Below are 144,179 nucleotides of genomic sequence, written 5' to 3'. Positions count from 1 at the left end.
CCGAGGGTATCACCAGCCCAGTAGTCAGCACTTCGGTGTTGACATGAATATCAATTATATGGTCATTTTTATAAATTTTCTGTTTACAAAACTTTGAATTTTTCGAAATACTAAGGATTTTCTTACCCCAGGAGTAGATTACCTTAGCCGTATTTGGCACAACTTTTTGGAATTTTGGATCCTCAATGCTCTTCAACTTTGTATTTATTTGGCTTTTTAACTATTTTGATCTGAGCGTCACTGATGAGTCTTATGTAGACGAAACGCGCGTCTGGCGTATAAAATTATAATCCTGGTACTTTTGATAACTATTTAATACTTTTGTAATGTTCACCTGCATTGCTGAAAACTGTTCTGGACTTGGAATCATTCATTATTTTTTTTTTCCTTTCCTTTGATTGATTCATCTAAAACATTGTATTCTTCTGTCCATGTTGTATTTTAGGTAGCGTAGTCTTTTAAAACATCACAATACTAGTATTAAAGCATCATACTAAACGGTCGCATTCCAGCGAAAGGACTATCGCACATCGGCGTGAACCATCTCACTTCAGCGTCACCATCGCACCTCCGAGTACTACAAATATAACGTACAATTTTATAGCTAGGAGTACGTGTCAAAGCCCTTATACCAGCGATAATACTAGATAGGCATGTCAGATGTCTTATACTGTTAGAAAAAAGTATGTTGCAAAAAGCTAAGGCGACAGTGTACTGGGGGTGTTGTGAAAAATCTTTAAGCTATTTTTTTTTACAAAACGCAAAGAAAATTGTTAAAAAACAAATACAAAAAAATGAAATAGGAAAGTAAAAATGATAATTAAAAATAAAAAACATTGTAACTATATCCCTTTCAGATCCCAGAGTAGATTACCTTAGCCGTATTTGGCACAATTTGTTTGGAATTTTGAGTCCTCAATGCTCTTCAACTTGTGTACTTGTTTGGCTTTTTAACTGTTTTGATATGAGCGTCACTGATGAGTCTCATTTAGACGAAACGCGCGTCTGGCGTATTGAACTATAATCCTGTTACTTTGATAACTATTTCAGATACATGTAAAAAAAAAACATCACTTGTCAACCATGGCGGGATATGGTAGAGTTGGCATATTTCTGGCAACAGAAGATAAAACTATTTATGGTGTCACAAGTCAACACGTCACATCACAATCAAGAGATATGTTAGTTTATTTGAGAAACAGTAATGGTGACTTGGTGAAATTTGGGAAAGTTAAAGAAACTGGTTCAATGAATATAAACCACGATGTAAGCATTTTTGAAATTGACGTTGACCTTTGCCATAACATATGCTCAACCACTGTGCTCGTGGAAGAAAACACAAATAGCTATTCTGAAAAGTTGTATTGTTCAATTGTCCGAACAAGAGGTCTGAATGAGACAGGAAATGTTCGTGTTGGAGTTGCGCGGGTTGCAACGGAACAAGAGCACACAGATAACGATATACATACAAACATTCATTTTTTAGTGAAACCAGTCAAAAATTGTCCATTCATTCAGCCAGGAGACAGCGGGAATGTTATCTCCAGTCAGAACGCAGATTTGTCTTTTAGCTATATTGGATTTATAATAGGAAAATTCGAAACAAAAATAACACCTAACAGTGAAGATGAAATATCAAAACAATATGTATTATGCCTAAATTTGAAGTATGCACTCGGAATTCTAAAAGATATTGCCCATTGTGAGTTCAATGTAGTTTTTCCAGCTTATCAAAATAATGGTGTATTCATAGAAAATGGAATGAAATTATGGGTGAAGACTAGCACAGTACAATGTATATCAAGGGGAGACTTTAATTTGCATGATCACTTGATCAATCTGATATTTTGTATTAGAGACACAGTTTCTCAGAGACCAGGAATGTTTTGGACAGAGAACACTTATATGTTAAGATTAAATCAGTTTGTCAACTCAAGAAATGATTTGGAGCCCAGTGAATGTAATACCGTAGACCACAAATGTTATTTGCATGCATTATTAGGATGTGATTTTTTGTTCTCCGAAAAGTTTGATCTAGCAGAGTACCAACTGAAGGTAGCAATAACAATGATAGCTGCCACATCCTCTCCATATCGACTTCTATGTAAAATTATAACATATGTTACTTGGCTTCTGCTAAAGCAAAAGAAGTTGATTCAAATGAAAAATATTTTACGACATGGATTAAGGTTTATGTTCAAATTCAGAGAACACGACGTTCGTATACATGATTCTATCGGATATCTATATTTTGACCTTTCCAGGTATCATATTGCATTTGGCAGACCTAGAAAAGCGTTGCGATTGGCTCACAAATCTCTGGAATATTTTGAAAGTTTTGAGAGAGGTGGTGAACAATCTCTTGAAGACAAAGCCTTGGCATGTTCTCTAATTGCACGCCTTAGTCTGAACTGTGGTGAATATTTTGAAAAGATACATCAGAAACCGATTGACTTACCAAAAGCCATCTTGTACATCGAAATTTTAGAAAATAATTTCACCAATTTACCAACCGTCCAAAAGCTTGTCTATTACATGGTTAAGACTGATTTCTTTTTTAGACATGGTGACATTACAGAAGCTATAAAGAGAGCTCATATAAGCGTGAACATTGCACGGGAATATATTCTACGTGAGGAGTTATTCAAATCTTTAATAAGATTGCACTATCTTGAACAACAGTATAAGATGAAGGATACATTGCAAAAAAACTGCAAATAGTACTCGGATGAGCGTCCAAACTTTACCGTAAAATAATCTACGTGAAAAAATATTACAATCTTCTGTTAGGTATCTCTATTTTAGAACAGTGTAAGACGGGAAAGATACAAACATGCAACGTGAGGAATTATTCAAATCTTCCATAAATTTCAACCATCTTAGAACAGTGAAAGACGTGGAAGATACACACATTTTATGGGAGGATTGTACAAATATTCCATAAGGTTACACTTTCTTAGAACAGTGTAAAACGGAAAAGATACAACCGTTCAGCATGAGGATTATACAAATCTTCCACCAGGTGCTGCATTTTTAGAACAGTGTAAACAGAGAAGATACAAATATTCTACGCAAGAAGGTATAAAAATGTATTGAAAACAACACGTTTAATAATTTCAATGCGTCCGAAGCCCTTTTCTGGATTTACCTTTATCAGGAACGCTCAAAGCCAAACATTTGAAATCCGAAGATGTATAAGTACCGAAACCGTTGAAGAGCTATATGACAAAACTACCTAAAATTGAGAGACAAATTCATCTAAAGTCAATTTTGCCTGAGGGAGTTGAAACCTTAGTTTCTTAATCATTTCAAAATTTATAAACGGACAATTTTCGAAAAGTTTTTTAAATCATGTCAGTGCCGAAGTAGTGACCACTGAGCTGATGATAGTTACCCTCGGGGACTAATAGTCCCCCAGTAGAGGTATCGACCAAATGATGTAAAAAATTGAAAACAACACGTTTAATCATTTCAATGCGTCCGACGCGTTTTTCTGGATTTACCTTCATCAGGAACGCTCAAAGCCAAACATTAAGACTGAGAGATACAAACGTTCTACGTGAGGAGTTATTCAAATCTTTTATACGTTTCCGTTATATTAGAACAGTGTAAGCCAGAGAAGATACGAATATACCACGTGAGTTATTGGAATAATCCTCAATACAAGGTTCGATATCTTAATACAGTGTAAGACGAAAAAGCTAAGACATTCTACGTGAGATCTTATTCAAATCTCCCATCAGCTTCCACTATCATAGAACAGCATAAGACGGAGAAGATATTTGTTTATGTTTACCATCTGCGTAAGAAGTGATCGGTGTCTTCACTGGCTTTTGAACATCGGACTTTTCGCTTTTACAAATTAAAGAGCTATTGTGTACACGAAAAACGCGTCTGGCTTACAAACTGTTAATCTGGCATCTTAGCGTTATCATATGGTTTTTGTTAGATTAATTTTTGGCTGCTGGATCATAATCATATTCACATTAAACTATTATGTCTGACTGATTTGTTTATTCAATTTTGTCAATAGTTGTTTGTCACATTCTCCGTTGAATTATAGCACTTGATTTTGTCAGTATTTATGGACTGCATGCGCCTTTTTTTTTTAATATTCATTCTAGCATAATTTTCTTTCTATGAAATAAAACTTAGCTCCTTTTTGCTGGTTCTTAAATAAAGTCTTAAAATCAAATTGTGAAAAAAACTTATGGTACTTACAAAAACTGTCTATGTTGCTCCTTTATAATTAACGTTTAAAGGACGGAACTTGAAAGGGTTTTGTTATTTGTATTGCCAAGTTTTTGACCTCATTTGATTGAGGTAACAATTAAATTACAAAAATACCGAACTCCAAGTAAAATTCAAAACGGAAAGTTTCTAGGCAATATCGAAAGCTCAAACTAATCAATCGAATGGATAATCTATTCATGACTTGGTAAAGGCATTTTCTTATGTAGAAAACGATGTAATAAACTTGGTTTTATAACTAGTTAAAAAACTGTATAACAATGTTAACAGGATACTGTTTGTTATGTGAGACGGAACAAAAAAAAGTGAAGATGGACCTTTTTTTTAATAATGTTTTTTTTTTTTATAAAATGACATCTTATCTTTCAAAGATATTAAGACAGTCATGCAGAAAATAAGGCTTCTTTCCACATTTCATCCAATATTTTAAAATTTCAGTGTCTTCAAATGTAGTTTTTGTTTCCTTTATTGTATTAAACAATTTTGGTGGCACCTTGTTTTGTCCCTCTAGATCTGCTACCTGCAAGCGAAGGATCACTATCCCCTTTTATTTTGCTCCCTGTTTTTGAGTCTTAGTATTAAGTTACATGCTGTACATACCTAATTAATGGAAATAAAGATCAAGCATACACATTATAGACAGATTTGTAGGTAAGCTTTAAAATATGCCACAGAGTATGATTCAAGATAAATGCAAATGAGAAATATAATTTAAATGACAGACAACGAAAATATTAGATTGCCTCCCTTACACTTGACATTTATTTAACACTGTTGAACCTTAAAAATGAGTTGTAAAAGGTAACATACGCTGCAAGACCATTACGAACGTTTTGGTTCGTTGTTTTATTTTCTGTTTGCTAAAAGCCAAGCGGTAAATATCGCATGCATAGTAAGAATAATAATATAACATTAATAAATCTCAAGAGTAGCTTCTATAACGTTGGTGGACCAGGAATAGGCTGGACGTTTTGTCCATTCAAAATAATGTGAGTGTTGGTCAGGGTAAGATTATATTTCAGGCAGTGAGCTTCACCTATAAAGCAGTTCGAAAAGTTTGTTTGCTTGTGAATACTGTTTTATCTTGAGGTCTACCATATAAGAGGCATGGATTTTTTCCTCCCTTATGCGCCTATGAATTTACACATCCTCTCGCATCCTTTGGCGGATCCTTGGGGGTCCGGGAGTTGGAACCCTCCCCCTTTTGAAATGGCTGGATCCGCCCCTGATGATCCAAACAGAAGCCACGCACAGCTATTTTTATACATCAGTCAACATTCGGTGCCTTTTAAATTAATACAAGACAAATTACTTACGAATCGAGAACGTTTACCGAGTTTATTATACATGATTAAAGATTTATAACATTAACAGGCATGCAAATATTTAACGTGAAAACTTGAACTAATTCATTTGTAACTATAATCTGTACGATAGAAATTTATGATACCACTGACACAACTTTGTGTGTAGAAACATGTAACACCTTTCAAAAAATCTATTGTTACATTAAACAAAAAACAAAAACAATTGATCATTTACTAGTTTATAAAACAATCCAAGTAAGAATATTTCATTATTTGTGAAAAAAGGGAATATGTAGATTAAAAAGAGTTGCAACAGACCCTCATCACTTCCCCTTAATTCGAAACAGTGTTGTGAATTCAACGATAGAAAAAAACCAAGAATACATGTACAAAATGTACATGTAACTCGCACTTTCACATTTTAAGATCAGCGAAGTTCAACCCTGAATTCTGACTCAAACCGTAATTTTTCATAAACTAATTAAAATTTGAACAATCATGCACAAACTTTTTAAGTTTCATTTTGATATTACTACGTTTTGTACATGTACTACTTCATAGTAAACTACCTTTGGACGGACGCACGAACCTCGTAACATAATGGTCATTGTTAGCGGTACATACAATTTGTTCATTGGTTTAAAGAGGGAATCGTAAGGGTAAATCTTCTTGCAACAAAATATAAGATTCAATTGGACAAGTGAATTTCCAATATTGTTTATTGTTGTGATAGTTTATATGATAAATACTAAGTTGACTAGTACGACGATCAAGTTCAAATTACAAAATTGCTTTAACTTGAAATAACAACGGAGGGCAAAACTAATGCTGTAGATTGGATACTTTTGTAGGGTGGCCGTCGAAGGCCATTTAACGTTTTCGCACTTCATATTCTACAGGGCGAAAATGCGAAGTCGGAAACGCAAAATCGCAAAGTTGAAAACGCGAAAACGCGAAATAGTTTTTTCTTTTCGATTTCGCATGTTAGGCTTTTTTCGCTTTCGACTTCGCGAAGTCTAAAACGCGGAGTCGGAAAGAAAAAAATATTTCGCGTTTTCGCGTTTTCGACCTCGCGTTTTCGCCCTATATAATATGAATGGCGAAAACGCGATAACGCGAAATCGTCTTAACCGGTCACCATACTTTTGTTTTATTCTCACGTACATGTGCACGTTACAACATAATATGTAACATTTTTGCGATTACAGATCGGTATTTATTTATTTATTTATCTATTTTGTGTTGTTTTCCTTTTTTTACGTGGTGTGTGGTAACTTATGTGTTAATGTCTAATTGATATATATCCCACATTTACATTTATTCATAGAAATGTTTTAATGTTATAATTAAGATTGTTTATATACAGCTCACAATACTTTCCCAGTAATTAAAACATGTGTTAATTGAACGCTAAAGTCTTCTTTTATCAGATTGATAAAATATAGTTCTTCAAAAACTATAAAACAAATCTTTTATGTTTGAATAATGTTTGTATACACTTTTTATGCCTTTAGTTGATGAAAAGAAATATGAAGGCAATTCTGGCATAAAATGGTTCATTAAAACATGAATTGGAACCTGAAATGGTTTATAAGTAACACATTTTAGAGTTTCTAGTAATGGTAACAAAAATGAGTATTTTTTTTATATGATATAAAGATTTGAATGAAGCGAGAATGTGATTTTTTTATTCGTTTTGTCGGTAAAACCATAAGAGTGCCCGTTTGTCTCTGCATGTCGGATGTATAAATACGCATCCACGTCCAGTCGATATCGGACGTTGAATCACTCCGATGTGTCGTGTACACCTTGATCCATGCTTTCTATTTGCTCGTGAACACTTGCAACAACAAATCATATTACTGAGAATTATTTCTGCCGAATTCCACGCATGAATCTTCATAAATGAAAGCCTAACTTCCCCGAGCTTCCAACTTCCCGGTCAACCATCTTTGTATAACTTTTTTTTTTAATTCACTACGGAACATGCATTTTAAAATATTATCACTTATTGTTGAGCAAACAACAATCGATCAATCGATTCTTCCAAGAAAACCTGAAGCAAAGGAGGGGAACAGAAAACCAATTACGGCTTTCCGCTTCAAATGGCTGACAAAATATTGTCTATGCTGTGCGATATAAAGTCAAATAAGTTACAAGTAAAACAAATAATATGAGAACCCCTCCTTAAACTACGTGAATGGTACTAGAAAATATGAAAAATTAATCCGGACAATTGATCAACCAGCTTCAGGGAAAACGGTAGTATTTATTCTGCCATAGGCGACAATACTAACATTTTCTAAATTTACCAGTTTTTATAATAAAAACTTGGATAAAACAGTTATGTGTGGTGTTTGTACTTTATTACTGTATTCTAAAAATTGAAGCCAAATAGTATCATGACCAATTTCCAACGGAGCTGGTTTATGTTATCCATGCCCACCGTCATTTTGCACCAAATTTATGAAATTTTGGAAGCCTTTTCAAATAATTCTCTAGAAAATATTTCAATAGGTTTTAAAATTTATCTTGTAAATATACAAACTGCAGTTATTCATAGATAAATAAAAAATATATTGTACCCTTACATCCAATCACAGCGCTCATTAGTTGACTTCCTTCACCTGTCTTGGGTACACAAAAGGCCAACCTAATGCTGGGAAAATGTAATACTACCGTTTTCCCTATACTGTGACACAAAGCTATAAAGAATTCTTATGACACCATCAATGCAATACTTGGTTATTGTGGACACCTTGACTATAACTAATACTTGTATATCCCCATTACTTAAAGAAACATGGATAATTTTATGTCCCCACCCCAACATGCTGATTTACCTCTTTCTCTATTTCTTTCAGAAAAGGCCAAAGGAACAACCTATTTCCAACTATATCTTATCTTATTTAAGAATAATAATAAACATTTCCATTTAAACAAATAAAAATGACAATTCTATTCAATTTGTATACATTTTATCCAAAATTTACAACATAAGCACAAATTCAAGATTTGTCATACTATTCTCCATTCCATGCTTTAGTATATGCCATATTGTGGTTCAAAATTTCAGAGCTGGTTATAAAATCCATTATTGTATCTTGAGATTATAAAAACAAGGATATTAGACACTTAAAACATTAAATCTGCAAAATACTCAGCTGTAAAGTTGCCTTTGTTGCCTGTATTAATCTATGAAAAAGCTGAATTATGTCCCTTTGGAGTATTAAATTCCAACAAAAGTCCTTTCAAACAGTACAAAATGACAAATTGTATATGTCTGATGTAATAAAAGATAGAAACTACAAAATGAAGCACTATTGAAATATTTGATGCATAAATTGCCAACAATGTGAGCAATTCTTTACACAGGAGAGTATAAATTCTATCTAAATTTAGCCTCCAGTGGGCCTCTTTTTTTCTTAGATGAACAATTCTAACAGTGAAAATGCTTCTAGTATGACCAAATACTGTCTTACTATATAAACAGTACAAACTTAACCAGACAATATCCAATTTTAATAGATTGTGTCAAGGGAAATACCCAATTTATACATTTAGGGAATTACACAGCAAAAAAGGCAAATATTTCAGTTAAAAATATATGTCACGACTTAAAATCTGGGTTTTCAAATTGAATTAATCATTGCGAATAGTGAAAACAAATACAAAAGAACAATTATTTGGTGCAGTTTATACAATATAGTTAATATTGACACCCTAGAATAAAGTTTTATAGCAGTACCCATCAATTTGACTTATTATGATGACTCAGCACTTTTCTCAACACTGTACTGTCCTCAGATAAAAATTTCTATTCTTAGTGATAAAAATCAAATGTTCTTATCAAATGCTTCAAAATAGTATAATATGACTGAAGTCTGATTGATTTTGCTTTCCCTTGCTATCTTGAGTATAGGGAAAACGGTAGTATTTATTCTGCCATAGGCGACAATACTAACATTTTCTAAATTTACCAGTTTTTATAATAAAAACTTGGATAAAACAGTTATGTGTGGTGTTTGTACTTTATTACTGTATTCTAAAAATTGAAGCCAAATAGTATCATGACCAATTTCCAACGGAGCTGGTTTATGTTATTCATGCCCACCGTCATTTTGCACCAAATTTATGAAATTTTGGAAGCCTTTTCAAATAATTCTCTAGAAAATATTTAAATAGGTTTTAAAATTTATCTTGTAAATATACAAACTGCAGTTATTCATAGATAAATAAAAAATATATTGTACCCTTACATCCAATCACAGCGCTCATTAGTTGACTTCCTTCACCTGTCTTGGGTACACAAAAGGCCAACCTAATGCTGGGAAAATGTAATACTACCGTTTTCCCTATACTGTGACACAAAGCTATAAAGAATTCTTATGACACCATCAATGCAATACTTGGTTATTGTGGACACCTTGACTATAACTAATACTTGTATATCCCCATTACTTAAAGAAACATGGATAATTTTATGTCCCCACCCCAACATGCTGATTTACCTCTTTCTCTATTTCTTTCAGAAAAGGCCAAAGGAACAACCTATTTCCAACTATATCTTATCTTATTTAAGAATAATAATAAACATTTCCATTTAAACAAATAAAAATGACAATTCTATTCAATTTGTATACATTTTATCCAAAATTTACAACATAAGCACAAATTCAAGATTTGTCATACTATTCTCCATTCCATGCTTTAGTATATGCCATATTGTGGTTCAAAATTTCAGAGCTGGTTATAAAATCCATTATTGTATCTTGAGATTATAAAAACAAGGATATTAGACACTTAAAACATTAAATCTGCAAAATACTCAGCTGTAAAGTTGCCTTTGTTGCCTGTATTAATCTATGAAAAAGCTGAATTATGTCCCTTTGGAGTATTAAATTCCAACAAAAGTCCTTTCAAACAGTACAAAATGACAAATTGTATATGTCTGATGTAATAAAAGATAGAAACTACAAAATGAAGCACTATTGAAATATTTGATGCATAAATTGCCAACAATGTGAGCAATTCTTTACACAGGAGAGTATAAATTCTATCTAAATTTAGCCTCCAGTGGGCCTCTTTTTTTCTTAGATGAACAATTCTAACAGTGAAAATGCTTCTAGTATGACCAAATACTGTCTTACTATATAAACAGTACAAACTTAACCAGACAATATCCAATTTTAATAGATTGTGTCAAGGGAAATACCCAATTTATACATTTAGGGAATTACACAGCAAAAAAGGCAAATATTTCAGTTAAAAATATATGTCACGACTTAAAATCTGGGTTTTCAAATTGAATTAATCATTGCGAATAGTGAAAACAAATACAAAAGAACAATTATTTGGTGCAGTTTATACAATATAGTTAATATTGACACCCTAGAATAAAGTTTTATAGCAGTACCCATCAATTTGACTTATTATGATGACTCAGCACTTTTCTCAACACTGTACTGTCCTCAGATAAAAATTTCTATTCTTAGTGATAAAAATCAAATGTTCTTATCAAATGCTTCAAAATAGTATAATATGACTGAAGTCTGATTGATTTTGCTTTCCCTTGCTATCTTGAGTATACTGTGACACAAAGCTATAAAGAATTCTTATGACACCATCAATGCAATACTTGGTTATTGTGGACACCTTGACTATAACTAATACTTGTATATCCCCATTACTTAAAGAAACATGGATAATTTTATGTCCCCACCCCAACATGCTGATTTACCTCTTTCTCTATTTCTTTCAGAAAAGGCCAAAGGAACAACCTATTTCCAACTATATCTTATCTTATTTAAGAATAATAATAAACATTTCCATTTAAACAAATAAAAATGACAATTCTATTCAATTTGTATACATTTTATCCAAAATTTACAACATAAGCACAAATTCAAGATTTGTCATACTATTCTCCATTCCATGCTTTAGTATATGCCATATTGTGGTTCAAAATTTCAGAGCTGGTTATAAAATCCATTATTGTATCTTGAGATTATAAAAACAAGGATATTAGACACTTAAAACATTAAATCTGCAAAATACTCAGCTGTAAAGTTGCCTTTGTTGCCTGTATTAATCTATGAAAAAGCTGAATTATGTCCCTTTGGAGTATTAAATTCCAACAAAAGTCCTTTCAAACAGTACAAAATGACAAATTGTATATGTCTGATGTAATAAAAGATAGAAACTACAAAATGAAGCACTATTGAAATATTTGATGCATAAATTGCCAACAATGTGAGCAATTCTTTACACAGGAGAGTATAAATTCTATCTAAATTTAGCCTCCAGTGGGCCTCTTTTTTTCTTAGATGAACAATTCTAACAGTGAAAATGCTTCTAGTATGACCAAATACTGTCTTACTATATAAACAGTACAAACTTAACCAGACAATATCCAATTTTAATAGATTGTGTCAAGGGAAATACCCAATTTATACATTTAGGGAATTACACAGCAAAAAAGGCAAATATTTCAGTTAAAAATATATGTCACGACTTAAAATCTGGGTTTTCAAATTGAATTAATCATTGCGAATAGTGAAAACAAATACAAAAGAACAATTATTTGGTGCAGTTTATACAATATAGTTAATATTGACACCCTAGAATAAAGTTTTATAGCAGTACCCATCAATTTGACTTATTATGATGACTCAGCACTTTTCTCAACACTGTACTGTCCTCAGATAAAAATTTCTATTCTTAGTGATAAAAATCAAATGTTCTTATCAAATGCTTCAAAATAGTATAATATGACTGAAGTCTGATTGATTTTGCTTTCCCTTGCTATCTTGAGTATACTGTGACACAAAGCTATAAAGAATTCTTATGACACCATCAATGCAATACTTGGTTATTGTGGACACCTTGACTATAACTAATACTTGTATATCCCCATTACTTAAAGAAACATGGATAATTTTATGTCCCCACCCCAACATGCTGATTTACCTCTTTCTCTATTTCTTTCAGAAAAGGCCAAAGGAACAACCTATTTCCAACTATATCTTATCTTATTTAAGAATAATAATAAACATTTCCATTTAAACAAATAAAAATGACAATTCTATTCAATTTGTATACATTTTATCCAAAATTTACAACATAAGCACAAATTCAAGATTTGTCATACTATTCTCCATTCCATGCTTTAGTATATGCCATATTGTGGTTCAAAATTTCAGAGCTGGTTATAAAATCCATTATTGTATCTTGAGATTATAAAAACAAGGATATTAGACACTTAAAACATTAAATCTGCAAAATACTCAGCTGTAAAGTTGCCTTTGTTGCCTGTATTAATCTATGAAAAAGCTGAATTATGTCCCTTTGGAGTATTAAATTCCAACAAAAGTCCTTTCAAACAGTACAAAATGACAAATTGTATATGTCTGATGTAATAAAAGATAGAAACTACAAAATGAAGCACTATTGAAATATTTGATGCATAAATTGCCAACAATGTGAGCAATTCTTTACACAGGAGAGTATAAATTCTATCTAAATTTAGCCTCCAGTGGGCCTCTTTTTTTCTTAGATGAACAATTCTAACAGTGAAAATGCTTCTAGTATGACCAAATACTGTCTTACTATATAAACAGTACAAACTTAACCAGACAATATCCAATTTTAATAGATTGTGTCAAGGGAAATACCCAATTTATACATTTAGGGAATTACACAGCAAAAAAGGCAAATATTTCAGTTAAAAATATATGTCACGACTTAAAATCTGGGTTTTCAAATTGAATTAATCATTGCGAATAGTGAAAACAAATACAAAAGAACAATTATTTGGTGCAGTTTATACAATATAGTTAATATTGACACCCTAGAATAAAGTTTTATAGCAGTACCCATCAATTTGACTTATTATGATGACTCAGCACTTTTCTCAACACTGTACTGTCCTCAGATAAAAATTTCTATTCTTAGTGATAAAAATCAAATGTTCTTATCAAATGCTTCAAAATAGTATAATATGACTGAAGTCTGATTGATTTTGCTTTCCCTTGCTATCTTGAGTATAGGGAAAACGGTAGTATTTATTCTGCCATAGGCGACAATACTAACATTTTCTAAATTTACCAGTTTTTATAATAAAAACTTGGATAAAACAGTTATGTGTGGTGTTTGTACTTTATTACTGTATTCTAAAAATTGAAGCCAAATAGTATCATGACCAATTTCCAACGGAGCTGGTTTATGTTATTCATGCCCACCGTCATTTTGCACCAAATTTATGAAATTTTGGAAGCCTTTTCAAATAATTCTCTAGAAAATATTTAAATAGGTTTTAAAATTTATCTTGTAAATATACAAACTGCAGTTATTCATAGATAAATAAAAAATATAGTGTACCCTTACATCCAATCACAGCGCTCATTAGTTGACTTCCTTCACCTGTCTTGGGTACACAAAAGGCCAACCTAATGCTGGGAAAATGTAATACTACCGTTTTCCCTTCAACGGTTTTCATCAATAAGGTCAGCACAAGGATAATAGATACGCTGAACGGTGCCCACTGGTCACACTATAAATAGTACTCTTCTATGTAGTGATATTGTAGTTCTAAAAATAGAAAACTAAAAATAGACAATTCTTCTTTCCATTTAGCAATATACCGTAGACCGGAAAATATAGATAAGAGTGGTATGTATGCATTTAATTTATTGTATCAAACATTTAATATGATGGCAACATACACTATGTTTATATAAAGCTGCAACTATTAATCTTTTTGAACTGAAAATTTGCAATTGTTTCTGGTTAAATGGCTACTTAGGCTTGATTGAACAAATCATTTTTTTTTCATGATTACCTTACACACACATTTAATTGTGGTAATCTTAACCAGAAATGGGATTTGATAACCTCTGTTGGCCTCAATATGCTAGAATGGGATAACTTCTGGTCACCTTATTCATATTGGATTAGGTGACCTCTGGTCACCTTATGTAAATATTGGATTTGGTGACCTCTGGTCACCATATGTTAATATTGGATTTGGTTACCTATGGTCACCTTATGCAGATTTCAGATTTGGTTATCTCTAATAAACAACATTTACATACAACTAGTTGATGTTTTTCATCTCATTTGAAGAAAGTTTGAGACAATCAAAGAAAGAGAGAAAAGAAGAAGAACAGGTTTGATATACAGTATGGGTTCAACAAATATAGAATATTATTACATTAAGTTTGATATATCTATATCTATATATTACTATCCTCATCAGATAGAAAATGTAGGTAAGAGTGGTATGTATGCATTTAATTTATTGTATTAAACTTTTAATATGATGGAAACATACACAATGTTTATATAATGCTGCAACTATTATTCTTTTTGAACTTAATAATTGCAATTACTTCTGGTAAAATTGCAACTTAGGCTTGATTGAACAATTCATTTTTTGTTTATTGCTTACCTTACAAAAATATTTAATTCAATTACATGTGGTCATCTTAACCAGAAATGGGATTTGATAACCTCTAGTGGCCTTAGCATGCTAGAATGGGGTAACTTCTGGTCACCTTAAGCATATATTGGATTTGGTTACCTCTGGTCACCTTTTGATAATATTGGAATTGGTGACCTCTGGTCACCTAATGTTAATATAGGATTTGGTAACCTCTGGTCACCTTATTCATATATAAGATTTGGTGACCTCTGGTTTCCTTATGTTAATATTTTGATTTGGTTATCTCTGGTCACTTAATGTTTATATTAGATTTGGTTATCTCTGGTCACTTTATGTTTATATTGGATTTGGTTATCTTTTGTCACCTTATGTTAATATTGGATTTGGTTACCTCTGGTCACCTTATGTTTATATTGGATTTGGTTACCTCTGGACACCTTATGTTAATATTAATTTTGGTTACCTCTGGTCACCTCATGTTAATATCGGATTTGTTTATCTCTAGTCACCTTATGTTACTATTAGATTAGGTGACCTCACCTCATGTTAATATTGGATTTGGTTACCACTGGTCACCTTATGTTAATATTAGATTTGGTTACTTCTGGTCACCTTATGTTAATATTAGATTAGGAGACCTCTGGTCACCTTATGTTGATATTGGATTTGGTAATCTATGGTCACCTTATGCAGATTTTAGATTTGGTTATCCCTGGTAATTAACATTTACATACAACTAGTTGATGTTTTTCATCTCATTTGAAGAAAGTTTGAGACAATCAGAGAAAGAGAGAAAAGAAGAAGAACAGGTTTGATATACAGTATGGGTTCAACAAATATAGAATATTATTACATCAAGTTTGATATATCTATATTTATATATTACTATCCTCATAAGATAGAAAATGTAGATAAGAGTGATATGTATGCATTTACTTTATTGTATTAAACCTTTAATATGATGGAAACATACACAATGTTTATATAATGCTGCATCTATTATTCTTTTTGAACTTAATAATTGTAAATATTTTTCTGGTAAAATGGCAACTTAGGCTTGATTGAACAATTCATTTTTTGTTTATTGCTTACCTTACAAAAATATTTAATTCAATTACATGTGGTCATCTTAACCAGAAATGGGATTTGATAACCTCTAGTGGCCTTAGCATGCTAGAATGGGGTAACTTCTGGTCACCCTAATCATATATTGGATTTTTTGTGACCTCTGGTTACCTTATGTCAATATTGGATTTGGTTACCTCTGGTCACTTAATTCAAATATAAGATTTGATGACCTCTGGTTACCTTATGTTTATTTTTGATTTGGTTACCTCTGGTCACCTTATTCATATGTTAGATTTGGTTATCTCTTGTCACCTTATGTTTATATTGGATTTGGTTATCTCTGGTCATTTTATGTTTATATTGAATTTGGTTATCTGTGGTCACCTACTTGTTTATATAGGATTTGGTTACCTCTGGTCACCTTATGGTAATATTAGATTTGGTTACCTCTGGTCACCTTATGTAAATATTAGATTTGGTGACCTATGGTCACCTTATGTTAATATTAGATTTGGTTACTTCTGGTCACCTTATGTTTATATTGGATTGGTAACCTCTGTTCTCCTTATGTTTATATTAGATTTAGTTATTTCTGGTCACCTTATGTTTATTTTGGATTTTGTTATCTTTTGTCACCTTATGTTGATATTGGATTTGGTTACCTCTGGTCACCTTATGTCTATATTAGATGTGGTTACCTCTGGGCACCTACTTGTTTATATTGGATTTGGTTACCTCTGGTCACCTTATGTCTATATAAGATTTGGTTACCTCTGGGCACCTTATGTTTATATTAGATTTGGTTACCTTTGGTCAACTTATGTTAATATTGGATTTGCTTATCTCTGGTCACCTTATGTTACTATTAGATAAGGTGACCTCTGGTCACCTCTGCTCACCTTATGTTAATAATGGATTTGATTACCTCTGATCACCTTATGTTTATATTGGATTTGGTTACCTCTGGTCACCTTTTGTTAATATTAGATTTGGTTACCTCTGGTCACCTTAGGTTAATATTAGATTTGGTGACGACTTATGGTCACCTTATGTTAATATTGGATTTGGTTATCTCTGGTCTCCTTATGTTTACATTGGATTTGGTTATCTCTGGTCACCTTATGTTTATATTGGAATTGGTTATCTCTGTTCACCTTATGTTTATATTGAATTGGTTACCTCAGGTTAACTTATGTTTATATTAGATTTGGTTATTTCTGGTCACCTAATATTTATATTGGATTGGTTACCTCTGGTCATCTTATGTTTATATTAAATTTGGTTATTTCTGGTCACCTTATGTTTATATTGGATTTGGTTATCTCTTGTCACCTTATGTTAATATTGAATTTGGTTACTTCTGGTCACCTTATGTTTATATTGGATTTGGTTACCTCTGGTTACCTTATGCTTATATTAGATTTGTTTACCTCTGGTCACCTAATGTTATTATTGGATTTTGTTACGTCTGGTCACCTTATGTTAATGTTAGATTTGTTAACCTCTGGTCACCTTATGTTAATATTGGATTAGGTAACCTCTGGTCACCTTATGTTAATATTGGATGAAGGTTACCTCTGGTCACCTTATGTTAATATTGGATTAGGGGTCACCTTATGCAGATTTCAGAGTTGGTTATCTGGTAATTAACATTTACATACAACTAGTTGATGTTTTTTTATATCATTTGTAGAAAGTTTGAGACAATCAAAGAAAGAAAAAAAAAAGAAGAAGAACAGGTTTAATATACATTTTGGGTTCAACAAGAATATATAATATTATTACATTAAGTTTGATATGCCTAAAAAACTTTACACAATGAACATTATCTTTCATGATCATCTTCAAACAAATCTTAGGAAAATCCTTGACCTTGCAAACATTGTCAAGATCATTGACAGTTGATAATTACGTAAAATAATACTGATCCTCATAAGATACTTCCGGATAAATAAAATTGAATTTACTAATACATTTATCATATATTTATCTTCTTTTTTCAGAAGTCCTCAGAAAATGTAGATGAGAGCGGTATGCATGCATTTAATTTATGGTGACAAACCTTTAATATGATGGAAAAATGCACTATGCTTATATAATGCTGCAAATATAATTCTTTTTGAACTTAAATCTTGCAATCGTTTCTGGTAAAATGGCCACTTAGGCTTGATATAACAAATCATTGTTTGTTTCTTGATTACCTTACATAAATATTTAATTTGATTACATCTAAATCAGAAATGGGATTTGTTAACCTGTGGTGGCCTTAACATGCCAGAATGGGGTAACTTCTGGTCACCAAATTCATATATTGGATTTGGTGACATCTGGTTACCTTATGTTATTAGATTTGGTGACCTCTGACCACATTATGTTAATATTGGATTTGGTTACCTCTGGTCACGTTATGCTGATTTAAGATTTGGTTACCTCTGGTCACGTTATGCTGATTTAAGATTTGGTTACCTCTGGTCATAAAAACATAAGTCAGGTAATGTTTTTTTTATCATTTGTAGGAAATGTAAGACAATCGAAGAGCAGAAAAAAAGAACAAGAACAGGTTTGATATACATTACTGGTTCAGCAAGACTAAACTTTATTGTATATTAGTGAATACACTTGATTCTCAAAGAAAACAGTGTAAGTTGTTTAAAATACATAAATTGGTGATCTCGTGTTTTTTTTTTAAATCATTTATAGAGTAGTAGGTAAGGAATGGTGAATGGGTCGAAAGGAACAATCAAACTGAAATTTGGAGAACAAACTGACAAAGCTGGGCAAAAAAAAAAAAAGATTGAAATTCAAATTGCAATCATTATAATTCAAAATAGAAAAATTAAACTGAGGAACATAAACCCCGTCAAAAACCAGGGTGGTCTCATGTTACCTAGAATGGTTAGCAAATCCAGCTCATTATGCGGTGCCCATAATATTTTTCATGCTAGATTTTAGGATCCCTTGGTATATTACTGTATCATTAGAAATCATATGTCTACTGTGAATCATATACATGTCGCTTTGCCAATCTGTAAAACATTTTTTTAAGTTGTAAGAATATTCATAATGATGCTTAATATGTCTTATTACATGTATTGTTTTAGCTTGACTGCAAGAAAAGATCACAACTGTATTTCACTTCATTTTCAGGTGAAGTTGACTATCAAGTTAAACATGTTAAATACTTTAACCGAGACTCTTGTCGATAAAGAATCAACCAAAAAGGCTGTATGCCGAAAAATGAAAGTGATATCTGCCCCAAAAAAGGGTGACATTGAAAAAACTAAGTAAGTGTTTGAGGGGAATTCAATTGTTCAGATTTTACGAACATTGGATCTATAATGGCTACAAAAGGCAATCGTCTTCTTGGCATCTTTATTACATACTAAGAGTTTAGAATAAAATACACAATAGAAAATGCAAACAACTAGATTAACATGAAATATATAAAACATACATTTTCCAAATACCATGATCATTATATTCCAATAAAGGTTGATTAATCATGCATTGTGACCAGAGGTTACCAAAGCAAATATTTTTAAACGGTGACCGGAGGTTACTAAAATTAATATCTGTGTATGTTGACCAAAGGTAACCCCATTCCAAATCTGTAAAGGGTGACCAGAGGTAACTTAAATTAATATATGTATACGATGCCCGGAGGTAATCTCATTCAATAATATGAAAGGGTTACCAAATTCGAAATATGTGTAAGGGGACCGGAGGGAAACATACAAACATAGCTAATATCTGTGTAGGGTGACCAGAGGTAACCACATTCAATATCTTTTAAGTTGACCAAAGATATTCATTATTTATGAATTGTAACCATAAGTAACATAAGCCAATTTATTGTAGGGTGAAAAAAGTAACCATTTTCAATATATGTGTAGGATGACCAGAGGTAACCAAAGCCAATTTATGTGTGGGTGACCAGAGGTTGCCATGTTTAAAATATATGTAGGGCGACTAGAGGTAACCATAGTCAATATCTGTTTAGGGTGACCAGAGGTAATCATATTCAATATCTTTGTAAGGTGACCAGAGGTAGCCTTATTCAATATCTGTGTAAGGTGACCATAGATAACCTTATTCAATATCTGTGTAGGGTGACCAGAGGTAACCATATTCACAATTTTGGTAGGGTGGCCAGAGGACATCATAGTCAATATATGTGTAGGGTGACCCGAGGTAACAATATTCAATATCTTTGTAGGGTGACAAGAGCTAACCACATTCAACATCTTGGTAATGGGACCAGAGATTACCAAATTAAGTAGGGTAAATAAAGGTACCTAAATTCAATATTTATGCATGGTGTCTAAAGCAATTATTTTTTATCTGTGTATGGTGATCCAAGGTAACCACATTCCAAAAAAGCCAATTGCTATATATATTTGTTGACAACGGCAACATAATTAAATATATGTGTACAGCGACCAGAAGTTACTAGATAAATATATTTATTATAAAAGTAGCGCAAAAAGTGTGAATCGAGATAACCGATGCTAAACAAATTGATTTTTTGTAAATTGTAATCAAGGGTAACATAAGCCAATTTATTGAAGGTTGACCAAAGGTAACCATTTTCAATATCTTTGAAGGATGACGAGAGGTAACCATAGCCATTATATGTGTGGGTAACAAGAGGTAACCATTTTCAAAATATGTGTAGGGTGACCAGCGGTAACCATTGTCAATATATGTGAAGGGTGACCAGAGTTAACCACATTCAATATCTTTTTAGGAGACCAAAGATAAACATATGCAATATCTTTGTAAGGTGACCAGAGGTAACCTCATTCAATATCTGTGTAGGGTGACCAGGGGTAACCATATTCAAAATGTTGGTTGGGTGACCAGAGGTCACCATATTCAATATCTTTGTAGGGTGACCATAGTCAATATATGAAAAGGATGACCAGAGGTAATCACATTCGATATCTGTAATGGTTTACCAGAGGTGACCTTTTCCAATGTGTGTGAAGGTTGATCAGAGGTTACAACGTTCAATATATGAGCTGGGTGACCGAAGTTTACAAAATTAAATATAAGTAGGTTAAATATACGTAACCATATTCAATATTGATGCACGGTGACTAGAGGTAACCAAATTTTATATTTGTGTATGAAAAGAGGTTATCACATTCAAAATATGTGAAGGGTGACCAGAGGTACTGTAACCCCATTCAATATATGTGTATGGTCACTTGAGGTATTTAAAATTCATATATGTATAAGGTGACCAAAGGTCACCAACTTCAATATTTTAGTAAAACATGTATAATTACTTATATAAAAACTCCACAGTCATCAGTACACTTTCGTTATTACGGGACTTACGAAAGAACTCACAAGATGGGGGCGTTCAAGGCATCTAACATCATTCACATGATTAAGACGATTCCTGCTGTTCCTTACTTTTTTAATGTTGTAAATGTCTTCTGGTATATCTGTTTACTCCTCGGTTTTTATTGTTTTTGTCTTAGTAGGGGGACCAGAGATTACCAAAATCAAGACCTATTTAGGGTGACACACGGTATTAAAAGCCACTGAACTAGTATATATTTGTTTAGGGGCCAGCTGAAGGACGCCTCCGGGTGCGGGAATTTCTCGCTACATTGAAGACCTGTTGGTGACCTTCTCCTTTTTATTTTTTATGTGGTCGGGTTGTTGTCTCTTTGACACATTCCCCATTTCCCATCTTAATTTTATCTTATAATTTGTCGATAAATTCAATATATGTGAAGGGTGACCAGAGGTTATCAATTCAGTATCTTATTATTTGTAGGTAAATTCAATATATGTAAAGGATGATCAGAGGTTACCAAATTCAAAATATGTGTGGGGTGACCAGAGGTCATCACAATTAATAATAAAAAAGGTGACAAGATGTAACGAAATTCAATATCTGTGAAAGGTTGCCGGGGTGACCAGAGGTAACCAAATTCAATATCTTATAATTTTTAAGCGAATTCAATACATGTGTTGGGTGACCACAGTTAACCAAATTCAATATATGTGTAGGGTGACCAGAAGTCACCACATATAATTATCTAAAACGTGACAGGATGTAACAAAATTCAATATATGTTTAGGGTGGCGAGGTTGACCAATGGTTACCAAATTCAGTATCTTATAATTTGTAGGTAAATTCAATATAAGTGAAGGGTGACCAGAGGTTACCAAATTCAATATATGTGTAGGGTGACCAGAGGTCACCACTATTAATTATGTAAAAGGTGACAAGATGTAACGAAATTCAATATCTGTGTAGGGGGGCATTCAAGATCTATATTTGTGTCAGGTAATTGGAAGAACCACTATAAATTTATCTGCAAAGGGAGTAAGGTTAATAAAGTAACTATGTATTTGTATCAAATGACCAGTGTAACTGTAAGCACAATTAGTTTCTGTGTAGGGAGACCAGAGGTAACCAATGGCAGTTTAAAGTAGCCTGAGTGCGAGGCATACCATCTTTTTAGTTATATGTCATGAGAGTGCAATATAGGCCATAAGGTTATTTTTTTTCTAAAAAATAAGCCATGTCACTCGCTTTAAGATATTTTTAAAATAGAGTAAAGGGTGACTCTTCTATTCATTTTCAATTGTTTCGTTTGAGTGAATCATTATGATAATTGATTATTTGTGTATTTTCTTTACTTTCTGTATGTCTCTCAACAGAATCCTTTGAAATATGGTAATTCCGTAACTTTGCATTAAGCTAATATCCGTATTACATAGCAGCAATTATAAACTTTGTATCCCCTTAGTAACGTACTTTCACTTTAAACCGGAAATCATGTACTATTTTTTGTCGCGTATAGACTCAATTTTACCGTTTCTCTTCAGGTGACCAGTGGGCACCGTTCAGCGTAACTATTATCCTTGTGCGATAAGGTCAACGATCATAAAGTTTTAATCTTTTGAAACAAAACCGGACAAAACTGTACACTTTCCGTAATCATGAAACAATATAGTTTGTAAAATGTATGTAATAACCATGAACTGTAAAACTAACAAGCTATGATCTTATATATGAATTCACTGAATAAATTCCCTGGTTATCCAGTGACTAATTCACAGGGATACTCGGCCAACTGCTGTAGGTCGAGTAATGTGTTACAACAGCAAAGAAAAGTGCAATAAAGACATTATTTTATTAAAAAAAAAAAAAAAAAAAGTCTCATACAATCAAGCTATAGAAGTGGCTACAGTGGTAATAATCCAGTATACTGTCGTCTGCAACTTTCCCAAAATCTTCTACGACACGATAAAGTTATTGAAGTAAAGGATGATTTTCCTTTTACCTACACTGTAATGAACAGAACCTCATATCTTTTTTTTTAAAGATCTGGATGGAAGATACGTTGGAATTTTAATTGACAAGAATTTCACGTTTTACTGTTAAAAGTAGGATATATTTTCCTGATAACTTCGGCTTCTTACATTAAAATAAAATAACTGTCATGATATAGACAAAAGTGCTGATATAGATACCTGTAGCTACGTTGAGAACAAAACTCGTTCAATCTTATATGTAGACAAGATGGTACTCCGCCTTTCTCCGTTAACCAAAAATAGACGAGATAGCTGATAGCTGCGTTGAACACCGGCACTCATTCCATCTTGTATGTAGACAAGAAAGTACTCCTCCTTTCTCCGTTTGACCAAAAAATAACCGCTGGTGATATAAAAAGTGCTATAAAAGAAGGGCGAAAGATACCAGAGGGACAAACTCATAGATTGAAAATAAACTGATAACGCCATGGCTTAAAATGAAAAAGACAAACATACAAATGACACAACATAGAAAACTGAAGACTTAGCAACACCAACCCCACCAAAAATAGGAAGTTATCTCAGGTGCTCCGGAAGGGTACGTGATCCTGGTAAGAGAAATCGTTATAAGTGCGTTTAACAACACTAACATTCGTTCAATTTCGCATGTAAGAAAAGGAACATATTGATTAAGATCTTTTCAAAATGTAATTGACGATTTTTTTGAATGTTTTTATATATTTATTAAATTGAATAGAGTAAAGATATTTTGAAAAGGTCATCTTAGAACGGTCGCGAATAACATACAAGAATTTCGTAATCAATGTCAAGGACAATACAATTAGGGTATTTAAGGGACTCCCCAATTTCTAAATAAAAATATAAATGATAGGAACACATCACGAATATAAGTCCCTATTCTACCAGTCTCATTAATATCCTATTCGGGGACGATTTCCATTGGGGAGCTACATGTATAAGGAGGATTCGTAGCGGATTTGAAATTTATTTTCATGCTTATTTTACCAGTGGCTTCGTCGCGATTTTTTTTACTTTTTATTTTTCACAATAATTTCTTGCATTTTATTTTGCAGAATAATCATTGCCAACCGTCTTGGGCAAGATTTGTTTCCAGGTCATGTCAACGTTCTAAAACCTCTTCCCTCACAAGAAAATTTCCCTATTTCTAATTGTTTGTTTCGTTTTGTTTTTATCTTTTTCCAAGGCGTGGTTTGTTTCGTAAATAATACCTTTATCTTAATTGACAGACTTGAAGTATTGTTTTGTTTACATTAATGTGGGGCAATTTCAAGTTAGAAGAATAGACACAGAAACAAATATATTGAGTAATATTTAAATTGATTATCAATACAGATATTAATCAAATATCAAAAATTCACCTCAACCGTCTTCCTCAGATAACAGAATTTATAATCTAAATTTGACCTTACAATTTTTCCTGCATATCTGATTTTGATGTATGTATACATAGATATTAAATAAGATAAACGCCATTTAAATCAGAACAAAGAATATATTAGATTCGGCATATAAACGTGCATAAAGAAAACTATTCAAGTACAATAATTTAATATCTTAAATATATTAACCATAATGTTTAATTCTTTTCTGATACGTGCCAATTCCTGCTTTTGTAATCAATGATCCCGAACAAAGGGGATTCCCTCAAGACAAAAAACTATTGCAATACACATAGCTCAATCATCCATGAAGCGGTAGTGCCATCTGGCGGGAGAATCATGTTTAGCGAATTCTTATATACATAAAACAAACAGTGAAGTAAAAGTTTGAAATGGATTGAGTTTTTTTATATTTTTTTTTCGTTTTAAGGACTATTTAGTGATAATAAACTAAACTGCCAAAATGGGGAACGGTTTGTGTGTTGAGACGGGCAGTAATATGACCATTTTTGACTGGCAAGTACTTTCTGAGTGTATATAGAAGTGTAACTAACTTATGTGTGTTGTATTTAATTTTCTTTTTAAAAATCTTACTAACAATGGTCTCTTTAACGCACATAGCTGTATAACAACACATATACAAATACACTGCAATATTTAACGTGTAGTCTAAATGTTGATTTTTATTACTAACTCGTATTAAAGTACAAATACTAGTATATAGCACTCATATTCATTTTTTTAAGTTTACCAAAATGCAGGTAGTATAGAAAGTAATTTTGATAAACTGGCCTTGAAAACGATATTGAATATCTATTGTCAAAACAAACTTAAAAACGCATTTATTTTGATATAAAAATGTAAAATGTACTACACATGAAAAACCCTATTGAAAATAAATTACAAATATCTAAAATAAAGTCATAATATTCAGCATTGATCACGCCATAGTCTAGTCGAATTTTGCTTCTGTTATTTATTGAAAATTGTTTTGTTCATATTTAAAAGAAAAAAATATTTATTAAGTGACTTCTATAAACAGTATTACGGAATTGATTTTTGTCGGAATTGATTTTGTTTCTGTTTGTTTAACCCCTTATTGAACACCTTTACAATTTTACTACAAGAGGAAAGACAAAATGACGGAGAAGTATTTTGAGATATAAAATAAATGAAATCGTTAAAATGTCTATCAATCCACAAAAGGCACATGTCCTTCTCAGCTTTATGTATGAAAGAATGTACGCACGCGTTGAAGTTAACCATTTTAGTAAAATGGATAAGAGTAATAGTAAACACGAGATTGTGTGTATGCGTTTTAAAATTATCCTGTTCGTGTAACATTAAATGGCTTGTATCACACTTCCTTTCTTTTCTTTTCATCAGTCTTTGATTATTGTGTGTAATTTGACTGTTGTTTATCTTTTTGCTGTTTCTATGTTTTTTTTCTTCCTGATTTTGTTGGTCTATCTTATGAGTTTTGATTATCCCTTTTGGTATCGTCCGTTTCTTTGGGCTTTTTCATATACCATTCAATGGTAGAGGAAAGAAAATAGACGGGATATTTATGATTCATGAAATGAGTGTTTTTCAATTCAAGCATGTTTTCAAATATGCATATACGTTTGTACTGACAATTTTAAAGACATCTGAGACTTAAAAAAAATGAAAACAACACGTTTAATAATGTCTTGCGTCCGAAGCGCTTTTCTGGATTTACCTGCATCAGGAACGCTCAAAGCCAAACATTTGAAATCCGAAGATGTATAAGTACTGAAACCGTTGAAGAGCTATATGTCAAAAATACCTAAAAAAAATAAATAGCTTTACAGATTATTTGCGTCTACATTCCTCAATTTTCAAGAACACAATTCACTTAGTGCAACAGATACACGACTCATCCTACATCATGTGACAGAATAACCTCCTCTAACCCCCGACATGTTACATATTTATAGAAATACATCCATTCATTGTTTCCTGATCTATGATAGAACATCTGGTGTATATATCTACATAAGATTGTGTAATAAAGAATTCAAATGTTCAGATTGAATAAACATCATACTGTTATTACTGTGCTGATACGTGCAAAAGTTGTGAAATTATGACAAGATATAATATAGGGAAGCAAAATAAACATTTCGACTGTATACATAATATAAATCTATATCTCATACTTAGATCCGTGATAAAGTTGTACTTTATAGGTGTACATTGCATCTTTTGTTCCCGTTTTGAGAAAGAAAAAAATAACTTCTTTTGAGTCAGTACAATAAAACAGCTTCCCCGGTCATGGCATACTATTCACCTCTTCTTTCAGATTCTGTACCAGTTTCCTCTAAATAGACCATTTTATCTGCAAATCATTGTTTCTATAGTTCTCTCAACTAAATTTACTACCTAATTGTTGTTTAATTACACCATTGTTTATTTACATGTTCAACATACTAGTTAATAGACTAATCTAAGGAGGGCCGTATGGTGACCTTTCGTTGTTAAACTCTGTGTCATTTGGTCTCTTATTAATCGAGAGCTGTCTCATTGACAACAATGCCACATCTTCTTATTTATATAAGCTGGTTCCAGGCAGACATTCATGCTTGTGTTCAATATTTTTGAGCGAAGCATTGAATGTTTAATTAATAAACTACACATATTTCCTTACCTGCAATGGCTTAAGCATCTGGTGATCGTTAAAATAACGAAATCATGCTTGACAATAACACATGTACATAGGTTAAAATGTCTTGTCAGTGCACGTGTAAGACAAGTTCAAAGTGATAGGATGACACTATAGTATGTCGCTTAATTACATGCACGTGTCGTGATTAAGCCGTTCGATTGAGATTTGATTTGTTCCTTTCGATGATCCTCTCTATCTAGAAAAGGATACAAAGGTGAAATCGGTTCCTGTGTACTACTGTGGGTATATAAAATTTACCTCAATTATTATGTAAGGCTTAAAGCAACAAGAACAAAGAGCCAGACAGAGGCGTCCACTGTTCAGTTGCTGTCGTTTATTGGTGTGGTTCATAGGTGTCTCGTTTTGTATTTAGATTTGAATTGTTTTACGCTGGTCATTGCACATGGGGCCCTCTTTAGGCTTGCTGCACGTTGTGAGTCAATACTGTAGCCCGTTCTATGACCTAGTATACTTGTTAAACTTTTTATGTACATTGTGACCTGGATGGAGAGTTGTCTCATTTGCACTCATACCACGTCTTTTTATTTATTAAGATCGGATATTTCTTCAAGAACGTAGACAGAAGAAAAATGTTTTATTATAAGCTCTGCATTTTTTAATTACATGTATGCAATCTACTGTTCTTGACATTGAAGGATTGTTTATATAGCTTATATGGAAGATTAAAATCACAACCGGTGTCTGAAATCAGATCAATCGAAGTACTTCTAATGTTTACATGGGTTCTTAAGTCTTGGCAATGGTGTCCTATCTAGAATAATACCATCGTCTTGAATTAAGTTGTGCAATTCGATTTGCATGCATGTGTGCATTTATTTATATAATCGATTGCAAAAACATGAAAACACTCTATATACAGCACAGACAATAATAAGTGTGTATATGAAGTGTTTGAGGGAGGAATGTTTCTTTTTAAGTTTGTTTATACATACGGGTTTGAATATTAATGTGCAGATCTTAAGTGGCATGCACATAACATTAAGTTATAGCGTCAGCGACTGGATCTCTGTTTGAAAATGGGGAAGGATGCGTTTTATTTACAAAACGCCAATATATACTCATTGATACTTTCACGTTTTATATATATATGTCTTATTTAAGCACATATTCAGTCAGAGTTTTTTGTTTGTCTTTTTATTGATTTTCTTTGTTTGGATGCTTTAGGGGACGACCATTTGATATTCTGGGGGGGGGGGAGGGCAGGACGATTTTGAAATAAATAACTCAGCCTTGATAATCACAAAAATAAATGGTTTGTCCTTTGATAGTTTGAAAATAAATTACCTGACTTGCAATGTATTGAAAATAAATAACTCAGCAGGTCTATAGCTTCTTGGGCCTTCAGCGGTTCCAAGATCCTTTAAACATTTTTCCTCGCTGCGCTCGGCGAAATATGTTTGACAATACTTTTGAAAGAGGGCAGGTAAAACCTAACTTTAATATTATGTATGTTTACAATACATAAAAATAAAAATTGAGAATGGAAATGGGGAATGTGTCAAAGAGACAACAACCCGACCAAAATAAAAAAACACAACAGCAGAAGGTCACCAACAGGTCTTCAATGTAGCGAGAAATTCCCGTACCCGGAGGCGTCCTTCAGCTGGCCCCTAAACAAATATATACTAGTTCAGTGATAATGAACGCCATACTAATTTCCAAATTGTACACAAGAAACTAAAATTTAAATAATACAAGACTAACAAAGGCCAGAGGCTCCTGACTTGGGACAGGCGCAAAAAAGCGGCGGGGTTAAACATGTTTGTGAGATCTCAACCCTCCCCCTATACCTCTAACCAGTGTAGAAAAGTAAAAGCATAACAATACGCACATTAAAATTCAGTTCAAGAAAAGTCCGAGTCTGATGTCAGAAGATGTAACCAAAGAAAATAAACAAAATGACAATAATACATAAATAACAACAGACTACTAGCAGTTAACTGACATGCCAGCTCCAGACTTCAATTAAACTGACTGAAAGATTATGATTTCATCATATGAACATCAGGCACAATCCTTCCCGTAAGGGGTTTAGTATCATACCATCATAACATATATGAGAAGAACATAACCCGTGTCATGCCAACAACTGTTTTTAGAATAAATGTGTTTAGTTCCGACGCAAAGACCTTATCAGTGACTCAATATTAACGCCAAAATATGCAATCTTTAATGACTTGACAACAGTATCGTAATTATATCCCTTCTTAATAAGTCTATTCAAAGGTTTTGTAAGTTTATGAGGTGAATACTGACACCTTTGTGCTTTATAAAGAATATTTCCATAAAAAATTGGATGTGAAATACCTGAACGTATAAAAAGTCTGCATGTTGAGCTATATTTACGAATGATGTCTTTATACCGATGATAAAATTTAGTAAATGTTTTGACTAGTTTGTGATATCGAAAACCCTGGTGTAATAATTTTTCAGTAATACATAAATTTCTCTCGTTAAAATCTAAAACATTGTAACATACACGAGCGAATCGTACGAGTTGAGATATATAAACACCGTAAGATGGTGACAAGGGAACGTCACCATCTAAAAACGGATAATTAACGATAGGAAATGAAAAATCATCCCTTTTATCATAAATTTTAGTATTCAGCTTTCCGTTAGTGATATAGATATCAAGATCGAGGAAAGGGCAGTGGTCATTGTTAGTATTAGCTTTATTTAAAGTGAGTTCACCAGGATAAATTTCATTAATATACATACTGAAGTCGTCATTATTGAGAGCCAAAATATCATCCAAATATCTAAAAGTATTATTAAATTTGTTTATCAGATGTTGTTTTGATGGGTCTTTGCTTATTTTTGTCATAAATTGTAACTCGTAACAATACAAAAAGAGGTCCGCAATAAGTGGTGCACAGTTAGTCCCCATTGGAATTCCGATAATCTGACGATATACGGAATCCCCAAAGCGAACAAAAATGTTATCTAGTAAAAATTCAAGGGCATATATAGTATCAAAGCATGTCCAATTAACATAGTTTTTTTGTTTATTGCTACTAAAAAATGACCTAAAAGAGTTTGAACATATATATTCACATTCTGATTTTTTGAATGCCCATTTAATTAGATGTGTGAATTTTTTCTTAATGAGAATGTGAGGCAATGTGGTATACAGGGTAGAAAAATCAAAACTTTGAACAGATTCAAAATCACCAATATAAGCATGCAATTTATCAAGTACTTCCAACGAGTTCTTGACACTCCAAAAGTAATTTATTCCACTATTTTCGAAGGCCTTATTTGAACAATTTATTATAAGGTTTTTAATTGTACCAAGTGTGCTGGTAAGAATAATAGACAATTTAGTAGTTGAACAATGGCTTGAAGACGAAATAAATCTATATTTGTAAGGGGTTTTGTGTAGCTTCGGAAGCCAATACATAGTTGGAACTTTCATTGTATTTGGCTCTGCTTGTAAAGCGGTGGCTAAAAGTTTATGTTTGTTACAGATTTCGTTTTCTGAAAATGGAGTCAGTTGGAATGTTGGTGAATTGGTGATTTCCTTTTTCAGAACCTCGATGTAAAATTTACGTCAAACAATAATAATATTATTAGCAGCTTTATCGGCCGGGACAAAAACAAATTCCTTGGCTAGTTCTTTTAGTTTATGTTTGATACGAGAAATAGGTTTATTGTGGTTATTGTTAATAGTAAAATGTTCTTTAAAATGTTGAATACGTAAATCAACTATCTTCATTACTGAATTAAAAAAAGAGTCCAAAGATTTTTTGTCAGCTTTTTCCCGTTTTATCCATTTCATACAGTAAGTAAGGAGTGAGTCGTGGATGATATTACGACACTCATTCCAATTAATAATTGACGGGGGACGATATTTAGGTCCTTTACTGAGAAATGATTTTAACTCTCGGTCTTGAACGATGTTAAGATCTCCTGTTATAACATGGGAAATGGGTCCATAAATATATTCGGAATTACTGCAATTACATGAAGTAGGTGTATTTTCACTGATATTAACATCTTTACACAATTGACTATAATTAAACACAAATTTCCGGGTAGATTTCTTGTAAATATAACAAATAAGAGGTAGCTCAGTATTGTCAAAATATCCAGGAATTTGTTCTTTAACAGAATGGTCGTTAAATATACCGGCAATATTTACAAAATCAAAGCCTTTGTTGACATACTTAATTTTAATAAAATGTTTTTTATGATCTTCAGGGCGATCAATTTTGGGAAATAATTTAGAATAACAATATGCCATAATAATTTGAACAATTTCATACTTAGGACTGCTATATGAAATTGTGTTGCAATCCTCCAAAATTTTATTTAACTTATTAACCGGTAACGAACAGAGTTTTGTTAACAGATAATGTCTGCCGTTGTTTTTTGAAATAGAAATAAGGTCCGAAATATTGGTATGAATGGCCCGAAATTTTCTTTGATTGCGATTTGTTCTACAACCGTGAGAACGGTTTTTACGAACAGTTTTAGAAACAATATCCAAAATGTTAACGGAATTGGTTCTAGATATATTACCAATTCCCATGATATTATCATTTAGACCGAGAGGGTAAACTGTCTGTAATTTTTTAATCCAATTTAATTCAATTATTTTCCGTGATCGTACAAACTTTGAATGCGATTCACCAGGCTGCTTATTTACTACTTCTAAAGGTTGAACTGCTAAATATTTAAAAGGATGGTTGTGCTTCTTAAGGTGTTGGTAAATGATACTTTTGAATTTATTAGGTCTTTTAAAACGATACAGATGTTCTTGAGTGCGTTTAGATAAATATCTTCCAGTTTCTCCTACGTACTGAATACCACATCCCGGTTTGTTTCATGTGAGTAAATAAATAATACTGTTTGTTTTTCAAGTAATATCAGTTTCAAAATTTAAAGAAAATGTGCGACCATTAAACGTGGACCTTACCGTATTGTTGGTGGAAAGACGGGGACATGTAAGTCATTGTTTGGCATGACACTTATCGATAGAAGGGTAACCACGATTTTTATTGTTAAAAATGTTAGCGATGGTAGTATTTTTAGATAACCGATTTTGAAAATTGAGACGTGTAGATACCCTTTGAACAAGTTTAGTATTTAGTATTTTTCCGTTTCTTAGTTTCATAATTGTTTTGTTAGTGAATTACATAATAAAGGAGCAAAGATTGGCGTCCAGAATATGAACCAGCATACAATAATTAAGTTAAGTAAAAGTGATAAATTAGTTCGGCTGAAAATGTCGAACGCTTTCAGTATTAATTACCCGAAAAAGATAGTGTATATCAAGGTATGACTGATGGCTGACCAATTAGTAGAATGGGGCTGAATATTGAAATACTACTTTTTGATAAACATTCCTAAAGTAATGAACTAGAGAAGTTCTCGCTCGGACACACACTCCATAATCTAGTATATTATAAGAGCATAAACCTGAAGCACGGGGAGGCACTCTACTGCCTCCACACGGCACTAAAGACAAACTCTGTAAAAAATAAAAATTGAGAATGGAAATGGGGAATGTGTCAAAGAGACAACAACCCGACCAAAATAAAAAAACACAACAGCAGAAGGTCACCAACAGGTCTTCAATGTAGCGAGAAATTCCCGCACCCGGAGGCGTCCTTCAGCTGGCCCCTAAACAAATATATGTATATTGGTTGGGACTAAAATGATTCATGAAGAAAACTTGTATAAAATACTTATTTAATTAATCTAATTATCATGACCAATTGTCTTTTATAATATACTATGTATTTGTGTTTCGCTTGTCCTGTCTCGCTTTGTATTATCTTAATATGTTTGTATATATTGTCCTCTTGTACACAAGTATGTGTCTGAGATTATGAATAAAATCTTGAATCTTTAAATTTTTGCAGGGGATAATGATTAATTTGATAAAATGGTACACAATAACTTGACTATACATGTACTATTCATAATTAACAAATGAGCTGCGTCGGATAGAAATCGACCTTATGTAAATCAACATTAATACATCCGCTAACATGTTTCGGTTATGAAAAAAAATCCACAGAATGCCTGAGACTGTTTGGAAGCTGAATTTTTATTTGAATGCCTCAAAACGGACCAAACTTCATTTTTATTTGATTGTATTTCGTAAATGAATGTTTCAAAGGTAATCAGAGTCTGACACATTTACATATTCACGTACACTTGCATAAGGTGGATTTCTATCCGACGCAGCTCAAATATTTTAAAAATTGTATGTTTTCGAATATCATAAATATAGTTGTGAAAATGAATAATCAGTCCCTTGCTTTAATGAAAATGAAAAATCTTGCGTCAATAGTGCAGAAAATGAATAATCTGTCCTCTCAGTTTACAAAAATAAATAACCGATCAAAAACAAATCATCCTGTCCCCCCCCCCCCCCCCCCCCCCCGAATATCAAATGGTCGTCCCCTAATGATTCTAAAATACTAAAAAGATGTACTTTGCATTCCTAGCCTGAACCTATAAAACATCGCTTCTAATATTTTTCATAAGTTTGCCATCTTATTTCGCTAAGGTTGTCTTATTCAGTCGGTATGTTCTATTTCCGTCGTGCATATGTCCTTATCAAAGGTACATGTACATGTAATTCGTTGAAAAAATAATTTGTCGCTTTTCCATAAATCGTATTCAAATGTTTTTCTTAGTAAAAGGCTACAAGTCATTGTTTGAATTATACACCTACTATCACCTGAAATATTTTTAAATGAAATCTGAGAGTTAATCTCTCTGACCTCCTTTACCCGGATTTGAATTAAAAAAACTGAAAATTGTTACATGGAAAACAAACAAAAAGTAAAGTGTTTAAATTGTGTTGATAATCTTAAATATAAAATAGTTTGAAGTTCGTTGTATCAAATTAAGGACCTATGGAAAGTGCATATTTATATTCAATAAAAAAATGTCGGACGGATATTCCGTCAAAAGAAATTATTTTATATACATTTTGATTTTCATATTTATTTACCCCGGATATATGTAAACGTTCTATTAAACAAACTTCTGAATAAATTCAAAATTCATATAATTTTTCCTAAATAAATTTGCTGAAACCATAAACGATATTTTATTATCGATGCCTATAGTTTTTATTTGTATACTCTTGAATGGAATGGCTACTTTCCTTACTAATTAGCTTATGTTTGTATACACCTGTTTACATAAATCAACACATCAAGAAGACAAGTAAATACATATATCCTTTCATTGGAGGAGAAAATAGATATCAGGTTTTAGAATAGCTGTTTTCCTCTTATATTGTATTTTAATTACAAAGTTTTAAGCATAGAACTTGCGAACAAGTTTTCAGAGAATAAAAAATGTTTCATACAGCCTTCTCAACAAGTCAGATGGAATGAAATCGTGAAATCTTGCACAATTAGATAAATTTGCAGTTGACAGGATATTTTTATTACTTCAAGCTGGTAATACGAGAGTCCAGTATGCATGTTCATTCTACATTGTTCGATATTCAAAACTGTTTTGGCCTATAAAAAAAGGGGGGAGGGAGGGAGGGAGCACTGGATCAGCACATTCAAATATTCTCCCATTTACTGCATAAACTTCACCTGTCGCAGGTTAACGTTTTTGTTTCCCCTTAAGTTAACTCGACAAAATAAAGAATTTTAACACATACCTTTCGAAGCGTTAATACTTCGTCTCAACCTTGTTCAACTCCAGGTGGATAATATATTTTGTTGTTTGGTCTGAGTGTGGTTAAAATATTTGCCACTGGACGTAAGGCAAAGAATCTCATTTACGCGGACGGCAACGGGGATTGGAAAAGGGTAATGGTAAAATACTGTAAATAATTGTGTTCATAACCAAAGATATTTTTAAGTGGAGAATATCGATGCATAAAATAAATACAAAAGGGGGGATAAAAACATAAGCCTAAGCTAGGCGTCCTAGCAACAGAAGAAAGTGGATAGTCCTTCCGCGAAAAGTTATCTTGTGAAAATAAATTAGTCGTCTTGTAACACGAGACATAAGAAGTGATACTATGTCAATTATATTGAATGGATGCATCTCCTTATAATTTCAAGGTACTGCAGCTTTTTAAAACATCAAAGAACATAAGAATTACCTCGCGTCTAGCTTCAATTTGTTACAAAAACAATCTGTACGTTCATAATTATATTAATTCTATAAGCCAACGCACCATAATGTATCTTATTTCAACAATTCTTTGATCAAACCACGTGCTCTATGTCGAAGTTTCATCAAACAAATTCAAACCTTCGCATCCCTGTCATCTGCACATTTTATTTTACAACTTTTGACATGTGTGGATCATTATAAGAGTTGAGTGATTCATATTTTTTCAGTTGCACATAAGCTCTTGAAGAGAACTGTTTTATTGCATCGTTTATCGTCTGAGCGCGTGGCGGCACGCGTATAAAAGATATAACGACTTCCAGTTGCAGACGACAGTGGAATTTACAAAATGCACGTGAAGGATTTTTGTTTATCAAATCTTATCTTAATGTGATTAACTATAATTAAAGTGTACATGATGGCTTGCGTCTTTCGGTGCGTTGTTTTTAATCATAATTTTATTTCCGATAATTTTTGCATTAAATATTTTTTTCTTTAATTTAAAGTAATTGATTGAAGCAAGGGTAGCAATATGTTTGTTTATATATGTTTTTGGTTATATGCTGCTATGTTTGAAACAGACATATGAGTTATGAGATATTATATTGAAAAAATAAAGAAACGAACATTAAACTTCAAAGGAAGGGGGTTTTTCTTCTTCTAAAAACATATCATGATCCCCAATTTTATGAAAAAACTAAATAGTGTGGTCAAGCAGATGCCCCTTGTAGTCACAACGGTTAAGATTTGATTGATAGACTCGATAAACTAAAGAAAAAGATGATTCAGAAAAAAATATCCTCCCCCTCTTTTTTAAGTTATTTTTTTACTCACTAAATGTACATTTTTTCACGAAACAAGCTACCTCACATGTAACAACTGGAACTAAATTATCAACTTGATGTTTAGATATTTCATATTATTTGAAAAAAATACTTTGTTGATTGTTAAATTCTTGCAGAGTATTTTCATAACCTGTCGGATCTTACTGGAATTATTTTTGACAATAGAACCAATCGTGTATGTAATGTTCTAATATAACTTCATTAAAAAATGAAGTATGTTTATTTTATGATAAAAGTGTATGCCTTCTATTGAAACAGCTTTTTATATATCAAATTTTAACTAAAACCGAACACAACACTTTTCACCTGTTTTGTGTCTGAGACTTGTCTATTCTATGGTGTAATTTGAATACATCGTCATACATCCATCACGGTGTGACGTAACACTGCATTACTATATACAGAGAAAGATCAATGCAGACATAATATACTTTATGCTAATCAATATGTTATTGACTTTCTATTGTCATTTATATGCATGTTTCTTGATTAAGATTTTTGTTGACTTTCTATCAGGAATCTCTGGCCTTTGTTAGTTTTTTTTTTAATTTCAATTCATTTTTATCTTTTGGAGTTTTGGTGTGACGTCCATTTTCAATGGACTAGTATATATTTTGCTTAGGGGCAAGCTGAAGGTCGCCTCCGGGTGCAGGATTTTCTCGCTGTGTTAAAGGCCCGGGTTTTTTTTTGGCATTCGACTGTTTTCTGCTCTTATGTTGGGTTGTTGTCTCTTTGGCATGATCCCCATTTCAATATTCAATTTGATTTGTTGCAAGCAAAGTTGAGTTAAAATGAAATGGATACAAGCAAAAAAAGGTCATCTTTACAGTCTTCAGCAATGCAAAAAAAGCAGTTGCAATGCAAAATTTCACCAAAATTTAATTAATTTATTTTCGATACCCTACATTCATGTTTCCCTTAACCATAAGAAGATCAACTTCCTGAGAGACCCTACTTTTTCTACATTATTGAATTCTTTCCTTATATATGCATTAGTATTTGCATATTAATTTCGCGTAAACAATTTGGTACGCATAGACTCGGTGAATTTGGAATTAATATATTTCCAGCCATCTATATTGTTCTGATCTGTTTGTCTAAAGAAAGAACTTGGTTTTTTTTTTGTATGAGAAAATCGATAAAGAATTGTTATTAAGTCAGTCTGTTTATATAGTATATATTTTAAGTAATGGTTGACCTATTACTTAAATGAATTATGTTTCTTAACTGTTCTATAGGCAACGGTCATTTAAAAGCTTTATTGACAATATAAGTATTATTTTTCCTGACCTGGCCATATACAATCAAATATTTTTAAACTGCAATGAAATGGCGCAACTGATGAATGTATATAAACATTGGGTAGTCAGATAAAAATAATAGTATTTTGAAACCTTTCTTTAAATCATCCAATTAATTAAAGAACTATGTGTCAAGCTTCATTCTTTCTAGACATAAAAAAATGCTGGGTATTCATCTTCGTCTATTTTTTCTACACATTTTGGGATATCTTCCACTAAACGCCATTACAACTGGAACGTTTTAAGCTTGCAATTGTTCTCTTATTTCGTTTTAGTACTTGAAATTTGTTTTATAAGTGTCAAAATGCATGAAACTATAACATTTAAAATGTTTAAGAGTCGATGTAGTCAATAAATACAAGGTCTGTGGACAAAATGTTATTAAGCCGCCATTGCCGACTCACAATTTTTGAAACTCAAATTGGTCAGACTGTATACCTGTTGAATCCATTACTATCCCCAGTACCTGTTAACTACGGGTCATTAAAAAGCAGCGTTCTCACCTCTGGCTCTATGATATGCTATCTCTTAATAGTTTCACGCTATTTTGTGTTTATTTTTAACATCAGGTTCATTGCAGTATGTACCAACACAAAAAAACGTCAAAATCAATTGTTCTTCTGGACGAAGGTGTTGATTTATTGTACTAGTGATGGGTGTAGTTTGTTTAAGATTTTTCCTGGTTTTATTTTGGTATTTCTATAATCTTTGAATTAGTTCATCGTTGCTATTGATGCGCTTCAAATGAATTGTTTTACTTTTACGATATGTTTATTTTTATTTGGGATTTCTCTTGGTTTTATATTTGTATTTCTATAGTCTTTAAATTGGTCTATCGAATTTAATGAATATATTGACGCGCATCAAATGAGATGTTATACTTTTATGATGTGTTTATTTTTTGGGGGGATTTCTCTTGGTTTTATTTTGATATGTCTTTAGTCTTTGAATTGGTTCGTAGAATATGTTGACGCGCATCAAATGTGATATTATACTTTTCTAATAGATGTATTTTTTGTTTTGAATTTTTGTTCTTAATTTTATATTGTACTTGCTATAGTCCTAGTATATTGGATCGAATATATTTAAGCCAAAATATTATTCTTTTTCCCTTTTCTATCGTTTGAATGGTATCAATGTTCTTTACCTTTGCTTTTAAAAATATCCATATCAGAAAAAAGCATGTTTAATTCATGTCCCCAGCAGAGCTTTTCCATGAACGTTTAGAACAACTAGATACTCACACGTGAATATTTTCAAACCGTCTTTATCGTACAAAATGCGCAATGAATACGAGGCAAGCCATTATATCGTTTCATTACACCATTGACGTAAGGAGTACATTAAAACAAGATGTTGAAATCAGCTTGACCTTTTTAAACAATTCATAAGATATGATAGAAGACGTCTGTTTTGTATTCCTCTGTAATTACATATTAATGAGGCTATAGCTGTTTGATCCGGTTGTTTCCTCTCTGAGGCTTTTATCTCTTGCATTTGAACCAGTGCCGAAGGAAATATTTAAGTGATCAATGCATACACACAATGAAAGAGCCTTGACACGTTTCGTATTGCAATCATTAAAGTAATTTTCACTCAAGTAGATTATTCCAATAAAACGGAAGTATGTGTTGCTGTTTTTTTTATGCAATTAATGTTCTTGAGTTGTTTTTGCAAATTTTATATATAAAAACGTTGGTTTCTTTTTTTGCAATATGAAGTACACAAGTTCAATAAAAGACGTCATCTGTTAGCAATATGTTGAGGATGAAATAAGAGCAAATGAAAAGAAAGAACGATAAAGAAAGAAACATTCTTTTTTCAAATTGTGTTTCAAAATACCATTAAATCACTACGTAATTGAATTCTATCATACAGTGGTGTATCATTCGTAAAACGCACGTTCTGAAGGTACATTTGAAATGACGCAAATTGATATAATTGATAGAAATGTGTTGTAAGTCATACACAATCGATAGATATTGAATGATATTGTTTGAATTGTTTTACATTGTCATATCGGGGCCTTTTATAGCTGAGTGACTATGCAGTATGGACTCTGCTCATTGTTGAAGGCCGTAAGGTGACCTATAATGTTAATGTCTGTGTCATTTCGGTGTCTTGTGGACAGTTGTCTCATTGGCAATCATACCACATCTTCTTTTTTTTTTTATATTATATCGATTCAATAGTTATTTAATTATATGACACGACTCGATATTTATTGAATATTCTGACATCGAAAAGATTGTCATTGAATAACCTTACACCGACTTCAGACTTATTGAATGAAGGACATCAACTAGATTGTCATTGAATAACCTTACACCGACTTCATACTTATTGAATGTTTTGACATCGACCAGATTTTCATTGAATAACCTTTCACCGACTTCATACTTATTGAATGTTCTGACATCGACTAGATTGTCAGTGAATAACCTTACACCGACTTCAGACTTATTGAATGAAGGACATCAACTAAATTGTCATTGAATAACCTTACACCGACTTCATACTTATTGAATGAAGGACATCAACTAGATTGTCATTGAATAACCTTCCACCGACTTCATACTTATTGAATGTTCTGACATCGACCACATTGTCATTGAATAACCTTCCACCGACTTCATACTTATTGAATGTTCTGACATCGACTAGATTGTCAGTGAATAACCTTACACCGACTTCATACTTATTGAATGAAGGACATCAACTAGATTGTCAGTGAATAACCTTTCACCGACTTCATACTTATTGAATGAAGGACATCAACTAGATTGTCAGTGAATAACCTTACACCGACTTCAGACTTATTGAATGAAGGACACCGACTAGATTGTCAGTGAATAACCTTACACCGACTTCATACTTATTGAATGAAGGACATCAACTAGATTGTCATTGAATAACCTTACACCGACTTCATACTTATTGAATGTTCTGACATCGACCACATTGTCATTGAATAACCTTCCACCGACTTCATACTTATTGAATGTTCTGACATCGACTAGATTGTCAGTGAATAACCTTACACCGACTTCATACTTATTGAATGAAGGACATCAACTAGATTGTCAGTGAATAACCTTTCACCGACTTCATACTTATTGAATGAAGGACATCAACTAGATTGTCATTGAATAACCTTACACCGACTTCATACTTATTGAATGTTCTGACATCGACTAGATTGTCAGTGAATAACCTTACACCGACTTCAGACTTATTGAATGTTCTGACATCGACTAGATTGTCAGTGAATAACCTTACACCGACTTCAGACTTATTGAATGAAGGACATCAACTAGATTGTCAGTGAATAACCTTACACCGACTTCAGACTTATTGAATGAAGGACATCAACTAGATTGAATGTCATTGAATAACCTTACACCGACTTCATACTTATTGAATGAAGGACATCAACTAGATTGTCATTGAATAACCTTCCACCGACTTCATACTTATTGAATGTTCTGACATCGACTAGATTGTCAGTGAATAACCTTACACCGACTTCATACTTATTGAATGAAGGACATCAACTAGATTGTCATTGAATAACCTTTCACCGACTTCATACTTATTGAATGTTCTGACATCGACCAGATTGTCATTGAATAACCTTCCACCGACTTCATACTTATTGAATGTTCTGACATCGACTAGATTGTCAGTGAATAACCTTACACCGACTTCATACTTATTGAATGAAGGACATCAACTAGATTGTCAGTGAATAACCTTTCACCGACTTCATACTTATTGAATGAAGGACATCAACTAGATTGTCATTGAATAACCTTACACCGACTTCATACTTATTGAATGTTCTGACATCGACTAGATTGTCAGTGAATAACCTTACACCGACTTCAGACTTATTGAATGAAGGACATCAACTAGATTGTCATTGAATAACCTTACACCGACTTCATACTTATTGAATGAAGGACATCAACTAGATTGTCATTGAATAACCTTCCACCGACTTCATACTTATTGAATGTTCTGACATCGACTAGATTGTCAGTGAATAACCTTACACCGACTTCATAATTATTGAATGAAGGACATCAACTAGATTGTCATTGAATAACCTTTCACCGACTTCATACTTATTGAATGTTCTGACATCGACCAGATTGTCATTGAATAACCTTTCACCGACTTCATACTTATTGAATGAAGGACATCAACTCAGTAGTCATTTTTGAAAATGATCTGACATCAATTCGATAGTTATTGAATGGTCTGATATCAATTCGATAGTTGTAGAATGGTCTGATATCAATTCGATAGTTGTAGAATGGTCTGATATCAATTTGATAGTAACTGAATGATCTTATATCGATTTGATAGTTATTAATAAAATTGAGAATGGAAATGGGGAATGTGTCAAAGAGACAACAACCCGACCAAATAAAAAACAACAGCAGAAGGTCACCAACAGGTCTTCAATGTAGCGAGAAATTCCCGCACCCGGAGGCGTCCTTCAGCTGGCACCTAAACAAATATATACTAGTTCAGTGATAATGAACGCCATACTAATTTCCAAATTGTACACAAGAAACTAATATAAAAATAATACAAGACTAACAAAGGCCAGAGGCTCCTGACTTGGGACAGGCGCAAAAATGCGGCGGGGTTAAACATGTTTGTGGTATCTCAACCCTCCCCCTATACATCTAACCAATGTAGAAAAATAGATTGAATTCTCTGACATGAACTCTATATTTATTGAATGATCCGACATTGACTCTATATTTATTAATAATCTGACATCGATTCGATACTTATACAGTGCTATCACATCGATTTTGTAGACTAGTTTTTTAATGATCTGACATCGTCTCAATAGATAATGAATGATCTCATACCGATTAGATATTCATTGAATGGTCTGACATTGACTCGATAGGTATAGAATGGTCTGACATCAATTCAGTACTTACTGAACATTGTGATATCGATGATATAAGCATTATATGATCTGATATCGACTTGATTAGTTGTTGAATCAACTATCGATTAAATAGGTTTTGAATGGCCTTTATTGAATGGTCTGATATCTCCATGTTACAATAAATGATTTATAATCAAACTCAATATTGATTGAATGATCTTACATGAACTATCGACCCAATAGTTATTTATTGATCTGACATCAACCTGATAGTTTTGAATAATCGGATATCGACTCGATATTTTTACAGTGGTCGTAAATCGATTTGGTAGTTATTCAATGATATGACATCGTCTCGATAGATATTTAAGGATCTGGGCCGCGTTCAATATCGTAGCTGCTACGTAGATCTACGTAGTGCTACGTATATTTTGACTTTTGAACGTGTAGCTATAGACTAGTTGTTATATATATATTGAAAGCAGCTACATACCCGCTACGTAGTTGCTACGATATTGAACTCAACCCTAATAACGACTCGATATATCATGATCAGACGAGATCGGCGATAAAGTTAAGAATGTATAAAATGCTTCCTCTGTCGTCTGCTGTCTAAAAGTTGATAACTAATCGAGCTGTTCCTACTGTTTTTAATCGCTTCATTCACTTTTGATGTTTTAATAATATGATTTCAAGGTCATTGGGAATATATGATATTGTTAATGATATATAATTGTTTGATGGGATCAGTGGGGAGGGGAATATAGATAACGATCATATCAGATAGTTGTGTTAAATAGATGTCTGTTTTTAATGAACAAGGGTTAGTGAACTTCATATACCGGTATATATATGCTTCTCATAAGTTTCATTAATGAAAATATGTGCACGTGTGTTTATTTCCGTAAGCATACAACGAAACTGTATAATTTCTTCCAAATGCTTATAAACTGCTTGGACAACTCTCTATCTAAGGAGACAAGGAGATGTTATATGTTTTATGAAAACAATTTTATGACAGATATTTTAACTGTTTTGTAAAGAGCTTAAAACCCCGACTCAAACTTTACTTTTTGTAATACTTGCTAATATATTTTTGATATTATACTTCAAATATTTGCCACTGAACATGCAATAAGCAACACACAATCAATCATCCACTGTGCATGGTATGGTGCTCATTTAAACCTGCATGTGCCTATCTTAAGACCGATTCTCGTAATGACAGGTTTTGAGTTTTCTGTCTTAGTTATCGTTCAAATATAATTGTGATTTACCACTGAATTTTTCAAGTTTTTTTCTGGGTTGATACCGCTGCCGGTGGAATGGTAGTTTTCTAGTGTATAAAACCTCGGAAATAATTATATTTGTACTATTAGTAATTCGGTACTGACATCATTCATAGCATACCTTTATTAAATTCGTCGTTAATATTTAGACATATTTAAGGACAAACTAAAGGTATCATCTTGCTTAGGCAAGTTATGCCTTCTAGCATATACCCGTATCAAATATTTATACACCCTTGGATTTCAACTGTTTCGGTTTAAACTCGGGGTCAATTCAGAAAAGTACAAAATTAACAAAGCACTATTTTCATTGTTTTACATTCTATTTTGAAAAGATAATCATGTGTTTGTTCCAAGAAACAATTGTTAGAATGCTTTAAGTAATATTACATAATGTTTTGTCTTCAGATCATTAGTTACTTCTAAAACATAAAAGTCTTCTTATACAGAATCTGTCAATTAAGTATCTGAACTCTCATTAACTGCAAATTCTCAAAATATTCAGACAGGTACATAAATTAGCAAGTGCGTCATTAAAGAGGCTTCAACTGTTTTTTGGAGTAGTTCTCTAATTATCTTTTTTCATGGCATCTTTTAACGACTTGTAAGAATCAAAAATATTTCTTCCAAGTTCATCCCCAAAGTGTGACTAGGGAGTAGAAATATTGTCTCTATACCTGATACTAAACCCTTGCAAAGGGGAACGCCCGTTTGAATGTGCAGGATGTACAAGTACGTAGCCACGTTCGGTCAGAACGGGGACGTTACATCCGATGCATTGTTTAAGGAGAATGCCAAGCTTTTGTGCATGTTAAGAATACTTCAACAACTCACGAATGATCTGTTGATAGCCTGTTGCAAGGGAAAATATCGATCTCTATCACAATTTTCCTCATTTTCCAGTCAAAGTGCAAATTATACCAACCTTCAGCACGGAGGGCAAATTATACCAACCTTCAGCACTGAGGACAAATTATACCAATCTTCAGCACGGAGGACAAATTATACCAACCTTCAGCACTGAGGACAAATTATGCCAATCTTCAGCACTGAGGACAAATTATACCAATCTTCAGCACTGAGGGCAAATTATACCAACCTTCAGCACTGGGGACAAATTATACCAATCTTCAGCACGAAGGGAAAATTATAACAACCTTCAGCAGGGAGGGCTTCGAATTCTATAAAGGATTACCTATACCTATTGTATTTATTGTTAATTTGTTCTCATCCTGCACTCCGACGTTAAGCAACTACATGTAGTAACCGTCGAAAATGTCAATAAGCTGAAGGTCAAATATGAATTAAAAAAAAAGTTCAGAGAAAGCTCTTTACTACGTGTATATTTACCGGTTACATATATATTTCTATTGACGGACCAGCCAGTTTGAAATTTATATTGAAGTTGATAACTAATTAAGATATCACTTATTCATAAACATTTATGATGGCAGTCAATAGAAGATGCCCTGTCCTTGAACATCTATATACTTATATTAATGTTTTAAAGTGACTATTATTTGACAAAATTGATTTGTTTAAGCATTTTGTTCAAGTATAATATGTTGATAAACATTAGACAAATGTGGAAAATAATCACAGATATAAGACATAAACAATATTAGATATATTTTACAGAAGTACTAATCTTTAATCAACTATAAAACTGTTCAGAAATTTGATTAATCACAACATTATCATAAGTTTTATTGTCTTTATGGCTAATAAAATGCAAAAAGAATGGACAGAGGAATGCTTGTACCTGATTTGATTTACAGGTATTTCATATTTTATAAACAAATAAATATATTAATTTGTTTTCAATTGGCTTGATGTCTTAACTAAAGACAGTTACGTAATGTTAGTTGGCGATGATTATTCACATAACAATAAAACAATATTTTTTCAATCTTTTATATCATTGTTAGATTCTTTAGGATGAAAAAAAGTATTTGTGAATAATGCAATGGTATGTTGCACTTTACATTCAGATCACGCGTGATTTTTCGTTGCTATGCATCTTTGTTCAAACTCAATCGGAAAACTTAGGCTGACTTTGCTTCTCTAAATCTGGAATCTGCTGATTGTGACAAAGCCCTTTTCTAGCTGTTGGCTCCCGTTTATACGCTCTTTTTCGTGTTCGTGATATTGTTGTTTGCTACCTCGTGTTGTTAGATTGCGAAGTTGTATACGGAGACCCGAGGTGATTCTGAGCTCTTCGTACGGTTTGGGTTCATACCCATAATCCCTGATGTATTCATCCTAGTCTCTTAAGTCCACCAAATATGTATTTTCATTTTAACCGTTAATCATAAATACAAACACATTCAACTGTTTTAACACCATTGACTAGATGAGAGGCTTTATATGATTTATGTCCCTGATAACTGCATTTTTATTGTAAACTGAAAGAATAAAAGAATTTAGGTGCTCATTGTTCTTGTTTTCTCTAGAAAATACAAAAGTTTATGTTCCTGTTTTTGGTAATTTCATGAGAGTGTAGATGCATATGGGGTTACTAGAATAGTGAATAATGGACAAAGGGTGTCGAATAGAGGGCAAAGAAATAAAGAATAGAGAAAAATAGGCAAAAAAAATGATAGCTTATTAAAAGAAGAATGTTGAAAAAGATGAAAAATAGAGAAAGTTTGTATAAAAAATAAAGAAGAATGAAAATAAGGACTCATCTCAAAACCCGCTTTTATCCTTTTTTGTTTTTCATGCGTATATAATAGCAATTGTATTATATGTAATAACACCAATGTCTGTCTGTCTCTACTTTAAAACAAAACAAAGAGCAAGGAGTTTAGATATTTGTAACGTAAAACGGACATCTGTTAATGAAGTCCTCAGTCATTTGTTTGTGGGGGTTAAATCTTTAAGAGACTATGTCTGAAATTCAAATACCAACAAGAACCTTTGATAATTATTAATACCGTACTGCACAAAAACTGTATACCTTACCTAATTAAATCTACTGATAGCATCTTTATATCGTAGGTTGACATAGGTTCATGTTACATTACAATTAACCTTGAGTGATCTCATTTAAATAGTATGTCATAGGATTGATAGAGTTTTGTATTGAAGGACCGAAGATGAGATTGAAATATCAAAACTTAGTCACGCACATTAGTTTAAAGAAGTAAACATATGTATAAATGAGAAAGATCATCTATTTAAAATAAAATATAGATCATAGCGTTTAGAATTTATATTACCTCCTAGCCGTGGAAATCGAACAATTACATGTAGGGTTGATTTCTAACAACTTGTAAAGTATAGAAAACTTTAATGGTCCTAGAGACTTTCTTTTATACACTATGTTGCATATCATTAATCAAATATTTTGGAGGATTTGTTATTCGTTAAAACTTCATCACATGTGCATTAATTTTGTACTTATTCAGTTTACACGCCAGTATACCTTGCGTTACGCTTTTCGTAGTCAAAAACAGCATATTGCATTGGGGATGCAGCTTATCACAAAAATACATTCTAAAATCGCCAATTTTACATTGTTCATGAAATAGTCATGATTGATTCATACTATACCAATTGTAGCTTTTGGTTTAGGTCAATACGAAAATATGTCGACCTAGAGAAGCATATCGACCTCGGACTTTGTCCCCAGTCAATATGATTCTCTTGCGTCGATATAACCCGTATCGACCTCATAATAAGGCTATATAAACGTTGTAGTATATCTTTTCTATCTCAACGCTATAAAACATCTTTATCGCCACTGTATTGACTTTATATTTACATGAAAGAATTCAATCCGATCGTTCAACCTGCAGTCTGTCAGCAAGCATTCTCGTAATTATCATGACCTAATGATTGCACATTTTTTTCTATAAGATGAAAGAAAGGAAACATTAACGGTGCTCTGAACACACATAGAGTATTGAATATATGTTTGGTTATCTGATGATTCCAGCTGTGTTGTATATAATGCAAGAAATTTTGGATGGAAAAAAGTCAAATAACAAAAAATACCGAACTCTTAAGATAATTCTTTACAGAAAGACCTTTATTTAATCAAAAACTCAAACACATCAAACGAATGGAAAACAACTGTCAAGTTACTGACTAGGTGCAAATCTTTTCTGATCAGCTACTAGGCAAACCTCTCATTTGCATAGAAACAAAAACAATATTTCAACTGGATTTTGGTATAATAAGGGAAACGAATTCAAACAATTTTGTTCTTTTTGGGGGGAACATAGTACATTTACTTATATGAACGGATGAAGCCATTAATACAATTGGTACATTCTTAATAGGTTAAAACAAAACAAAAGTAAATGGTAGCTCCAGTAGCAATCATAACACATCTTATTCTAATTTAATTTGTAGTGTTCTAAAGACATTATATATACCGAAATCAAGGCAAAATAGTATGGCTATTTCAAAAGCTTCTCTATTCTACTTAGACTTCAACATGTATTTTGAAAGAAGTAAAGAATTTTCATTATGTAGAGAATAAATATTTATGTGAATCACACTCAGAAAACACATGTAGTCAAGTAGGATAAAAAAGGATTATAAATACCACTTGTTTAGTATGATCCCATTTCTATAAAATAAATATTTACATATCATATATTTTTGCAATCTAGTTATTAAAGAATTATTTATGACAAAAAGTTAATCGGTATTGGGAAATAAATTTAAAGATTTTAATTCTAATGGTTTTCAGGTTCAATTAAGAAGAAACTATTGTGTGAAATGATAATAATATAGATCAAGGCAAATTTAAGATATAATGGAAAATTTAAAAAGCGATTTATTAAATTACTTGAGAAAAGAATTAAATAAATATATAAGGACACCTTAACGTGAACAAACATGTAGATCATACACAATGTTATTAATGATTCATGTGTTTTCCTAAATCATCAACGTTCTCTGGTCCGGCTACACAGTTATCGTCCCTTGATTAACGAATATACATGTAGTCTCTAGTGTGGACAGTGTGTTACCTATCAATTTTTGTATACCCATTCCAAATTTATTTCTTTATGTTTTTTGCCTCAAATAGCAAGAAGGGGGATAAGATTACACTGTAAAAAAGCTTGATTCATGAATTTTAATGTAAAGTAGTGATTTGGTCCAGTTGAAAAAGGTGGAAAATTAGCATTTCTGAAGCTGTCAAAAGATTTCAAGACCCCCTTTTACATACAATTGTCCATATTTTGAGTTAGAGCTAATGAACTTTTCTATAATTTTGATATAATTTGTCCCAAAAGTAGTACAACACACTGTAAAAGCGCAGGTGGGATTTTTCTTATTTCCATTTATTGTCTAAAAGAAATGCATTACGAAATAACTGTGTACTCGGATCATCTGGGATCAGTTCATCATATATATTCCCACTTTCTTAGTTTAGGACACAGTAGGGTTGTCCGATTATTTCGTCCTTATATATTTTTCATTCGAAACTGCTCTAAAAGAGAGACAGTAGGTTCAAACATTTGTATCTAATAATGTTATTAAGAAACTGAAACATTTCTATGGGTTTATACAAATCGTTTGGAGGGCGAGGGGATCCCACAGTAAAACATAACTTTCGATAAAAGCACGTGGTTTATCAATGTTTTACTGTAAAAGTTGTTGTTAGTTTATTTGTCTTGAGTGCGTACTTGGCAAGATTATATATTATGTTTTTCAAACCTTAAAAAAAATGTTTATACATCTTTTTGTGAAAAAAACAATTTGGTATACATGTATTTATGCAAAAACCCATTTTAATGTTTACATTATAATCATAAAGAATGTATACATATCCTACAAAAACTCAGATTTTAGAAATATCAATGCATGTTTATTTCTGTAGGGCCAATATTTGTTTGAAATATTTGAAAGCTTTACAAATTTATTTGCAAATGTTCCTTTTGTCCTTAGTTCTAAAGGTAACTATTCAGACTTAAGACCTGTGTGAAAAAAAATCAATAATATGTGTTTTGGATCGAAATAGATAATAGTTCTTAATCATTGCTCTTTGCACAACTCCATTGAACCGCTAAAATCATACCATAATAAACCCATTATGGTTATGGACTTAAAATAAGGTCAACCATTGGAAAATTTAAAACATGGTTGATTTAATGTTTACTTATTCTTAAACACAACAAACGACTTGAAACAATAATATTCAAAAATGTGTATTTGTCCATTTTAAAGAAATCGTAATATTGCAAATAACATAATTCAATAGCATGTGAGAGCTAGGGTTAACGGTGTTTACAGAATTCAAAACAATGAATAAAAGGAGAGAAAGGGGAGAGAGTAATGGGGAAATAGAATATGAAGAATAAGCAATAACTGACAAACAAATAAAAAACGTATTAGGAAAACAAAGCCAAATAGAGTAAAATATCATTAAAAAAGAAAACCTCCAGACCCGGCCCTCTTCCGATCCTCTTTTAAGTGTTATTTATATTTAAATCAAGCAATATTTGAAATACTCCAGCGATGCTCTTTAATGGTAATTAAACGTATACTTGTAGAAAATTTGTACAAAAAATGTACAAACTTATTATACAAGGCCGTACGATGAACTATATTACTTAAACCCACGTCAAAATTATCTCATTGACATTTATATCACATCATCTTATTTTTTATATAAAAAAAATAACATCAAAACATTAAATTTCTGTTAAATATCAATATTTCAAGATAATCACACAGTCATCATTTTGCTGCCAAGAAGAAGTACTCTTCTTTTTATCTAATCTTGCTCCTTAGGCCGATATACTACGCTATGAAGTATATACCTCAGCAAACTAATTACTACAAATAAATTTTAGACTAGTTTGATTGAAGGTATCACTTGCTTTAGATGCTAAATTTAACCAATTTGCGTAAAACTCTGTTTTGACAAATGTGTACATGTGTTATCGAGATGTATAAGATAATTTTAAAAACTTGGTTCAACAAAAAAAATAAATATAAAAAATAATTTATCAATGCTTCTTACATACATATAGACACAGATGCTTAGGACATGTGGAAATTAGATAACATGTTAAAATAAATGAAAGAACAACATGAGTACAGATACTAGTAAATATTTTCAAACAGTTAGCGAATAGCTGTTTGGCAAACTGTATAGTATCTATGCATGGATCAAATGAAATATAGGATATAATACACCAATAAGATAGCGAAATAATAAACAAAAACACAACTTTTAGAGGTAATATGCATCTTGAATGTATCCCAATATAAGAGTAAAAAGAAGAAGGAAGAGCCAAATTGACAATTTTAATAATAACACCATGAACAATACAAAAACTACTAAAGCAAAATTCAACAACGACAAAACATAAATAAAAAAGCAAAGATTGGGCAACTATCCAACGAAAACAGAATTCCGGTAAGCAGTACCTTCTCAAAATGTAGAACCCGTCGTTTCATTCGAGGAAGTACACATAACTATACTACAACCAGCTGAGAGTGTTCATTCTATATGCTAAGCTCTAGATCACCTCTAGTAAATTGAATGTAAATAAGTGAAACAGAGAAAACCAAACTTTAGGACAGTGCTGTTTACCACACATTTTCAAGATGACAAAAATATAAAGATATCATAAGAATCAACAACTAACAAATCCATGGCATAGGACACCAGTATAAACGTGTATTTGGGTAACCCTAGTTATTTTTTATTCATCTAAAACTGAACCCATCTTTTTGGTGAGTGTCCGGATAATGCGCCAAACCTACTGTACTAATTTTACGTTCAGCCATTTTTTCACAGATTATGAAAGACTTAAATGAATCATTTGTCTAAATTTAATACCAAATCTCATTTGTTTATAAGAATTCAATACTAAAATTTGACTGCATAACTCATGCCTACTCATACAATTGTCCTTGTAGCTACTTCAGTTATATTTCTTGAAGGTTCAAATTATAAAGCAAATGGAAAGATCGACCACTGTAAAATGTATCAATATTTAAAGTTTTTTTTACCTTTTCATTTACAGATACATTACTTTAAAACTTCGCTTAGATAAACCAATATTGACATAAAACTAATAGTCTCTTTTTGTTTAGGTGAATTGTTTCTATAAGTACCTTCGAGTTATTGTTTTGAATGTAAAGCTACAGAATAGCTCTTTGAAATCGGAAAATCGAATACGGTATAATTATCTAATTCCGAAAAAGTAAAAATGGACGACGGAAAAGGTTTTTATTTTTTTGAATTTCTATAAAATGCGAGCTCGAGAAGTATATGGACACGGCGACGGAGGTTTGAAACCGAAAACAAGGTTCGTTTTTTATTGTTAACATTGTTGGGAACTTTTAAATCAAACAGAGAAAACCAAAACAAAATAGAATTAAAAAAGTACATATTACCATATAATATTGTAGTACGGAAAATACTGGCATGGAATTATCATTTGATGGTACAATAATGATTAATAATGTTCCATATACAATTGAAGAAAATGTGAACGGAGAAAACAGCAAATTCTAAGTTAATTTATTTCTTGGTAATTACTTTTTGATTGTCAAAAAAATTATACAACCGGAACTTTAACTTTGGCTTATCAAACATACGTCTTCAACTTGAAAAAGAGGCGGAAAATACCAGAGGGGGAATCAACACTCATAAGTAGAGGAGAGGTCGTCAAAATCGGCAAAAATAAAACATCGAAAAGGAGGAAAACTCAAACAATAGTCCACAACACACTACAGACAAAGTTTTGTAGATGTTCCGGAATGGTGGGCATGTTCTGCCTCTCAGTGACACAAGACCGTTGTCGTAATATACCACTTTCGAGTTCAACCGTCACCGGCAAAAACTCGTCAATTATGCACGCCTTTATGACGTCATTTACCAGGTAAAGGGGGTTGCCTGTATCCCTGCACTATTTACGTTCATCAAGCGTCTTAGTGATCGTCTTTGTGCAGGATAAACTAGAAATAATGGTTGCTCTGTAGGTACTTACTGACAATTCCCTAATGACAGCAGTGTTGATTGTCAATTTTGAGAATTCAATTTGCCGAATAATTTGTACAATATAGAATTATAGTTTTCCAACCACTCGCTCAACATTGGAAGGGAAGTGACGACGCCCCTAAACGCACAAATGACGGTGATAAAGGCGCGTATAATTGACGAGTTTTTTCCGGTGACGGATGAACTCGAAAGTGGTCTATTTATACAGCGAAACACGTTGTACAACAAACATAATTGCTTCTTAATCTCAAAGTAAAAATGAATAGCGTTTGCATCACTATCCGGTTTTCTTCCTTTTTAAGTTTGAATCTTTATTTCGTTATATTTATTAACTTTCTATTTGTTGTATAGCATTGCTAGAATGTTTTTTATGATAAATTGCATGTACTAGCACATATGTTGGTTAGCTGTCCAACACCAGGTCCACATTTTCAGAGGCACAGGATTGCCAACTGTGTACATTCATGATGTAAGGTACACAAACAGGTTCAGACAGTTGGATACCATTTATTTCGTTTGATTTATCTTTAAAATCATATGCAAATTGACGAACTTTCATCCCCTTTCACGGCTGCATATTCCAAAAAAAAATCTAGACTTCATCGTAGAGAAGAACTTTTTTTTTTAATCTAAGATGAAGATAAAGAAATACTGTTATTTAGAATATTGGCCATAATTAATGTTGATTAAAACAAAATGCACATTTGAAGACAAAGCAAAATAATTTGACACTTGCAATGTACGATCAAAATTTTTAAAATGAGAACAAAACATACCATACCCCTATTTTCTTTCTCATAGTTAACTGGTCGTTCAATGCTTTGCTGTTTTACTTGATACTCTCTTTCATCTTTACTTCCTTCACAATGCCTTTACCCTTCTGTCAATGTTTCATTATGCAACTCCAAACTCTCGTGTTCACTCATATGGCTTTTCATCTATCACTAGTAATTAATATATAAGGACAATACTTTTGATTTATACACTTTATACCGTGTTAGCGAATATATTGCTGATTCTGTGAAATTGTTTACTGATAGTGCTGTTGTTCGTTGTGTAAATTACCTGTTCGCGATTGATGTCGGCGGTTTGGTTGTTAAGCTTTGACTTAAAAAAAACCAACTACATTGTATGACAACGTTTTGAAGGAGGGTTTTGAGAAGAACAATCCCAAGAATGAGTGTTTTTCCCAGGAATTGGCTTGTACCAGGCGTGTACATATACAGACTTTAACATCTTTTAAATGGGTTTTGGTTAAAATTTTATCAATTGAGGCTGTAACACGAACAAGAAGTATTTCAGTCTTTTTAAAAAAAAATTTAAATCAGGATTTAGTTTCAAAATTTTAAAAACTATGATTTTAAATAAACATGATTGAGAGGTTTAAAGTACTTTAAAGTGTGTAACTTTGTAAAGACATATGCATGCAATACCTAAACTTATACTGGACAAAACATGAACTAGTATTATACTGTTTTAAACCTGCATTGTACTTTATCCAACTTTAAATCCAGTTATTTATTTTGGATATTTAAAAAGATGTGCTGATAATTTTCTTTTACCTATATGTATGTGAAAAAAAAGTATTGGTGTCAAGTTTTAGGTTTATTTACATAATATCGTCTATAGCAAATGTAATAGAAGTAGATGTATTACCATTGTAAAAGGCACCACGCCCTATAACAAGCTATCACCACAACAGATACAATAGGATAATAAGTTCCCTATTGCCATTGAAATCAAGTGTTTCTATTATAATGTACAGAAGATGATTATCAGCAGTCTCTGTCGATACAATACAATAGATATTTTTCATCACATATAACATATTATGTTTGTGTTTGTTATCTAATGCATATACAATACAGGTAATAGGGTGCTGGCCTCCTTTACAAAAAGTATTACTAAAATATTTAAAACATTGTTGAAGATGAAGTTTATAATACAACTTTAGGGAAAATTTTGATTAAAACAGAAACCACAACAACAAAAACAACACACAGATCATAACTTTAGGAAAGATAAAATTTTTTTCGAACAATAGGGGTCTCCGCGGCTAAATGTCTTAGCATTTCAACTATGTTATCACTAGCATTCAACACTATATTGCAGTGAGATCGAAACCAACTTATTGCAGGTACATTCAACACCAATCTTTATTGAAAAAGGTTCATGATTGCCTGCCTGTGTTTAGCGATTTTCTCCGAAAATAAAAATCGACCTCCAAGAAATATCCAAAGTGGCATCTAGCAACAATCAATCAATCGATTAATCCTCGGATCCTGGATTCACCCTTGGTTATACAAGAACAACAAAAAAACAAATTTGGCTGCTTTTTGGTCGGGTTGTTTTCTCTTTGCCATATTCCACATTTTCATTCTCAATTTTAAATGATATTAGTTTTTATATGTTTTGGGTAAATCTCTTTAGAATTGATGAAATACAATACAACAGTAATGCAATTGGTACTTTATATAATTATTAGTAAGATGCAGACACGTTGGACCACATGATACTTCAATACCTTAACTTCAATGCGAACTGTGTACTCGACTTGGGCGGTAGAGGCAGATTTTGACATTACATGCAATGAAAAAAGGCTACAAAGATCTATTGTTTGCTTTGGAAAAATTTTGTTATCTTAGTCAGTGTTTTATGACATATTGTCTATGCTAAAATACCATTATACAGTGAAGTGCATCTCATGTTTAAGAAATTAGTCGAACACATCTTTCATCTGAAGTTGCATAACAAAGTTATATAAAAAGCTACATTGTATAAACGAGACATAATTAAAGAAGGTAATAATATAAACACAAATTGGATATTAAGAACAAAAGCTTTTGCTGATCATCTATTCTCCAAGCTATTTAATTAAAAGAAGAATGCATGTGGTATAATCATAACTACCTCTGGATATCGAAAATTTCTATCTTTTTGTATTTACCAAATATATTCGTACTTTACGAGTTTTATAACCCACATCCTATTACCGAATATTGTTACACCAGATGTAACAGGTAACAATGATTAAAATTCTGCTGTACGCCATTGCAAAATCTATTGTACTGAACTAGAAATGTATCCGCAAATTGCGAAATCTATTGTACTGAACTAGAAATGTATCCGCAAATTGCGAAATCTATTGTACTGAACTAGAAATGTATCTGCAGATTGCAAAATCTATTGTATTGAACTAAAAAACACAGACATAATCTGCTTTTCACAATAGCAAATGTAAAAACAATTGTTTTGAATGACAATCTGGAAAACAGACCATATCGCAGAGATAGCCAGTAACTAGAAATGTGGCCGACTCTTATTAATACTCAAAACAGAAACATATGGACACGGTTAAGGCGAAATTCAGGAACAACAAATTCATACTGCAATCTGCCAATCTGGAAAAGTAAAATAAGAGTAGTCTTCCAAATAAGACAGTAAACTTTATCAGTTATCTTTTCACAGTAATAGTGATTGAAGTCCCTTACTTTTATAGTTTTACCTCTTCATTAAGAGTCAAGATCTTAAAATTTTAGACACACAAAAAAAAACTAGACATTGGAAGTACAAAATATAGCCCTTTTCTAATGTTTAAGACTATTATGCTGCTGTTTGTAGTCAACGCAAGTTCTTAAAAATAACAGAAATAACAAGGACGATTGAGTTTTCTTGGGACTTTTCTATTCCATCTGTGTTGAATAATCATAGCATCATATCGCTTTGGTCATTGGTTTTGTTTTTATTGTTTCACATTTTGTCTTACTACGATCTTGGGTAGCTGACTATACGGTGTGGGATTTGTTCATTGTTGGAGGTCTTACTTTGACCTTTAGTTGTTTATATTATTGTCCTATGATCGCTGGTGAATATTGGAAATTATATCGAGACTTTCCATATTGAATGAGTCGCTTCAAAAAGTAAGAAAAGGAATTTAGAAAATAAAATAAATATAAGTACAGTAGCATCAAGAATAGATCAAATATAAACATTATTCACTGTCTGGACAATTATGACTTTTCTGTAGGTAGATTATCACATGATAAGTCTAACCTTCAGTACTGCATCTGATTAAATGAAAGACATATTTAAATGCGTTTTGTGAGTTTCACAACAAAATATTCAATGTTAATCTGATCATGACAAAGAACTAATTGTATTGATAGGAATAATTTGTGAAAATGGTTTTGAGTATGTGTTTATTATAGAATCGTCAAGGCTTTTACCTACATTTCTTACAAAGGACAATGTGGGTGTCTTTGTGATTATAAACTTGAAGGTGTTTCTTATATTTACATTTTCTACAGGTTACAATAAATTAAAACCTACTGAATTATTCTCCGTTTATGTCATATTTGCTTTGTCCTTTTAAATAGCAATTTTAATACTTTAAATTATTACTAATCAAATGATATTTTAATATTGAAATACCTTTAAAAAACTTTTTATATTTACATACGTTTGAATACCCTTTGACAACTTACGTTTAGATAAGACTCTCAAATATTCTCGATGATTAATTTGAAAAATCTGGGTGCTTATTTTATATATTGAATATATATCTAATTTCTAAATTAGAAAAAAAATTGAAATACCTTTAAAAAACTTTTTATATTTACATACGTTTGAGTACCCTTGGACAACTTACGTTTAAATAAGACTCTCAAATATATTCTCGATGATTAATTTGTAAAATCTGGTTGCTTATTTAATATATCAAATATATTAAATTTCTAATTTAGAAATTATTTTTGAATTGATAATACTTATAAGATGAAAACATGTGTACTTTAATTACTGAGGCTTTGTGTCGATTCCGAATCCGACAGAACTTCTTGACTGTCTTAGTTTTGATTTACGAAATCTTCATTGCTTCTCGAGGAGATGTTTGCATTAAACATTTGAAAGGAGTATAAATATACACTTTTAACAAAAAGTTTTTACCTATATTTTGACTATTTTATTAATTGTGTCTGTTTAATTAGTGCATCAATGTAAACATAACGAAATTTGATGAGACTGTCATCAAAGTGAGAGGGTTAGCGCTATAAAACCATGTTTAATCCACCATTTTCTACATTTGAAAATGCCTGTACCAATTCAGGAATATGACAGTTCTTGTCCATTCGTTTTTTATGCGTTTTTTTATTTGATTTTGCCATGTGATTATGGACTTTCCGAATTGATTTTCCTCAAAGTTCAGTATTTTTGTGATTTTACTTTTTCTATTCTTTCATTGTATATTCCTGTGCATATATACCAACCCCTTTTAATAACACGTTCTGCATAGGAAACAGATGACCTGTTTATTTTGTTTAAGGAAGCTAATCATCACTGACAGAATACCAATGGTTGTTGGATTCTACATGCATTCAATTACATTTTCTGAAATCAGACTTGGACTTCTCTTGAACTGAATTTTAATGTGCGTATTGTAATGCGTTTACTTTTGTACATTGGTTAGAGGTATAGGGGGAGGGTTGAGATCTCACAAACATGTTTAACCCCGCCGCATTTTTGCGCCTGTCCCAAGTCAGGAGAGTCTGGTCTTTGTTATTCTTGTATTATTTTAATTTTAGTTTCTTGTGTACAATTTGGAAATTAGTATGGCGTTCATTATCACTGAACTAGTATATATTTGTTTAGGGGCCAGCTGAAGGACGCATCCGGGTGCGGGAATTTCTCGCTACATTGAAGACCTGTTGGTGACCTTCTGCTGTTGTTTTTTTATTTGGTCGGGTTTTTGTTTCTTTGACACATTACCCATTTCCATTCTCAATTTTAATTATTTAGTATACAAACTGTCAAAATTTTAATCACATGTTTATAAGGTTTTATATTAAACACATTTTAGTGATTCCAATATCTCATTTACACATACAAATGCAATTACTTCTGCTACATTAGGATATTAGGTGTCTAATGACCTGTGAATATTAAGACAACCAGTTTATCTTATCCTAATCGTTGCCGAAACTATTGTCCAATTTTGCACAGTGTCATACCACCAGTAAATGAAATTTCCGATCATTAACTTTAAACAATACTAAGTTATAACAGTTTATCTTGTCAGTTTGGCTCCATTGGATGACAAAACATCTCTGACGTGTACCCCTAAAGTCTTCAAATACATAAATGTTACAATCGACGTGGACTTCTTGCCAACAATATCATCCATCTTTCCTATACGAAATAGCGGTATGTTTGACAGGTCAACTAACACAAAGATATTATTCCATTATGTATTTACATAAAAGTGAATGTGTGTACACATGATGGGTTGAATGTCATTGTTTTGAGAGAGAGTGATACTTTCCATATGTTTTGGCAAAACACAACAATTGGTTTATATAGAGACCAAGAACAGGTAAGCCATTCAGTTCATTTGAAATACTTTTATTTTAAAAGAAATATGTATCTGAAAAGTTTCCCTTATTGAAATAGTTTTTTTTTTAATTTGGGACATAATTCATATAAATATGTTCGTTGACATTCATTACACTACGATACAAGTATTTTACAATATTTCATGTAGATAAACACGATGTACATATGTAACCAGTTGATGCCACCGATATTGACCCATTCTACCACTCACCTCATTTTTTGGCCATTTGATTTGTATATTCAAAACACAATTTCTAAGATTTGAACATCAGTAAACATCTTTTGCCTTGTGTATCTAGGACAAGAACATATGTGTAACAGATGTATTCATGAATAAGTTATCCTTTAAGATAAACGGCAACATTGTTGTACCAATATCTGTTTTGTCAGTTCTACTTCCAAACAAAAGTATATTATAAAGGGTATAAAAGATGATACGATTGTCTTCTTCGAATCTCATATGAAAGAAGTCTGATGAAATAAAGTTGGTACCTACTTGTTACTTATTTACTTAGTTACTGTTAACGGAAGGTTGAACATTGTATCTATTTTCTTTACCTTTTTTCTGTCATCTTATAATTAGTCATTTGAAAGAAACGACTGTCGTTTAGAAGTATTTATACATCTGTATTTATTTATATCAAAATGAATGCAAATTAAGAAATAGTAAAGAACCTTATACATCTATGGATGTAAGAAGATGCTATATGAGTGCCAATGAGAAAACTCTCTGTCAAAGTCACAATTTGTTAAAGTAAACTATCATAGGTGAAATTATGGTCTTCACCACGGAGTCTCGTCTCACACGGAACAGCTAGCTATAAAACGCCCCCAAAAAATGAAAAGTGTAAAATGATTTAAATATGAAAAACGAGAAACACCTTTGAATTTCGACAACAAACGACAACCACTGAACATCAAGTTCGTGACTGCGGACAGGTGAAAACAAATGCAGTAGGTATATATAATTATTCGGCACACGAACAATCTCTACAGCTCGTTACGTTTGGTCGTTTTCATTTTTTTTTTGCATAGATTTGTTGGTTTCATTTCGATAATTAAAATCGTTTTGTCATGCCATTTTGTTTCACCCTGGCAACATCTTGATAAATGTAGTCCCATATTGTGTCTGAATATAACGCATTACTTGACAATAGACAAACGCTCATACTAGAACAAATTTTGAAACATTGCACTCAATATAAGCTGTTTTATCGTTGTTTTGCACTAAAAATCTAGATACAGACACACACCACTTCTTATGACTTACTTCTACTTCATTATCTTAGAAACATCATTATAATAAGACACAATATGGTAACTCTCTGGGAGTAATAGTTGATAATATGTAGTGACATTTTATTGCTTACGGTGTCAATTTAATGGAATGTTCAATGTTTATGGCCTTTTTGTTTAAAAATTCAATAAGAACATTTGAATGTTTTCCAATTTGCAGAAAAGTTGAATATATATTTAAAAAACAAAGAATATACCTGCACAACATAACCTTTAAATTAAAGGAAATTTCAGCAAAATCTAAACATATTCACACAGAAGAAAACAGTATAAATTGCAAAGCTGGCAATAACATATGTAGCTCCAAGAAGTCACTATTAAAAATGAAATTTACCCTGGAAGTAATTGTTTGATCTTTACCATATCTTAACTTAAAATGGTAATAAGCTATTTTTCAGATATATTCCTGATAATAAATTATGTAAAATAACAATACTGAATTGACACTTGAATACTGTTCAGACATTTTATGCAGTCAGTAGAGTATTTATAAAGCATTGCGCACAGAAGATTTTCCAATGTGCATGTTGGTGACCTTCTGCTGTTGTGTTTTTTTATTTTGGTCGGGTTGTTGTCTCTTTGACACATTCCCCATTTCCATTCTCAATTTTATGTATTGCACATAGTTGATTAGGTACTGTTCAGACATTGAGGTATCTAGTCACTGATCAAACTTATCACATAATTGGTGCCACATGTGGATCGGGATCATCTTATCCTTTCTTAGCACCTGCGATCGCCATTTTGTATTGTTGTGGTTCGTGTTACTCAGTATTTTCACGTACTCTGTGTTTGTTGACTGCTGTTTGTCTTATGGTGTTTTTGTTGATGTTTCTGTTTGTCATGGCGTGTGTCTTCGACTTTTCAATTAGGATATTCCTGTGAAATATACAGCCTTTCTGTCAAATAGTTTAGAGCTGGTAATTTGTTTTCTTAGTCCTATAGTTAAAAATTCTTGTGATATACCGAAATTTTTCAATTGAGTGAAAATAAATTTCAATTGGACATGATTTTGTAAAAATATTCAGAACATTTTTTTGAAATAAATTGCTTTTTAACTTACCTGTCATAAATATGAATATTGACATTGAGTTTTTGGATAATATGGTTAAACTATGGTAATGTTTATGTAATGAACTTTTGTGTTCTCAAGTGAATGACTTTATTTGTCTACAAGGACGACAAGTGGAAATGGACCAAATTTTAAACACCTTATGTGCTATACCGGTAAAGCATTTAAAAAAGATATTTCTTTGTAAGATTTGTCACCGCTGATTGACAGTTAATTTTGTTGTTAATCAAGAATTTACTTGTCAGTTTAGACTCTGTTTAAATCTAATAAGCATAGAACGTTTATAACTGTGAGTTATATATTAGTTTTCTACTGAAATATATATTTACTTAGTGTCCTTTAAATGCATTGTTTTCTTGAAAATCGTTTTTCCGTAACGAAAAATCATATACAATTCTGGAACAGGGCAATACATAGAACATAAACAACATATTCTTGTTTGTCAATTCTTTCATGAACACAAGAAAACCTTGAAAACCATAAAACCAGAATTATTTCAAAATAAGATTGTTGTAGTAAATCACTTTGTTTCAAGATTTATTTGCTCCTTTAAATACAAAATCAGACACTAGGCTATATCAACGAAAGGAACGACTGGAAAAAACTCATTCCTTATTTTGTATGGACATGAACCGAATAAACGTTGGTTTAACTGTGTTAAAACCAGGTTCAACCCACTATTTTTTTCTTAAAATGTCCTGGACCAAGTCAGGAAAATAGCCATTGTTATATCATAGTTTATTTCTGTGTGTGTTACATTTGAGTGATGTGTTTCTATATTGTCGTAGTTCTCCTTTATTTGATGTGTTTCCCTCAGTTTTAGTTTGTAATCCGGATTTGTTGTTGTCTCAATCGATTTAAGAATTTCGAATAACGGTATACTACTGTTGCTTTTATTATTTCTTCTATCTGTAAGTAAATGGAGGTGGATGTTTTGAAATCTTTGCAATTAAGTAACACAATTCCTCGCCTTTTGATTGATCGCCTTGGTTTAGATTTTTAACACTCATCTTAATGTATGTGTCATAGATAAGTAGACCATAAATTACATGATCAGAATTATCATACAAAAAGACCAATTCGTTTAATATGCAGTATACTTTTAACTTGTGATTATGTCACATTAAAGTTTTCAAAAGATTATCAAACTATTTGAGTAGTTAATGCAGTTGTCCTTAAAATATCTGCATGCAGTATCAGATGTGGATATGTAACTCATGGGGAGTTTTACTTATATGTAAGTGATTAAGATACTATTTTCATATTATTTTATCTTGCTTAACGGACAGAGTTGGCAAATATAATATTACATATAAACACCTCGGGGAAAACTTACATTAGACGAAATAAAAAAAAATATGCGAGAATTCAAATGATTGAGGATTTTTATGCTTATATTAATGTGTTCTTCCTTTACATGAGCTAGTAAACAAATTTTAGGAAAGTGAAACAAATATGGCTGGGGAGGATTTGTTTGTTCCAAACGTTTTAAACAAAATGATTCATTTTTCTTGTCTTCTTTTTTATGACGGAGGTACCTTTTTTGTGTTCATTTATACATTTTTTTTTGCAATTCAGTAAATTTTCAATTCAGTAACTTATATTTTGTCATGGAACAGTTATAAATTGACACATGAATTGTCTTGGCATACAAATTGTCCTACCAGTTTGTTCACACTATTTTCTGACACTAATATAGCGAACAAAAAGACGACATATATTTAACGAATATGCACACAATGCTTCTTCCTCGCACTAATATAACTTATCTTAAACTGATTGAATAAATAGAAACATTCAATTTGTTGCATACGTCTTAAAGACTTGATTTATATAAGTTGCGAATAGAAACTAAAATAAAACAGCATAGTGCGTTCACCATTTTCTAAGAGTTACTTTGCAAAGTTACATTTTGCTTGCTTATTCTGTTAAAACATGCTTCTTTACTTTAACCTATAATGGTTTACTTTTTAAATTGTTATTTGGATGGAGAGTTGTCTCATTGGCACTGTAGAAAAGTTTGGTTTCGCAGTTTGAAAGAGAAAATTGTACGATGTATATTGAACTGATTCTTATTTATTGTGTTTGTATTTCAAAAATTATTTTAATGAATGCAACATGAAATACTGCTTTAGACCAAATCAGCAGAATTTCTAACGTTTACTTTTTTTTGGTTTACTGGTAAACCATCTTTGACAGAAGCGTTCATGTTGGTTTAAACATCTTAAAAGATACTGAACAAGATATAATTTTCCGGCCACGTCCACTTGTATTTTTTGTCTATCTGATGAGTTAAGCCTTTTCAACTGATTTTTATAGTTCGTTCTTATGTTGTACTGTTATACCACTGTCCAGGTTAGGGGGAGGGTTTGTGTATGTATTACATATTTGTTTTTCGTTCATTTTTTTACATAAATAAGGCCGTTAGTTTTTTCGTTTGAATAGTTTTACATTGTCTTATCGGGACATTTTATAGCTGACTATATGTGGTATGGGCTTTGCTCATTGTTGAAGGCCGTGCGGTGACATATAGTTGTTAATGTTTGTGTCATTTTGGTCTTTTGTGGATAGTTGTCTCATTGGCAAGCATACCACATCTTCTTTTTTATAATATATTTATATAGACATGATCAGTCCTGCAGACAATTTTTATTCCTATCCACTACCATAGTTTAATGTCCATAAAGATCTATTATGAATCAATATAATCTACAACGTTCGATTCATAAATCATAATAAAAAGAAACAAAAAACAAAAATCAACAGTTACCTGGAACGCCATTTTAAAAATGAACACCTCTTATTTTGGTACAATAAACGGAATAGATTTCACTATAAACGTGTTAATCTGTATGAATTAAAGTTTGCCACGACTTTTCTTAATCTTGAAGAAAGCTCTTCGGACGCATGCAATTAAGAACATGTAGTTTTCATATTTTTTTTTATGCATTGTTTTCTGTTCAAAATGCATTAAATAATCAGAGGTATTACTTAAACAAGTAACTTTAAACATTACATATACAAAAAATGTTAAAAACAAGGATATTTGATATATTATTTATATTAGTAACATTTCGAAGACCTATGAAAGAAAATCCAGAACAACTCTTCGGACACATGCAATTTAGATCATGTGGTTTTAATTTTTTTTTTTTTTTTTTTTTTAAAGTTTAGTGCTTTTAAGACAACTCCCGACGTCGATAGCTCTGTAATTACAGTTTTGTTAATTCTAAATTGTATATAGGGAATAAGAACTAATCAATATTTTATTTTTATAATTGTCTTACATTTGACACTTATTTTTTGTTCAATGGTTTAATTTTTCTAATTAATACTTGTTTTTGCTTTTGCTAGACAATTTTTCCTCTGTTATACAGTACATTTAGTTAGATGCACTGTCTGGCTTATATAGGACCTTGGGAAAATATTCCAAGAAAATGTACATTTTTAGAAAACAGTAATTCACTTACAAAACCTCTTTACATACTTCAAAATAATGAACAAACAAATTAACCCACTTGATAATCGTAAGTTAGGTGTTTTTCAATAGATTCTGGAGAAAGTTTTCAATCGTTGATTAACCTGGATATTAAGTGCATAAATCAAAATGTACTATTAATATTAAATAAGACGTTCTGCAATACATATACATATGAAGTGACATAATGAATAGAAACTATTCTTTCTTCTATATGATTATTACTTAAAATGTATCTCGCACACAGGTGTCTCTATATGATCAATGTGAATACGTATGTTCTGATTTTCTTTACATGTATTGTACTAAACAAACATACTACAGACGATTTATTCATGGCATGATAGATATTCATTTTTTGAAGCGTTGCTTTCATGCTTTTCTTTTGTAACCGATAAATACATACTACAAATTGAAAAAGGTAATTGAAAACCCCTTTGCAAAGACGTAGAAATTCTAATTTAGAAGAATGAACCTATGTCTTCACTTAGAGTATATAAAGGCCGTAACTAATAAATCAGAATTATTTCGCTAAAATGCAGATAAAAAAAAACTTTTCAAAGAAATGAAACACGGGTGAAATAAATGTAGATGCATATATAATTAAGTTTATGTTTCGTTTTTTTAAATACAGATGTTGCTTTTTATTTTTATTTTCTAAAAAGCACATGGTACCAATAAATAAAGTGTATTACACATTCAAATATCCTTTTTTTGCAAAAACGTCTGTATCAATTACATTTCAACTATCGTTAATTATTTTACCTGGGGTTTCCGCTTTACATGATAGGTGAATGTACAGTGCGATCGACGAAGTGAAAAAGAAGACATATATTGTATACTAGCAGACACACATCACCAAAACCAAAGCAAAGCGACTTCATAACACCAAAGTCTGTTCTTGAATCCGATTCGAATCCCCACTCATCGCTGTGATTAAAGAGATCACCTTGCCCAGCGTTTAGATGATTGTGATATTGTTTTCAGTGAACGATTGTTCGTCAGCGGCTCCTGATTGTGTTTGATATTAAACGAAAGTTGTACTACGGAATACTAGTATACCAAAGTTGACTTTATAAACTCATTTAACAAACTGCAATTATGTTTACTTTTATGAATTTATGAAATATTAAATTTGCCTTCGTGTGTTGTACAATTCTATACACATGATAAAGCAATCTTAAAGAAAGATCAAATAAACGGGATAGGATGTTTTGAATATTTTACCAAAATCGATAACCTAGCGAAAATGAATACCTCACAAAAATCACTTCATTCTAGCTCTGTCCATATTTGATAAGTTATTTTATTTAAGGAATGACTGTAATATTTTTTCTGTCTATGAAGAAATAACATAAAAAAAATTGGTGCACACTGAATAACGCGCGTAGCGGGTTATTTAACAGTGTGCACCACATTTTTTATGTAATTTCGAATAGACAGAAAAAATATTACAGTCATTCCTTATAATTTAAGTCTAAATTCCATTTTAAACCGTAGAAAACCACGAAAAAACGTTGATGACGTCACGGTCACATGACTAAATTATGTCTATGGGCTGATATCAAAATAACGTCAGCCAATTAGAAGACGCGTTACTTCCAAAATTAAATTAAAAGAATTTACACCCACATTGCATGACTTATTAATTTTCTATAGCCATGAATGTCACTTAGAGCAGCAAATGTCTCTATAGAATTCCCAAGAGTTTATGTACTGCAATGCATTTTGACAATTATTTCTATACCAAGATCTCTAAAGGTCAAGAATATTTACTCAAATTACTCAATTATGCAATTATTGCGTAAATAAATCAGTTTGACAGCTTTTGTAAAATAAATAAGTTGGGATCGAACAACTATTCATTAGCATGCATATAGAAATTTATTATATATCTGCTTTTTCTCTTTTGTTAAAAGATTTGCACCGCATACAGCGGTTCATTGATTATAGAACACTGAGATTAAACGCTGTAATAATTGATTTTCCAGATATATACAAATATATTTACCCTACAATGTTGTCTTAAACAATCCAACACGCAGGAATACATTCCTTTGATAAACTGTTTTGAATCCTGAGAAATCCTACTTAACAAAAGATGTCATAATATTCTTTCAAGATCTTTTTCTTCTCATTTTGACATTAGACATAAGACATCTCTGTGCAAGGCTCTCAGAATTTGTCAAGACTTGCTATACGGTGTGGATTCACATAATTTGTTATAAGAGGAAAGGAGATCCCAAAACCCCATTTGTATTACCGCGACAGATTTTTTTTAATTGCTAGTAATAATGTAGTATCCTTGACTCTGTACTTTTAATCTTCCTACAGATGTTGATGGGGTGTGTTTTTTCCTGATTTAATCTCTCGTTGTGCTGGTTTTCCCTCTTTACTTTAAGTTGATATGCTTGCTTTATTCTACTACAAAATCTTCAGAAATGAAATTAATCTTAAAACCGCACACCTATCGAAGTTTCTGTGAAATTGAATTGCGTTAATTTGCAATGTGTAGATTCTGATGTTCCTTTAAGGGTTTGTATTAACATAAGCAACATGATGGGTGCAGGATCTGCCTACCCGTTTGGTAAACCTGAGACCATCCTAGTTTTTGTTTGGGTTGATGTTGCTTTGTCTTCAGTTGTATATGTTTTTTATATACCATTGTTTCTCTGTTGGTCTTTTTCTGTGTTATCCATGGCTTTTTTTTTTTATTCGGTTTATTTTGACTTATGAGTTTGAATGTCCTTTTCGTCTCTCTTAATGTATCATCTCCACCTAATTCGTTTGTACTCTTTGAACAATAATATTTGTTTAAACTATATGTTTGGTGAGCTAAGTCCTTGAAGAGTAAGATAATCGATGCTTCCTTTCATATCTATATCGATAACAATTTCTGAAAATGTTCATGTGACCAACTTTGTAAACAGTAAAATCACATACATCACATACGGCAGAAAATTCAAAACGGAAAGTTACTAATCAAATGGCAAAATCAAACGCTCAAACACAGCAAACGAATGGATAACAACTGTCATATAACTGACTTGGTACAGACATTTAAGGGGATTGAACCTGCTTTTATAGCTAGCTAAACCTATCACTGGCTCTATTGAATAAGTGCTAAGGCAGACCCTTATTTAGTGACATTTGTGTATACCCTGGTCTTGTTTGTTTACAGGAATGACACTTGGAGGACCAACTGTTGCCGCTTATCTGGATGATACAAATCAGTACCCAAAGCAAGTGATGATCTGATATTCTCATAAACATAAACAAAAGTCATATCCGATTCAAATATTGTATTGTAAAACTAAAATTAGTTAACATACGTGCTACCTTATTGGTGTAGACTTGGGTTTTAAAAACGCTATACTTCGGATTCGTTTTTACAAATTTTCTATACAATTGTAAGCAAATACCTCAAAATCAAAAATCCACAAGAGGTAAGTTTTCCTCAATTTACAATAATTGATACCCCCGACAAAAAAGGATCCACAGTATTGCGTTTCCAATAGATATTTTATTATTCCTTCTTAAACATTTATGTGCTAGCTTTACATTAAGATAATCTAAAAAAAAAATCCTTATTTGTTAACTGTTTTCATATCTTGCACCAATCTAACCATTTGATTGACTCTAGCCACTAATTTTTTTTTTTTAAACTAACATTTTTTTAATCGTGTGTGCCTGGTGTGTGCTCTTTATTCATTTCCATTGTATATGAGTATCTGTGAACTTCGATAGATCAAACAAGAAAGACAAGGCTAAATTTGTTTTTTTAATTGTTGGTTTATATATAAAAAAAAAAGTTAATCTTTCGAAAACGTAAAAGCTTTGTCAGTTTTGACTAAACTATCGAAATTTTATTGCATTTGTGTGTTACAAGGCATGTTATTTTGTTCATTAATTTTTTTTCAGATCTAGGTAAGTTTTTTTTTAATATTTCAATGATATAAAACAGCATTGTAACATTTATTTAAAGCTTCATCGTATGTTGAAAACAAAGAGTATTTTATTTCTTAAACATTTATAAGAAGGAATTTTAATGACTATTCAGTTTTAGTAATCAGCGAGGTTGAATGTGTACAAGTAAGCCAAAACATATCGCTGGTCAGGAGTTTCATTTTAAAACTCTGTGGATCTCAACTTAGCATCGCATTTATTAGAAGAATTTAATGTTCGTATTAACACGTGCGAAAAGAACGCATTAATGAAAGTCCTACAAAAAATGGAGTAAAAAAAATATTGTTCGTTTCAAAATATATAGAACGATACTGCGTTGATACTATGTTGAACGACGATACTTAAAAGAACCAGGTATATAAATAGATCTATCAAAAGATAATAAATCCGTGATCATAGAAATAAGAAATAAGGAAGCGTGTATCAAACAACTGGTAACTTCTAGTAGAAATTGTATACTGTAAACGAACTTATTTTTGCGAATACTATATTTCGCGTTAGGTCCTGTCATGCCAATTTCGCGGCGATTCAATGTCGCGATTTAAATTTACTTGATGTTATCCAATAAGGTAAATTTTACAAGTTCGCGACGATTTATCATGTTTATATTCTCGTTATTTTTCTACTCGCGAATGTCGCGAAAATAAATCGCGCGCAAAAATTTGTTGGTTTACAGTAATTGTTTTGGCATATATTGTCTTTGGTTAATATCAAGCTTCTTCAATACATTTTATATTTTTTTGTATTTTATCGATAGTTTGAGCATATATGAAACTTAATTAGACACTTGTTTTTTTATCTACATTCCTAACTTTTATCATTTTCTCTTATTTAGGTTAGACCATGTGTTAGGTACTGCCGGTCAAGCTGTCGGAATACGAGGTACATACGACGATGATTTCATCGATAGATTAAATCACAAATATACTGTGATGTTATTAGTGATATTTACGGTAATAGTGAGCACGAGTCAATATGTCGGCGATCCTATCGAATGTTGGTGTCCGACAGACTTCACGGAAAATCGAGTCGATTATACAAATTTCGTATGCTGGGTTTCGAATACTTATTATATTCCTATGCAGAATCAAATCCCTGCTCAGTACGACCAACGTAGAGAACAGGAACTCACATATTATCAATGGGTTCCACTTATTCTTCTTGTTTGCTCAATGTTTTACAAGGTACCGAGATTAATATATAAAGTTCTTAATTCATATTCCGGGATCAGCATAGATAAAATTAACGGGATGGCACGTGATACACAATACCTTGCACCGGAGGAGCGTGAAAAAAAATTGAAGCATATATCCAAATACATGGGACAGTGGTTGAAATCTGCCTCACCACATAGGGCCGGTCTTTGTCCGAACCTGCGTACGCAGATAGGAAACGTCTGTTTCTTTCTTTGCGGACGTCATTTTGGAAATTATCTAACAACAGTGGCTATGGTATACAAGATATTATTTTTGGTAAACTCAATTGTAATGATGTATTTGATGAATTCATTTATGGGATCAAAATACAGTGTATACGGATTTGAAGTTCTAAATTCGCTCTATGAAGGAGAAGATTGGACCTATTCTCCTAGATTTCCGCGTGTTACGCTCTGTGATTTTGAAATTCGTCAGATGACAAATTTACAACGATGGACTGTACAATGTGTGCTTCCGGTAAATCTTTTCAACGAAAAAATATTTATATTTCTGTGGTTTTGGATGGTTTTTATTGCCATTGCAAATGGTTTCGGTTGTTTGACTAATCTGTATGGATATCTTTTGCCTCATCATAGGCGTTCATACATACGAAAATATCTTAAAATCAACGATCTTCACAAAAAGACTGATTCTGATAGACGAATCAGAGCAGACTTTGTAAAGGACTTCTTGAAACAGGATGGTATTTTCGTATTACGTCAAATAAGTAACAATGCCAATGACGTGATAGCTTCAGAGGTCATCAAATATTTGTACCGAGATTTCTTAGAAAGATATAAACAAAGTGCAGACGACAACAGTAACATTGAAAATGCAGATTCAGTGTGATTTAATCAAATTTACTAGATGAAAACAAGATTGATTCCACATGATATAACTAGGTGAGAAATATCTCACTAACAGAATGCCGTCCCGTTTAAGAGTATGTCCGGTGACTTGACTCATACGATTGTGCCTTACAAGAAGCATGTACAATAACATTCATGATTATAAGAGTGTTGAATTGGTATGATTGGTGCACTCGAATGATGGGACCAGATTTCAACCGCTATGAAGCAAAATAATATTTGGAGGGAAAAGATTTGTCTGTGTTTTGTTTGCTCATATATTTGTTTATCTCTTTCTTTTTTAACTATTTTATGTTCATAATCAGTTCAGTTTTTATTTTTAATTATGGGCAATTAGGGGGAGTTCATTATCGGTGGAACTATATTAGTTCCAGGTTTTTAATCATAAGCATGGTCAATGCCAAAACATTGTTGCAGCAATTAAACTATGCATCATTGAAAAATTGTCATGAGTAGCGAGAAAGCAGCATGACTTATATTCTATGATAAACATTTACCCATTTCATTTAAAATGATACAGAGTAGTTGATTTAACTAGTGTGCCAAAACAAATTCATTTACTTTTTCTACATTGGCTAGAGGTATAGGGGGATGGTTGAGATCTCATAAACATGTTTAACCCCGCCGCAATTTTGCGCCAGTTCCAAGTCAGGTTCCTCTGGCCTTTGTTAGTCTTGTATTAATTTTAATTTTAGTTTCTTGTGTACAATTCGGAGTTTAGTATGACGTCCAATGTCAGTGTACGAGTATACATATTTTTAGGGGCCAGCTGAAGGACACCTATACGGGTGCGGAAATTCTCGCTACATTGAACACTCATTGGTGGCCTTCGGCTGTTGTCTGCTCTATGATCGGGTTGTTGTCGCTTTGACACATTCTCCATTCCCTTTCTCAATTTTATAATGATATTGCATCTCAAGTAAGAGATTAGTAATTAGCATCAAATTTATATATCAACATAAAAATTTCCTCTGCTCGAGTACAGCCGAAGCGGGTGGGTAATATAATACTATTGTGAAACAAGGCTTGATTACGTATATGGCACTTGAATATAGTAAACGTTTAGTTGGTGAAAACAATTTTATAAACCAAGGCTCCACTCCAAAATTTCAGTAGTTATTGATTGTCCCTTAAGTCGGAATATCATGCTCAGTATATTTAGACAATCGCATGAAATTGTAAAGAAATTGCTAATTGAATATTGTGACATCTGTCTTAAAATGGAATAGAAACATGCAAGTTTGTCCAAAAACCAACCATTTAAATAATAATATAAGTACAACGATTAATGTATGTTATGTGCACATACTTACGTACATTTTTATTCCATTTTTGTTCTATATATAAATATATATTTTGTTTTTAATACAATTAGTTAGAAAATAAGGTTGTGAACTAGATTATGATTGAATGGATCAGTGTTTATCAGTGTTTATGTGTGTCCCCAGATATATGTGCTATACTGTATTGCCAAAAATATTTTTCATTGTTTCATCATGTGATGATTTCATAATACACATAACAGTAAATATCATGTTTGCTATTTTTAAACAGTTCAATATCAAATGAGTATTATATGCCATTATAGCTAAGACATCGAAATCAATCATTCACTACCAAACCTTTTAGTGTAATCGAAGTTCTTTTTAAGTGACTACTTTATAACTATTGATGCCTGAGAACAATTATGCATTTATCAATGGTTTTCCTTTTTAATATGTATACAGGTTAGAATAGACATTTGTTTCTACCCTTTTAGATAGTTTCATACTACTCATTGTTGGGGCAATGTAAAGCTTAATGTTCGTTATGAGCTAAGGCCCCGTGTTAAAGACCGTACTTTGACCTATAATGGTTTACTTTTGTGACTTGGATGGAGAGTTATCTCATTGGCACTCATACCACATCTTTTTATATCTATCAAATTCCGAATGTAGATCTATCATAGAAACAACGAGTGTATTCTGATAATAACTATAAGTTAGCTATCAGTTTTTCTAAATTACATAAATTTGTAGAAAAATATGTTTCACAACTAATTTTTGGCTTTGTGTCATTAGGGTTCTGTCTCGTTTGCGTTAAACTAGACCCCACATTGTCTTTAAATAGTATCTACCATCTAGAAAGACTCGTTTGCGTGCTTTGAAATTTATCAAGAAAACATTCTTGGCAACAACAAAAAAGAACACAACTCTAACTGACTAGAGATATTCAACAGTATATGTAATTAGTTTTACTCCTTGTCTCATGTGTAAAGAAAGTTTAGGAATTGGGTGGGTTTTATTTTTCAATTTCTAAGTCTTCATATGTTGAAAGTTGCGTCAAGTCTACACATATCTATAATTTAAGTTTGTACCGTTTATTATTGTAGATATTTCCATAGTAGATAACTATGTCATCTTGATTTTTAAGCTTTAAAAGTTGATAGACAATGCATGTTACTTCAGGGGATGTATTGAACTTTTTTTAAATATCGAACATGTAACACAATATCAAACGTATGCAATGCATTTCTGTTCTGACGTGAAGCAAACGAAACTACAAATGCATAAAGATATCGAACAAGTGAACTAGAAAAAAAAGCGTAATCTGCAAAATAAATTGTTCTTCACGCTGTTTAAGTCGTCAATAAGTTACAATGAATTTTGTTTGGCTATAGATATCGGTTAATGTCTTATAAAACGCTATAAAAACATTAAAATGCTTTTAGTCTGATTCTTTACAACAATGTTTTCATTTGGGTTTGATCGACAAACATGGAGAGAAATATGCAGAATATGAGATACTTTTTTGTTTTCAATTTTTAATGATTATTTAAAGCGTTAATTTTATCTAATATTCAATTGGATTTTAAAAACATTAACTCGTTTGTTTGACGTTTTCGATGTTTTGGTACGCTTTTTCTACTTCTTCAAATTATTTGTTCTCTTTTATATCCAAACACTTTTTGTTGTCTTAAACATTCCAGAATCCTAACTAGTTACACCAAACTCTTAATTACGGACTTTCATTCACTAGTTTGATGGGGGGGGGGGGGGGGGGGGGGGGGTGCCAGTGAATTTTGGAAATAAATATGGTAAAAATTGCCCAACAATATCCTGGATTAAATTATGTACAAAAGTGAAATCCATTTTCGCTAGAAATAATAAAGTCAGAGCAGCAACCTATCAATATGAATATTCCGTCCATAAGAAATCCTTCAGGTCCGTCAAGAAAGCAATTTGCTGTCCTCTCACAGAATAATTCATGCATATTTGTAGTAAAACATTATTACCAAAAAAATATATAAGAAAAAATAGTAATTCTTTTCTTTTTTTTGCCAGAGTTAATTGTTATCGGTACGGTGTCCTTTGTTACAATGATAAGTTTTATATGTGGTTGAGACTTCATCCCCATTATTCGGGAATATTAAGTAAAAATCACATAGGTGGTGTATCTGAAAAATCCTCAAAATGAAGATGAATATTTTCTTATATTTTACTATTGTAATAAACCAATACGATTTTTCAACTGTTTGTAAATTTCAAAAAGGGTAAAATCAATGTACAGATTGGTTGTTTTCGGCACAGATGTAATGCATTGACTGTTTGAGAATATATAATATGTAAAAAAAAAAATAGAGATTGACCGTCTTCGTTTCAACAGCATTATAACTGAAGGGCATAACAAAACATTTTGATTAGTGCAATTGGCATTTAATTCAATTGTCTCCTTTCTGGTGTCGTTTATTTTTTTCCATCTTGATTGTTGTTTTTTGTTAAACTTTTATATATCATTCCCCAAGAGTTTATATTTATGTCCGCTTTATTTATAGATCTTTGCGTTATATGTATTGTTTATAGTTGTTTGATTATTTTATTAGCAAATATTATTTATACAGCTGTTTAGTTTTTTGTCAGTATTTTATTGTTAGATTTTTATATATATAACAGTTGAATTATTGCTCTGTGATTAGTTCATTTTATTGATACATCTAATAGAGGCTACTGGTTTATATGTACCCGAAAATGTAATGGTCGAATCATGATTGGCATATGTTTTTGTGGCGACACAAAATAAAAGATATGGTTTCTGTACCATGTGAGCATGCAATATATATCTTACAAAGAAAAATCATAATATAGACATTTACCAATGCACACATCGTAAGAAATTCCGATAATAATATAGTTTACAAAACCATGAAATTCAAAACCACGAGCATACAAGTTTGCTTTTATCCAAGAAATTTGGTACACACAAAAATAAATGAGTCCACAGTATTAAATTATATTTCAGATAATTCTCAATCATTTGCGCCGACATCATATGCACAAATTTTGCTTTAAAAAAATAATGTAAATTATATTTTATCAGGTTTTTTTTTGTAAACCAAAATTTAGTAATATGTTAAAACGCCCCGTTTAGTAGATATGATGATTTCAGAATAACCAAGCCGCAAGCGAGACAAAATTAAGAGTCATTTTAGACTTTGCAATAAAACACTTTTGAAAGTGACTTACTAATTAAATTATAATATTGAATTTATTTTCCATTTTCTTTATGCCGGTTGTAAGCTTATATAACTTTGTCTTATATAACATAAAGGTAACTTTTCGGGTAATTAAACTTCCGTACTGATTGGTGCGGTCATAACCTGACAGCTTAGAATGTCACTCTATATATTTGGACCAAACAACGCGAGAGAAAAAAGTTCAATTGCTGACCAGACCTTAATATGCTTAAGGCCAAGGACCAGTCTGCTTTAAAATTCAACTTGTGCAGCTTTTGACTTAGTCAGATCAGTAAAAATGTCTGGTCATCAAGTTAACTTTCTATACAGGTTATGACTGCATCCATCTGTATATGTATAGTTGAATATTAACATTGTCGTTTCAGAATATAAAGGGCTAATTTCATTATTCGTACCCCAAAATAAAAATAACGTCGAGACATTGGTTAAATTTAAATTGTTTTTGATGTTTTCAACCAATCGCGACGTTTTGGTGTACACGTATTACCCAGAATGAATTAGATTCTGCAATGGCGAATTATAGCAAGACCTGATCCGAATCTGTGATAGTTCTATATATGATTTATTGTATTTTCTGTACATTGTATATAGACTTAAGTTTTTATTGTAAAATATGCGCAAAAAAGGAAAATCAAAAGTTAAAAAACTTTCAACTTATCATGTTTTGTATGGACAGTAGCTAACTTTGTCCGATTAAGATCAAGTCTACAAAATTAATTGTTCATGTAACCGACTTTTGAATCTGGAGTTTATATTTTTAGACCGGTACCCTCTCTGTGGTAGGACTCCTTTGTACACGGTCAAGTAATAGCAACTCAAAAAAGTTCAATCGAGCTTTTGATTGGAACAATTCAGATGGTCAATTAACTATTTTATGTTTTCTATTCACGACATAACCTTTAGAAAACAGTCAACTTCCCCCAAAAACTCATCAATTATATGTTTGCATTTCCTTATTCGGGGGTTATCTTACATGACTAATTACTATGCAGTCCAAACACCATCTTTGAAAATTAGAAAATCCGGAGTTAAAAGTTGGTAGTCTTTTAAGCAAAGGGAAACAATTTGAATTAATGTGTGTAATAACAGTGTTAATTTGGTAATTGACAAATACACTATAGCCAATATTCAACTATAAAAAAAATGTACACAACACAATGGAAAGAATTTGTGTTCTTGTGTGTAATTACAGTATCAAATCTAAAATTGATAAAAACAGCCAATAAAAGATATACACAATGTGTTTACCAAATTGAATATGATATCTTGTCCATGCAACATCTTTTTCAAGAAACATTAATAGCCTCTTTCGTTTATTTATGTGTGCAACTTAAGTTAATTTTATTTACATCATGCATGTACATGTCTTAAAAAAAATGCTCTATAAAAAATAATATTGTGTTTATTATCATACGTAATGTATGTTTTGTTTTGATGTGGGAGTTGTTAACTAAATACTACAGATATCATTTGAAGCTTTTGAGTGATAAGATATGATAATATATTTCATCTTAAAACAAATTTCGTTTCATCTAGAAGGGAAACATTTTATCATTCTGTAAAGGTTTCACACTGCATATAGATTGTTAATTATATTTGTTCAAGCAACGCAGAGAAAAATACAAGTGTTCATAAACTTCGGCAAAATAAATATAGGTAACAAAAAATATACATTTGAAAATATTATAATCCACTCCCCATTTTGATCCTCAATCTTCCTGAAGAACATATTGTAATTAGTAACACATTTGTTTGAAAATCTTCACGTGTGTATTTTTTTTACTTGCATAAAGTAATTCTGATCTCAAAGAAAACAGTAAATGATTCATAATTGTAAATATATCATTTAAATGTATACTACTATCTTCTAAAAGTAAGGACTTTTCTTCATAAAAAAAAATAACCTTTTTTTAAATTACTCTAAATTACTTTCAGAGGTGTCAGTATAACTCTCCTGTTTGTTTCAGAAGAAGTCTTAAAAAGATATGTTGTAATCAAATTCGTGTACACTTCAATGGAAAAATTACTCTATTGACTATACATGCATTGTATGTGCCAGACGTCCTCCATATACCGTTTCAAGGTTCTAGTGTAATACATGAAATACTACATGAGTTACTCTGTATATGTTTAACTAAACAGTCAGTTCCTTTATTTGAATTTCAAAAGATGCACTTTTGTTTATATTCTTTTCTTTTTTTCAAATTCGAAATTGCTTGTCTTTGTCATCATTTGTAGATTAGCAAATATACTAAAATAATTTTGATTTGTTTTTTACTTACTGCGGAATGACTATATCGAGTGTGTTTCAAAGCTGTAGATACAATGCCAAAAGTTTATGATTGTGTTGAAATATTTTTAGACTTAATATACATTCACATGTAGACTATGCAATATGGTGTAAATATTAATTATCAATATTTATTCATTATTTTTTCAATCATAATGTAAATACAATTCATTTATTTTGTAACGGTGTATTTTTTCTTACATTTGCCTTATATTTAAGACAACATAAGGGACAAATCATATTAATAACAACAGAAGAGACTAACGCCACAACAAATTAAAGACAAAAGGTTACGTTTCAATAACAACAAAAACAAACCAATAGTAAACAGAAACCAACAGAATATAAATAATTAAATAAGCAATAAAAGACACATTACAAAACAACAACAAAGAAACCCAGACGATACTTTTCTGATATGAATAAAACAACACATAAAGTGTACTCAATGAGACAATAACAAAAACTCGTCATAGACAATCGAATCAAAAAGTTTAAAAGAACAAATAAAGTTTACGACGTTTAGAGCGCATTAGGTTTCAAATATTTGAACGGTTTTGCCAAATACAAACAAACGCAATCTATTTTGGAGAAGTATTTTGAATTTCGAAGTTTAATAAATAAACTCGTCATAGATACCAGGACTAAAATTGTATACTTTCGCCAGACGCGCGTTTTGTCTACAAAAGACTCATCAGTGACGCTCGAGTCAAAAAATGTTTAAAAATTTAAATAAAGTAAGAAGTAAGTGCATAAAGTTATGTGTAGTTAATCTATTATTATGACCATATCAATGATAATTCATGATTCAATACTGGATTGAAAATATGTTTGAAGCTGTTTTGCAAGCTCTTCTCACATGTTTACTACTTTCTAGATCAATTGTGCTGATTGGTGGCTGGAGTGCAACTCTTGTTTTAAAAATGAAATCAATGGTACAAACTTAACAGACTTCAGCAACCTCATTGGTTCAAAATTTCCGTTCATCAACTTGCCACTATACATCATTTGATGAGTTAAAAATTAACCAAATGAATTCAAACAGAATAATGGAATTCAGTTGAAACAATGGTCTATATTCTTCACACAACGCAGACAAAGGGGACATCATGTCATAAGATATTGGTTCTAAATGCACTCAGGATAAGTAAAAAAGGGCTACCAGACATGTGAATGTCTCAAAAAAGGCAACAGTAGTATACCGCTGTTCACAAGTCATGATTCGATTGAGAGAAAACAAATCCGGGTTAAAAACTAAATTCGAGGAAAACACACAAACTATTAAAGGAAATCAACAGAACAACAGAAGCACTAAAGATCACTGAAGTGCATCAAAACAAACGCCGACATACATATGGAAACGGACTATAAACATTGGTTTTCTTAATTTAAGACGAATATAAAAAAAGAAGATGTGGTATGATTGCCAATGAGACAACTATCCACAAAAGACCAAAATGACACTGACATTAACAACTATAGGTCACCGTACGGCCTTCAACAATGAGCAAAGCCCCTACCGCATAATCATTTATAAAAGGCCCCGATAAGACAATGTAAAACAATTCAAACGAGAAAACGTACGTTTTATATCTTTATAACTATAATAGGTTATCCAATGGAGAAAGACTTTAGTGTAGTGGACACATATTTTGTATATTTTCAACAAGTGATCGAAAGGAAGTCGCGATGTATAATGCAAAATTTGAAATCTAACTTTGTTTAAAAATATTTCTCAGTCTGCAGATTGTTCATAATAATAAAACCAAATTCGGCAATACCCATATTCACACGGGTACGCCTTTAAAGGACCGTTCTAAATTTAAACTGATCTGAATTAATATCTTGAACAAACAAGATTTGGTTAACCAGTTAGTTAATAATTGTGCTATGTCTTTACTGACAAAAGGGATTAAAATCATGTATTTTGAATATAATCTAGAGTCAGAATCATACTATCTTTTTTAATGAAATAGTGTGTATACAGATAAAGATATTAGTAATTTAATTAAGCATTGTGTTGGTCTGTAACTAGATATTGGGTTTGGGATTAAATATTACTAAATACTAATTGTGGGACAACCACAGAAAAAATATCTAGAATCCAATTGCAGAAACGTCCTTTTTATTAACATGTTGTGTGTGTGTGTTTTATGGAATTTTTCTTGTATGATGGTCATTTCTCGACAATTTACCTTCCGCAACAGTGCTAAGAGCCGACAAAGCTTCGTACGCCAAAAAGGCGGTTATAAAGAAAAAAATAATACTAAACGTAGCCTTAAAAAATGAAACATTTCCAAAAAAACATGCAATATGACTTTGCCATAAGCAGCAGCAACATAGATTTTGCAAAATGTTTATGAAAATGTAAGCTTAAACAAGTGTTTAACTCGGAAGAAGTGGATATCGGGCTTGTTATACTCTTGGAGTTCATAAAAAAATCAAAGAATGAACAAAATATTATAGCGTTTCCTTTCCACTGATCTGTTAGGCGAATGTTAAGTATATACATCATACAATGCGTGGTTCGGCTGTGCTGTTGTTGTGCTGCCTTATGTGGTTTTAGGTGTTCGTTTTTATTCTGTGTTGACATGTATATCAACTATTAGTATAAAGTCATTTTTTTAATTTACTGTTTGCAAAAGTATGAATAATTCTAAATACTAAGGAATTTCTTATCCCAGACAGATATAACATTAGCCCTATTGGTACAACTTTTTGGAATTTTGGGTTATCAATGCTGTTCATAAAATGGAGAATGGAAATGGTGAATGTGTCAAAGCGACAAGAATCCGACGATAAAGTAGACAACATCTGTTTTTGGCTTTTTTACTATTTTGACGTGAGTGCACTGGTGAGTCTTATGTAGACGAAAACACAGTCTAGTGTATTGAATTATAAGCCTGGTTCATTTAATAACTATTAGCATGTCGTAATGTTCTATTGTATTGTTAATTTGTGTATTTCTCTATCCTGAATATATTTTCATATTAGAGAATATGAGCCCATATCCCCTGTAAAGCGCGAATAGCAATTAAATCATAATAGAGTGTTCGGATTTCGATATATTAGTTATAAATCTGAAATTCTCTTTTTGTTCACTGTAGGGAATGAAGCCTATCATACTTTGTCAATGTAACTTATCAAATTGCCCGATTAACCTTTTTTTAATATTATAATCTTTTTAAATATCATTACATGGGCACATGTTTATGTACAAATTCAAGTTAATCGATGGCATGTCAATATTACAAAGAATATTGAAGGCAATTAGATGAAACGATTTTGATGAGTTTGCAAAAAAGGATAACACTCTAGGTAATCGAGATCAGGACGTCTCCCCCTTATATAGCTTATACATATTTTCAGAAATTGTTCTAAAACATTTGTATATATATAGAGAGAGAGATTACAATAAGATTACAAGACATTAGTTAAATCTATAATAGTGCGCTCCTACGCAGTGGCAGACCCAGACCTTTTTGTAAGGACCCAACTGACTAGCCTAAAAAAACAGGAGTACAGTTATGCTTCATTGATTCCCTATATAATCAACCAAATGTTTCCAACAAAAAGGGGGGTCCTGGCCTCCCTGAATCCGCTAGGTAGCAGTGTATGAGAGATTTGTTGAGGTAGAATTCAAAGAACATACTCTCAGTACATATGCTCACAAACACCATGCAAACAAAAACATGAAACCAGGTAGAAAAAATAACAACAAAGTCCAATTAATGAACAAATAAATCACAGACAAAAATCATAAATTAAAAGTCTCGGCAAATAAATCAGGCCATCAAAACCAGATCTGAAAATAGCAAAACAAAAGAGCACTAAATAATCGAAAATTATCTCAGAGTAACAAACTGAACTGCAGTGTTATACAAGACAGTACAGAGTATAAACGCAACTGTAACAGTTCCTTAATATTTGTTTTGCTTTTTTTCTCAATTTGATCTGAACGTCACTGATGAGTGTTATGAAGACAAAACGCGCGTCAGGTATATCAAGTTATAAGCATGGTACCTTTGATAACTATATTACTATATTCAGCTGTTCTCGTGTAAGTTACAGAATATGTTTGCTTGTGATAAAAGGAAACTCAGAAGAAATTTTACAACCAAAACGTACCTATCTTTAACATGCAATGCCGTAACATAAATGTACTTTAAAATGTGATAGATCTAAAAGTTTGCAAAAGACTTCAATACATAAAAGTCGTATTTGAGAAGCTTCAATCTTTGCCAGTGACCAAATATTTTTTTTTGCAACATCATACATGTCTCCATTCAAAGACGTCGTTATTTGCACCCGGACCTGTAATATGTCTGCCTGATGTAATATTTATGTTTTATTTACATATTTTACTTACATCAATGCCACTTCAAAGAGATTTTAAATCAAGATATAATGTAACTAATTTACGTTTATTAAATTCAATCAGTCATATGCCATTATAATTACTGATTGTTCTGTGGTAATTAAGACAAGGTTATCTGAGTATTGATATCATGATATTAAGGTCAAACAGGCAAACAAATTGTTTACGGGTGTACGTACTGAATCTGAGACAACTGTATTCTTACAGATGTTCAAATCGTATTATTTCAATACAAATCAAGGTTAGATACTAAAACTGTGATAAACGCATGGACTCGGAAATAAGTAGAAAGTACAAAGTTGAAGAGCATTGAGAATCCAAAATTCCCCAAAAAGTTGTGCCAAATACGGCTAAGGTAATCTATGCCTGGAATAAGAAAATCCTTAGTCTTTTTAAAAATTCAAAGTTTTGTAAACAGGAAATTTATAAAAATGACCACATTTTGATATTCATGTCAAAACCGAAATGTTGACTACTGGGCTGGTGTTACCCTCGAAGACGAAACTTCCACCAGCAGTGACATCGACCCAGTGGTTTGAATAGTTATCAAAGGTACCAGGATTATAATTTTGTATAATATTATATAGGAATTTCCTGCTATGCATGCATCACCTGCAATGCAAATCCGCCATTTATCTCTTTTTTTTTATTCAGTAAGACTTTACGTACCATAACATATTGTGTTTGGTATAATGGTCTTAGAGTGGGTCCGGTATCCTTTGCATATGTATTATCTAATTTTTAGATCATTTATCAAAAAGAAGATGTGCAATAAATGACAATGAAACAATTTTTCAAATTTCAAATAAGGTGGATCATTCATGTAAGCAATTATAGGTTACCGTGTAGCCTTTAACAATGACAAAAACCATGTAGGTTACCAATAACATATTAATATGTGTAAATTGGGCCTCGGTGGCTAAGTGGTTTAAAATTCAACTATATGTAGCAGGAAAAACTCTGCCTAAGATTCGGGGATGCGGACCAGAGCTAATTCTCAGTGGCGGATCCAGAGGGGGGGTTCCGGGGGTGCGCACCCCCCCCCCTTTATTTTTGCCGGTCAATGCATTTGTATCGGGACATATGTTTTGCACCCCCCCCCTTTTGCCCTGGGTTAGCACCCCCTCCCCCTTTCGAAAATTCCTGCATCCGCCCCTGATTCTAGTTTGTAAACTGATGTAACGGAGACGATGGATGCCAAATGTGATGCGCTATAATATATTCAAGTAAATGTAAACCAAAAACTGAAAACAATATACATAATTTAATCAGCAAAGCACAACTGTTATCATGTAAAGCCAAAACTAAATAGAAATGGAGCATTCAATACTTCAACTTAAGGAGGCTTGTATCAAATGAACTAACCTAATCGATGGTTGGAAAGTTTGGCTTTCCTTGGTTGGACTGAAAGTCAGTTTAACAACAAATGGATGATTTTAACGACCTTGACTGGCTATACAGCCCTTGAGGATGTAACACAATAATCTAAAACCAGTTATTCAAAATAAATAACTTTCTCACAAAAGGTAATCAAAGGTTTTGCGACGGTGCAAATATTAAACTTTACAATATAAATAAATATCTTTAACCAATGAATTCAAATAGCAAAAGCTATGCAATTTAACAAATATATTCTGAATAAGTTTCAAGTTAATCTTTAAATAAAGAAATATGAAATTTATAGTTTTAAACAAGGGAAATAATAAGACATTATAATCCTAACTGCCACATATATATAACAATCTTTCCTGTTGATGACATGTGGTTCTTTTCTGATACCCAGACTCTCTCCACCAATCAAAATGATTTATCGACTAGTTATGAATTTATACAATATTATAAAGCCATGTAGTGCTATATTGAGGTGACAGGTGCACTCATAAAACATGTTTAATCCCACAATATTATCCATTTGCCTGTCCAAAGTTATGAGTTTGTAGTTCAGTGATTGTCATTAATTCAAGCAGTTAACCGACATGCCAGCTCCAGTCTTCAATTAAACTGACTGAAAGCCTGATTATGATTTCATCATATGAACATCAGGCACAATCCTTCCCGTTAGGGGTTTAGTATCATACCATCATAACATATATGAGAAGAACATAACCCGTGTCATGCCAACAACTGTTTTTAGAATAAATGTGTTTAGTTCCGACGCAAAGACCTTATCAGTGACTCAATATTAACGCCAAAATATGCAATCTTGACAACAGTATCGTAATTATATCCCTTCTTAATAAGTCTATTCAAAGGTTTTGTAAGTTTCTGAGGTGAATACTGACACCTTTGTGCTTTATAAAGAATATTTCCATAAACAATTGGATGTGAAATAAGATCATTTAAGCTATCTCGAAACTTGAAGAAGTGAGATGCATATTGGCATATATTAAAATTACCGTATGGTCACCCCATATTGTATATATGGAAGAGTTTAACGACCTTGACTGGCTTTTCAGCCCTCGCACGGTCGGCTCGGTGCCCGAAAACGATTGGTGGGCATTTCAATATTTTGTGCCGTGGGTCAGGAACGGGTAGCAAAGGACGCCGAATGGAGGCCGCCATCTTGGTTTTGTTAAGTTGATTTTGTTTTTTACTAATTTGGTGTTACTTCTTCACTAACGGCTGCTTTCAGGGCCAGTTTGGTCAGCTTGGCAGCCCGCTAGCCTCGATGATGGAGTACTGGTAGATGATCTCGGACGTAGTTGAAAAGATGACAGGAAGCATTATCAGGACCAAAGCCGTGAGGCAGTGAAATGAAGGTCGTATCTCCCAACAGCCTAGGATACAGCCCTCGGACGTTAATCGGCATAACACTCCCCATGATACAATGGTTTTGGAGTGCATGTTAACGCGGGTACGCCAACTACTACGTCTATCTGTACGGCATGGATTGGTTTCTGTCATCTTAAGTAGTAAGTCGTTGATATCTAACTGTAAACCCTCATCGAAGATAGCGGGTAAAGGAGAGCTGGCCCAGCACGTCCGTTCAGCTGTAATGACTTAGACGTGACTGGTGAATTGAATGATTGAAATGCATGGATTGACCCATATTGTAGTCTCTTAAAAAAAACACCTTTAAGACGTTTAGATTTATGGTACATACATCTTGGATAATAAAATCGCAGTACACATCCGGTCTATTTCTATGCCTAAATCTGTAAATTTTTATACAGATTTGCATTTTATTGGTTAGACCATTTATTTTTATATCGTAAAATTAGTGATTCGTTGCATAATCCAAAATATTTATTCAAATATCATATATTTGTGTTTTTAGAATAAATGTTTTAACTACGTGATTTAAGGGGAGATAAATATTTTGGTAAAATATTTACACTGGACTGACTCGGGAAATTTTAATTTTTTTACTTGTAGCAAGAAAAAAGGTTCGATGACACCTTTTATATTTTCATTATCTGAACGCATATTATAAAACTTATCTTCTCGTATTTTATTTCAAACTTCTATTTCATAGGTTTTTTTATGCACTCAAATGTGTTTTTTTAGGACAATCTATGCAAATTTACGACCAGAAGCTTAACCCACACTTTTTATTATATTATGAAAAAAGCTTAGTAAAATCTATATTTTGACAAATTATGTAAAGAACCTTCTATCTGAGGGAATAATCAACATATACTAGAACACACCCGTGATATTGCGGGTCCGTGACTGAATTAAGGTATATAACTATGCGCAAGCCTTATTTTAGTATTAGTATTGTCATCTGATAAAGTCATGCCGATTATAAGATACACAGTTTTTCTCTGCTTTCAAATCTTTCTGTTTGAACCCGTGGAACTGGAACTTATCAATTATTGGTAATATTAATTATTTGGAAAACAAAAGGTCCTGGAATGGAGTATTGTTTAATCAACAACATTGTCCTATCTTAGTAATAAATAAAGATGAATTCTTTGATTCGCTGTTTTACGTCATGTATGCCCACTAACAAATTGAAAACTGTTCCTCATTTTTAGTCTTGTTATCTTAGAAAGTCTTACTGATTAAAATACTACAATAGGTAGCTATTTGACAATTTAGTAGTGTCAACCCTGTGATTATGACCCGTGTATATAGCATATTAACCCTGAATGCACCGTTTGGTGGTGCGCCTGTCAGATGCGGAACGTACAGATTAGGTTATAGGTAACAGGTGAATATACTATTGGTATCGGTATCGGACTCGACCCGGAACTTCTTAATTATTGGCAATATTAAATACGTGGAAAACAAAAGGGCCTGGAGTGGTGTAATTTTCAATCTACACCTTTGTACTATATTAGTGATATATACAGTTGAATTCTTTGATTCGTCGATTTTACGTGATGACGGCTGAAAAATTGGACTTCGTAATTTTAGTATTATAGATTTGATTATTATTTAATTGTTTTCGTGATTTGATTTGATTTATCAATAATAGGTTGTGTTATTTCTCAAATGATTTTTTTCATATTTTTCATGTCCGAGCCTTTAATAGCCGACCATATGGTGTGGGTTTTTCTTATTGTTGAAGTCCGTATGGTTGCCAACGGCTTACATTAGAATTGGCTTCATTTGCACCTTGGTGGATAGTCATACTATGCATCTTCTTATTTTAATTTATACAGATGTATTTTAATTACTTAGCTTGTGCTTGATTATCGACGGCTAAGGCCGATACCGACCATTTATATACATATATATCTCATATGCATATTAATCATATTTTAATGATTTTTCACTCGCCATGTAGTCAACTTTCTGTGATAGTGTTTCTGGTAATTTCACATTTGCGTAGACTAACGAAGACACAAATGGAAATAATAGAAACGTCAAAGGGGACACAACTCGAACGAATATTGCATATTTTTAACAGACTGGTAAAAAACATGTCTAGTTTGATTTGCATGGATGTATATATTGTTATGCGTTTACTTTTCTACATTTGGTTAAATGTATAGGGGGAGGGGGGAGATCTCACAAACATGTTTAACCCCGCCGCATTTTTGCGCCTGTCCAAAGTCAGGAGCCTCTGGCCTTTGTTAGTCTTGTATTATTTTAATTTTAGTTTCTTGTGTACAATTTGGAAATTAGTATGGCGTTCATTATCACTGAACTAGTATATATTTGTTTAGGGGCCAGCTGAAGGACGCCTCCGGGTGCGGGAATTTCTCGCTACATTGAAGACCTGTTGGTGACCTTCTCCTGTTGTTTTTTTATTTGGTCGGGTTGTTGTCTCTTTGACACATTCCCCATTTCCATTCTCAATTTTATCAAGGATTTGTATAGTCTCACTATACAAATCCTTGATTTTATGTATCAAAAGTTCGATGTCGGTTATAACTATAGTTATTGGTTAGTCCTTATGTTAATCGAAATTCAATAACCAACAAGTTGCTAACTACGGGGCGCCGAATGGGACTCTTGTGATTTTGTACTCAAAATTCAATTTTGTACGGACAAAAGTGACTTTTGTTCAACAAAAATGAGTTCAGTTTAACAAAATTTGTATCATACTACAAATTTGAAATTTTGTCATACAAAATTATCTATCAGCGGACAAAAGTCACTTTTGTCATGACAAAATTCATTTTTGTTACACAGACTTGACTTTTGTTACCTAATTTGAAAATTGAGCGACAAAAGTCAATTTTGTATTTAAATTAGTTTAGTTCGGTTTCTGTGAACTAATTTGCATACAAAATCGACTTTTGTTACACAAAATTGACTTTTGTTACACAAAAATTACTTTTGTTACACAAAATTGACTTTTGTTACACAAAATTGACTTTTGTTACACAAAATTGACTTTTGTCTCAACAAAATTGACAAAATTGACTTTTGTCTCAACAAAATTGACAAAATTGAATTTTGTCTCAACAAAATTGACAAAATTGAATTTTGTCTAAACAAAATTAACAAAATTGAATTTTGTCTCAACAAAATTAACAAAATTGAATTTTGTCTCAACAAAATTGATTTTTGTCTCACGAAAGTCAATTTTGTCTCACGAAAGTCAATTTTGTCATCACAAAAATGAATTTTGTCGTCACAAAATTGACTTTTGTCTCAACAAAATTGACAAAATTGACTTTTGTCTTAACAAAATTGACAAAATTGACTTTTGTCTCAACAAAATTAACAAAATTGACTTTTGTCTCAACAAAAATGACAAAATTGAATTTTGTCTCAACAAAAATGTCAAAATTGAATTTTGTCTCACAAAAGTCAATTTTGTCTCACAAAAGTCAATTTTGTCTCACAAAAGTCAATTTTGTCTCACAAAAGTTAATTTTGTTTCACAAAAGTCAATTTTGTCTCACAAAATTGAATCTTACCGTACACAATTGACTTTTGTGATTTAATTTCCATATCAGGTAACAAAAGTCAATTTTGTATGCAAATATGTTTATATTTGCATACCTTTAAGACAAAATTGACTTTTGTCATGACAAATATGAATTTTGTCTACAAAAATGAATTTTGTCATGACAAAAATGAATTTTGTCTACACAAATGAATTTTGTCATCACAAAATTGAAGTTCTCACAAAACAAGTCTGTAGCACATAGTTTTGTAAGACAAAAATGATTTTGTTATGACAGAATTGAATTTTGTACAAAACCACAAGAGTCCCATTTAGCGCCCCGTACTAACAGCCGTTTCTATTTAAAATGTCTAAATAACAATTAACATAAATTGGGTAGAACTCTGTCTCAATTAATATATCGAAACACCATAACTCTTAAGATACCACATTTAAAACAGTAAATATATACGATGTCGAAACAATACCAAAGTATTCTTTCTGTGACCTAAGCTTACAACTGACTTAAATATTCGTTGCCCTAAAATTTTAAAAGAAAATGATTCTACATGTCTTTTGTTGTTCATCAATCTTTATTGGTCATACCATTTTTGTTACACGACTATGCCAGACATTTTATAGATTCAACTCGGGATATAAATCTATATAAACGGACATTAGCAATGTGCTTCGATGTTTTCAATATGAAGTCCAATCAAAAGTCAACCGTGGGCGTGGGCTGTATAATTAATATATTTTCTGATCTTGGTATCAAATTTTATATTTGAGTTTTATATAATACTTGTATTTCCTTATGGAACTGAATTGTTTGTCGCACACTTGCACCAAACAAAAAGTTTGCAGGAACACAGAAAATAGTGTTTGCAGATGTTTGCGGCAAGTTGGCAGAAACATTAATGTTTGCCGTAAGATTGCCAGAAAGTTAGGTTTGCCCCAAGATTGCAGAAAACCGTTGACCATTCTATTTGTTTGTCGCAAGATTCCAGAAAACAATGACTATTCTATATGTTTGCGAGAACATTGCAAGAATTACACAATATGGACTGGGCATTCCTAGTTGGCACTTCCAGGGCTTATTTTTCGGTAAGAGTTGTCACCGGTTGACTATATTGTCCAAAAATTCAAAACTGAGAAGTCCTGATCCGGCTGTCAATTTCCCCCTTTCTTTTACATGTTTTTTTTCATATTCCGTGACGAGTGTGTTAGTATGACTAAATTCACAGTTGGGCGTCTTTAAAATAGTTGCCAACTCAGTTAAAATGTTTAAACCAGCAGTATATAGTCCCTGCATAAACTAATATTAATTGATTCGACTCTTCAATTCAGTTATGAAGTAAATATCATAATAGTCCCAGTTCGAGTTTAAAAAGTATGACCAAAATATTTTTAGATACAACTAGAAGATCAGGCCAAAATTAACCCTTTCAAACGTTCTTGTCGCATAACAGTAATATTGCGTCGATGCGGCGTGAAGCAATCATTTCTGAATCTCCCGCCAAATTTGTAGTATTTTAAAATTACCTCCCTTAAAGGAACCGGAAGTTTTGATGTGAGCGGGGTTACCAATGAAAACATTTTTAGATTGAAAAGATGTTCATCTTTAAACTAGTGCATCTTTGTGTTTTTGTCCACATTGTTTACGCAAATCATGGTAAATGCGATGTTAAGATTATTTTTTTACATGATCCGTACTGAAATAAGAATTAAGAGTATCCGTTCATTTCCAAACAAACAAACAAAATCGTGTGTTCATGTCTGTCGAGTGTCGTATTTGCTTTACGTTAGTCTTGTTTCAAATACTGACCATATTATTGATAAACAAGTCGGTTACAAGCTTATTAAAGTTTATGTTTTCTCTGTTTGTATACATTGCCGACCCTAAATATTTATTTATTCAGCATCATGACATGATCAAATTGTCTCTGCAAAAATGTTCACGTCCGCTCTGATCGGTATGCTTGACTTTTATTTTGTCTTTTATCGTTATAGACTTGAATATAATATTCAAGTTAATATGAGGCAGGCATTACCTGTAAATGGGGACAAAGTCTATGAATTATTTTTTTGTAACTTAAATTTTTGTAAAAAAAAAGAAACAGAAATACCGTAACGTTTCCGATTTTGGTTCTGTTGTTAGGAATTTTAGTTGTGACGTTATTTAAGTAATGACGTCTGACATATGCAATGATGCAATGTAAACAAAGTACATGTCAAAAAACTTATTGGCACCCGTTTAATTCGGCACCCATAGAAAAAGTCAAATCGGCATTTAGTTAAATCGCACCTATTTAAGGTCAATCAGTGGCGGATCCAGGGGGGTTCCGGGGGTTGGAACCCCCTTTTTTTGGACGATCAATGCATTTGAACAGAATGGGAGCATATAGTTGGAACCCCCTTTACTCTGGGTTTGGAACCCCCCTTTTTAAAATGGCTGGATCCGCCCCTGTCAATTCAGCATCCAATTATATTTGATATAAATATATATATAAACTATTCAAAAAATGTATAAATGATCTTTCTATTTCTAATTATTTTTAGGGTTTTCTCAACATTGTATGACTCGGACTGTTGTTTTCAATTTATTAATTTTAAGAATTCACTAGTACAGGGTTTCCCCTGGGTCAATTATTTTTTTCGCCACCTCTTTAGCCACTTTATTATTTTTTCGCCAAATATATTTTTCTAATAAAATTTTATCCCCCCCCTTTTCCGCTAAACAAGAAGTGATTTTTACAACAAAACGAAGAATCTTATCACTTGGAATTGATCCCTCGTGTAAGGTGTAGTCATTACATTGAAGGGTTACTCTCATGACAACCACTTGAATATATTTCTTCATAATTACAGTTTTCTTTTCTAGACCATCGTAAATACATATATAAGTAAAACTATATGCTTGAAACACGTGTGTTACTGAAACGACTTTGAAGTACCCACTCATTGATCTAGATATGAAAGTTAAATGATAAAGTTTTAAATCAGCGACCTTTCTAGCTTTTGAACATTTTTCGTCATAACAACAATTTTCTTTTCAAAAGAAGGAGAGGAAGCGTAAACTTTGCTTCAAACACGTGCGTCGCAAAGCGGTAAATAAATCCCTTTTATGAAATGCGAAAGAAGTCATTTAACCATATCATTTTGTCATATCATACAATCAACACCTTTATTAATTAGTCCTTTGATGTCGATAGCTATAAATGCAATCAGCTGATTATTGATTTTCTGTCAAAATCTTAACTAGTTCAAGGTGAATTCCGAGTATTGTCTGATCGGTAAACATGGTAAATTCAGAGAAACCCGAAAAAAGTAAATAAATTAGATGGCTGAAAATAAATCGTCATGTATATTTCTTTCGCCAAATTCTTTCGCCAATGACGAATTTTAATCGCCACAATTATTATTTTTTCGCAAATTGCGAAAATGGCGACCGCCAGCGGAAACCCTGCACTAGTACCTATTATTGCCTATTCAAATCTTTCATGTCTTTGTTGATAAAAAGTCAACCAAACCAATTTCTTGCTAGCATTATTAAAAGAGCTGTAAATCTTTACAAGTAGTTATTGATGTTTTTTTTTCTTCACTGAAAAACTAAATAAAAACAAAGCGGCCATTATGCAAGATGTTGATTAATCATGAGAAAGTTAGAAGCAGTAAGAGGGAAAACTATGAGTCCTTTTCATTAGTATCCCTTATTATCGCAAAATTATACGCAATTCTAAGGTCGTTTTGCAGGTAAGTTTAAACAGCATAAAACCAACAAAATCATGCAGAATGCTCAACTGGTTGAAACATGCATAAAAAATATCTTACAACTTTGATACATGTACACTCAGTGACTCACATTAATTTGAACGAAAAAAATACATACCCTCCTCCCCCTCGAAAATATAAATTAGTCAATAATTTTGAGACAACCCCTTCTTTATTTTAATTGTTTTGCTTAGAATACTGCAAAAAAAAATATATTAATTGATATAAAATATATTTTAGACATATTTAACATGGGTTCCGAAATTACTACATCAGGTGCCGAATTAACCAGTTGCCAATTTGACTAGGTGCTGATCATATGACTATACTGGGTGCCGATTTCAGATTTGACTAGAATTTGAATATTCTGGCTAGTTCACATCATTAAAAACAGAAAACAGGATAAAAACAAATTGTTTTGTCATTTGAACTGATTAACATTTCAGATTGTGCTGAATATATATGTTTTTGTATCTTCTGTTCCTATCAACTATTGTTGTGACGCCACACACAGGGACAGGCAGTCAAATTAGCCTCCATACTGCATCCCTTTATAGTAAAATGTCATCTGATTGTGAATGAAACATCAAATATACATGAAAATATGTGGATTTTGTCGAAGTCTGCAAAAATATTTTTAGATTTGTATTTATTAGTTAAAAATATGTGATAAACATTGGAAGTTAGATGCACACTAAAAAATTTACTTAATAAATTTTACATTGCAGGATCTATTGATGAAAAGTTAGGCTATTATGAGACCCTTGAATCAGTTGATATTGAAAGTGTTGCTAAGAGAAGCATTGGTGATTCACCCCATAATACGCATGTCAAATTTTCAGCTTTAGGAAGGTATGTACATGTATATATAGTGATTACTTTCAGTTTTAATTATATGGTCGGATTTTCTTTAAAATCATGATTGATTATTGTAAACCAGTTTTCAATTTATGCATCATAATGACATTTCATTATTGAAACCAGTTTTCTTTAAAATCACTATGACTAAAAGTATCCTCACCATACAGAAAACTATTAACATGATAAAAGATAAAAAAAAAAAAACAGTGACAAAATGTTCAAGCAATTCATAAGATAGAGAAACTTTAAACACCAATGTTAGAATATTTGCAAAACAATTTCTAGTATGATAAATAGTTCATGCATTCAATCTATCTGTGTACTTTTACAGGTTTAGTTCCAACTTTGACTATTACATGAGGTAGCATGGGTGGCTCATTAACAACTTCATGAACTTGAAAGAAATTATTTTTATGCCCCATCTACGATAGTAGAGGGGCATTATGTTTTCTGGTCTGTGCATCCGTCTGTTACACTTCATATTAAAGTTTTTGGTCAAGGTAGTTTTTGATGAAGTTGAAGTCCAATCAACTTGAAACTTAGTATGCATGTTTCCTTTGATAAGATCATTCTAATTTTAATGCCAAATTAGAGAATTTATTCCAATTTCACGGTCCAGTAAACATAGAAAATGATAGTGGGAGTGGGACATCCGTGTACTGTGGACACATTCTTGTTTCATTAAATTTACATTTACATTTAGGAAACAGAAAAAAGTAAGATATTCATTGTATTACAGTGGTTCATGTATTTTATTATAACAATATAATTTATATAAATAATGTTTGTTAAATATTTTTCAGAAATTTTTCTTTGAATTTGGAAGTAGCAAAGGGATTATTTACGCAAGATTTCAAAGTGCACTTAGTTAACAGCGATGGAACCTTTTCAGATGAACATCTAGATACTAACAGCTTTTATTATGGAACTTTAGATGGTAAGACTGGTATTTTACAAACAAGAAACAAATTTTTAAACTTGTTACATTTATCTCTATTTAAAATGTCAATTGCTTTCAGAAAGTTAACATGTATATTGAAATTAAAAAAATTGCAATCAAAAGCTTCTAGTTAATTCCAAGGCCCAGAATTAACTGAAAAGGGACACGGGTTAAAAGAAATTAAAATCTACATCAGATACCTAATCTTTTGTTTTTTTGGACTTTCTATTTTGAATTTTGTAGTTAGGTGTTTTTGTTATTTTACTCTTAGTACCTTCAATGTACAACAACTGATATATATTGATGAATTGTCTAATCTCCAAAGTATGGTTAGTAGCAAAGATAGTCATCAACATGGCTACTTGAAAATAGAAATCAATCATCTAGTTATAACGTTTGCTGACATGATCAACTGAGCAATTTCATATTTCTAACCCTTCATGTACATGTATGCTGTGAATTTAACATTGTTTAGTTTAAAAGCATGAGTTCAAAAGGAGAGGATTTCTAAAGCATCAATCAAACATTTTTCCACATAGGGTTATTCTATTTAAAAATCACCATCAAAAATTTTGTATTTCAACTACATTATGAAATTTCACTGTTCTTGCAACCCACCCATAGTTAAGATTTCAAAGTGCATTTCCTCAATGTCTCATGTACATTTGAATGAAACATCTCTCATGTAATATTTAAAGACTTCAAGTATAACAAGTAATAGCTTTTCAGAAAAAAAGCTAGTCGTCTCTTAGCTGATGAAAATGGAAATTGTTCTGGCTTTGTAGATTTATAATTCATTCAGAATAATAGCCTTGCATATCAATTAACAAATTTTACCACACACTTGAGGTCACACGTTATATTGTTTAATGTTATGTGTGTTTACACAACTCGAGGATACTCGATTGATATTCGGCTATTTAAAGATCAAAGTTACCTGTGTACCAATATGCATTATTAATGACCAGGCAAAATCTAGTTGCTTAAATAGAGAGGACAAATTGGGAGTGATGACATTTACTAGGTTTGGATTGTCCCAACCAATCAACGAACTATAATTATTCGCGTCTCAGCAATATCTTCCAATCAGGAAGTAAGAAGCATTCAGCCAGCAGACTGTCCATTGTTCAATTCTTAATGACATCTCTAAGAAGACGTTAATAATTATTATAAAGAGAAAAATTACTTAACCATAACTTTTTTTTTTTATTATCAGGAGAGGACAAATCTGAGGTGAATGCCTTTCTTCATGATGGGGTTATATCTGCCACAATATCTATCCCTGGCGAGAGTTTCATTATTGAGGTATGTATATATTGTAGTCTTCTATCTCCTTCTTCCTTATCTTGAAGACCACCATTGGTATATGATAAAAATAGTAAGAGAGGGTATAATTGCCAATGAGACAACTCTTTACAAGAGATTAAATGACACAGAAACCAGCAACTATACATGTAGCTCTATAAGCCAACCTAAGGCCTTCAACAATGAGTAAAAGTCTTAAGTTTTTAAAAGTGTCAAGATACCACCTTCATGACCTTAGAGGAGTAAATTCTTTGATAAGATTTCTTTCTAGTTATGCAACATTCTGTAGGGTAAAAGTTTACTTGACTGAGTCCTGTGAACTTATGCTAATTAAAGATTTATTCAATTAGTTAGCCACATGCACATAAAAAAGAGCATTTAATGTAAAATCTGTTAAATTAAATCATTAATATCAGGATTAAATATTTGTTGGCCAGACACACCTTTCATCTACAAAAAACTCATCGATGATACTCAAATCAAAATAGGTAAACAGGTCAACTAAAGTAGGAAAATTAGTCTTGCATTAATAAGAATCCACATTAAAGACAATCTCTGTTTGTTACAGCCAGCATGGAGGCACATAGACAGCCTTGTCAGAGCCAGTAGAACAATGATGGTTTACAAAGGAAGCGATGCAAAATGGCCTAAAGAAATGGAAGAGGCACAGAAAGGGGGAAATGGGTAAGAGTTAAAGCCAACAAAATGTATGTCATTTTTGCATTTTCGGAATTGCCCTGTGAAAAATATAGATACATTTACATGTGATTTATGACCACGACCAATCATATTTCCTGTATTCAATTGGCTGGTAATAGATATATCATTATCTTTTTTTTATGGAAATACCAGCCTTTTTGTCGAGCCTTCGACTTTAGTTGAAAAAGCGAGCCTAGCGATCCTACTTTCCGTCGTCGGTGTCGGCGGCAGCGGCGTCCACAAATATTCACTCTGTGGTTTAAGTTTTTGAAATTTTAATAACTTTCCTAAACTATACTGGATGTCTACCAAACTTGGACAGAAGCTTGTTTATGATCATAAGATAGTATCCAGAAGTAAATTTTGTAAAAATAAAATTCCATTTTTTCCGTATTTTACTTATAAATGAACTTAGTTTTTTCTGCGGGGAAACATTTCATTCACTCTGTGGTTAAAGTTTTTAGAATTTTTATAACTTTCTTAAACTATCCTTGGTTTGTACCAAACTTGGACAGAAGCTTGTTTATGATCATAAGATAGTATCCAAAGTAAATTTTGTAAAAATAAAATTCCATTTTTTCCGTATTTTACTTATAAATGAACTTAGTTTTTTTCTGCGGGGAAACATTACATTCACTCTGTGGTTAACGTTTTTAGAATTTTAATAACTTTCTTAAACTATCCTTGGTTTGTACAAAACTTGGACAGGAGCTTGTTTATGATCATAAGATAGCATCCAGAAGTAAATTTTGTAAAACAAAAAATCCATTTTTTCTTTATTCACTTTTAAATGAACTTAGTTTTTCTGTGGGGAAACATTACATTCACTCTGTGGTTAAAGTTTTTAGAATTTTAATAACTTTCTTGAACTATCCTTGGTTTGTACCAAACTTGGACAGAAGCTTATTTATGATCATTAGATAGTATCCAGAAGTAAATTTTGTAAAAAGATAACTCCATTTTTTCTGTATTTTACTTTTAAATGGACTTAGATTTTCTTCCAGTTAATACTTCATACAGTCTGCAGTTAAAGTTTTCAAAACATTTATTAGATTCATTAACTATCCTAGATTTTTACCAAACTTGGACAGAAGCTTCTTACAATCAAAAGATAGTATCAAGAGGAATATTTTTATTGATTTTTTTACTAATTTTTGTTGAGCCTGTGATTTACAGCAAAAGTAGGCGAGACACTGGGTTCCGCGGAACCCTTACAAATTTTTTAATAAGTACTGTATACGTACCCCACCTGGTGCATTTTCTGGTTAACAGCACTGCTTACATAAAGTATCCGTGTTGTATTAAAAATCAAAAAGCCTTTTCAGAATTATGTAGTCCTCGGACAACTCACTGTTTGTGTCTAGTTTATAGTGAAACATATGTATCAGCATTAAAAGCCATGGGTAAATAGATATAAGAAGATGTGGTATGAGTGCTAATAATTGCCAATGAGATAACTCTGCATCCAAATCATAATTAGTAAAAAATAAACCATTAAAGAAGGTCAAAATACGGCTTTCAACACTTAGTCTTGACCCACATTGAACAGCAAGCTATAAAGGGCACCAAAAATTGCTAGTGTAAAACCATTCAAACAGGAAAACCAATTGTCTAATCTATGTAAAAATCAAGAAACACTTATGAACCCGATCAACAAATGACAACCACTAAACCACATGTTCATGAATTAGGACAGGCACAATCAAATGCATGCTTGTCTAGATCACTGTTTATAAACAAACAAAAATTTGCGAAAGCAAATTTACAGATCTAACATTGTTGGGTTGATGTTTAGACGAGTTGTATATACATAATGTACACAGCCATGTATCACCATCGTTGCTGGTGATCCGATGGATACATCTGTTGTAGAGTTGTCACTGACTCAGACGTACTTATAAACACAGTAACAGATATATAAAAAAAAATAGTAACAACATTCTAAATTACACGACACAGTGACTTAAATATATATAAGGTGTATTTACTTCTAGGATTTTATGTACTTTGATGATGTTTATTTTCAATTAATTTCAGTCCAAATTTTTGTGGTGCTGCTCATATAGATGGCGATGATGGAGAGACAGCAGGAGTCACACATGCACATGATCATGATGAAGGTATATTTTTGTTACTAGGTTGACCATGGAATTTTTTATGAAGTTGAAATGTCATTTTATACTTAAAGATTCAAGTTTAAGATATTTCTATTATATATTGAATGATTCTCAGTAAATTCATAACTATACTTTTAGATGTATTGGTAAAAAATAACTATACTGTCTTTTAGATGTATTGGTAACAAATAACTATACTTTTAGATGTATTGGTAAATTAATAACTATACTGTCTTTTAGATGTATTGGTAAATTAATAACTATACTGTCTTTTAGATGTATTGGTAAATTATTTACTATACTTTTAGATGTATTGGTAAAAAATAACTATACTGTCTTTTAGATGTATTTGTAAATTAATAACTATACTTTTAGATGTATTAGTAAATTAATAACTATACTTATAGATGTATTGGTAAATTATTTACTATACTTTTAGATGTATTGGTAAAAAATAACTATACTGTCTTTTAGATGTATTTGTAAATTAATAACTATACTTTTAGATGTATTGGTAAATTAATAACTATACTTTTAGATGTATTGGTAAATTAATAACTATACTTTTAGATGTATTAGTAAATTAATAACTATACTTATAGATATATTGGTAAATTATTTACTATACTTTTAGATGTATTGGTAAAAATAACTATACTGTCTTTTAGATGTATTTGTAAATTAATAACTATACTTTTAGATGTATTGGTAAATTAATAACTATACTTATAGATGTATTGGTAAATTAATAACTATACTTATAGATGTATTTGTAAATTAATAACTATACTTTTAGATGTATTGGTAAATTAATAACTATACTTTTAGATGTATTGGTAAATTAATAACTATACTTTTAGATGTATTTGTAAATTAATTACTATACTTTTAGATGTATTGGTAAATTTATAACTATACTTTTAGATGTATTGGTAAATTAATAACTATACTTTTAGATGTATTGGTAAATTAATAACTATACTTTTAGATGTATTGGTAAAAAATAACTATACTGTCTTTTAGATGTATTTGTAAATTAATAACTATACTTTTAGATGTATTAGTAAATTAATAACTATACTTTTAGATGTCTTGGTAAATTAATAACTATACTTTTAGATGAACATGATATGCCACACAGCAGAAGAAAAAGAGCAACAGGAAAGAAGATGTGTAGATTGATAGCTGTAGCTGATTACAAGTTCTATCAAACTATTGCTGGCAACGATATTTATGATGCTGCTAATTATATAGTAAGTTTTAATGTAGAATTATTAAAAAGAATGATTATTTGATTGGTGCCTCATGCTCTATACTGCCGCCTCAGTGCAAAAAGGCTACATAATGGCGAGAGCTAATTAAAATATTTTTACAATTTAAACTATTAAAAAAGAATAAGCATCATCACATGTACAGTGCATACACAATTATGTGTTATAATTCACCTTTTCAGAATCTAATGCATTCTGGGTAATATGTTCAAACATGCATATAAAATTTTTGTGATTGGTTAAAAAAATCTTAGAAATTGTCAAATCAACCAATGAAGTAATGCTATTTTGAATTTGACTTAAGAAATGAAATTACTCATAGTGTTTTGAATTTAGAAAGTTCAAGAGAGAGACAAAATAATCCAAAGGGACATTCATACTCCTTAGAAGGAAACAAATTGGCAAATGCCATTGGCAAAAAACGAGAAGACAAACAAGAGTTCCCAAGACACAAACATTGAAAACTAAGGCTGAGTAACACAAATCCAACCAAAAACTCAATAAAAGAAATTTGAACTCATGAAATTTTTTTTGTCATTTTCATATTGGATAAAACAATCGAAAGTATTAAAAACATAAAAAAAAAATAACGTAAACACAAAATGCTTACTGAATATGATGCAAAATTGATACAAGATTTAATAATTTTATTTTGTGTATTTTGAAACTCCATTTTAATCATGAGGACATATGTAGTCTTCTAAATATCTGCTTGTTTTCTTCTTGGGAATAGAATACTAATATCATTTTTTAATGTTTTGATCTACAAAAAGCAAAACATTATTTAGGGAAAATCAAATTTGCATAGATATCAAAAACCTTTATGAAATTGACAATCATTTTTTCAATTGAAATGCTAAGAAATGATTGTTTCTCACTTTGTGTTTTGACTATTTCTTTCAGGTTGGCATTATACAGAAAATCAATCTGATCTACAAACCAACTAACTTTGGACAAGGAGTAGGATACGGAGTAGAACTAGCTATGGTTAGTAATCCCTTAAACAAGTGTAGAATTAACAAACAATAAATATTGCATTGTGATTATAAAACTAATTAACAGAAATAAAAAGTTGTCTAGAGTTTAGTTTAAACATATTTATTGTCTAAATTAACAATAGGACTGAATACAAGTTATAACAACTTAAAATAATCCTCTTGGTTGGTCAAGTGTATGGCATTCAAAGTTTAAGGGAAAACACAAAAACCAAAATCAGGAGAACAAGACATTAGAAAAGAAAACTTAGAAAATAGAAACCAAAAACTTGAATCTTGAAGCTTAAGGGCTCTGTAAAGGGTTGTGGAAAATGTCCAGATAACATGACTATGAAACAATAACAAACTAAGGTTTCAGCAAGCTGCAGTTCATGTATACCTGTATGTAACACCCCCAGGAAAAACAAATATAACTGCACTTGATTATCATAAGATGTAAACAATTAAAAAGTCTTTTGCTTTACTAATCATATTTTTTCAATATGCAAATTATGTATTAAAAATTATTCATTTGACAAATCAATGCATTAATATATAGTTACCAATATTAAAGAATGTTATGATTTGGAGAGTTATAGCCCTTAGATATCCTCTCTTTTTGTCGAGCCTGCAACTTTTGTTGCAGAAAGCTCGACATACGGATAGTGATCCGGCGGCGGCGGTTTTAGCTCACTTCTTAAAAGCTTTATATTTTAGAAGGTGAAAGACCTGGATGCTTCATACTTTGTATATAGATGCCTCATGTTACGAAGTTTCCGTCAGTCACATGTCAAATGTCCTTGACCTCATTTTCATGGTTCAGTGACCACTTGAAAAAAAGTTCAGATTTTTTGTAATGTTGAATTCTCTCTTATTATAAGTAATAGGATAATTATATTTGGTATGTGCGTACCTTGCAAGGTCCTCATGCCTGTCAGACAGTTTTCACTTGACCTTGACCTCATTTCATGGCTCAGTGAACAAGGTTAAGTTTTGGTGGTCAAGTCCATATCTCAGATACTATAAGCAATAGGGCTAGTATATTCCATGTATGGAAGGACTGGAAGGTGTACATGTCCAACTGGCATTTGTCATCTGACCTTGACCTCATTTTCATGGTTCAGTGGTCGAAGTTAATTTTTTCAGTTTTGGTCTTTTTATCAAATACAAAACGCCATAGGTCAACTATATTAAGTGTATGGAAATATTTTAAGATCTATATATTAGTCGCGCAGGTTTTATTTGACCTTGACCTCATTTTCACAGTTCATTGCTCAGTGTTAAGTTTTTGTGTTTTGGTCTATTTTTATTAAACTATAAGTATTAGGTCAACTATATTTGTTTTATGGAAGCATTGTTAGCTGTACATGTCAGCCTGGCATGGTTCATCTGACCTTGACCCCATTTTCATGGTTCATTGGTCTTTGTTTAGTCATCTTGGTTAATGTAACGTTTATGTGACGGTTGTAATAAAGCTTTATACTTAGGACTATCAACATGATATCAATGATTAGTAAAGAAGGCGAGACATTTCAGTGTGTGCACTCTTGCTGATATATAAATGTACATACTTTTTTATTTGGTTTTTAAAGGATTCATATCGTTGTATGCTAGAATAATAGCACCTTATATAATTATTATATATTTTATAACAGTTGAAATTACATGTAGCACCTACGCCTACGACAACCAATAAACACTACAACATGGCACAGACATGGACTAACCCTTATGATTTATTGACTGTAAGTATTTTGTTTTATAGTGTAACATTGTTTGTAATATTCATTTTGATTGGATAATGTCACAAATTTTAATGGTATCAATTCACAATTGATGCTATGAAAAGCATTTGCAAGCGCAGACGACATATTACAGATGTTAAATATATGATTTGACGTTGTTTTTTGTCAGTGTCATAAGAATTGTAACATCATCAAGTGGTAATAAAAATATCCGGTTCGTGGCTCCACTAAAAAATCACAAGTAAATTTATTTTGTGACCATCAAATCACCAATTGCTGCCATCAGAACTGTGTTATCTCCTGAGTGCTACAACATGAGAGAGCAGAGCGATGATGGACTAAATATAAAAAAATCATGAATAAATTGTTAGTAAAATGTAGAATATCTTAGATTATTGTACACGTTAGGGTATACTTCAACCAAAAATAATAAGTACATGTATGCTTGTTCTTTAAAGATAGTCAAAAATCAATTTAATTTTTATTTTATTTAATGAGAAATAACAAACCCTGAAAATGAGCAGTAATTCAAATTGTCACTGTAGACGGTGTAACTGCCATAGGACTTTACTTTGCAATTTGATCACCGTTATGTAAATCCAAAACTGTACTCATTGCCCCTGTTTGATAAGCTTGAGTTTTAATATGCACACTTGATACTCTGGTGGCATTGTGCCATAAGCTTGCAATCAAGTATTGCCCATCGTCACTCATAACAACTGATGCAAATTGGTATGTTCCCTTAATAGGTGCTGTGAAAATACCAGTGCTTGGGTTATAGCCTTTTCCTATATTTTTATATACTTTATCAAACTTTAAAGCATCATTTGCCGAAACAGATTCTTTATGTTTCACATCTCTATAACTAAAAGTGAGGTTAATGTATAGATTAAAAAAAAATTCTGAGACAATAATAAAATTGAGAATGGAATTCATTTCTGGATGATGAATAAATGACAGGGAATTCAACCTCATCGTAATAAATTTTTTATTGTAGTGATACCAATCAGTAATACTATATTATATTAATATTTGTATATAACAGTTACATGTTACATACAATGACAAAAAATATTCATATTATTAATTTATGTTCTAAAAAAAATATTTTTAGGAGTATCCATTGAAGAAATTAATTTATAACAAGCGATAAAGAATACTATTTTGCACTCAAATAATGTCCACGTATTCAACATATTTATAGATCGGTTACAATCCCAACATGAAAGATACATAATGGAAATCTAGGCAACAGCAAAACACTAGAATGCCCTCACGGTCATCTAATGTAAAACTGACATTAGAACAACAAAAACTACATAAAATAAATTCAGATGTAATAAATTTGCAAATTTAAGTGCAATCATACTTAGCCATGATTGATAAAGAATGAATTAACAAAAATTATTAGGGATTGATTCATCAACAAGAATTGCACATTTTATTTTTTAGGAATTTAGCCAAGGTGACAAGTGGAATGATTACTGCTTAGCTCATCTCTTCACCCATTGTTTATTTTTTAGGAATTTAGCCAAGGTGACAAGTGGAATGATTACTGCTTAGCTCATCTCTTCACCCATTGTTTATTTTTTAGGAATTTAGCCAAGGTGACAAGTGGAATGATTACTGCTTAGCTCATCTCTTCACCCATTGTTTATTTTTTAGGAATTTAGCCAAGGTGACAAGTGGAATGATTACTGCTTAGCTCATCTCTTCACCCATTGTTTATTTTTTAGGAATTTAGCCAAGGTGACAAGTGGAATGATTACTGCTTAGCTCATCTCTTCACCCATTGTTTATTTTTTAGGAATTTAGCCAAGGTGACAAGTGGAATGATTACTGCTTAGCTCATCTCTTCACCCATTGTTTATTTTTTAGGAATTTAGCCAAGGTGACAAGTGGAATGATTACTGCTTAGCTCATCTCTTCACCCATTGTTTATTTTTTAGGAATTTAGCCAAGGTGACAAGTGGAATGATTACTGCTTAGCTCATCTCTTCACCCATTGTTTATTTTTTAGGAATTTAGCCAAGGTGACAAGTGGAATGATTACTGCTTAGCTCATCTCTTCACCCATTGTTTATTTTTTTAGGAATTTAGCCAAGGTGACAAGTGGAATGATTACTGCTTAGCTCATCTCTTCACCCATTGTTTATTTTTTTAGGAATTTAGCCAAGGTGACAAGTGGAATGATTACTGCTTAGCTCATCTCTTCACCCATTGTTTATTTTTTTAGGAATTTAGCCAAGGTGACAAGTGGAATGATTACTGCTTAGCTCATCTCTTCACCCATCAAAGTTTTTCTAATAATGTCTTAGGTCTAGCTTACATAGCTAGCTCCAGTGTATCTAAACTGGGTGGAATCTGTTCTACAGGTATGTATAACAAGTAAAATCATTAAAATACTAAACTCTCAAAAAAAATCAAAACATCAAGTCCCTAATCAAATGGCTAAATTAAATACATCAAACGAATGGATAACAATTGTAGTGAAAAATTGTGTTAAATTATTTATTTGATACTTACATGTGTGTTATATGTCCATTCTTTGATATTTCTATGTAAAGTGCAGTTAATTAACGTTTTAATTCTATCAATCTGGTAGAAAGCCAAAAGAGACTTTTTATGCCCTCTCCATGGCTGAGGGTGCATTTGAAAGTGGAACACTAATCTATAACATCTTTATGATTTTTATAGTAACATCTCTATTTTGAAGTTAAAAATGATGAATGATACAGAAATTAAAGAAGGCCAGTGGTAGAAACATCTTAAAAATGAATGTGTTTCACTAAAATGTAATTGATTGCATTTTGGTGCGTGACTGAAGTCAAATACACCACATGTTCTTTTGATATAACAATATGACTTTGTTTATAAAAGGAAAGGAGAGCTTCATAAAATATATTTAATTGAGAAATAGCTCACAGTTAGATTGTTATAGCATTGATTTTTAATTTTAGTTTCTTTCATATATTTCGGTGTTGAGTATGACATCCATTATCACTGAACTAGTACACCTTTTTGTTTAGGGGCCAGCTGTAGAAAGTATTCAGTTGCATGATTTTCTCGCTGTACTGAAGACCAATTGGTGGCTTGAGGATGTTTTCCTTTCTTTGGTCGGGTTGTTGTTACTTTGATTCATTCCCCATTTCTGTTCTCAATTTTATTTAACACAAGTTTTTGATCTTTCATACATGTATCTAACATTGAATGTGCATGGTAACAGTACTAGTAGAAAACAATTTCTTGTTTACATTTCAGAGTTTAACTTTTGCATAAAATGAATTTTTATTTCAGCTTCAACAAAGAATGGAAGGCCTATCTATTACAATACAGGTCTAACAACCACAAAGTACACTGGTGGGGGCACAGTATTGGCTAAACAGTCACAACTGGTTACAGCTCACGGTAAGTTTAAAAAACAGGTTCATACATTGGAAAACATTTATAAAAATACCGTCACAATTACCAATGAGAACTTTACAGCAGATAACTTGACAAGAGACTCAAATTGATGTGGATTCACATTTTTATATTTGTTCAATATTGATTAGTTCACTTTGATCGTTGTGTAACTTTAATAATAGACACATTCATACAGCATAAACTTTACCGATACTTTTATCTGCCAGTTGAACATTTTCCCTTTGATCTTAAGGCCACACTTAAAAATATTTTGATTTGCCCTAATCCTACCCAAAGGTTGAGACAGTGGGTAGGTAAGTAGGCATTTTCTTTTCTTTTTTTTCAAAAAAGGAATTGAAGTTTCAGATGTTTATTAGTCTTCATGTCTATTTGATTAAAAAAATTATTCTTCAAATCAGGACAATAAAAGAATTTGAGTAGGCAGCTTTTTTTCTGGGTAGGTAGAGTTTGGGCAAACAAACTTATTATTTATTATGGCCCAATGCCTTATATTTGTTAAGATTATGTAAAGGACATAATACTGGCCACTTTTAAACACCGCATTTAGGCTATTTGGTGGCGGCCAATTTTTATTGGTGGAGGAAGCTGTAGTGTCTGGAGAAAATCACTGACCGACCGACGGATATGAAAACTGACAATCCTAGTCAATAAAGATTGGAGTTGAGTGCACCTGCACAAGCGGGGTTCAAAATCACAACCTCAGTGTTGACTGGCTATTGATAACAGTAGTAACTACTTAGTCCATTCGGCCACCAAGGCTCCTGTATTTACTTGAAAAAAATAAAACCTTCATCTTAAAGGCATTCAAAATCATTCAATCATGAAGCGGGCAAAACATATCAGATGTGCTCTCTTGTTGTTATTACATAGATAAAACACACTTAAAACAACATCCTGTTAAACAATGGTCATTAATCTCTGTTATTCACTGTTTCAGAATCTAATACATCCTGGGTAATATTTTCAAAAGAGTACACTAAAAGGTCTTGATTTGTTAAAAATGTCATAAACAATGGAAATTTATCCAATGATGTGATGTTATTTTCGTTTAAGGGTATGGACAATGAAATTACCCATTATGCTTTATATTCTAAAACAGTCAATTGACCTCTTATTTTTATATATAATTTGAGAAAGTCAAAACTGTATGTTATAGAAGAATCTTTCTTACAATCAATTTTTCAATATCTTTTTCATGTCTGTGCTGAACTTTTTGTGGATACAGAAATTGGTAAGTAAATATGTTTAATTGTAAGAAGAAATATATAAATATAGATTTATTTTTTCCATATCTATTGTTTAGATTTTTAAATATTAAAGAATTTTCTTATAAACAGCTGTGTCAACTATTTAAAAAAAAATACAGGCAATATAATAAATATACAAAGAAGTGGAGCAGACATTTGAATTTCAAAAGTAAAAATCGGTTATGAAAAACAGTCATTTTTTTAAGACAGAAAATGTTTAAATGCATTCTCTTTCATTGAACTAATATGTCAGAATGCAGGCACAATAATTTAATTGAGAGCAATGGTGTAGTGGTTAGTATGTCGGACTGTTAACACAAAGGTTCTTGGTTCAATTTCCGATCCGAGATGAAATTTCATGGACTTATTTTCGGCTCTCCCTTGACACCATTTGCGAGTATTGTCTTGAGGAAACGATGATAGTCTGTCAGAAGATGATGATAAATGGCTGACCCTTGTTAAGAGAGAACAGCATCTCTTGCACGTTAAAGACACCCTTGTAGATTTTCAAAAAAGAGAAGGCTAATGCTGCTTCAAGGCAGCACTTGCACCCTCAAAGTTAAAAAGGATAAATATAAGTTGCAAAACTTGTTTCCCAATCCACTATAAACAAATATGTTTAAATTACAATAATCTAACATGAATTCTATTAAATATTCAAATGAAATTTCAAACCATATTTGCAGGAACTTGACTGATTTATCATTGTCATCATTTTCTTTGCAGGACATAACTGGGGAAGTGAACATGATCCAACATCTGGGGACTGTGCTCCATCATCATACTTTCGTGATGGGAAATATCTGATGTATCCCTTCTCAGTAACAGGAGAAGACTCTAACAATGATGTAAGTATCTCTATGGTAACACTCATAGATTTCTGATGTGCATGCACATGGATGACAGAAAAAGCTCAGGTTCAAAAGGCTTATAAACGCTTTGGTTTAACCAGTTAAAAGTCAACAGGTATGCTTTCCTAACTCTATGTTATGATATCAAAACATCTGTTAATTGTGCTCTCATTCTCTTTTCTGATGGACATGATAGTGTCTCAATTGAGAAGAATTGCAACATTTTGATTTCTTCTTTTTCTTTGTTGTAGTACAGTCGACTCTCGTTATCTCGAAGTCAGCCGGACCAGAAAAATATTTCGAGATACACATAGTTCGACTCAAACGAAAACCGGAAGTTTGACAGAACAAGGGACACAACTCTTGCTTAGCTTGGTAAAGCTAAAATAAATCCGGGTGAATATGGGAAGGGGATCGATATGCTGGTATCAGATCGATGTATTTGTATGTCATGGTCTTTCATTATTATAATAACTTTATTTTTACTTAATCAATTGTTTCAGTTACATTTTGTTCCTTTGGCTATTATCCGAGAGAGTAATTTCCAATCGATAATTTCATTATTCAGGTCGTTTATAGTTGACAAAATGCTTTATTCTCGGATACAAGATATTTTTAGATTTCTCTTCATTTTTGTTTTTTCTCACTTTTTCTTTCCAAACAAAAACAGAACAAGATTAAAGACGCCGATTGAGTAGTTTTTAGGTAATCATCAACGGAAGTCATAATCCTTACTTTATACACACCAAGCTCATTAGTTTAAATCACAATTAATTGTTTTGTAAACATTTTAAATACTTTTTTAAACATTAACAATGTATTACTAATTATTTATAAAAAATCTATAAAAGACAATCTCAGGTAAACACTCATGGAAATAGCATGTCATAAATCAATACAGTGGTCAGTGACTGTAAATTTAATAACACGTGTATTGTCAGATTAACTCTTCAATCCATTTAAATGCCGGAGGTCATGTTTTGACATATGTGTATTAGTTGGAGATAAATAATGAATTTTGAATGCTTTTGTTAACCTTGGGATCCATAATTTAGTTCGACTCAACCAAAATTTCGACTCATCCAATTTCGACTCATCAGGAGTCAAATTACATACATTTATATGGAACTAAGTTCGGGACCACGTGAAAATTTCGACTCATCCGAAATTTCGAGTCAACCGAGTTCGAGACAACGAGAGTTAACTGTATTTTTTTGGGCTGCCTTCTTTATTGACCTTTCACTTCTTCAAAGTCATATTTATTGCATTGTTTTGATGGGCTTCTGTCTAATTGACCTTTCAATTATTCGTTCTGATATGTTTTTGCAGGGTTTTGTTTGACTGGGGTTTTGTTTGACTGCTTTTTAATTGACCCTTCATTTCTTCCAAGTCATATTTATTTTAAGGTTTTGATGGGCATCTGTCTAATTAACCTTTCATTTATTCGTTCTCATCTATGTGTTTTAGGGTTTTGTTTGACTGCTGTCTCATTGACCTTCCATTTATTCATAGTCATATTTGTTGAAGGGTTTTGTTGGGCTGCTGTCACATTGACCTTCCATTTATTCAGTCATATCTGTTGAAGGATTTTGTTAGGCTGCTGTCTCATTGACCTTCCATTTATTTATAGTCATATTTGTTGGAGGGTTTTGTTGGGCTGCTGTCTCATTGACCTTCCATTTATTCATTGTCATATGTGTTGAAGTGCTTTGTTGGGCTGCAGTCTTAATAACCTACCATTTATTCATAGTCATATCTGTTGAAGGGTTTTGTTGGGATGCTGTCTCATTAACCTATCATTTATTCATTGTCATATGTGTTGAAGGGTTTTGTTGGGCTGCTGTCTAATTAACCTTCCATTTATTCATTGTCATCTTTGTTGAAGGATTTTGTTGGGCTGCTGTCTCATTAACCTACAATTTATTCATTGTCATATTTGTTGAAATGTTTTGTTGGGCTGCTGTCTCATTAACCTACCATTTATTCATTATCATATGTGTTGAAAGGTTTTGTTGGGCTGCTGTCTCATTGACCTTCCATTTATTCATAGTCATATTTGTTGGAGGGTTTTGTTGGGCTGCTGTCTCATTGACCCTACATTTATTCATAGTTATATTTGTCGGAGGGTTTTGTTGGGCTGCTGTCTCATTGACCTTCCATTTATTCATTGTCATATTCGTTGAGGGTTTTGTTGGGCTGCTGTCTCATTGACCTTCCATTTATTCATAGTCATATCTATTGAAGGGTTTTGTTGGGCTGCTGTCTCATTGACCTTCCATTTATTCATTGTCATATTTGTTGGAATGTTTTGTTGGCCTGCTGTCTCATTGACCTTCCGTTTATTCATAGTCATATTTGTTGGAGGGTTTTGTTGGGCTGCTGTCTCATTGACCTTCCGTTTATTCATAGTCGTATCTGTTGAAGGGTTTTGTTGGGCTGCTGTCTCATTGACCTTCCATTTATTCATTGTCATATTTGTTGGAATGTTTTGTTGGGCTGCTGTCTCATTGACCTTCCGTTTATTCATAGTCATATCTGTTGGAGGGTTTTGTTGGGCTGCTGTCTCATTGACCTTCCATTTATTTATAGTCATATCTGTTGAAGGGTTTTGTTGGGCTGCTGTTTCATTGGCTTTCCTATTATTTATATGAACATTTGTCGAGCCATACATATATATTAAACAGAATTGAAAACAGCATTTTGGGTAATAAACTATTACTTTTTCTGAATTCATCTGCAGCATTTTGATTATAAAACAACCAGTGTTATAAATAGCTTTTATTAAACAAAATGGATAGAAGTTTTACTATAAAAAGCACAAATAGTATACAAATAAATATCCTTTGCCATATTTTTGGCACACAATTGTTAGATCTGTATATATATGAGGGCATACAAACAAACATGACAAATAACCTTGCTGTGATATCTTGGTTTCTATTAAAAATATAACTGTACAAAGGTATATGATAATTTAAATGTCTGATATTGATAGTGTTAGATAGCACTTATTTCTGTGGTAAGTGTAAGATGACACATAGTAACCTTTTATGTCAGCTCACATATATTATCCTTGATGGTCTTAGATGACACTTGGCTAACATTGATAGTGGCATATGACATATGTAAGCTTGATAATGTCAGATGACATATAGTTCGTTCTAATGTACCCATAGTACTGTTACACCACTGTCCCAGGTTAGGGGAGGTTTAGATGCCGCTAACATGTTTATCCCTGTCACATTCTTTGTGTGTGTCTGTCCCATGTCAGGAGCCTGTAATTCAGTAGTTGTCTTTTTGTTTTTCATTTGTTTTTTGTACATAAATGAGGCCGTTAGTTTTCTAGTTTGAATTGTTTTACATTTTCATTTTTGGGCCTATTATAGCTGACTTTGCGGTATGGGCTTTGCTCATTGTTGAAGGCTGTACGATGACCTATAGTTGTTAATTTCTGTGTCATTTGGTCTCTTGTGAAGAGTTGTCTCATTGGCAATCATACGTACCACATCTTTCTTTTTATATTGATAATTCAAAATGACACTTAGTTTTTTTGTTAGTGTCAGAGGTCACTAATTAACGTCATCCTCATTAATGCAATGGTGTGATGATTATTATTATGATCATCAACTACATAAAATCTTTGAACAATTTCTCTTGCAATATGTGTCTCACCCAACAACTGGTACCCTATGACAGCAAATATTATTGACTGTATATTTATGTGTTCTGCTCCAGATAGAAGTTGTTGTAAATAATATCTACACGATATCATGTCATGTAGATGGAAGTGACACAAGAAGCTTAGAAAAGTTCCAAAGTCTTTAGGCTGATATACATAGCATTTAAGCTTTACCGGTAGTTGTAATTCTTGTGGAATTATTGATGTTTCAGGTGAAAACAAAACAAGAGACATTTTCAATGTTTTATATAATGTATACAATTTTTCTTTTTTCATTAGGTTTAGTTCATATTTTTGGAGATGTTTATATTCTTTCCCAAATATGCAGGATAGAGTTTGATATCTTTCACCTGTAAATTTTTGCGATGTATAATTTATTACTGATAATGAGGCAAAGTAGTTTTTGTGAATATAGTCCAGTCATTCTACCCCAAAAATAGCTCAACCTTAAACAAATTGCAACAGAAAGAAATTTGGTCTCATTTTAAAGGTAAATATGGCCTCTATCACATATCAAAAGTCTTGCAAAATCTGAAGTGCGGAAAAACGATATTTTTGGGGTAAAATACAGGTTTTTATAGAAAAATCGCTGAAAACTGGAAAAAGACCAGAACAAGTTTATTTTGTAGTAAAATCATTCAAACAGTGTGTGATTCAATTGACAATGATATAATAAAAAATAAGTTATAGCAAGAAAGGACATACATATGTCAAAATGTTATTTTGGGGTAAAATTACGAGTTTTTATGGAAAAATCAAGGAAAACTGGAAAAATGCTTTAAATAATTAATTTGGCAGTACATCAATGAAATTTTTAGTGTTTTGGATTTGTATTAATGTTCCTTTTTAATTGTGTTATAAATATAACAGGCATTATATGATAAACTTTAAAATTGTGGTCCATAATTCAAAATTTCAAAATGCAAATTCATTGAACATTATACATTTTTCATCCAAAATAACAATTTTTTATTGAAAACTATAAATCACTGGAATGCTTTAATTAAGTACTTTTCAATAAAAATAATGCTGTTATTTGTTACCTGTTAATTGAATTGCCTGCCTATAACAAAATTTTAAATAGTAAATCCATGACAAAAATATAACATGTGTCAAAAATAAGATGTTCATTAAAAAAAAATCATGAAAAAATGTTAAATTAGTACTTTTAATTCTAGTTGCAAAAAAAAATAAACATATGCAATTATAAATATTTTTAACGGCCAGTTATTCTAACTTTATAGATATATTGAAAAGAAGTTAGAGAGGTAAAAACAATATCTGCTACACATTCATGAGACAATGTCCATACTATAGTTCATATTAAAAGTGACATGTCTAGTTCTTTAACCTGTTTATAAAACACTTTTTTTGTTGTTTAAAATCATAGTCATAGCCATTTCCCATACACAACAAAAGAAATTCTAAACTTCGTCCAAATCACTTTGTGTCACTATGCTGGAATTTGAACAGTTAATGCCACGACACTCGCCGCAACTAGCAGAACAGTCAATTCCATGTTTTCGACACGAACATCTTCTTGAATCACAGTTCTGTTTGCAGTTACATCGTATTACTTTCAGCAGTTTTTGGGGTGCCGGAGGTAATATACATCTAACAGGCATAAGTTTGTTCTCTGATGTATACCAACCCCATTGGTTAGGATCTAAATCATGTCCTTCTCCAATCCAAATTTGTGTTTGATAGAAGGTTCTCATGCTATGTAGTTTAGCTGCATCCGATGTTGGCGGCAGAGTGTGAACTTGAACAAAAATGTTCCCTACAACAACCTTTGACGCAAATTTCCTGTATCTAAGTTAATCTAAGCCTTCTACTGACTGAACTCCACCGTACAAATCAACCAAAACCTCTTCTCCAGCTTTGACAACCTGATCTTTACTTGATTTCTGAAGGAAAAGCTGTGATTGATTTTGTAAGTATGCAGATGATTTAACTTTTTTCAATATTGCTCCTTTTCCTAACCCAAACACTCGTGATGTCGTGTCGCACCCACTAAATGCATGTATAAACGGCAACAACCGACAGATAGCTTCACCCAAATGTTTCTTTGTTTTTTTTATATCCCATATTCGGATCTTTTGAATACTTTGCTTCGGTTCTGACTTGAAATAAACGTTTTTGTTGTGCATCATGGCATGATAGCAAAGTAAAACAAGCAAATATGTGTCTTCACCTATAACTACAACATGTTGTTCTTCCGAAATTGAGACTGCTGTCTGAACGATATTCAAGTCGGCATCGTCAAAGGCATGGACTACTGCATAATACTTGCCTCAAATTTTGCACTTAGTAGGTTGATAAATCTTTGTTTGTTCTCTTCATTTGACAAGAATGCATCCTTTTTAGTTTTACAGGGCATTTCAGCCGAAAAAATTATTTTAGGGGAAATACATCCTTTTGATCGTCATATGTGAGTTATATCTGTGACAGTAGGTACATCTGGATAACCATCAAATACAATAGTTGCTTCAGAGTAGTGGCTTTTAACGTAATCAATATATGCTTGACAAATACTATTGAATGAGTTTCCCTTTGTCCAAGGTATGCGATGTACGAGAGACCCACCATCTAATACATGGTGAACATTGGTGCCTGTATCCAAACATCCGCATCCATCAAAGTCCCAAATTGAGTCAGCTAGAATTGATTTATTTGCCTGTCTTGGTAAGCCCCCAAGTCAAAGTGAACTGTAGTTATTTAGCAGTTTATTAGCATTCGCAGTTCCCACTTGACAGCAGTTATTTGGCAGTTTATTAGCATTCACAGTTACAAAATATAAGGCAATGAATAATTTGCATAAAGGCATTTCAATAGCATTCCGTAGCTGTTTCTTAGCAGTTTCTTTAGCCTTCACAGTTCTTTGGCAGTTATTTTTAACGAAAAATTTAAATGAGATCTGAATATTCATGAGAACTGCTATAATAACAGCTATCAAATAATGAATATTCATGAGAACTGCTATAATAACAGCTGTCAATAATGAATATTCATGGTAAATGCTAAGTTATACATCCTAATATGGTTTTATAAACTGCTAATAACTGCTGTGGAATGCTATCAGATCTGCCAAAAGTTGCAATACAAAAAGGTGACACATGAATACCGGTAATCAATATACAGTGAACAAGATACGAAAGCAAAAATTATTAAAATTCTTATATTTTACTGTTAGTCTTTGTGAAATTTCAAAAAGTTGTACTTAAACTTATATTTGTAATTAGAGCAGTAACTATCCTATCTCCAATAAAGGACTTAATTTTAAGGGAACATTAACAAAAATGTGAGAAGCACTTACTTTAGCTGGTCTTAGATCCATTATTAATTATGTTAGTGGCCGTAATGATATAGGAACAATTAAAAAAGCACTTTAATTATCAAAACTTTTAAAAAAGCAACTTATTGAAGAGATATTACTGCTAAGAGGCTAATTACTACCTTGACTAAGTGATTTTCAAATTAGAAGTTATTTCATTTATCATTATTTTATTACCAAACATGCCAAATGTACTGTTTTTATTCTATTAAATGTGGAACAAAAGACAACAGTTATATCCTCTTTCTCTTTTGGAATTTTAAACAAATAAATTCTTGATACATGTAATATATATTATGTTTCTTTTTTTCTGAAACAAACTAAAGTAAAATTATATATTATAAATTAATTTCATTAAATGGATTGTTTGGACAATTTTAATCAATCAGCTATTCACAGTCTACTGGTTTACCTCCCCCTTTTTTCAACTCTTGAATATGATAAGATTGTTTTTTTTAACAAAATAATAGATTAAAATAATATTCATATCTATATTTCTTTCAAATAACATCTTGAGCTGTAAGTATATATGCTAACATTCTATTACAATCCTGTCAACATCAGATATTCTATTTAAATAAACAACAATCCCCCTTTTTTGGGCTTTCTGTATGATTTCTGTTTCCCCCTTCAAAGTTATGTCAGATTTGAGAATATACAAAAGCATTAACTATAACTTTCAACTTACTGTACTGCAGGTGTGTAAAAGTATTCAATTCATCCAACATTAAGCTTATATTGACAAAAATACACTTTTTCACTAGCAAGTATTTCCACACAACATGGAGCCAAAATGCACATTTGAAAATGATCAAATTATCTTCAAATAAATGTTTAACTTCAAGCTGAAAACATAGCCAGATCCAAGCATTTTTATAACAAAGAATTAATAGGTCAACTGCTATCGAACTGCTGTCATAACTGTTGTCCCGACTGCTAAGAGGAATGCTAAGATGAATGCTAAGACGAATGCTAAGCTGAATGCTAAGACGAATGCTAAGCTGAATGCTAAGAAATGGTTTCAAACTGCTATTAGATTGAATGCTTAGAACAGCTAAAGGACTGCTAGAAATATGAAAAACTGGTAAATAACAGCTAAAAAACAGCTAATAATAGCAGTTCAGTTTGACTTGGGCCATTATTGTCAAATAACGAAGATGGAACACTACAGAGTTCATATTTGAATATTTCTGATATGTCTTCAAATAGTCCATTAGCTATGGTGGTGCATCTTTGAAACAGTAGCTGTGGGTCGACTTGTATTAATTCCCCGTCTACTTTGATACTAGTTTTGCTATTTAACGTTATTACTTGATTTTTTTTTCTTGAAAGTATAGTCAATGACATTTTGTCCAACGAGAGATTCTATTATCGATGTCCCCACATCGTTTGAGTTGTCTACATTAACAGAGCTATCAGCTGTTACTCCAGTTTTAATATTTCGCAGTGAACTGTCTCCAGTGAATGGACTGCGTGCTTTCATAAATGTTAGAATTGACATTATGTCTTCTCTGTCTCGTTTTTGACGTGCAATTGATTCTTCCTTGTGTTGAACACTTGTGGAGTAACCTACTCCTGTGAGCTCTTGGATAGCTTGATTCATGTCTGCACAAGCAGGCATGGACAAAAGCCACTGTGATCTCTGACTTTCACCCATTCCACGGCCACGTGTCACTCCTGCTGTTTTTACACTCCTCATGAGCACTTGCTCAATCATTAGATCTGATCACAATCCTGCCCAATATCGGTCACTACGTCTCATTACATGATGGCCATCTTTAGAAAGCAGCAAAGCCTTCCGGATGATCTATTTCAAGTTGTTGCATCATCATTAGATACACATACCCAGACTTAGTATACAAGTTGTGACCAGAGGCAGCCAAGTAAGGCAGCATATCTTTAACACTTTTTAAATGCAATTCCCAATCGCCAGTCCGTTCTGCTTTGATAAACTGTCTAAGGATCTGAATCATTTCTGTATACTGAAGCCATAATTTAGAGGTTCGATTTTTCTTTATTTCTTCAAGTGGTCTGTTCATTGTTTCGTTGATGCTCTGAAGAACAGCGCTATCACATGCAGAAGATATGGACAGTGTTCCTTCCAACAATTCTGTATATACGTCGCCTGCCTTAGATAAGATGTCGTCAACACTATCATTTATGTTTCCTTCTTCATTTTCGTCTACTGGGAAATCTAAGTTGAAAATTTTAGATACAAGAAGGCTGTGTATGGCAGTGTCAACTAGCATATGTCCTCTAATGGCACGAGCTACAGCTTTACCACTTAGCATGTGTGTAACTGCATTTGGTGCATAAATAAGTTCCAGAATTTTCTGAAGCCCCGAACTCCTCATAATGTGACCAATGCAACCTAAGAAACTCATTTCTGTATGAAACGCTCCTAAACGCAATACTACAGACTTCAACTGACTATTGGATGTTCATTTTGAATTATTGTCAAGGCTTTCCAATACAAGGGCTGATCGAATGTCAATACTGGTGTTCTGTTGTAACGATGTGCTTGATTTGAAACAAAGAGAAGAGTTGAGTATATGCATGACATATCGCTTGAATTCATATCTATCATGGGTAGAAATACAACTGTTGACTTGCCCGGGTATTCTCCCTTATGTATCATCTGCATAATACCTGACCAACCTGGCGTTGGATTCTTTAAGGGCCATACCACCAGTGACAGTAAATCCAAACATGCAGTCCTGTCCATTCCCCTTAATTCATGAAGCTCTGAAAAATTTAGCTTTGTCATAAAGTCGTTTTGAGGTTTGTAATACTGAATATTAACCTTTGCTATTGAATTGATATCATCAGATGAAACAGATATTCTAGGAATAGGGGCTGTTCGCTTAGTGCCTGGTGTAATGCTGGCTATGATTCCCATTCCATGAAATGTGTTATTGCCATCGAGTGTTCTCACATTATGGTCTACGTTGTCAGCTACAAATTGAATAAAACTATTACATATTTCGCCAGGGATGTCAACTCCTTGTGTTAAAGCGGCACTCGATTCAAATTTTTGAATTTCTTGATAAGATGAGCAAAACCCTAAGCTGTTTAAAGTAGAAACCAGAAAACGGGATGCAAAGTTGTGATGAAGTTGAATGCCAAGACCAATTTGCAAAGGAGAAATCAGCACACGGGGTCTTGATGCCTGAATTATTGCCTGTCCAATAGAAGCAATTTTCATTTTGGAGTCCTTTTCAGCAAACATTGTTCTAGTAGATAGCTTAAGCTCTCAGGTACATATTGCAAATTTGATTTTAGTGATGATACATCTGATGCCAATGGATAATTTTCCTTGTCCCCTTTCAAAGATCTGATGTCACTTTTGATTAGTTTTGCAGCAGCATCTATTATGGCTTTTTTTTCATCGTCTGGATTTTGATATGTTGGTCTGTGGTAAAACTCTTGCAAAACACAGGATGCTGTATCTCTCAACGTAACTACGCTAATTTTTCCACAAATATCTGTTATGATAATATTTTCTCCAAAATGGTTTCTCAGTTTTTTCTTCATATAAACTGAACTGTATGCCTGTTCTCCACACAACTCGTTCATTTTATTAACCAGCTCTGCAATAGTTATCTGTTCATCCTCGTGTTGTCTGAGATAATCTACAATTTTTAGGAATTGTTCACCATAAGCTGCTGGTCTTCCCTGGTAGTTATTTTCCTTTCCTTTGCTGTCTGGTGAAAATGCTTTTGGAATCTTCTTACTGGTTCTGAAGTTAACACTGCAGGTTTGATGGTATAATGCATCTGCAGCATGAAGATCGCCAACACATTCTAATCTTCCCCGTACTTCCACTGCCCACTCATCGTCTCTGTCATTGCAGACTTGTTCAATCCTCTTCTGGAAATCGTTTCCTTTTAATTTGCTTTTTAGCTGTGCCTCTTTCCCTCTTTCCCACAGAATAAGCAATGATCTTTATGACTGAAATATGATTTTGATCGTAGAGTCGGTATATTAGATTCCTGTAGTATATTTTGCTGCCTTTTGTTTTTTGTGATTTCTGTTGGGTTGGTATATGATTTTCTACATTCCTGGTGGACAAACTGTCCTGCAGAAGCTAGTATCTGACCCTCTCTTTCTCTACTCGCTTTATTTATTCCTTGGCTTCCTTTTTCACGTAACTTGACTAATGATGATGTATCGTCATCTTTAAGGCATATGATGCATTTTTCCATAACAGCCACTGATACCTGCAAGTATAAAAATATATACCCTTAAACGGTAGAAAAAAACTAATCATATTTCTTAATAATAATGTTAAGTATGTATACGTCAATCACTAGATCATTGTGTATCAGAATTAATCTTTACGATTTGTGATTTATGAAACCAGAAAAACAAATTCTATACTCTATAAGTCTTTGGTTTTTAGCTAGCAGTTATTCAAAACGACCGGCACTTGTGGCTTTCAGATTATCTTTTCAATACTGGGACTGGTAAGTGATTTTTCAATATTAATATACGTATATTTACTGTAAATCAAATATTTTTGCAGTGTACATGTAGCTCTACGATTCGTTATAAATTACCTTAAAACTATTAAATCACTGTTGGATTATATCTCATCGTGGGATACTTGATACTGCATTAATTTTGCTTATGTCACTCAATTCATCCATATAATCTGCAAAAGAAAAATAATTTAGTAATTTCCAATTTGCTTATTTATTTTAAAATATGTTTAATATTACTTTTTTTTTGTATTTTTTGCATCAGGATTACACAAATGCATTTATTTTTTCTAAAAGTTCTTATATTTTGTTGCAGTAACTCAAATTTAATCAAATTTACGCAACTTTTCTAATCCGTATATGTTTTATAACTGTTAGTTTTTTGTCCCGAATGGCGTTCCACAATTTTTAAATTTTGACAAGGACGTATGTAGAATTGTTACTATTTTAGAAATAAAACGTATAAATGGGTTCAATATAATAAAACATACATTTATTTCTGTAAATATGTGTATTTCATATCAAAAATTCTGATTAGTTCCTTGAAAAATGCCGAAAATAGCATATGAAAAACCCGCGTAGTGACGTCACTCGGGAATGTTTACTTTTGCTGATTCTTGCTTCTACCGTTGTTATACAGGTTGTAACTCGTGTAATAATTTATATAGAGATACTTACCATCAATTGAAGTCTTTGTTCACATTGCATATTTAGTTTTGCCGAATAAATCAATGATATCGTTTGTACTGACACTTAAAATATTGTTGTTGTAGTTGTCTCCCTTTGTGAGTATGGCGATCATTTGGTGTCAATATCTGCAAGCCAAAATCCACAAATTGGACCCCACGAATTGACCCCTTTATACATTTTTGATTTTCAAAGACTTTTTATATGTTTTATAAGGAAGTCATCTGACAACATTAAAGCAATAATATATTCTGTTGCAATTAGTTTAACGTTTTTCATAGATTGCCTGGACTAATATAAAAGAAAGATGCTAGCCTCAACCATCCTGATACTGCATCGGAATTAACACCTATCAATAAATGACTGAGATCACATTTGTACTTGTAGTATTGCAGTTTGTTTTCTGAGCTATAACAACAATTTGTAGCATCTCGAACAAACAAACATGCCTTTGAAAATTGTAAAGCAAATAAACTTCTAGACAAACTAGTTCTGCAGTGATGTAGAAAATGATATAGAAGACATATATTCTGAGAACATGCATATGGGAGGGAAGAAGAACATGGTTCTTCTAATAAAATGTCTATTCTTCCATTTGATAAAAATACATGGTTTTTGTAGTACTGTGTTTGATAGTCTTGCAGGGTCTCAGTGGACACAAAGCAGTTGATTCCTTGTTTATATAAATTCTCAAGTATGATGGTTAATTTTTCTTTGTTCGTAACACTGAACTTTGAGTAGAAAAAGTTATTGTCAGGAATAAAATAGTGGGGTAATATTGAATATTTTGCACAGTATAGCAGCCTTTGTAAGCATGACTGGAAACATGGTATGATGTTATCTGGTCGCCATAAATTTGGGTCGGTTTCTTCTAAAATCCAAAACAACAATGTTTTTAAGAAATATGAACACAATAAACCTTTCAAATCTGCATGCTTCTCTAGTATTTCCTTCAGCAATATTTTTAACAAAGCATAACTTAATAGTTGTGTATGATTGAAAGAAAATATAAGAAACTTTTCAGCTACAGAAAATGAAATTCGCCATTCCAGATTTTCGTTAACAGATCCCTTGCAGCCAATTGGGACAAATAATATACCACAAGTTATTATTTTAGATATGATTTCAGGTGGTGGCCATGTCGTATGTGATCTTCTAACCCATGGCTGAGCTTGAAATATCCATTGGTCACATCTAAGGCAATATGCATAATCAAAAGCATCATTTATATCAGTTATACATGGACCATGAACTTTAAAAAACAATGTAGTCATGTCAAAATCTATCTCAGCCATAGACGACAATGAGTCCAGTTTATACTGTTCACTCGAAAGCATATATCCCAGATTATGTTTTTGAAACATGTTTTGAAGTTTTTTGGGTAAGGCATGATAAAGATAATTAGGCAGACACAATTGTGTAAAACATGGTTGGGTCTCCTTGGTACTCATAATCAAAGGAATTGTTCGACCATCAAACACAACTTCTTTTTCTGATTCATACACCGTAAATAAATAATCAATGAACATTAGATCTGAATCACTGCTTTTGAAATAAAGACCTTCACCTTTACTTCCACTAACTATGCGAGTTTCTTTTTCTACCAGGCTCGGAATAATTGAATTTAACCTCCTTATTTTTACAATTTCCTCAGATCCAACCTTTTGGCATAGATATTTGTAAAAATGCAATGATTCACTCTTCTCTGTGGGTATTTTCACTGTGTTCTGCATGTCAGTCTACAATATAATCATTATTGATAGGAATTAAAAAGTAACTGAATTAAAATCTTCTTAACATTTCAATTCTAGTAAAAATTAAATAAGCCAGTTGCTTTTACTTGGTGAACTGCCAAACCCTTCCAAAATTAGTTGTCCTTATGGGAACACTTTTACTTGAAACCTATGAAAGAAAGAAAGCCCTATAATCAGGAGTTTCTTCACATATATATTTTTATTGAGACAATCTTAGTTGGAGTAATTGCCCTTGGCCATCATCTTTGAGTGAAAACAAATTGCTTTACAAATATTAACATGTGGTACCACTTTGGAATTGTGATATGGGCAGCAGAGCACCAGCCAAGTTCTATATAGTCTTATTCTATAGTTTCAATCATAAAATAGGAAAGCAGAGCAAGTTTAAAAAAAAATAATTGATGTAGAATAATTGTTGAAATATGTTTAAAAATTTGCAAACAACATCTTTAAGGTGGCTCGGGCCTATTCGAATTTTCTATCAGAAGTACCGTATTTTGTTGTTTTATTCTTTACAGAAAGTGAATCAAATTGGTAAAAAAAATAGGGGGTCACAGACCATTTAAGCTCAAACTTTACTTTTAAACAGGTATGTAAAAGGGACCATTTTTCAATGAAATGATAGGGAAAATAGAGGTGTTGACATATTTTTATCAGAATATCAAAAAAACGTTCTATGACACTTGGTCCAAAACTGTAATATAAACAGCTGAACTATAGCTTCAAAGAATGAGCAAATAAAAAACACAGGTCACAGATAAGGAAAAACAAATATTTTGTCTTAAACCCAAATTTTGGCAGGAAAATGATGAAAATGGGTGAAATGTCATTTTGACCCTTTAAAAAATACGGATAATAACGAAAATATTCTATTAGTCACATAACTTCAATGATTGAACATTTCTAATCAATCAAAATATTTAAAAAAATATATAATAAATTTACGACAAAACTTTTGTAATTCATGCCTGAAATTATGTGCAGTCTAATAGTCCGAAGTGCTTCCTTGGATTTACACTTATCAGGAACGCTAAAAGCAAATCATTTAAAATCCGAATATGTATTTGCATAAGGTCGATTTCTATCTGACGCCAGCTCATATATTAAAAGGTTACTAAAAAATTAACATAATTTTACATGGGATAAGTTTAGATTTCTAAATTTCTTACCTTTTAGTCTTTCTTTTTATTAGATTCTATATATGTATTACTGCATACTCAGGCTCTTCCTCCTTCTGATAAACGATGACCACCCCTAAATATATCCAATTGTGTTGAAACAATCGATTAATAATTTCATGGTTATAACTGTCTTATAATTTTATCTTTGTTTTCTGGAACATGTATTAATTATTGTCAATCTATCTTACACAGATTATATATAGTGACTTTGAAACAGGGAAATATTAAAATAATGGAAATTTTAAGTTGATGAGAACATTGAAACTGATTCTGAAAGTATAGGATTTTCTGACTTAATTAATTTTTGAAATTAATTATTAGCAGTCCAGAGTAGGGTTTTACATGTTCCAACATTTGATAAGGAAATATTATAATTGTTTGCTAATTTTATCAATTTACATTCTATGTTTGTTTCCTTTAAATGACTAAGCGGTATAATTTGCATGATATATATAAGTATTTTATTCCAAAATTTACACAAACTATATTCCTTGAAATATTCATCATCAAATTTTCAGATAATTATAGTCATTTAGTATATACAATACTTTTGTGGGATTTCAAAAAAATTTCCTGCTTTACATACAGCATCTTAAAGTTTTTATCTATTCAGTCCTGACAGGGCCTGAGAATTTTGAATAAAAAAGCATGTGAAATATTTATTAACAAAGTATATAGACATCATATGTATGCAAGAATGATTTTCTTAGTTAGTAAATCTTAGGTCATTGAGTGGTTATCGACATGGTCACATGATGCTGGACATAATCAGAAATGTGTTTCTTTATTTTATAACAAAATGATATAGTATACAGTTTGGATTTGAAGAAGGTTTCAAAAATTAAGTAGCGATGTGCACATAAATACCCTATGTTCGTTTGAACAAGTGAATTAGAACATAATTATTAATAGTGTCAACCCTTCTGATTACATATGTGCAACAATTCAAATTTTTAATATGCAGTTTCCTCAAATCAAGAAAATTATGTAAGCATGCATAGATGAATCAGCTGATTTCTGAAAGCTATTATTTTAGTAACAATTTGATGAATCTTGTCCGGAATAGATAAGGGAATGAAACCTTTATTCCAAAATGTCCCAGAAATCATTATGAAAATAACATATGATTATTCTTAAGAGTCTTTTTGTCTGATGACTCACCGCTTCAAATTCTTTACTTTTTTTCAGTAGAACAGAAATTCCACAAATTTAAGAAACAATGAAGATTGTAACTTTTTCTCAAACAATGGTTGGTACTCACAAATAAAAGACCTCTAACAGCATATATTTTCACATGTGCACAGATGGCTACATAATTTAAAAAATGTTTTGTGCATTCTATAATAGTCAGAATAACAATGACAGTTGTGTCTGAAATTTGGTATTGTTAGTCTTATGTGTATATAAATTATTTATAGTTTTGGTTCATTTGTATGTTTTGGCGTCCAGTATGTTTTGACCTACTGAGTACTGTTAGTCATACATCCTTGTTTAGGTTCCAGCTGAAGCCTCACTAGGCCTCTGACTGCAGGATTTGCACTCTGTGTTGAAGATTAATTGGTTGCCATTTGCTATATTCTGCTCTTTGGTCAGGTAGTTGTCTCTTTAACACATTCCCTGCTTCATTCTCTTCTTATAAATGATCCTGTCACAGTAAATTCACATCCATCTTTCTTCAACTTTTTCATTAAAAAAATGTTAATGTCATTTACTTGAACAATTATTATACCTACTATCAATGATAACCATGATTACAGGCATGTATTTTGTAAACTAACATCTGGTTAGACATATAAATTGGTTGTCATGCAGTTTGTTGCTGTTTATCATTTTTGTTTGTATTTATTATTTAACTGTACATGAATAAAGCGGATAGTTTTCTTGCTTGGATTCGTTGTTTACATAAGATTTTGTTATTTCAGGGCCTTTTATAGCTGACTATGCTGTACAGGTTTAACTCATTGTTGAAGGACATTCAATGACCTTAAAGTTGTTAATTTCTGTCTCACTTTGTCTTATTTTGAGACTTGTCTCATTGGCAATCATACCACATCTTCTTTTTTTTTTTACAGCTTTTTTTTTGTATTTGAAGAAAAAAATTGATTGATATTGTTTAATTATCAATAATGATATAAGTCTTTAATAGAACTACTGATCATAACTTTGTTTACGATCGAATAAATATTATCCTGATATGATTTTAAAATGTGTAGTTAATAAGTTATTGTTGGTCTTATAATTTTTTTATTGTTTTTCAGGAATTTTCATCATGCAGTAAAACATATATCAATGCTGTTCTGAAAAATAAAGCTGGAACTTGTTTTAATGGTAAGTATAGTTTATGAAGTATCGATTTTTGTCTAGCCTGCAAATTTTGTTGGAGAAAGCTCAACATAGCTCGATCTGGCGGCTACGTCTGGGTGGCGGCAGCGTTAGCTAACTTCTTAAAAGCTTAATTCTTTACATATAGATGCCCCATGTTACAAAATTTCAGTCAGTCACTGTCCAATGTCCTTGACCTCATTTTCATGGTTCAGTGACGACTTGAAAAATAGTTCAGATTTTTAGAAATGTTAAATTCTCTCTTATTATAAGTAATAGGATAACAATAGTTGGTATGTGTGTACCTTGCATGAGGTCCTTATGCCTATCAGACAGTTTTAACTTGACCTCAATCTCATTTTTTGATCACTGAATAAGGTTAAGTTTTGGTGGTCAAGTCCATATCTCAGATACTATAGGTCTACTATTTTTTCGGTGTATGGAAGGACTAAGGTGTACATGTCCACCTGGCAAGTGTCATCTGATCACCTTGACCTAATTTTCATGGTTCAGTGGTTATAGTTAAGTTTTTGTGTTTTGGTCTGTTTCTTATACTGTATGCAATAGGTCTACTTTATTTGGTGTATGGAATTATTGTAAGGTGTACATGTCTAGCTGGCAGGTATCATCTGACCTTGACCTGATTTTCATTGTTCAGTGGTCAAAGTTAAGTTTTTGAGTTATGGTCTTTTTTCTAATACTATATGCAATAGGTCAACTATATTTGGTGTATGGAAATGTTTAATGATCTATATGTCTGTTGCGCAGATTTTATTTGACCGTGACCTCATTTTCAAGGTTCATTGCTCAGTGTTAGGTTTTGTCATTTGGTCTGTTTTTCTTAAACAATAAGCAATAGGTCAACGTAATTTGTTGTATGGAAGAATTGTTAGCTGCCTGGCATGATTCATCTGACATTGACCTCATTTTCATGGTTCATTCTTCAATGTTTTATTTTCTTGGTTAATGTTAAGTTTATGTTACAGTTGTGATAAAGCTCTATATTTAGGACTATCAACATAATTTCAATGATTAGTAAAGAAGGCATTTCAGTGTGTGCACTCTTGTTTACTTTATCTAAATAAAAAAATCATTTTAAGTTACTTTTCCTTGATTTAATCTAAAAAATCTTTATGTAGTTTATAAGTATGGATTTTTTACTTCATCTAAATAACACTTAAATTTCAAGTAACTTTTTCCTGGTTTAATCTAAAAATCTTTATGTAGGGTGCAAATATAATGAGGGGTATGGATGGAGTTTACAGAAAAAGTAAAGAATAGCGAAAAAGGGGTTAAATTATTAAGAATATCAAATAATGTGGTGGTAAAATTTAACAAATGAAAATTAATTGCCAAAACAAATAAAGAATAGAAAAAAATTACATACAAACTTATAGAATAAAGAGTGCATGATGACCTCAATTCAGATCTTCATATGACAATATCAAAGAGTACTTGTTAAACATGAATGATATTTCTCAAGATATTACATGCAAGATTCACCCGTTAGCCCATCCAATTTAAAATATAAAAGTATAATTGTCACAAGGTTAGATTTTGTGTAAGAGGGATGGAAGGGTCCTTTCATGAATTCTGGATAGAGCAGTTAAATTCACATGAGTATTAGATTAGCCAGTTGAATCACCAGAATTAAGGATAAACCAGTTCAGTCATCAGTATTTAGTTATATTGTGATGCAGGAATAGGCAAATTATTTCTCTGGAATTCTGGATTTGGTATTTATTTTCTCATTAATTTTGAATGAGACTCTCTTGTTCACCTGTCCTTTCCCTCATGTAAGGAATTGCTTTATATATGATGACATTTTTAAACTAATTATTTACAAATTAAACTTTGTCTTTTAAGGGGGTCTCATTGGGGGGTTCTGATCCCAGATCCTGCTTACTGTTTTGTCAGATTTCCGTGTCCCGCTTACACTATATACGTTTCTAAGCAATTCTCATTTTTTTGTCATTTCCCGTTTTCACGATGCAATAATTTTACTTTCAGGTGTCACGCTTACAAAAAATCGGCAATCCCGCGTCACGCTTACGCCCCAATGAGACCTACTTTTAATTTGTATGAACAATTGCAGTGAAAATACTGCTTACATTTTAAAAATTAGTGCATCATTTGTAGCTATATATAGTGAACTTTTGACTGTTTTCAGAGGACACATCAGAAGCACCTTGTGGGAATGGTAGAGTAGATTCAGGGGAGCAGTGTGATGGAGGATACCTGGGTAAATTTGATCTGGATCCCTGTTGTACCACCAGTTGTCAATTCAAAACAGGATCAATTTGCAGGTAAATTATCTTTTTGTTGACGTTGTTTGGATTTATGTTGTTTATATTCACTAGTTAAAAGTGAGACAATTACTAAGATTTTCTTCTTTTTTCCTGAATTTAATAGTGATCGAAAATCTATTGATCAAAAGTATTTTCATATTCAAGCAGCCTGGGGAATCATATGCCCCCCATGTTTTACTTTAAAGTAAAAAGAAGTGAAGCAAAAGTGTACATGCAGACTTTTTATGGAGATTAGGAAAAGATTGTTTTCCTTTTGTTGGAAAAAAAGTCATTATTAACATAGGCTATTTTTGAGTTGGTAATATTTATTATTTTGTATTGCAGTCCAAGTAACGATGCTTGTTGTACAACGTCTTGTCAAATGGCATCAGCAGGAGTGGTCTGTTCTAGTGATGTACAGGAAACCTGCACAGCAGAGTCAGTGTGCACATATCCTTTTTATGCCTGAAAAAAGTTACTTGTAGGCTATAAATGCACATTTTTTATTACTAAATACCGTATAGCTGGTTATTTTCGTGGGTGTAAAATTTCGCGATTTTCATTGAACAAGGTATACGAAATATTTCAGCGGTTATTATTTTGGCAGATGAAAACTTTTATTAATACCTTTGCATGTACACCTTTAATTTGGCGAAATTTATTTTGGCGATTTTCTTCTATCCGTGAAAATAAGCGAAAATTTACACCCCGCGAAAATAACCCGCTATACAGTATTAGCTGTCAGAGTTTCAACTTAAAATCTTTTTGGAGATTAATTAGTAAACTTCTACAGGAAATGTAGTTTATATAATGGAAAAAGTATGTATTAATAGTAAGCAGTCTTTTATAGTCTGCTATTTGTGAACTAGTACAATTTTCAGCTTGTTGTGTCAGTCTTGCACAAAAAAAGTAAAATAACAAAAATAAAAAATTCCCTCCATCATGGTTTATACCATGGTTTTGTCAGTTTCTTTCCTACTTTTATTCCAGTTTTGAATTTCCCTTTTGTCTCTTTTTTGTTACAAAAAAATATAATTACATAAAAACCAAACTCCCTTATTAAATGGCTAAATCAAAATAAGTTCTAAAAACAGACTGTCATAAAATTGCACAATAGTGTTGGAAGTCATGTAAAACATCAATTAAATTATCAATCAATTAATCAGATATTAGTTGACAATGATTACCAGTTGTTTTGCCTTATAGGTCATCTAAAAACTGGCCAATAAAATCAAGAGTGCTGAAAGTAGTGTTAAACACCAGAAATCAATCAATCATTTTCCTTAACTTATTTACTGGCAGTAGTTTGATTTGTCCACAAGGGGCTAACAAACCACTAGGAGCCTCCTGTCTAGATGGGTAAGTTGAATCAATCTATTTTTAAATTTTTAAATGATTTTTTTTTAAACAGTTTTGGTTTATGTGTCAATCAGGCAGTGGTGCAAACATGACAAACTAAAAAACCTGAAACAGTGGAATACCAGCAGAAAATAGGAACCTAAAAACATGCTTGAAATTAACCACATTAAAAATTTACTTTTCTACAAAGTATCAATTTAGTAAAGTACTAATTTTTCTGATTTGAAATGATTCACTCAGGCGTTTAGGTTCACCTCATGGAGTTTAATATATCCAATTTTGTATTTTAGTTGACAGTGCTATTGGTCAGGGAATTGTAATGTTGAACTAAAGTCAATTTTGTATTTTAGAGGTCAGTGTGATAGGTCAGGGCACTTGCAATCTTGAATTATATCAAATTTTGTATTCTAGAAGACAGTGTAATGTTTCAGATATTTTTAATCTTGAACTTTATCCAATTTTGTACTGTAGTGGACAGTGTGATGGATTAGGAACTTGTAAAGCCTACTGTGAAGCCCAGGGTTTACAGTCATGTGTCTGTGGTGACGGTAAGTTTCGTACACTGTTATTGGTTATCTTACAAAAGGGCGAGGGATAAATATTTAGATTTACAATTTCAAATTTTAATTGACATTTTGCGTTTTTTTTTAATCACTCAGGATTTTAACAACAAAAATAGTTATAATAAGAGTTATACTGATAATAATATATTGTAATACTTATCATAAATATTTTACCAGTAATAATAGTTCTGAAATAATCATATACAATTTGATTAGTAGTTATAACAATAATCATATGAATAATGATTAATATTAATTATGATAAAATAAAACTTCTATAAGCATGATAAGTACATGTTTTAATAATGTAACCCTTACCCAGCAGTGACCATTATTTCACTGGCTTATCCAAATTACCAATATTTGGTTATACAATGGCTCTCCATACTTTTAGAGGTCAAATGTATGATATCTATTTCGTAGTTGGTGAATGCTCCCTCAATCACAAGCTATTTATTGTCATGTTTCTCATGTTGCAGGTGCATTTTGAGCTCATTTACGAACTTAAGCTTGGAAAATTGAAATCTGATAAAACTGTTTTTTTCTGGAGGGATGGACTTCCCTTTGGTGTCTCACACGGGTTGTTCAGAGGCCTACAACTTTCAAAAGAAGTGTAAACCCACATGAATATAAATTCTGATTGTGTTTATTATTGAAATTCAATTATTTTATCATACTTTTTATACGACCGCAAATTTTGAAAAAATTTCGTCGTATATTGCTATCACATTGGCGTCGTTGTCGTCGTCATCCGAATACTTTTAGTTTTCGCACTCTAACTTTAGTAAAAGTGAATATAAATCTATAAAATTTTATAGCAAGGTTTATGACCACAAAAGGAAGGTTGGTTTTGATTTTGGGAGTTTTGGTCCCAACATTTTAGGAATTAGGGGCCAAAAAGGGCCCAAATAAGCATTTTCTTGGTTTTCGCACTATAATTTAGTTTAAGTTAATAGAAATCTATGAAATTTTGACACAAGGTTTATGACCACAAAAGAAAGGTTGGGATTGATTTTGGGAGTTTTGGTTTCAACAGTGTAGGAATTAGGGGCCAAAAAAGGGCCCAAATAAGCATTATTCTTGGTTTTCGCACAATAACTTTAGTTTAAGTAAATAGAAAATAATGAAATTTAAACATAATGTTTATGACCACAAAAGGAAGGTTGGTATTGATTTTGGGAGTTTAGGTCCCAACAGTTTCGGAATTAGGGGCTAAAAAGGGACCCAAATAAGCATTTGTCTTGGTTTTCGCACCATAACTTTAGTATAAGTAAATAGAAATCTATGAAATTTAAACACAAGGTTTATGACCATAAAAGGAAGGTTGGTAATGATTTTGGGAGTTTTGGTCCCAACAGTTTAGGAATAAGGGGCCCAAAGGGTCCAAAATTAAACTTTGTTTGATTTCATCAAAATTGAATAATTGGGGTTCTTTGATATGCCGAATCTAACTGTGTATGTAGATTTTTAACTTTTGGTCCCGTTTTCAAATTGGTCTACATTAAGGTCCAAAGGGTCCAAAATTAAACTTCGTTTGATTTTGACAAAAAATTAATCGGTTGGGTTCTTTGATATGCTGAATCTAAAAATGTACTTAGATTCTTGATTATCGGCCCAGTTTTCAAGTTGGTCCAAATCAGGGTCCAAAATTTAACTTTGTTTGATTTCATCAAAAATTGAATAAATGAGGTTCTTTGATATGCCAAATCTAACTGTGTATGTAGATTCCTCATTTTTGGTCTTGTTTTCAAATTGGTCTACATTAAAGTCCAAAGGGTCCAAAATTAAACTTAGTTTGATTTTAACAAAAATTGAAATCTTGGGGTTCTTTGATATGCTGAATCCAAACATGTAGTTAGATTTTTGATTATGGGCCCAGTTTTCAAGTTGGTCCAAATCAGGATCTTAAATTATTATATTAAGTTTTGTGCAATAGCAAGTCTTTTCAATTGCACAGTATTGCGCAATGGCAAGAAATATCTTATTGCAAAATATTGTGAAATAGCAATTTTGTTTTTAATTAGAGTTATCTTTCTTTGTCCAGAATAGTAAGCAAGAAATATCTAATTGTAAGATTTTTTTTTATTTGGAGTTATCTTTCTTTGTCCAGAATCAACTTAAATCTTTGTTATATATACAATATACAATGTATATTCACTTTTTACTACCAACTGATAAATTAAAATAATCTTTACCATTCAGTGATAACAAGCAGTTTTTTTACATCTTAATATTTTATGATGTATTTAAATGAGTAGTAATTGTTGCAAACTCCATTAGAAATTTTAATTGAGATTAGTTTTGGAATAAGGGTAAGGGGGATGTGATTAAAAAAATTGGGTTCAATTTTCTCATTTGAAATTTCATAAATAAAAAGAAAATTTCTTCAAACATTTTTTTGAGAGGAATAATATTCAACAGCATAGTGAATTGCTCTAAGAGAAAACAAAAATTTTAATTTCATTAGAACACATTCATTCTGTGTCAGAAACCTATGCTGTGTCAACTATTTAATCACAATCCAAATTTAGAGCTGAATCCAGCTTGAATGTTATGTCCATACTTGCCCCAACTGTTCAGGGTTCAACCTCTGCGGTCGTTGCAGTTGAAACCAAGAATAAGGAAAAATCGAGTAATTCTGGATTTTAAGTATATATGACCTTCTTTAGGCTGCTGTACCTAGATTAGTTTGACTTTAACCTAAGCTTTGTTGTAAATTATGTGTTCACTAGGGTCCACTCTACATGCAGACTACAGTAAGATACATCTATCAGCATCCTTTGGTCTTCTGGTCAGGAAAAGGATGGAAAATTGTCAAAATTGATGCTTTATTACCTGATGACCAACTTTTGGGCAAATTTGGTTCAAGTAATAAATAATTTAAAAAGTTTTTTTCTTCATCCACAGTGTAGTTAAAATAAGTTAATATAACTATCAAATGAATGTAGATTGGTGTATTTTTAAGTGATTTGATTTATTTTGATATAATTTTCAGAATTTAATGGTGATATATTGTTTGACATTGAAAAGGTCTTGTTTTTTTGCTTATTGTTGAAGGCCATTAACTGTGATCTTCAGTTGCTAACATCTATGTCATTGATCCTCTCTGGTGGATATTTGTTTCATTGGCAATCATATCCATCTCATAAATTTAATAGGTGTTATACGAACATTGTTTTTCCCATATTTAAGTCTTTTTTAAATTTGCACTTTTCAAAAAATTATGTAGGACTTGTCTTTGTTTCATATAAAGAAATACTTACATGTAACATGAGTCTGCTTTATCCTGTAAAGACTGTTAGATGACCTTAGCTGTACATTTTTGTTGTATTTGGCAACACTTTTTTTGGGGTCTTCAACAAGTTCATCTTCATCTTTGCTTTTCCCTTTTTAACTTTTTTTGATTCCAGCATCACTGATGAGTATTTTATAGAGGTAACACACTTCTGGCGTCAATACAATATTTAATCCTGGTATCTATGATGAGTTGATTTAGTGAAAATATGTATAAGATATGGCAGCATATTTGTACAACCTACAAATAAGCTTTAAAATGGGCAATTTTCTTGTCTTACATATCTTTAAAATTGTAAAGTTTGAATTAGCTGTTCCCAAAATGATATACATGTCTGAACTAAAATAACAATGTTTATGGTGTTTAATAATGCTTGTATTGTTTGTGGTGTATTTTCATGGAGTTTTTTACCAACAGATGTAATACAATTCTAATGCTTATACCGTATAGCGGGTTATTTTCGCGGGGTGTAAATTTTTGCTTATTTTCGCGGAAAGAACAAAATCGCCAAAATAAATTCCGCCAATTTTAAAGTGTACATGCAAAGGTAATGTTAAAAATGTTAAATCCGCCAAAATAATAACCGCCAAAATTTTTCGTATACCTTATTCAATGAAAATCGCGAAATTTTACTACCGCGAAAATAACCCGCTATACGGTATAACATGCAAAGTTTTTTTAATTGGATGAGGTCTGCTGTCAATTCAGCAGCATTGCACAATATTTTACAGTAATGTGAGCAGTGAAACTACACTTACAAAGTCAACTCGTTAAACACAGTACTGTCATTTCTTACTTTTGAAAGAATATGGGGGACATATTTATTCAAAAGGGAGACAACTCTTTTTAAATATAATAACGTCTTCCATCTTGAAGTTTGTAAGTAAAAATGAGATTCATTTCAAAATATACCCGGTAGTCAAGATAAGCTGTATCACACCTTTTAAATTAGAGTTTTCAGTACTATCAACCTTTTTTTTTGTGTTTTAAGAAGTTCTTGAGGTATCCATATGTATCAGTGTACTAATTTGAGGATTCTTTGAATGTTTATTGTACCTATTGCATGGAATGATGTGATATTTGATAATGAATCTTATAACTTTAGTTGTCCCATGTAAGCGATTTATTTTTTTCTAATTTGTCTCCCACTGTCAATTCCTGTCTCATGATACTTTTTTTACAACTTATATATTAATTCTGTCTGAACTGTTCATAAATGTCGAGTTATAAGCAGTAGTATCCTCACGTCACATGGCACACAACTCAATGTTTTGAAAGATTAAATTAATAAGAAAGAAAAAATAAGGAAATGTGGTATGACTGTTTCTTTTGTTCACGCATCGTTGACAATATAATGGAATTTGATGCGACTGTCATACAAGTGAGAGGTTTAGCTAGCTATAAAACCAGGTTCAATCCACCATTTTCTACATAAGAAAATGCCTGTACCAAGTCAGGAATATGAGTTGTTTTCCATTTGTTTGATGTATTTGAACTTTTGATTTTGCCATTTGATTGTGGACTTTTCTTTTTTAGCTCACCTGGCCCGAAGGGCCAAGTGAGCTTTTCTCATCACTTGGCGTCCGGCGTCCGTCGTCGTCCGTCGTCGTCCGTCGTCGTCGTCCGTCGTCGTCGTCCGTCGTCGTTAACTTTTACAAAAATCTTCTCCTCTGAAACTACTGGGCCAAATCAAACCAAACTTGGCCACAATCATCATTGGGGTATCTAGTTTAAAAAATGTGTGGCGTGACCCGGTCAACCAACCAAGATGGCCGCCACGGCTAAAAATAGAACATAGGGGTAAAATGCAGTTTTTGGCTTATAACTCAAAAACCAAAGCATTTAGAGTAAATCTGACATGGGGTAAAAATGTTTATCAGGTCAAGATCTATCTGCCATGAAATTTTCAGATGAATCGGTCAATCGGTTGTTGGGTTGCTGCCCCTGAATTGGTAATTTTGAAGAAATTTTGCTGTTTTTGGTTATTATCTTGAATATTATTATAGTTAGAGATAAACTGTAACAGCAATAATGTTCAGCAAAGTAAGATCTACAAATAAGTCAACATGACCAAAATGGTCAGTTGACCCGTTTAGGAGTTATTGCCCTTTATAGTCAATTTTTAACCATTTTTCATTAATTAAAGTAATCTTTTACAAAAATCTTCTCCTCTGAAACTACTTGGCCAAATTAATCCAAACTTGGCCACAATCATCTTTAGGGTATCTAGTTTAAAAAATGTGTGGCGTGACCTGGTCAACCAACCAAGATGGCCGCCACGGCTAAAAATAGAACAAAGGGGTAAAATGCAGTTTTTGGCTTATAACTCAAAAACCAAAGCATTTTGAGGAAATCTGACAGAGATAAAAATGTTTATCAGGTCAAGATCTATCTGCCCTAAAATTTTCAGATGAATCGGTCAATCGGTTGTTGGGTTGCTGCCCCTGAATTGGTAATTTTGAGGAAATTTTGCTGTTTTTGGTTATTATCTTGAATATTATTATAGATATAGATAAACTGTAAACAGCAATAATGTTCAGCAAAGTAAGATCTACAAATAAGTCAACATGACCAAAATGGTCAGTTGACCCGTTTAGGAGTTATTGCCCTTTATAGTCAATTTTTAACCATTTTTCGTAAATTAAAGTTATCTTTTACAAAAATCTTCTCCTCTGAAACTACTTGGCCAAATTAATCCAAACTTGGCCACAACCATCTTTGGGGTATCTAGTTTAAAAAATGTGTGGCGTGACCTGGTCAAACAACCAAGATGGCCGCCACAGCTAAAAATAGAACATAGGGGTAAAATGCAGTTTTTTGCTTATAACTATGAAACCAAAGCATCTAGAGCAAATCTGACAAGAAGTTTAATTGTTAATCAAGTCAATATCTATCTGCCCTGAATTTTTCAGATGAATTGGACAACTGGTTGTTGGGTTGCTGCCCTCCAATTGGTAATTTTTAAAGAAATTTTGCCGTTTTTGGTTATCTTGAATACTATTATAGATAGCGATAAACTGTAAACAGCAATAATGTTCAGCAAAGTAAGATCTACAAATAAGTCAACATGACCTAAATGGTCAATTGACCCCTTAAGGAGTTATTGCCTTTTATAGTCAATTTTTAACAATTTTCATTAATTTGGTAAATTTATGTAAATTTTTACCAAATATAGTTCTCTGTTACTAATGGGCAAAGTTCATGATAGATATAATTGTAAGAAGCAAAATCGTTCAGTAAAGTAAGAACTTCAAACACATCACCATCACCAAAATACAATTTTGTCATGAATCCATTTGTGTCCTTTGTTTAATATGCACATAGACCAAGGTGAGCGACACAGGCTCTTTAGAGCCTCTAGTTTAATTTTACTTTAGTTTTTTTGTGATTTTATTTTTTGAGACAACTATATATATATCCATGAAAGTTTAAATGAAGTAGATGTAAGTAACTGTAAACAATTGTAGGACCTTCAACGATGAGAAAAACCTGTAACCTATGGTTGGCTATAAAAGGCTGACATACAAAATATGAAATGATTCAATTGAGGAAACTGACCATCAAACATTCTGGAATGTATAATAAAACAGTTTGTGAAAATGACAACCACTGAAATACAGGCACATAATTAAGAATGTTAATGTAAAAAAAAACCATTCCTTATGATTTAGTGTTTTTAATTGATACTGAAATATTTTATCATACAGTTGGTGATTCCTGTAAAAGATGCTGCAAAAGTGCTTCAACAACTTGTGCAGCGTTAAACCAGACAGCATTCCATCAAGATGGACGACCATGTACTGTGGGATATTGCAGACAGGTATTAATATATATATATAATATATCATAAAATTGAGAATGGAAATGGGGAATGTGTCAAAGAGACAACAACCTGACCATCGAACATATAAAAGCAGAAGATCACTAACAGGTCTTCAACGCAGCGAGAAATTCCGGCTCCTGACTTGGGACAGGCGCAAAAATGAGGCAGGGTTAAACATGTTTATGAGATCTCAACCCTCCCCTATACCTCTAGCCAATTTAGAAAAGTAAACTCATAACAATACGCACATTAAAAATCAGTTCAAGAGAAGTCTAGAACTCCACTAGTTACAATGTATATAGAGTGGAGAGTAGAAAGAGCATGGAATTTTTTATGAATTTTTCTTTTAATTTGAAAATGTTTCTCCCCCTCCCCAGTTTTAAAATGTCCCATTTTGAAGATCATTTTGATGTACTGCTCTCTATGTCTAGGTCTTGAGCAATTTTGAATTGATAAGCAATGTTGCTATCCAGCAGATTGTCTTTTTTTCTGAATTTCAGGTGAGACATGTTTCTGTGTCATCAATTTGTTGAACTTTGTATTAAGCATTACAAAAATATATATAATTGGGAATATGAATCATTCAACTAATGTGCATGCTTTCATAATTTGGTAAATCAATCAAAATATTGTTTCATTTCAGGGAACCTGTATAAACTCTGACCCTAGCTACATATCCAGATTCTTTGATTTGATTGATCAAATAAGCTTTGATTTTATTGGTAAGTATATGTAAAAAAATCATCAAGAGACATATTTAATCATGAAATGTTGATTTCATGGGTAAAATTAACCACAAATTTAAGTGTTCGAAGGATTACAAATTTTCTGACAGTCCGACAAATTTCATGTAGTCTGGAATACAGTGGCGTAGCTTCCATTGAGGCAATGAGGCAAGTGCCTCACTAGTTTTTTTTGGCAAAAAAAAAAAAAAATATGAAATATTTTCATGTACTTGACACTTAGTTTTATTTCAAATAAGAAAATACTAGATCATCGTCTTTTTCTGTGAAGCTTTTTTACGGAAACATACATTGTCGCCCGTCAATGGTATTATAAATTTGTAAAAAGTTGTTGACGATCCAAAATTGGAAATCATGGACAAATATCTTATTTAAAAAAGAAAGACAGTCACTGCAGAATCCACGGATAATATGGATCCAGGTATATTAATATATAATAGTTCTTTAGTATCATGACAGCATTATATCCGATTTATTGTGTATAGATCTTTAAATTGTGTATGAAACAGGCGCGGATTCAGATGGAAGAAAAAATGGGGGAGGGTCGGACCCAGCAAACGCCCCCTAAACATGCACTTTTTTTAGCATATACTTGTCATTTTTCGCCTCCTAGTATTTAAACCTGGATCCACCCTGTGACATACTAATGTGTGTTCCCAATAAAAAAAAGAGAAAGTCCGCGGTCGGAGACATATCGGTAGCAATATTTACACCCCCTTTTTGTTTTTAAAGTCGGTAACTACATGTACAAATAACATAAGCTCTGTAGGGTTATTTTAAACCGACACACAAACATGAGACAAATATACAAACAGTACAATATTAAAAATTAATAACATGTATGTCTGTCTGTCTGTCCGTCCTTTATAACACTTTGATAGGCAATATTTCATTTTCTTACGGAAAGACGGTCGTATCAGACGTTCATGATGAGCAACAAAAAACTGTCAACGATTAACTTGCATGAACTTATTTTACAATCTGACTTTTTTTTTGCAGTTATATCCAAAACCCATGAAGAAGCTTCATGTAGCGACTCTCAAGATTCTGAAACAAACCCAAATACAAAAACCCAAACACAAACACAGTCTCTTGATCCAGTTGGTTTTATAGGAAAATCTTTAAATGATACACTTAAAAGTACAATTTTTGGTTCAAAATGGGCACCAGAAAAAGGAAAATTTTCATTTCCTCTTGCACACGGTAGAAGATATAATGTAGCCTGGGAAGATAAATTCAATTGGCTAAGGTATTCTCCTTCTACAGATTCTGCTTTCTGTGCTCCCTGCATAGCGTTTGGTGAATGTAAGTCTTCTGGTGGCTATTCAGACAAATTTTCCTCGTCTGGAATGAAAGACTGGAAAAATGCTGTCGGGGCTAAAAGAGGAACTTTTTTGATACATCAAGAATCTAGTGGCCACAAGGACGCTTTGCTCAAATCGTCAAACTTTCTACAAATCATTGAGGGAGGGGAAAAAAACATCAAGTGTAGTATTTCTAAGGCTTACGAAGATAATATTGAGAAAAATCAACAGCTAATTCTCAATATTATCGACGTTATCGTAGTCATGGGTCAACGTAACATACCACTTCGAGGTCATATTAAATTGGGATAAAGACGCTAAACGTGAAGATGGGAATTTTGATTTTTTCGTCCATTGGAAAGCCGAAGACAAACCCGTCCTTAAACAACATTTAGCTACAGCAGCATACAGCAATATGGCGATATGGCATTAGGTTGTAATCACAAATTATACATTTAAATCCAGGAAAACGCGTTTCAGGCCCTCAAACACCCCTAAAAAAAAATTCGCCTCGCTCCGCTTAGCTCAAATTTTTTCGCCTCGCATCGCTCGGCAAATAGCCTCACTATATAGAAGACCCGAGCTATGCCCCTGGAATAAAGTTGGGGTTTTATATTCTGTTTTGTCAAAAACATGACCTGCCATGATTGAACATCTTCATGGAATAACTTATATTCTATTTATTATACACATTTTTTATATTTTTTCAATAGCTGAAGCATTTAAAACCAACATGGTAGCATTTATACAGGTGTTCTCTCTACTTATCTGGGTACCTCTCAGCTGTGTAGTTTGGTGTAGGGTAAGTAAAATCATTTACAATAAAAATGCAAAGAAGATCAGTAACAGTGATACCTGTCTATACCATATCTTGCATAACCTGAAAACTTGTCTAAACCAATATTAAATAAAGAAGATGTGGTGTGATTGCCAATGAGACAAAATGAGACAGAAATAACAACTATAGGTCATCATATGATCCTCAACAATGTGCAAATCCCATAGCACATAGTCAGCTATAAATGGTTCAGAAATGATAAATGTAAAACAATTCAAACAAGAAAAATAACAGCCTAAGTTATGTACAAAATATAAAACCAAAACCAAATATGTGTTTTAAGTTTCTTCAGTTCAGTCATAACAAGTGTTATGTATTGTGAACCTGATTGAATTCAAAATTTGTGAAAATCAAACAAAATTCTTAGTCCTGGAGATATGGAGATGTTAGGTTTAGACAAGTTTCAAGGTTTACTTGCTGTAATGGTCCCCTCTTTTAAAAGAAAACACATCTTATTAGTTAGCCTATTTCTTTATCCCTGAAAGGTTTTAAAAATTCACCTATATTTATGATGTAAAAAAATACATCACATGATGCAATTAGAAGTGAAATTTTAACTTAACTTGATCAATTGTAAATTTTAATATATTCTGTATTCATTTAATTTTCACATTAAAAAATATATTAATTTTAGGGCCAAAATTATGATGAAGTGAACCAACTCTTTTTGAAATTAACCAAAAATCCTACTTTTTTATTACATTTTTACTATGTCTGCCTTCTCTTCTGTTCAAATACTAACTACTGTGTATAAGTCCTTAAATGCAAAAGCACCTGAAAATATGATCTTTTTGCTCCAAGACAGATAACTCAATCACATTTCCTAATACTAAAAGACTTAATCAAGATCTGTTTTTATCCATTTTAGTTTAGGACTTAAAGTTTTAGTGCAAATATATTGGGGTCTATAATCATAAACTAAAAATACAGTCCTAGGTAATCAAATAATCATGAAATAATTGGCTTAATAATCAAATAATCATTAAAAAAACGGCCAAGTAATCACATAATCAAAAAACCCATGAGGGCCCTCTTTATTCTGTCTATGAAGAAATAACATAAAAAATTTGGTACACAATGAATAAACAATATCAAATAGACTGAAAATAATAGTCCTTTCTTATAATTTAATTCTAAATTCAATTTTTAAACGTAGAAAACCATGAAAAAAAGTTGATGACGTCACGGTCACATGAATAAATTATGACTATGGGCTGATAACAAAACAACATCAGCCAATCAGAAGATGTGTTACATCCAAAATTAAATTATATAATATATAGGGAAACAATGAAAATAGAGAGAATGTAAACTGTGTACATTTGTCAAACATATTTGTGATAATTAGAAGATGGCTTTATTTACAAAGTGAAATACCTAATATTAAAATGTATATTAATATGTTGACACTAGACTGTTGGTTTTCCCGTTTGAATGGTTTTACACTAGTAATTTTGGGGCCCTTTATAGGTTGTTGACGGTGTCAGACATGGCTCCATGTTGAAGGCCGTACATTGACCTATAATGGTTTACTTTTTTTTAAATTGTTATTTGGATGGAGAGTTGTCTCATTGGCACTCACACCACATCTCCCTATATCTATGATATCAAAATGTCTAATTATATGTTTATCAGAGTTTGATTCATCTTTGGTTTTCTTTTCAGGACAAAAGGAGTCAAAAATGGTCTAGAAATGAATTAAACATTCAGAAAAGAGCAGTAAGTTTTGACAGACTAGCTTTTATCTTCTTATACATCTCACAGTTAGTCCTTGTAAAAAAAATCTGTACAAAAGAAACGAATCTTGATAAAAAGTAAAATTGTAATAACATAAACTTAAATCTAGCAATTCAACAAGAATTTTTTTTTTTTTTAAATATTACAGAACAGAAATTTGATGGTTGACCAAGATGGCCGTCCTATCAAAAGACCTGCGAAGAAGCCTCGTTCTGATAATCCTTACCTGTCGATGGAGCCGAGGTCACTCTCTGGAAGACCTTATAGCAGTCGTTCTCCAAGCACCAAACCAGGGAAATCTCAGAAAAATAAGGTGAAACCCAACAGAAGAAGAAAAGATGAAAACCATTTAAACATGTCAAGGGATTTAGATGGTGATAGTGTAGCATAAACTAGAGGGTTGATAACAGATGGTAATAGTGTAGCGTAAACAGGGGGTTGATTTTAATTCAGAAGAGTTGAACCTATAATTATCTTAGGAGCAATTTATGGTACTGTAAAACCTGATATGAATCACCCTTATTTTACCAAAAACCAGTTTTTTGTCAGGGTGCCAGCTGTAGTTATACCTATGCATTTTGAATCTCATCTCAGTACCCACCTCTTTTCTAAGGTCGCTATTCTGGGGTACTGAGAGGTTGTCCTTTATAAAGAAGTTGGACTTTATTGTAGATTTTTTTCCCATCAGTAGATATTTTATTATGCAACTTTGATTAAGTTGGAATTAAGACAGATAATGTTTCCATTAATTCCAGAGTTATTGCCCCTGATTTTCTCATGATATATAATTTGAGGTCTCTTGATTGAATTGATAAGGTGTATTGAGATCTCTGGAATCAAGAACATCCCACTTTAGTTTAAACATAGTAGGCATGGTGGAATTATACAGTAGAACGTTAATTCATTGAATTAATTAGCAGTTGATATTGTGTTAAGAGATTTTTAGATATGGTCTAATTGCAATATTTTGCATTTTTATTTTCATATTTCATATACAACTAAGCCTTATGTTGTTTCTTTTGAAATTAAATAAAAAAAAATAATCAGCCTTAGATATATAAGAACAGGAACATTGAATACTTCTTAGGGCATTTCTAATTTTTTGACATTAGGGTTAAACTTTTTTTTTAAATATCATAGTATTTACCACAATTTCAATATGATGGCATTTGAATATATGCTAGTTTTGTACTTCTTTACCAATCATATTAATTCATTGATTTTTTTGTAATAAATTTAGTTGAAAGTGGAGTATTTTAAAATAACTACAATGCAAGGGACATAACTCTAAATAATTGTTTTTTTTGTATTTCAAAACTTTGTATGCAAATTTACCTAGGACTGTTGAAGCAGACATTGATTAAGATAAAATTGAGAATGGAAATGGAATTAAGAGTTTGTTTGACACCAATTTTGTTAAGTCAATCAATTATCCAAATTAATTAGCTAAATTTAAATTTGCTGACAAAATTTATTTTTATTTACTTCATTGCTTAATAGTGCTATATTTGTATGCCAACTTATTTGGAAACTTTGGTATTCAGTTATACCTTTTTTGTTCTGAATACTATTTCAAATTGCAATTGATATTCTCTGGTTGTGCTGGCATTTAATGTTTTGTTTTTGTACTTGAACCAGGTATTGTTACATAATTATAGAATTTGTGGTTTTTTTTCTAGTTTATCAAATCAATATATTAAATGGAGTAAAAGCGCATGGTCCACTTGAAGTAAAAGTTTATGACAGCCCATAGAATAGCAAACATTTAAGCCAGAAGTAGTTTTTCTTTTTTATTTTGCTGTACATTTGTCAGAGGCTATTTATATAGTAATGTGTGATTTTTTGTATTTGTATTCATGCCTTTACCTTGTTATTTTTCTGAGACTTTGTAGGGGGGCCAGAACACTTTTTTCATGACATTGGGATCAGACCTATATTTTTGCAGGAATTTGGAAATGGGCCTATAATTTTGAGGTAATCAGGATTTTAGCCTATCCAACTTAGAAATTGAAGATTTTTTTTAGGATCTGAGGAAAAATGCTAAATACTTTTTTTCATGAAAAACAGGATGACACCTCCTCCCCCTTAGTGTATATTGCTTGTTTTGTTTGTTTTGTTTTATTAATATTTATATATATTTTTTTTATATTTTACAAGTGCATAATAGATTGAGTTGGAATATTAGGATTTTTTGTTAAATGAAAAGAGTCTGTAAATATTTCCTTATTTTGATACAGAGCTCAATAAACAAATCAAAATGTGAATGAAATTTAACTATTTTTTTCACGAAACTTTAGTTATTTACATAGTTAGTGTTGTAACTTAAACATATTTGCAATAGAAATACTCATAGCCTGACATTTTGAGGGTAATTATTTTCCTTACATGATATTTCAATAATTATTGTTTTGATTTATTGAATCGTTTTCGTGCCTTAAAAAACTTTCTTTAAAAAAGATATATCTCCTGTATTTATAATTAAATTTCAATATACAGCTTCAAGTGTTCTCTCTCTCTGAATTGTTTTTGAATTTTTGGAGAAGTAAGAGAGAAAATTTTTTTTTTGCATATTATTCCATGTATACATACATTTCTTATTATATAAAAATAAAAGACAACTATAAAAAGAGACATATAGATTCTTACACTGCAACAAGTGTATTACAATATTTCTCCACTCGTGACAGTTAAATTTTCTTATTTAAAAGTGCGAGGCTTGCCGAGCATTTTAAATAATTAAATTTAACTGTGGAGAGTGGAGAAATATCGTAAGACACAAGTTATAGTGTCGGAATCTGTTTCTCTGATGACTTTAATCATTCTTTTTCAAAGATTTTCAGAAACTTGTGTTCTTTATATGCGACATCATCAGACAAGGTCGCCTTTTTTTCATAACGTCCTAATAGGGAAATTGAGAAAAAAACAAAACATTTGGACGTAATA

The 144,179-nt window shown here is 32.0% G+C and overlaps 2 protein-coding genes and 1 long non-coding RNA gene across 3 annotated transcripts; all 3 read left to right on the top strand.

Annotated features, from left to right (window-relative positions):
* The first annotated feature begins 17,759 nt into the window (after nt 1–17,759).
* LOC134695536 (uncharacterized) lies at nt 17,760–20,344 on the top strand. The gene is made up of 5 exons (XR_010102788.1): nt 17,760–17,807; nt 18,072–18,099; nt 18,585–18,628; nt 19,216–19,352; nt 20,285–20,344. It is a non-coding gene; the product is annotated as an uncharacterized LOC134695536 (long non-coding RNA).
* Nucleotides 20,345–25,070: 4,726 nt separating this feature from the next.
* LOC134695441 (innexin unc-9-like) lies at nt 25,071–78,157 on the top strand. The gene is made up of 2 exons (XM_063556693.1): nt 25,071–25,286; nt 69,942–78,157. The coding sequence occupies exons 1-2, from the start codon at nt 25,234–25,236 to the stop codon at nt 71,149–71,151; spliced, it is 1,263 nt and encodes a 420-aa protein (XP_063412763.1). The 5' UTR covers nt 25,071–25,233; the 3' UTR covers nt 71,152–78,157.
* A 12,030-nt stretch (nt 78,158–90,187) lies between these two features.
* Nucleotides 90,188–143,082, top strand: LOC134695158 (ADAM 17-like protease). The gene is made up of 23 exons (XM_063556360.1): nt 90,188–90,313; nt 93,141–93,264; nt 94,077–94,210; nt 95,430–95,518; nt 96,087–96,202; nt 98,255–98,337; nt 99,454–99,587; nt 100,509–100,592; nt 102,235–102,324; nt 104,561–104,699; nt 105,622–105,732; nt 106,976–106,981; nt 107,724–107,845; nt 125,223–125,292; nt 127,457–127,592; nt 127,920–128,024; nt 128,871–128,933; nt 129,405–129,481; nt 136,499–136,611; nt 137,258–137,336; nt 139,375–139,463; nt 141,165–141,218; nt 141,385–143,082. Exons 1-23 carry the CDS (start codon nt 90,253–90,255, stop codon nt 141,625–141,627), a joined length of 2,322 nt encoding a protein of 773 aa, XP_063412430.1. The 5' UTR covers nt 90,188–90,252; the 3' UTR covers nt 141,628–143,082.
* Nucleotides 143,083–144,179: the final 1,097 nt, after the last annotated feature.

The sequence above is a fragment of the Mytilus trossulus genome, chromosome 13, assembly GCF_036588685.1.
Source record: "Mytilus trossulus isolate FHL-02 chromosome 13, PNRI_Mtr1.1.1.hap1, whole genome shotgun sequence".
In the NCBI taxonomy this organism is placed as follows: domain Eukaryota; kingdom Metazoa; phylum Mollusca; class Bivalvia; order Mytilida; family Mytilidae; genus Mytilus; species Mytilus trossulus.
This window is presented reverse-complemented; position numbering and strand designations above follow the sequence as displayed.

What these genes read in the sequence shown, in the direction of transcription:
- LOC134695441 (XM_063556693.1), top strand. Translation starts at nt 25,234, where the DNA reads ATGGGGAACGGTTTGTGTGTTGAGACGGGCAGTAATATGACCATTTTT. An exon ending in AATATGACCATTTTTGACTG is followed by an intron (nt 25,287 to 69,941) that starts GCAAGTACTTTC and finishes TCTCTTATTTAG; the next exon opens with GTTAGACCATGTGTTAGGTA.
- LOC134695158 (XM_063556360.1), top strand. Translation starts at nt 90,253, where the DNA reads ATGTTCATCTTTAAACTAGTGCATCTTTGTGTTTTTGTCCACATTGTT. An exon ending in GGGTGGAATCTGTTCTACAG is followed by an intron (nt 104,700 to 105,621) that starts GTATGTATAACA and finishes TTTTTATTTCAG; the next exon opens with CTTCAACAAAGAATGGAAGG. An exon ending in AATAAGCTTTGATTTTATTG is followed by an intron (nt 137,337 to 139,374) that starts GTAAGTATATGT and finishes TTTTTTCAATAG; the next exon opens with CTGAAGCATTTAAAACCAAC.